The 107498-nt window shown below is 41.2% G+C and overlaps 4 protein-coding genes and 1 long non-coding RNA gene across 8 annotated transcripts in view; 1 reads left to right on the top strand and 4 right to left on the bottom strand.

Annotated features, from left to right (window-relative positions):
* Positions 1-55, top strand: part of il10 (interleukin 10) — a 2489-nt gene extending 2434 nt beyond the window's left edge. The window contains exon 5 of the mRNA XM_067587716.1: positions 1-55. This exon is cut by the window's left edge and continues 400 nt beyond it. The gene's annotated coding sequence lies outside the window, so the exon portion shown is untranslated.
* Positions 56-10663: 10608 nt separating this feature from the next.
* Positions 10664-43062, bottom strand: mapkapk2a (MAPK activated protein kinase 2a). The gene is made up of 10 exons (XM_067587717.1): positions 42243-43062; positions 22472-22611; positions 15084-15148; positions 14862-14941; positions 14615-14741; positions 14421-14496; positions 14201-14325; positions 13225-13310; positions 13019-13099; positions 10664-12528 (listed from the first exon to the last, which is right to left on the bottom strand). The coding sequence occupies exons 1-10, from the start codon at positions 42459-42461 to the stop codon at positions 12379-12381; spliced, it is 1149 nt and encodes a 382-aa protein (XP_067443818.1). The 5' UTR covers positions 42462-43062; the 3' UTR covers positions 10664-12378.
* A 16461-nt stretch (positions 43063-59523) lies between these two features.
* Positions 59524-63768, bottom strand: LOC137181762 (uncharacterized). Its single transcript, XR_010928184.1, has 2 exons — positions 62484-63768; positions 59524-60841 (listed from the first exon to the last, which is right to left on the bottom strand). It is a non-coding gene; the product is annotated as an uncharacterized lncRNA (long non-coding RNA).
* A 744-nt stretch (positions 63769-64512) lies between these two features.
* Positions 64513-75614, bottom strand: dyrk3 (dual specificity tyrosine phosphorylation regulated kinase 3). 3 transcript variants are annotated; one of them, XM_067587718.1, is made up of 6 exons: positions 74758-75614; positions 72435-72544; positions 68387-68592; positions 67988-68282; positions 67444-67860; positions 64513-67320 (listed from the first exon to the last, which is right to left on the bottom strand). In XM_067587718.1, the coding sequence occupies exons 1-6, from the start codon at positions 74798-74800 to the stop codon at positions 66589-66591; spliced, it is 1803 nt and encodes a 600-aa protein (XP_067443819.1). In that variant the 5' UTR covers positions 74801-75614; the 3' UTR covers positions 64513-66588. The 3 variants fall into 3 exon arrangements, with proteins under 3 accessions (XP_067443819.1, XP_067443821.1, XP_067443820.1); XM_067587720.1 differs by having other exon boundaries at positions 75481-75613; XM_067587719.1 differs by lacking the exon at positions 74758-75614 and adding an exon at positions 74316-74420.
* A 2677-nt stretch (positions 75615-78291) lies between these two features.
* Positions 78292-106062, bottom strand: rassf5 (Ras association domain family member 5). 2 transcript variants are annotated; one of them, XM_067587722.1, is made up of 6 exons: positions 105085-106062; positions 91354-91472; positions 82524-82637; positions 81306-81639; positions 81094-81209; positions 78292-80901 (listed from the first exon to the last, which is right to left on the bottom strand). In XM_067587722.1, exons 1-6 carry the CDS (start codon positions 105872-105874, stop codon positions 80758-80760), a joined length of 1617 nt encoding a protein of 538 aa, XP_067443823.1. In that variant the 5' UTR covers positions 105875-106062; the 3' UTR covers positions 78292-80757. The 2 variants fall into 2 exon arrangements, with proteins under 2 accessions (XP_067443823.1, XP_067443824.1); XM_067587723.1 differs by lacking the exons at positions 91354-91472; positions 105085-106062 and adding an exon at positions 87875-88929.
* Positions 106063-107498: the final 1436 nt, after the last annotated feature.

Here is a 107498-nt window from a genome sequence, read left to right on the forward strand (position 1 = left end):
TTATGTATTTTGGTATTTATTTTATGTTTTGTATTGTTTCAGATGAATAAATGACTTGATGATATTCATGGCCTCTTTTGATTTTATTGCACAAGATGATACAGTCGTTTTCATGTGCCATTTATTAGGAATGGTAAACTGCTGAGTACATCACATCCTGCATTACTGCACTCTATATGTATGTGGGGAACCACTAGAGTGTAAACTCAACAGGCTGATGCACTAACCTCAAACGTGACCCATATACATCACTTACCAGCAGCAGCCCTGCTGTATCTTAACTTACCGTAACTGTAACTAGCCAGCCTCACCCTCATGGCATATGCACACTTGCACAAGCACTCACACACACATGCATGTGACAGCAATCTCACTTGTCACACATGCAACCACATATAAAACAGAACTAACACACAGGTTAAAATAGAGCAGCCCTTTTATTAAAAAATGCAATGTCACCTTCTTTTTAGTAATGCCTGCAACAGAGCCAGGGGTTGTAACTGCATGCTTTTTTAGTGGTTTAACTAATCAGCTCCACCACAATACATTGATATCTGAACATTGGAAGAATCTGATGAACAAAAATGGTACAGAAATGTATCCTGTAATAACCTTTGACTGTATGTATGTGCGTTATTCGGACAACGGAGTCACTGTCTCAGTGTTCCCGACTTGACTAATTCCTGACTTGACTCAAGCCTCTGCACTGAAACTACTCTAAGACATTTCATCAGTCGCTCGCTTAGTCAACATGGGACGATCTGAATAGTATCATTCCAGCAATGACAGTACCTTATGCAAAGATACCATTCATAACATTTGTCTGGTAAGGCATGTATATTTTAATTTGGTTTATTTTAATAGCAGTTCCCTTAAGCATAAATTGTGTTGTTCATCAGTGTTGTGTGCAACCCTCAAAAGTTCCTGAGTTGTGTTGATTCAGACTTCAGTCTCCCTAAAGTAAGTGTTTACAGTACATTGTGAAACGCCAGACTGACAGTGTGCCGGTGCTGTTTAAGATCATGTCTGGCTGTTGTGTAATGACTGGATGCTTTTGATCAGACAGCAGCGGTTTGGAGGCAGGGTGAGAAAACTGAGAGAATAATTTTCATCAGTATTATCGTCATCCGAAACTGGCACAGATACTTATAGGCTGCTCCATACTGTACAGACTTTAATGCAAAATGTTGAATCACAAGAGATCAATGTCAAGAAGCATGAAAACTGGTTACCATCAACATCTAAAAAAAAAGAATCCCAAAAAAGTCCTGAATTTAAAATGTAAGGCCTACATCAAAAGAGAATTTATTGTAAAGAGTGAAGATGCAAATTGTTCAAAGTGTCCTGGAGACGAGCCTCTCCTCATTTAATTAATATAGTTAATCTATTTTGTTTATTCTAACAGTTTGGGGCACATATCGTTCAGAAAAGTCTATTTGGAAATAGTTAAGATTGATGTGGAACATTAACACCCATGAGAGGAAAAGGAGGTAAAACATCACAAAAGTTGTCGAAGACATCCGTTCTGATTCATTATTTTGAATCATAATGTTTTAGAACGATTTCTGTACGTACAGCTGATGAGTCATGTAGAAGATTAGATATTTCCAAAATAGAGATGCCAAAGATATCCAAATATGCTGACAGCACTTTGCAAAGTGACACATTCTTTCTGTTATGAACTGAGTCAAGTGATGTAAGATATCCATCCGTTGCATCACTCGCTTACAGTACACTTGAATAAGTCAGGTATTTGTTAGGCATTGCACAGATATTTCTCTGAATCTTGGTTTAGCAGTGCCTGAAGTTTAAAGTTAATTTCGACTTCTCCATGTCTTTCCTGTCTCTATCACTAGAACAAGACACTTGTAAGCTCTGAATCAAGTGTGACAAAGCTATATTTCACAACACCAATAATACAGAATAAAATATACAAGTGCAAGAGCACAGTCCACAAACCAGAAGCCTCTCCCTGCCACAGGAACCTGGAGCATGTAACCACTTCCTTTCCTGGACCAGGTGCACCTCATTGAGAACTGATCTGGTGTAGAAGACCTAGGGAGAGCTTTGGCTATGGCTGTGGAGATATTTCCCTATAATTATTCAAGAGCGTGGTATATCAATTTGAGAGCATAATTTATTGATTTTACGTTCAAATGTTGTACTTTGTCCCTCAAAACCCTGCCATCACACTCAAACAGCCTCTGCTTGCGCTTAGATTTGCTCTGTTTCTGCTCAAATTGTGTGCTTGCACTCAAATATAATGTTGCTTGCACAGATTTCCTGCACACAAGCTTCAGCTCTTCTCCTCACACAAAAACAAATACAAAAACATTTAAAATTCAGTGCAGCACTAATATAGCACAGAGTTCACTGGAATAAATTACCACCATACTACTTATTCATTACAATGCATAAAGTGAACAACACTCCACCACTGACCCAAAGTAAAACTCTTAACACCTTTTAAAATACCACAACCATGGGATTTATTAACATAAAGACATACAAAACAACCAAGACATATAAATAAAGACTACAAACAACTGTCATAAGACAACAGAAACACTGAATAAAATCCCAAGCTGAGAGGCAACAAGAGCACAGTCCACAAAACAGAAGTCTCTCCCTGCCACAGGTACCTGGAGCATTTAAGCAGTTTCTTTCCTGGGCCAGGTACACCATCAGTGATCAGGTGTAGAAGATCTAGGCGGAGCAAGAGACAGGAGAGGAAAAAGGACAAACAGCACAGGCAACACATACAGCCATAACCTGCAAGTCAGGTATTTGGTAGTGTTATGGACTAGTCAAGTCTAGGGGATTCAGTGCCAGGAACCGATACTAGTCCTAACCTGGAGGGTGTAGAAAAGGAGAAAACGTGGAAGGACACAGAGGAAGATGGACTGGTTTCCAATATTAGAGAGACAGTCGGGAGGTGGGTTACCTTACCGAGTTTCCAAGCCAGCTAGCATTTTAAGTCCCTCCGACTCGGCCTCGCCAGTGCTGGGCGTTGCTCTCGTGAGCCGCAAGCTCAAATGCACTACTGTAAAGTTATATGGTTGCAAAATTAAACTTCAACGGAACACTCTGACTGGACGTTTTGAACTTGGATAGAAATGTCAATGGGTTGTGGTCAGTGAGAACCACCAGATCACCTCCAGCACTACAGACATACACCTCAAAGTGTTGAACTGCCAGAACTAGAGCCAGGGCCTCCTTCTCAATGGTAGAATAACGTTTCTGATGGCGATTCAATTTTTTAAAGAAGTGGGCAACTGGCCTATCTATCCCTGACACATCAGTCTGTAGTAACACCGCCCCCACTCCAACATCACAAGCATCCACTGCCAGCTTGAATGGGACAGAGAAGTCTGGAGCCACCAATACTGGTTCACTAGCTAGGATAGCTTTAACCATTGCTTTCTGACAGTCTGCCGACCAGCTAAACCTAACTCCCTTCTTCAACAAGTTTGTGAGTGGTGTTGTCACCGCTGCGAAGTTGGGGACAAACCGCCTATAAAATCCACACATGCCCAAAAGGTGCATTAGCTGATGTTTTGTTTTTGGAACAGGCATGTCTAAAATGGCCTGCACCTTGGCAGTCCTTGGCCTCACCGAACCTTGGCCAACCTGGTGCCCCAAGTATGTGACCTGCCCCTTTCCAATCTCACACTTGGGCAAGTTGATTACCAACCCTGCTTGCTTAAGACGTTCAAACAACTGTCTCATGTGTTGCACGTGATCAGACCATGAAGAGCTATAGCAAACCACATCATCTAAATAGGTTACAGTGTTCTGCAATCCAGAGGTTACCAAATTCATTAACCTCTGAAAGGTTGCTGGCGCGTTCTTCATGCCAAACGGGAGAGCTCGACAGCGATACAAACATTCCTGCATCACAAAGGCAGACACATCTTTTGCCCTTTCCGTCAACGGCACTTGCCAGTAGCCTTTTAACAAGTCAAACTTTGACACATACTGTGCCTTGCCGATCCTATCAATGCAGTCTTCCAACCTGGGTATGGGATACGTGTCAGTTTTAGTAACATTATTCACCTTTCAGTAATCAATGCAATGCACTTAAATCGGGCTTGGGAACAGGGACTAAGGGAGAACTCCATTCACTTGAGCCTTGTTCAGTGACACCAATTTCTTCCATATAAAGCAACTCTGACTTCACCTGAGCCCATTTTTGTGAGTTAATGCTGTACAGATGTTGCTTAATGGGGGTTGCCTCACCAGTGTCTACATTGTGGGTTATTAACTTCATCAAGCCAGGGGTATCTTTAAACAAAGAACTATACTGGTCCACTAGATGTACTACATCCTCTCTCTGCTCTGTAGTGAGGTAACTAAGTGACTCTCTAAGATTGGCCAGGGCGCTGGAATTCTTGAGCCTAGCCGTAACAGGCTCCACTGACCTAACATCATCCTCCTCACTCGCCTCCTCTTCCACAGCAACTTGAGAGGTTATACACACTGTGGACGTAGTGTCACGGGTATAATAAGAATTCAAGAGATTGATATGACATACTCGTGATTTGTGCCTCCGGTCGGGGGTCTCAACAACATAACTGCAAGCGCCCACTTTCTTGATAACCTTATATGGACCATAGAATTTTACCCCTAGCTTATCTCCACCCATGGGCAACAAAACCAGAACCTGGTCCCCTGCCTTGAAGGTACGTTTCACTGCCTTCTTGTCATACTGAGCCTTCATCTTTCCCTTAGCTGCTTCCAAGTTATTCCTGGCCAAGTCACAAGCTGTATGCAGCCGGTCCTTGAAGGATGCTACATACTGCAAAACCCCACTGGGAGCGTCTGTCTGCCCAGCTGACTGCAACAGCTGTTCTTTCACCATCCTCAGCGGTCCTCTCACTTGATGTCCATAAACCAACTCGAAAGGGCTAAAACCTGTAGCCTCATTCACAGAGTCTCTGATAGCAAACAATAAAAATGGCATAGCTACATCCCAGTCATTTGAGTAACCAACACAATAGGTTTTAATCATAGACTTTAATGTCTGGTGGTACCTCTCGATCGCACCTTGGGACTGAGGATGATAGGCAGATGACATAATTTGTTTAATTCCCAGCTCATGCATCACTTCCTGAAATGCACCAGAAGTGAAGTTGGACCCACGATCATGTTGGACTTCTAGTGATAAACCTACCCTAGAAAAGAAATGGAGTAGAGCCTCCACTATGACCCTGGTCTTAATGGACTTCAATGGCACAGCCTCTGGAAACCTTGTAGAAACATCCATAATAGTCAGGAGGTACTCATTCCCTTTCTTAGTTTTTGGCAAAGGGCCAACACAATCAATCATTACTCTTGAGAAGGGTTCCTCCATGACCGGTAGAGGGCAGAGGGGAGCAGCTCGAATGGTCTGGTTGGGCTTGCCCACAACCTGACAAGCATGACAACTACGACAGTATGACACCACATCCTTATGCATTTTGGACCAGTAGAAATGTCTGCTGATTTTCTCTTGAGTTTTCCGGATGCCTAAATGACCAGCCATGGATATTTCGTGGGCTAAACGCAGGACTTCCTTCCTAAAACTCTCAGGCAGCACAACTTGAGTCATAATGGTCCATGTCTTCTCTGCAGGACGATCACGAGGCCGCCATTTCCTCAACAAGACTCCATCTTGGATAAAGAAGCCCTCAGCTACCTCTTTCATGTCCTCAGCACTAGCAGCTGTCTGTCTCAATGGAGCTACAGAAGGATCCTTTTCCTGCTCTAATATAAGGGCTTCCCAAGAAAACTGAGAACAAGGTGACACCTCAGCTAGCCTAGCGAAAAAGGTATCAGCCAATCCACCAGACAGTTCATCCTGCTCACTGGAATTTCCTTTTTCAGCAGCCAGAGCATGCGTCACCACACAAGCTGTAAAAACCTCGGGGTGTTCTCTCTCCAAAGCCATGGTCTCAGGGACTTCACAAGGTTTCTCACATACAACCGGTGTCACGCAAACCTGAGTACCGGCCAAATCCTTTCCCAACACAAAAGCAACCCCTTGAACTGGCAAGGAAGGTACAATGCCGACCACTACCGGCCCATTTACAATGTTAGACTTCAGAAATACCCTGTGCAAAGGAGCACTAATAAAACCCCCTCCCACACCCTTCACTGGTGTAGAAGCTTTTAAATAGGTGGCAGGCGAGAGGTCTATAATACCCTGAACCAATAAGGACTGTGTTGCCCCTGTGTCCCTCAGGATGGATATAGGGACCATTTCCCTATCAGGTGCCCCAGAAACAGCCCCTCTTGACACAAAACCCTCAAACCCCTTCGCTACTGGGCAGGATGGCAGGTTCACGCTGTCCACTTCACAAAGACCAATCTGTGTGTGGGCATTTATCAACCCCACAATTTTCTCGTCCCCATTTCTTTTCCTGAGACCAGGACAACTGGACTTTATATGGCCAGGCTTTTTGCAGTAATGACAGATGACGTCACTTCTAGGAATAAAAGGCTTCTCATACCTTTTCCCTGGTCCTTGAAACCACAGGGAGGGAAGAGTAGGCTTAATTGCTATAGCCTCTGTAGGCCTGTCAGTGGCAGCCTGCCTCCTATCCTGTCTGCCAACCTTGCCTTTCCAAGGCGCTTCTCTGTGCATTAACTCATAAGAATCTGCTGCCATAGCAGCTTTTCTCAACTCTGTAACTCCCCTCTCATTTAGATGTATTTCCATGTGCCGGGGTAAACTGGTTTTAAACTACTCCCCCAGTATAAGTTGCCGCAACTCTTGAAAGGTATGGGTGTTAGTACTTGCTAACCACCTGTCAAACACAACCTCTTGTTGCCTAACCAAATCAAGGAAAGTCTCACTTGATTTTCGCTGCCGAGACCTGAACTTCTGTCGGTAGGCTTCTGGCACCACCTCATAGGCTGCCTAAACCACCTTCCTCACAGCATCATAGTCTCGGCTGTCAGAAGCATCTAAGGCTGCATAAGCTTCCTGAGCTTTATCCTCAAGCACACTCTGAATAAGCAACGTCCACCTATTCTCAGGCCACTCTAGCTCTTTGGCAATCTGAGCTAGCTGAGTTTTACATACATACACAACCATCTGTTTAAAACGAGAATCTGGCACCGAGCAGCTGTTCTGCCTGTAGCTGTATGTCCATGGCCTACTTCTAAACCTAGCAACATACAACTTTTCCCGAGCTGAATCCAACTCAATTGTGCCTCTTCCCGCAAACAGAATGCTTGGATGTAACTCACTAACTGAACTCTAATCGCTTCGAATCCATATCCTGGACGAGCCTCCCAAATTATGTTACGGACTAGTCAGGTCTGGGGGATTCAGTGCTAAGAACCAATACTAGTCCTAACCTGGAGGGTGTAGAAAAGGAGAAAACATGGAAGGACACAGAGGAAGACAGACTGGAGGTGGGTTACCTTACCGAGTTTCCAAGCCGGCTAGCATTTTAAGTCCCTCCAACTTGGCCTCACCAGCACTGGGCGTTGCTCTCGTGAGCCACGAGCTCCTTCTGGCGGTTCAGTTCAGGTTTTGGTGGTTGGGGGATGGGTCCCCGAAGAACAGAGCTGGGTTTACACAAGGGTGGCGCAGGAAAGATGTGAAGAGGACGCCTCTGGTCTTTAACTCAACTCATACTCAACTGCATGCGCACCTCACCGTGACGTCCTTTATATCAACACGCAGCTTAACCACACCCCCTTGTTATCTTCTCAATGAAAACCAGTCCAGTGTTTAGAAAAGGGAGAGGAAGAAAGAGGAACTATAAACCCCGCTCCCCAATCACTCCTAACAGTAGGCATTGTGCAGATAGTTCTCTGAATCTTGGTTTAGCAGTGGCAGTGAGTGAAGTTTCAACACATCTTTCCTGTCTCTTTCACTGGTAAAAGATAAATATAATCTCTAAATGTGTGTCACAATGTTATATTTCCCAACACCAATACCACAGAAGAAAATACATAAGTCACCACTCTACAGTGGTGACTTATGTCAACCATACAATTGTGCAACAAGTAGCACTCTTGGTACTTCCTGAATATGGATATGACCATATTGGGCCAAATTATTTACATTCTCAGTTGATGGTTGCAGATAAATAATTACTCCTTATTGGCAGATATGTATATTCATGTTCTGTAGATACTATCTAATGGCATTTCTTCTTTTATCACCAGATAGCCTTTTTATATATCAAACTTCTGTATTGATGTATGTCTTATTTCTTTTATTGAGAATTTACTCTTTTTATGTATATATGTGAATATATTGTATTTATATTTGTTGTTCTTTTTTATACTTATAGAAATGTGTGTTTTCTATCTCATGCTTCCGTTTTTTATGCTGCTCATGTCCTGTGATTGTTTTTAATATTCTATCTCTAGAAAGCATTTTGTGTTTCTTTGCTCAATAAGTGTTCCATAAATAAACCATTGTTAGGATTATAAATGACCATAAACAAATCCAGTAGCATTAATTGAGGGTTACTCCTCTTTATAATTAACAGCAAAATGCTCTTGTGTGCAAAGTAGGTATGTATGTATACATATATTGTATATATGTGTGTATACACAGACGGGTAACAAATTAAAGGAAAAACTTGTCCACTTGTCCCCTTGGAGGGAAGGGTCACTGCTAATCAATACAAAGTTATTCTGAGTGATCACCTTTATCCTATGATGAAACATTTGTATCATGATGGGAGCGGTCTCTTCCATGATGACAATGCCCCAATTCACAGGACATGGGGGGGTCACTGTGACCCCCCCATGTCCTTCGCAGTCACCAGATCAAATAAATTGAACACCTATAGGAGATTTTGGACTGACATGTTAAACAGCGCTCTCCACCACCATCATCAAAACACCAAATGAGGGAATATCCTTTCCTTAGACAGAAAAAAGTGAAAAATGTGTTTTAAAAAAGAAGTAGATTTTTAACATCATTCGAACAAAAGAAAACAAAAATCAAAGCAACCACAGCAACCACAACATGTAGCCAGAGTGGTACTTGACAGTAAGAACAATCAAGATTTCCAGCACATGTGAAAGATTAGTAACTGTTGAACATGTAAATCTGACAACAAAAGGCTTTCCATTTGATCATGTCTGAAAATCTTTTTTTTTTTTTGAGCTGTTAGTTTCTTGCTGAGGTTGTGTAGTATCTCACTATTGCTACCTTGTCTGAGGCAGGTAGATCAGCTTCTTGCCAGAGAGGATGTGTCTGTGTGTGAGAATCAGGGTGACATGCCACTTCAAAGAATTTAAAGGACGAGCCGTGTGTCACCACCTCAGCTGAGAAGTCTCCATCCTCTATATTTCCCCACAAATGGGTGTACATAATAATGACAAGTTGGGGCCCAATATGTTGTTTCAAACGTAGAAAAAAATAATGTAGCACTGTTTTTTATATTTGTGAAAAAATAATTGTCTTATCCAACTTCTTCTAACTACTGAATGTTCATTGATGACAAGATGACGTAGTGATTCAGAAACTGTGTACCATGGGTTCTGTTTTCACTCCTACCACTCGTAAAATAAAATGCTGATGACTGGAAGGCTCCCCCCCCTTTGGCGAGGAGCATGCTGGGTGGGTTTTGTGACGTTTGTTTTTATGCAAGGAAAGGGGACCTCCTCAGGACTACTATTACGAGGGACTCTCCTGAGACTCCATTTGCCCCCATTTTCTTACCTGACAGACGTGCATAGCCGAGAGAGATGACTGTAGGTTTCGTCACACTCAGAGCTGGAAGCTGAATGCCTTATGGCTGCGCACCTGAAGAAAAATAACCATGTGCATTGGCGAGAAACCGTTCTAAACACCCCAGTGTTGGCAAATGTCTGTGTTGACTCAATGCCACCACACTGTTTTGCTACGCAAATGTGTATATTCCAGGAGTCAATCATACCAGCAAGGATGATATAAGTTTGTCACAAGTTGAGTCTGTACACTGCGTCAAAGCGACAAATCCCAAGACCGCATATGGCCGACCTGACAAGCTGAGTCATATCTGTAGACATGACTGAACTGAAAAGAAAAAATCTCAAAATGTGAAGGCACAGGTGAAATAACGGGGAAATATTTTGCTTACTGAACTGTGTTGTAGGAATTTAATCAATATATTCATTAATGAACAACTTGACCAACAACCCAGATCAGGTCACACACACATGACAAGGGTAACAAGTAAGCAAGTAAATGCAAGTGGTTGCATTTAAATGTATTTTTAAATTTAAATAGTAATTATACCTTTTTTCTGGCAACACATATAAAGAAAACCCTAAACCCATATAATAATATTACATATTTAAAAAAAAATTTGATACAGGCATAAGGCAAAGAGTATAAAGTGTATATCACTTCAACTCATAAGGTTTAGTAATTGTGGTTATACTCTGCATAAAGAATGAAAACTTTTTGTATTACCTTGGTTTTAACCATTCATATAAGATTTGGAGAAAAAAATGCAATCAAGGAGACAACCCTACCAAATGCTTGAAACATTTCTACAATGGGAGTTCCTGAAAAATGTGATATTATCATATAGAAAAAGACAATACTGTTATCATCCATATAATTCATTTAAAGCTTTACCATAACTTTAGTATGCTATTGAAGGCCTATACTTCTTTCCGTCAAAGTTATTTCAAATTCAGAAAAGGGACAAAAGAGAGCAGATTGTGTTTTATGTGTTTTTTAATCCAAAGCAAGCAGACAAACGTACGGCAGGTGGTGAACAGACTCAATGACAGAAAAAAAGACAGACATCTCTGTGCTTCCACTAAAAAAATGTGTTGAGAGGGAAGAAAAAAAACAGAAAAAAAAAAAAAAACAGGAACATTGTCACAAACATTCAATGAACATTTTTACAGTGAGAGATTTCTAGGTGCGAAGCGACAGGTAATGTGGATGTGATTTTACAAAGTGAGGTGGACCAAACTGACAAAATTAATACAATCATTTCCCATGATCCCGAGTGAGCTGGGAAGCATCCTGTCGTGTTAACAGAACACTGAAGAGAAACCATCCATCACACCCTCTCTGAATGTGATGACAGCTTGCTGGTGGTATGTCAGATTCTGCACCGGTATGAGGAGCAGCTCTTAAGTACTTTCTACTTCCTTTTAATCCTCCAGGAAGTGTGGAGGCGCTGTTCACACTGGCACTGCACCAGATTAGACTCTGGGCTGCAATTGAGCTGGTGCAACTGGCAGTAACTCTTAACGATCTTTTCAGAAAGACCTCCAGAGCTTGACCAGTCTGTTAGGACCATGTATTCCCTAGAGGGTGCTACTGCTTACGTAAACACACACAAAACACTCCCTATTGTTTCTTGACATCTCTGCAACACATATGCAAACAGAAATCAACACTAACAAAAAGGTCCTAGCAGTACTTCAAGCTGACAAACACATCTGCATAGCATTAACCTGAAATATAATCTGGCAATGTTATAAATTCTGAAGCGTAACATTGGTAAAAGCCTGAACCAAATGGTAGGTAGGGGTTACAAGTTGTTTGCTGCTTTAGCAACACTCAATAAGGCCTATGCTAAAATGTCCGTAAAATCCATGAAAAAATACAGTATCAGTTGGCTCCTACTCTCCTTTGAGCTACATGCAGGAGAAGATGAGCCAGTTTCTGCTCCTAAACATGACTTCCTTCTCTGCCCTAAAACTATGTACCTGAAACAAGCCTAGATTAAGGTAGGAGAGTGGGGCCACAAGTGAGGTGCTCTGTCAGAATGGCACACGGCCCTTGAGTGAGTGCATAGGCCTCTGTTCGACATTCACGAAGACAAACTGAACCTGTCAGACACTCCCAGTCCGAGTCCCCGAAATGAGCGACTATTTCCAGCTAATTCCAACAGTCAGGGACAGAGTCCTTACATTCCACTTGTCAGTTCAAAATACATCTGCTTACTTTGCATGTACGTAAAAGAAACCTTCCCTTGCTTTTATTTTTGGGATTTAGCCATTTGATTTAACATTCACGAGTTAGGGGCTAGAGCTAGAACAGGGCTGTGGGGTGAAAGAACTACTGCTAATGCTAAGGCTTCATGTCCTATTCCAACATTCAAGCCCCTCTGAGTACACAACCTGATATTTGGGAAAGGAGAGGAGAGAGATCTCACCGACTCCCTCTCCTCCCCTTTTCTATAATTCATAATCTCTTCACTGGTGTGAAAACACAGATTAACATCCTCTCTGCTATAGCAGAGTGGTGGTTTGTTAAAATGGTTGAGTAATAAAAACAAACACTCCTACAAAACATTAGAATTTGCCATGAAAAATAAAACACTGAGAAAATCCATGCAATGCGACTCACATGTCGACAAATTATTGCTTCCTTTTTACAACCTGTGTTTGTATGTGCATGCATGCGTGCCCCCTTCAGTGGGCAGCAGACTGTGGATCCGCGATGGCGTTACTGGCTTTCTTCCTCCTTTTCGTTAGCAGCGGATTGGTTGAGTCCTCAATGGTCTTTATCTTGATTTGCTCATAGTCAACCCTCATTGTTGCCAAGGCACTCGTCATTTCCTCCTGAAAAATGAAGAGAAGAAACTCGTTAGTCCACAGCAGGCCTTGGTTGGGTAAAGCAACCCAAATTGGCTATCTTATGTGTTTTTATGTGTTTTATTTAACGAATATCAAGCTGTGGCTAGACAGACAAAACTTGTTTTGCCAGATAAAGTTATTGCTGATTTTAATAAAAAGATAAGATAGCAACACAACAAACAGGAAGTGGAATAGCTAATTTTATTCAAGACACAAAACATGATTAATAAGTCAAGGAAACATCATATGATCTAAGATAAGCAGCATAGCAAATAAAATACAATATATTATGCTAAACATGAGGGGATTTTTCTGATGTCATAGGCTTGATACTTCTTCTTATAAAACACATGTAGATCAAGTAATTTTTCTATTCAAAGCATGTTACCACCAGCTACCATACAGATACAACTGTTTGTTCATGTTTTTTTTTTTTTTGCAAGAAAACAGATTAAAAGAGAAGCCAGTGACAAACCTTGACGTCCTCCCACGTGTCCTTCTCCTCCTTTAGCACTCGGCTGGTGTGAAGGGGGGTCTGGGGAACCTCCATCGATTGCTTTAGGGAGACACGCATGAACATATTTAATTCTTACTTCACTGGAGGATGTCAGTCAGAATAAATGAATTGTATAAATGATAAGGGAGCGAATTAGAAAGATACACAATGTGTTATGTGCTTACATTGATCCATGGATGATTCATAAACTCTGTGATGGTCATCCTTTGGGTCGGCTCTGTCTTAAGGAGGGTCCTTATCAGTTGTTTAGCTGCAAACACATTTTATTATTTATATCTTTGAAAAAAAGAGACTTCAATATTTATCAGGCTGGAAAGAAAACCACAGAGAAGTAAATAATAGCACTAAAATGAAATCCAGTTGGTAAATGTACTTGAGTAAGAAAAAGGCAAGCTGAGTGGTCATTTAACTGTAATCCAGTTTTGTGGGGTTTTTTTTGAAAAACATGCCTAAAAATTAAAACAGATTTACAGATCAACGCATTCAGAAAAATACTGGTAGATCATACCTGCATGATGGTAACAAACTAGACAATTGTCATATACTTTTATATACTCATACTGACTGGCCTTAAGTACCAGTATATCCCTTTTTATGAGGCACATATACACTCATGCAGGAAATGCTCATAGTATAGCATTAGGTTAGTAGGTAATATGAATCTGTGATATATTGTCGGAGATAAGTGTGAAAAATATGCATCCCCAGAATGCAGCACACTGTTCCGGTGCTGTATCTCTTTTCATTACAATTAACATATTACTCAGGAAATCATACTTCACTTTCAGTTGTGGAGAATGTGACAGGTGGGTGATGAATAAGAGGTGAAACACCAGCTACAGTTTCAATTTCTTCAAAGATAAGACCAAAAAGCTCAGCTCATCACATTTAGATGACATATTTAGACAGAGTAGACAGTTTAGACTCTGAGGTTTTTTAATCAAAGACCTATTCCCAGCAAGTGCTCCTCTGTTTTGTCAGCACAGCAACTTGACTCTTGAGTTTTAGAAAAAAGGGCAAGTCTCAACAATTTACCACTTTTAAACACCTTCTGTACCCATATACAGAAATGTAGTATGTACATATCAACGTCTCACTGAATTAATATTATTACACCTACAGTTTACACTATAGCCTTACCTTCTTCTGATACATCAGACCATTCAGGGTTGGGAAACTCATATTGGCCCATCCTGATCCTCCTCTTCATCCCAGGGGAGATGGCTAAACCGTGGTTAGAATAAAAAGGGGGGTACCCACACAACCTGGTGAAGGTGTGAGATAGCAATATTAGATATTGCACACAGCAAATAACCATGTGTAATGAGGGGATCAGAGATATCACAAATGACTGACTTACAGGATATACATAATGACACCCAACGACCACATGTCACATGACTTGTCATATTTTTCTGGGCCCAGAACCTCTGGAGCTGCAGAGAGAACGAAAGGAATAAAGAAAGGAGAGAAGAGGAAACAAATGTGTTGTAACCATTGATATAAGCAAAAAGTGGGAAGAATGTGCTGGTACACACAGAAACAGATCCTTACCAACATAGTAGGGTGTGTAGCAGGGGGTAGCTAAAGAGTTGTGTGAGGTGGTCTCCTTGGCAAAGCCAAAGTCTGTGAGTTTGAGCAGGGCATTCGGCCTTTTCGAGGAATACAGTAAATTCTCTGGCTGCAGGGAGGATGACGTTAGTTAGAGCATCCATAAAACTCCCCTTCAAATAGTTTCCATTTTTCGATAAAGAGCAGGGAATTTTTTTTCCAACATGTGTGATAATACAGAATTACAAACCTTGACATCTCTGTGTGCAATGTTGACTGCATGGAGGAATTGGATGGCCTCTCCTATGCTTTTCATGATGTCAGATGCCTCTGAAGTAAAGAGGACAAAAAGATCTTTTAACAGACATGATAACTCTTTGATAAATGTCGGCTGGATCAGTGCGCTATGTAATCACATGATAAAATACAGCAGTAGTGTAAGAAATGCTGTAATTGCTTTAAATCTTGTTACCTCTCTCTGTGAAGGCCTGGTCTCCTCTGTCCTGAATTCGACTAAAAAGCTCACCACCATCCATGCTGCAACATAATAAAAAATAGAAAAGAAAACACACAAATGTCAGGATATGGCTCGATACACTTCTGATGTACTCACTACTCATGCTCGGTTCAACTTACTCTCTTTTTGATATGGTTTTGAAAGTTCAGTGCACGTGAAACCAAAGGGCCTCAACAGGCAAACCATGGATCAACAATCAAGCCGACGAGCACCTCCTTTCATTGACCTGTGACTGAATCATGTCTGGACTACAAGCGAGGCCATCATGTGTGGATGCTTTACAGAAACCAGGTCAGCTTGACACATTCATAATGGTGTGATGGAAACATTTAATGTGCCCTGTGGAGTTTTCTTGTAAACAAACAAAACTTATTTCCATTCAGTGTTACTCATCAAAGCTCTGTCTATCCTCAAGATCTAACAAACCTGTCAAATCCATTTCTTTACTCATTTTTATTTAAAGTTTGAATGCTGCATTGTTTACATTCATGTTTACTAGCCTACAGTCTTCTTCTTCCCTGCCTTTGTTAATACATACAGAAAATTACAGAAACCAGTAGACTAGTGGAATGGTGTGAAACTATTGGCAGTACTGGGAGTAAAACTCCACTGGGTGCCTTTAACTCAGAGCAGTGAACCAAAATTTGAAGAAAAAATAACTGCATTTCATAGTACAAGATCTAGCCCAGTTTTGTTTATGCTGTGCGAAACATATCATGCCCTGCCAGTTGTTTCGGATGCAGTTCTTTTATTTGGGTTGCTGGTGGAGGTGAGCTGTGGTCTGTTGGTTGACCACCACAGATCATTGTGTGAAACCAAGTGAATGACTTTTTCTTTATACCACAGACGTATGAAAAAAAAAAGAAAAAAAAAGGAAGAAATCATTGTCATATAGATTTCTGAAGTCAAACCAGACTAATGTCATTAAAAATCCCATAACATTTGTAATTGCTAATAACTAAAAGTCCAGCCATTAAAACAGAATCTTTGTCAACAGTATGCTGTGTGGCTTTTTCATATGTTTAGATAAGGACAGGAGTTTTCTGAACAAGACTGGGTCAAAACCTAATATATGGCTGGATTGTGTTACAGGGATAATCAGTGGTAGTGTCTATAATGTGAATTCCTGGATATTCAATGTTCATCTGCAATTTTCTGTAGTGGTTCCAGTAATATTTCCTGGTAAAGTGTAGTGACCATGTACCATGACATGGTTAAGCTATGTCTGAGTCAAAAAAGGGGTATAAATGCAGTTGTGAGAACAATACTTTCCACTCATATCTAAAGATGTTTGATTTAAAAGAACTTTTTTTAATTATAATTATAATGATTCTATCTGTTATCTCCACCTGCTCTTTGATCCGTTTCTCTCTGCAGATGTCTCTTGTTTTTCACTCTGTATCAAGGGTTTTGTCAGAGTGAGGGTTATTTGTAGTGCTTTAACTGTGCGCCTACGCTCATGCCTCTATGCCCCTTTTTTCTGCCTCATTCCAGATCAATGATCACAAAGCCTGTGGTGGAAACTGCAAATGAAAGTTTTGACAGCATTTTAGGTACAAAGTCAGGAGGCTTATCTCCACCTGGTTACTGCAGTTACAGTCAAATCAAGTGCACCTGCAGAGCAGGCACCCCACAGTAAACTGATATAACAGCCTACACGAGTCTCATGTTTTAATACTGTTGTTCATCGTTTGGGATGTGAAAATGTCAGAGGAATAAAAAGCTTGCGTCCTAGTATTAGTTCAGTTAATAAATCCAAACGCACCAAGGAGCATCTCTCCTGCTGGTTGCTGACAGCGCTGCCAGCCGGAGTCGTTCACACTGGATGGTAGAGGAGGAGATGGTAGAGATGCTGGTACACGTGTGTTTAACTGGGAGTATATCCGGCTTCGCTGCATTTAACATGGGAGCTGAAAGCATCAGAGCTCGGAGCAGGAAACAGTCACTCTGCATTGCGCTGCTGTCCTCTGCTTACATCGTCTCATGCAAAATCAATTTGAAAGAGCAACGGCCACAATTGGGAAACTCAAACACTCGGCCGGCCGACCAATAGTGAAACTTCATCACTCACTCAGTCACGGACAACTGCATTATAGGGCTGGTCCATGGCTGATCCAGCCAAGAACAAATTCATATTGTTGTTTATTCAATATTTATGTTTTTAGCTGTCTTTAAAGAACATCACTATCCATTAAGTCCTAGATGTTTACGGGCTAAACGTCAGCAAGTGGAGGGGTTGTGCCTAGTTCAGACATGTCTATAATAACAGCCAGACAGGGACAAGTCAAGGCTGTACAAGTCTTTACTTGGCAGAGATTACAACTAGAAAGTTGAAAAATGACTTTAAAAGGAAGCATTGGGGAGTTTTATGGATAAGGACAAAACCAAGTTACAACGACGTAAGTACCTCTGCTGCCGTGCTTGTATTTCTTTTAATGGGGGCTGTAGTTTTTTTATGTGCAAAACGAAAACATTGTTTAACTTTAATAAAATAAAAATTTAGATTTCTGATAGCAACTGTTGTAGTGGATGCAGAATGGTCATAGAATATGGAAAGTAAGCCCAAGGAACACGCTTCTTTTTTCAGAAAGGCAAATGAAAGAAATGCTAAATAAAAGATTGTAATCAGTTATAAAGCTAGTGGTACAGAGGCTAACCAGACCTAATGACTATCTATAGTAATATAACTAATTATGTCAGTTTATTCAGTATAATTTTGTTGGCGATACAAAAGAAGCCATTACTGTCAAAATCATGTCAGTTTTAATGGTGTTTACTGAAAATATTTACCTTGGTGTAAAACAGACTGATTCATATCTATTTTCCCAAAAACATTACTAAAAACAACAGTTATGGTTTAATAAAAGTATGTTTGTACTGATCTGGTGTTTTGGACTGTTCAAATCAAATGGCATATTTAAGTCTTGAAAAAATCCTCTGTAAAGCCATTTCAAAAAAAGGAAAATGCATAAATATCTATATTGTCAGAGGGCTTGAAATACATGTTATAGTTTGAAGTCATATTGCTAAGTTTAATACAATTTTTACTCTACTGAGTTAGGAATGAAGACAGAAGTTGTCTCTGTGCACTCATGTGTTCAATGCAAGTATCTATTAAGTGGAAAAAAAAGTTTTGCATTTGCATGGGACCTGCTGAGCTGCAGAGCTGCCGTCTCCTCTGATTTCAGTTCTCTTATATGTTTGTGACCACAGTGATGTTCACTAAAGTGCAGATCTAGGAGTCATGGACTTAAGCACGCAAACGTGCACCGAGGTCTTGAGCAGGTTTCATGCCTGTTCATTTTTTGCTGTATCCTGCTGTATGAAAAAAATACTACAAGGACATGTATTTTTATAATAATTACATTTCATAGAATATTCCTACAAAAACTCCCATGTACTCCTACAGGAAAAACACTGGGCTACTGACAAGATGAAGGGTCAGTAGATGATGGGGGACAAGAGAAAGCAGTAGAGTAAAGGGTAAATACTTCTTCTGCTGAGAGATTTGAACAGCAGGGCCCAATATTGTAATACTGGGATCATCACCCACAATTTACTGATGCACTAAAATACTTCTGCACCTCTAAACAATACTAAGATAGCAAGTTCCAGGCAAGTTCATTGGTATAAGTACTGTCAAATGTTAAGTTAATGTTTATTAACCTGAATTAAATTAAGCATGAGAAAATCCGTCTAAACTTGATCATAAGTTTCATTTAATCTTTTTGCTCAGTATGACTGTGTAAGTTTCAGGTCCAATCATCAATACCAATTTTGTGTGTATGTGTGTTTGTGTGTGACTGCAAGTGCATGACAGCACAGGCCGATGCTTCAGGCATGCATATGTTAAGGGGAGAGCAGGACCTGCAGTGGCAGAGCTGTGGGACAGCCCTGTTAAACCACAGCATGCTTCAAACTTCTCAAAACCATTCATTCACATTCAGAATTTGCTTACTGAGAAACGGACAGCAGCTTGATCCATGGTAATTTTTATATTAAAATCATCACAATGTGTGGTGAGGCCATCCCTCATGATTCTGAGAACAACTTTGCACGTTTGTATGACGGTTTATTTTATGTGGTCAAAAGGTAGAGCCAAACTCTCAGCCACTCCCTTTACATCTCTGTGTTTCTGAAGTGTGGTGGTGAAGTGTCAATTCTCACCATTAAAGATACTACTGATTTTGACAAGCGTGGAAGCTCAAAATTCACATCAACTACACCATCACAGCAGAAATACTTCAACACCCTTACACATTTCTTAGTCTACATCCTTTCGCATCTCGTATACAGTGTACACGAGACGTACTCGCTGGAGACATAACCACTGAGAAAACCCCCAAATATACTTTACCATAATTTGGTAAAGCGTTTTGCAGACTAAGGAAGGTTTCCATTTTGCCATAACTGCCTTTGATGTGACATAGGTTTATAACTATACAAATGTTTCTCTTTAAGAGCAGTCATTGAGCTTTTTAAAAAGTTTAAGGCAATCATTGGTCAGATAATAACTGTAGTTTGCTGAATCTGCATCTGACACCACACAGTTCAGGCCCAGGTATTGTGAAAACCCTAATATAAGTCAATTAACAACATACTAACAAGGCCTTTTTTAATTTCAGGGTGAGCAACGTGACATTGAAACATCTTTGTGGGTCAGAGGAAGCTCACAGAGACTGACTGGGCTGAAGGGCATAAAGACAGTAAAGGACAAGACATTCGTGCACCCTCAAGGCCTTCAAATTTGTCTCCCTTTACTGATATACTGATCCTGTGAAGTGTGCCCTGTTTAAGCTGTATTTTACTACTGTGTTAAGAGGTTACATGCATGCAGCTGCCATGACTTCGTCGTAACTGACATGTTCCTCCTCAAATCAAATGGCATATTTAAGTCTTGAAAAAATCCTCTGTAAAGCCATTTCAAAAAAAGGAAAATGCATAAATATCTATATTGTCAAAGGACTTGAAATACATGTTATAGTTCGAAGTCATATTGCTAAGGTTAATACAATTTTTACTCTACTGAGTTGGGAATGAAGACAGAAGTTGTCTCTGTGCACTCATGTGTTCAATGCAAGTATCTATTATGGGGAAATAAAAGCTTTGCATTTGCATGGGACCTGCTGTGCTGCCATGACTACTTCCTAACTGACATGTTCCTCCTTAAAAATGTAACTACATGTTGGGGCTACAGTGGCTTTGTAGTCACCACGTGGAGACCCCAATAATGCAAACAGAGTAATAATTCAATCTACACTGTAGCTATTTGGGTATTTGTGGTGGGACTGCAATAAAACCCTTGGGTTGGGGCTTGGCGATATGACCAAAATCTCATATCCCAATGACGACACCTATCCTGATATAGCATATTTTCATTCAATGAATAAATAGTTGGTCCATAAGAAATGTATTAATGTAATCCACACAAAAGAGGGATAGCCTCCAAATGACAAAAAATAATGCAGTAAAGAGTGTCTGATTTGTGTCACAACAAATAAACAATAGATCATAATATGAAACGATTTTGTCAATTCTCATGAAAAGACCAAACCCAGCTTATGAGTTAGTCCATCTCTCACTCTCCAACTTTTCAGACCCGTCTGTGACTCTCAGCCCCAAACCCATTTGTTCCTGATGAAGATGTTAATCTTGAAAAAAAAAGGTGACAAATATACAACTTCCTTAAAAAAAAAAAAAAAAAAAAGCCTGAACAACTTCATCTTCGAATGAGAAGAAGATTGGTCAGAGGTCAGATCAACAGCTCAGAATTTCCTTAATTATCACAAGTACTTAACATAGTGACCCTTTGCACAACATGGGAAACCACTTTAAACAGCAGAATATGGGTCAACACAGTGACTCAATTTTAGCAGTGTCAAGAGGAAGGCACACTGAACAGCTGAATCTCCTTGTTTCTGTGTCTTCTAGTGTGATATTCTAGGAAATGTTAGTTTCATCAGAAGAACCACTTTTCTTTATTCTCATTTCATGTTGAGCACAATTTCTCTCAAGCACGAGGAAATTAGTCATCAGCTGCAGGATTTGTGCATGTGAATGTGGGCAGACAAGTCCATTACTTCAGCACTACAACGGTAACCACAGACCTAATGAGTGCACGTGTATGTGAAGACAAAGGGGGGGGTTCGTGGTTTTAAGTGCTGCAAGATGGAAATCCTACAGGTGAGGAAAGAGTGCTAAGCTCATTTAGAAGAAATGGGTCATTTTCAACTAACCACAGATTTACAGTAAGGAAGCTGGCTGAAATGTACTTTAAACAATGCAGAACATGAGATGCTCAACACCTGTTCAACAAGCATTTACAAGCAGAAAAGCAATATTTTCAACTGCTTTGTCCATAGTCTTCCAGTATCTTTCACACAACCGCAGCATGCTGGTTAGGCTAACAGGAAACAGGAAACTGCTTATATTGTATATTACAGTGTGGTGTGCAAATTCTGGTAAACTACCAGTTTACCACCACTCTACCAATGGTACCTTCTGTCTAAACTCCATTCAGTATTTTGATGTCAGGGATATTAGTTATTTTATTGACATTTGAGATTTGTTTCCAGTGAGATATTACTAAGTTTATATCGACTTTCTGAGGAACAATATTTACTTATGTGTTAAGTATTAATAAATTCAAACCCTTTCCTGACATTTTTATCTTTTTAAACTAATTTTTTTTTTTAAAAAAAAAAAGCAATTTTTTAGTTATGAAAAAGAATCAATAAGAGTATCGATAAGAGTAGTAGTATCAATAAAATACCAACGATACCCATCCCTACTCATCACTTCACCTTTGCTCAGAGTAATGGAGGCTTTCTCAGAACCTGCCCTCCAAAGTCTGGGAACTGTAGACAGCAATAAGACATGAAAATTCAACCAACACCCATAATATTTGATTGAATGTGCGGCTTTGCAAAACAAGCAAACTATTCCATATGAAACACATGAAAACAATGCCTGTATTTGTGTCAACTACACCGTCATATTATGTCACGCAATGTGATTGGGTAGTGTTACTAATGTCGCCATGGAGATTGTAGTTTTCTCTGAACATTCTTATCAATATTTTGGTCCATAACTTTAGATAACTTGTAACATCCTAATTTAATTTGTCCCGGTTGAGATGATATAATGTAACTAAACAAGCCGGCTGGAGTATAGCATCTGGTTACCATGGAGATGACTGAAACATTTTGCCGAAGCATAAATTGAAAACGTCATGTGACCCTTTAATTTCTGTTGAGTAACACTTATCAAAAGTGTTGAGGGACCTATCATAAATCGGCCTTTAGTTAGTTTGTGTGTTTGTGTCACTGAGACTGGGCACTCACCACTCCATGACAATAAGCAGACACTTCCTGCCCTGATAGAGGTTCTCATAGACATCAATGATGCGCACAATGTTGGCACATGGTGACGCCCTCCAGTGGAGTTCCACTTCTCTACGGGCTTTGGCACAATCCTGCAGCATCTAGATGGCGGGATGGAAACAGAGAAGGAGGCTGATTAACATTAAAAATAAACAGATATTTACAGTATACTACAAGTTACCATTACTGTTTAATTGTTCTTTTCCTTCATATAATAATTAATGGACAATGTGATAAAACTGGACTACGTTTAATCAATCACCTATCTCATGGTGGGATCAAGCAGGTGAGACCTGAAATGATTTCCTGTGCTGGATTTACAGGAAAACAATTACAGACCAACTGGATGACACTACTGAATTCACAATAGTAAACAAAGTGCAGTGCTGCCATCAGCTGGCAGAAGGCTGAAAAGATGATGTAGTTACTCCAATCCACTTTTGTGAGATTGTGGCGCCCTCTTTCTGTGACAGTTGGTGAATGCACCATTTAACACCTGTAATTTAAATGATTTTGTATCATGATGTACTCATTTGCTGATTAATCTCCAACAGCAAAATGATACTCTTACCACCATACAACAGGAAATCAAATAAGCTGGTCAGATGCGGAGAGAGGTTTCTGGAACCTTTAGAAATTCAGCATACTGCCCAAGGACACTCACGAACCCTGGTCTTATGGTGCCTGGCATGACTCATCCTTTATGGCCAAGAATGATTAAATTCAATATTACACTGCCTGCATTGCTAAATTTAAACAAGCAATTTTATGTGGGTATATTGTTTTTCACCCCCAAAACCCAGTGTTCAAATGTTCATCGCCATGGTGGAGAATAAGCACACAATGAAATGCTTGATCATATGTTAAATGTGATTTCACAGTATGCACTGTTAATTCCTTTGTTCAAAGTAATAGGCATGGTAAGTGAATATACATATACAAATAAAACTATGATATCCAATAATGCTCTGTAAGGAAAAGCGGTCAGTAAATTGCAAAGTATGAGCTTTTAAAATTGGGTGCCCCTGTTTAGCAAGCAGAAGAACTTGATTTAAACTGGACAGGGTCATGTATTATAACCTTGCTAGTTGTAAATAATACAGCAAATGCCATGGAGATAGATTGTCACAGGAACCTAGCTGACTCCCTTTCAGTAGTCAAAGAGTTGCTTGGTCAAATATAGGCCTGAACTCCTGAACTATGAGCTCCAGCCTGTCTCAAAGAGTAAATATAAGATAAACATATTTAACTTCACCACATAGGAGAAAGTATTGATTACACTGCTATCTCTTAAAAACAAGATTTCAGTGAGAATTTATTTGAATTTAGGAACAAAAACGCAAATATAATGCATACTCCAACTAATTTTACATCGACAGCACTGACACCATAGTTTTTTGTGAGCACAATCTTCCTTTTTGTGTTATTTATTCGACTGGCAAAAAGTTGAGGCCCCACTTTTTAGTTTTTCATTCCCAAAGAAGATCTCAGTACACAAATAATTAAATAAATCTGACACCAGGTGTAAAGAAACTACACTGCTGTGTTGCTTTCAACTACACAGCAGTCGTATTTCAATTGTACATCTGCTCAAAGTTAAGAAGTGGTGACATATTAAATGTGGAATAACTGTGCTGGGTTTAATTATATGATATACTATACAACAAGTAAAACCCTATGAAAATCCTTGTTAGTCAATGAAAAGAATTCAGTCTTGTAGCTTTGACAATAAGCCATCGTCTCTCCATCTCGTTGTGTATTACATTCCAACCCTTCCCACGGACGCAACACAACAGTGGGATTGGTTCCAGCGGGCAACGTATCTATTCTGCTGTCTGGTTGCAGAAAGGACATTTATATGCACATTTATATACACAGCTGACAGCACAGTGAGAGGACAGGCAAAGCTACTTTCATAAATAGTCAAACATTCAAAGGTTTAACCTGACTTATTATGATTTCTAGAGGCTACTTTGTGTCAGATGTGTTAGATGGAATTATTCTGAATGCAAGGACCCATTGCTACTTATAATGATCTCTCCTTTCATGAGACTTCCTCTGTCAGAAGTCTTTGCCATGCATACGTGTGACAGAGAAACCTGGTTTGTAATCATTTAAAAAGATGATTACAAACCAGGTTTCTCATACAACTGGTCGACTGTAACTCTGTTGTGAATGTAACGCACTGAGGCCATATTCAGTCCTAGTAACGTCTCTGTACTCCCTCATGGCAGAGTTTACAGCTCTGATCGGTCTGATCTCCAGCTGTGATTGGCCATCACGGTGTTCAGCCACAGTGATGTTGGGTTATGTTTCTCCAAAAGTTGACTCTGGCTCAACTTTCCGGCCGCAGTCCGGTGCGGCACCGCTGCAGCCAAAACACCCGCAGAAGAAACACACTACCCCCATTCCAATGAATGGGAGAACTGGCATTTTCGCTGCACCACCTGATTTGATTTGGTCTGAATACTGCCTAAGTGTTCTTGTTGGGTTCCCCCATCTGACTCTATCTGTGATCAGATTAGGTTCTATTACTCAGTTCAACCAGGAAACACCTTGGTAAGGATACTGGCGAGGGCTATATAGGCTTATTGATCGCTACAATTAATTTGAGCAGTTTTATCTTTCATGATAAAAATCAACAGCACTGTATTCTTATAGCTTCAGACACTTCTTTACATCCTCAGTGCAGCCAGCATCAGAAGTCAAATTTTTACAGAAAAAAAAAAAACTTGTATTGTATACTTCTTGTATACTTTTACAATAAAATTAGATTTTCACTCAAATGACATTAGCTACTATGTGTTTTTTGTTCTTGTTCTGATGTCATAACATTACAAACATTGTTTGCAAGGCCACTGAATCAGCCTTCACAGTATTAAGAAGCAGAGAAGCTTTTTAAGTTCAAAACACCCATGCCTCATTTTTCCAGCCTCAAACCACAACAAAAAACCCCTTTCACATCAGTGTGGAGACCACTGAAGGGTTGTTTCATTGTTTCTCCATGTCACTCGGGCATACCAGCTATTTGCATGCTTTACCACTTTGACAACATTTGGCTTAAAAAGTTCACAGCAGGCGTCAATTTACTATCTCACTGTGCTGTACAAGTGTTGCATAAACTACCAAATCTTGATAGTCAGCTAATTAACGGCAGTATTTCAATTGGGAAAAGCTACCAATATTAATTGTTTGTTTTACAGGTTTGGTATTTTGACAACATAGCTTATGACAATAAACTCTGTTTGTTAGCAACAATGAAAATAATATTGAAACTGTGTCTTTATGACTTGTATGATGTTTTTTTTTGTTTTACAGAGGATGTTGGTATGGAAAGGTTATGAATAACTGCAACATATAAAAACATCACCTCTGATTTGGACCAATTGGAAGAATTTGCACAACCTACAAGAGAAAAAAAATACTAAGAAAGGAAATTACCAAGAAAGAAACTACCTAAGAAAGATAAGACAGGCAGACATACAGGAAAGACAAGACGTCACAAACGAGATTACATAAAGATTTTTACTTTTATACTTCTAATCTAAGGGATAACACGCTGTTTTACCGAACTTTGTGTAATAAATACGCTTTAATATTGGCTACTGTATCTCTGTGCTGGCATGTGAATCATCTTAGTTACCAGGAAGAGTTGGTATGGCTTGGTGCCACATTATTCTCTGCTTTATCTCAACACTGAACACACAGCACAGTTCAACCACCCTTGTGGACAGAACAAACAAGGGTGGGTCTTACTTCCTGCGTCACCACAGAGTAAAAAAAACGCCCAAACGGACACATGAACCTGTGGACACAAACACAGTAGACATAGGACAGAAGTGATGCGCTGTTATTCTGTGACACTTTCACCCTCTACAATGTATTACTGCCAAGTGCCAAAATTTTGTACAGATTTTAAAAAGTAACATTAAATGGGTCATGATTCTGAAAGGGGAACTGAGCTACCAAATCTATTATTATAAATCTGATAATTAATTTATAGATACACCATATTATTTTACAACTGCGCCTCCTATCTACATCCACTACAAATATCACAGAGAAAACAAGAATTTTAAATGTTTAACAGTGCAGGACTGAATGATGGTATAATTATTTATATTATTATATTTTTTATGTATAGCTTGATGGCTGCTCTGTTCAGTAAACTGTTGGCGTGGCTCTCGGTGGGGCTGTAATAATGTGGAGAAAGACAATGAATCTTACCAGCCTAAATCTAAAGCACCACACCAACAACTGGTTCACAACACTTAACTACAACTCTAGGGTCTCTATGACATTAATGTAGATCTCTCTAGTTTTATCCTTATTGTCTGACTTCTTAATGTCAAAGAGACTTGGACTGTGCAGGAACCAAAATGGTTTTGACTGCCAAAACTGACAGACATGTTGGGAATGTGTTGCACATTTTTAACTGAACAGATAATTGTCCTGTGTAGTTACTGTATGGTATATGTTTTTAACTTTTGTTTGTTGCTATTATAAAACATAAGTTTCACCAAACACAGGCATATGTAAAATGGATTTATCGAAAAACAATAGGCTCCGTTGAACTAATGATTTTAAATATATAAAAATATTAATAATATATAAATATAATAATATCGTCTGACTGGCTCACTATTAGTGTTGCTCTCTTGGGGGTTATTTTGTGATGAATAGTTATTGAGAAATAGTTGACAGTGGTCTAGATATGGATGTCTGGGAAACCTTTACTGTTAACAACAACAACAACAACAACAACAACAAATGGATGATTTAGGCTAAAGCTAACAGTGCTCCAATAAGAAATTTTAGACTAGTATTGATCATTATTTTGATGTTTTTAGATATACCAACTCAGTACAGGTTACTAACTAGTTCATGTTGCAAATTTAGAGATAAGCAGGTCTCCCAATCAATTCATATAGCAGACACTTTTCAGATCACTTTCTGATATGTGGTAAAAATGTATACAACATACAGTTGCTGCTGTCCCTATGCTAGCCCATCTAGCCTTTATCTTAATCTAGTGTGTATGAAAGAAATGGCAGATGAGGAGGCAAGAATACAGTACAAAAGAAATTTTGTTTCTCTGACTTTAATTTAAGATCACAAATTGAAACACTTCTTATAAACATCATATGGTTTGAATTGGCATCCAACCAATCAACCAATCATGACAATACTACTGCTTCCTTATTATTGCTAACTAATAGCCTTGTGGTCTTTGCACTAACAATAATGCTGTCTAAATTTACATCACTGACTGTAATATAAATTATAAACAAATTTTGGACTTTCTCAGTTATGCACGGGGCATTTTATGCAATGAGATTAGTTCATAATTGTTACCCTGATGTCCAAATGTCTAACATGCACTAGAAGGTTTATGCATAAACTGGAAAAAAAGAAGCATTCCCCCCCAAAAATATTATTAGCTCATCCATCTAAATATAGCAGACTTCCATCCACTAACAAAGACTTCACACCATCTTCTTAACACATGCGCAATTGTATACGCACATGAAAACACACCCCCATCACCTCTCTGCTGGTGCTTATATGACTGCATAGCCCCCCATCTGCTGTTGGCCCTTTGAGGCTAAACAGTGAAGCTTGTGGAGAGGGAGGGAGGTGAGGGGGGCAGATGGGCACACAATGCACTTCCTCTAGCCAACACAAAGGCTCCTGAGCCCTGGGCAGGACAGTGGGAGGTGGGATGGGGGAAAGCTGAAGGAGCCCCCATCCTCCACCTGCTACTTGTGAGCCAAGGAACAGGCCAGGGTTGATGTGGAGACACCAGAAGAGGGTACAAAATAGAAAATAACATTGAGGGTGATAGGGCAGTGAAATTCTGTGGAGGAGAGAGATTATAGAGGGGTGACAGGTTAAGCTTGGCTCATTCAGAAAAGCCTCTTAACCTGACAAAAAGGGTTAAACGACAGTCTACCAGAGGAGATGTCTCTGGATATGTGTGTGACTTGTTCATTATGCGTTTGGTGAAGCAGCAAACATGTTTGTGTGTCAATGGGACATGATCTGATTAAAGACATCTGCTAGGCCGCACGAGACCATCAGCTATCCGTGTGTGTGTGTGTGTACTTATGCATGTAAACAACCGTTCTGTAACTTGTGTATAGTTTCATTAATGATTGAATGACAATCCCGCCTAAAGTGCCATAAAAGATGTGTTTTCTGTCTAAGGATGGCCCCCGAAACCCAGTTCTGGCCACGGTGGAGACAGTGAACCTGGTGAGGTGAAAGATAACGTTTTACTCGAGTTGACAACAACTACGCTCGTTATTGTAAGTGCAGTAAAACCTTTGCAAGTAAAAAGCCAGTAAGAGTACTTTATCAAAGCACCTATTCAACAAGTGTAAATATGTAGATAAGTGATATTTTCATCTGCTTTGCCTGCAGTCTACCATCCACAGCCGCTATGTTTTACATAACCATAGTGTGCTTGTTAAGCTAATAGTGATTTGTTATGAACAAACTAAAATAAAAGCTGTCTGTATATAGCTTAACTGTTTAGTAGGGGTGGGAATCTTTGGGAATCTCACAGTTCAATTTGATTCCAATTCTTGGGTGCCCGATTTGACTCAGAATCGATTCACGATTCAAAACCAATTCTCGATTGAATGATAGAAAAGGGAGCACCATTATCAGTCTCTTGCTCCAGTATACTGTGTGCCAAACCATTCACTGGTCTTTAGTCCACTGAGATGCAATATGAAACCTAACTGGCAATTAAAATAAATGATACGCAGGCATTTTATTTTAAAAAGTTCAATGCATTAATTAAGGAATTATTTAATTTGAAAGCATCTTACCGTCTCCTGCCTGTATGAGAATAACAAATTGAGGGGGAGGAGTGTTCCACTGTGTTGTTATTAACATCATGTCTTCAGCAGTGGAGAGCAGCCTCTCTGCTGCAACGTTATCTCCAGGGAAAGATATCGTTGTCCAACATGCTGAGTGGGTGCAGGGTTTTTGAGGTGAAACAGACTGAGCAAAGTTATTTTCTTCACCTCAGAGTTGGTTAAAGTTTTTTAAGTGCTGCAGTGTGTGTTAGTCAGCCAGTCTCGTTTGTTACTGCTAATAGCTGCTCTGCTCCACTAACATTAGTCTCTGAATGACGGCATAGAAAGTATTCACAATATACTTCACGTTCGTCTTACAAAGGTAATTATTTAGTCATTAAATCAAAAAATGCTTGTAACCACTGCATTTTTTAAAGATGAGCTAAAGATGTCTCTAGCGTGTGCGCACTGTAAACTGTCCAGGTGCTGCACTCCCCTCACAGTTGAGTTCCACCTTTTTTGTTCCATCAACATCACGTTATTAACTGACATTTAGAAAATCGATTTAACATTTGTGAATCCCTTCAGAATCGTAGGAGATGAGAAAAGAGATTCTTATGTGAAACGGTTTCTTCACCCACCCCTATATGGAAGTTTTTCTTGGACTTTAATAGTTGTAACCCACAGAAGACAATCCACAAATGTGTACCATGATCCACAAATATTTCACTATCCACAAACATGTATTTTGTTTATTTGTTTTGTGTAACGTCAAATCCACAAAAATATGGAGTGATTTACAAATACACATAGATCCTGAAATGGGTTTGGCACGTTTGTGGATCACTTCCTTTCAGTTTGCCTGTATAGTTTTGATGTATAAATGGATCCACAACTGTGTAAATACGACTTTACATGTATTTTTGTGGTGAAACTATTTAAATTTGTAAAACCTCTATCACTTTTTATGTGAAATTAAAATGTGTTTACTTACAAATTATTGCACCTCACATTTGTGGGGTTTTTTTTTCTACAGATCAGCTGCGGTACAAATAAGATAAAAATCCACAAACTGATAGGAGGGAAGTCACAAATATCACGTTGCCCACAAACTGACAGGGAGTGATCAACAAAGGTGTAAAACCCGTTTCACATGTACAAATGGATCAACAAATACATAAATGTTTACAGAGTAAGTTATGCGTATTTGCAAATTGCTCTGTATTTTTGTGGATGTTTACACAACACAGATTAAAAAAATGCATGTTTGTGGATAGTGAAATATTTGTGAATCATGGTACAATTTTCTGGATTGTCTTGTGTTGGTTACAACTATTGAAGTCCAATAACAACTTCCATACTCCTACTGATTAGCTTAGTTTGTATCATATATTAAAATTTCTTGTAGAAGGAGGAGGACAGAGGAATGACTGATAGTGATTGATATCTGTGTTCTTCATTCTTTCTAAACTTCACAGTATTTTGATGTCAGAAATATTATTTATTTTACTGACATTTTAGATTTGTTTCCAGTGAGATTTAGTTTATATAGTGACTTTCTGAGGTAAACATTACTGTTGCTGCTCTAGAAACAATATTTTATTATATATAAAATATAAAATCATTTTGAATCCAATTCTTTAGCAATGAAAAAGAATCGATAAGGACCAGACCGATAAGGTGTATCGATAAGAGCAGCAAGTATCGATAAAATCCTAACGATACCCATCCCTACTTCTGTCAATATGCTCTTGTGGTAACACATTTTTATGTGGCAACAAAAGGCAGCTATGTTAAGGTTAGTGCAATAACATACAAGGTGTTTAAACTGCAAGTGAAGTGAATATTAGAGGAGGTGTGATTGTCAATACAGACAAAACAAAGACCTGGACAAATTCACCCTGGGCCGCACAAATTAGGCATATACTACAGTTGAAAATGTTTCAACCTGAAGCTGTATGATTCTTCTTAATGAACTTAAAGAACGAATAAAGAACTGGAGATCCTGGTGAGTCTGATGCTCAGTTAACATGGAGAGTGGTTAACAGAACCACTCTCCACACGTACAGCTGATGCATATGTACCTAGCTAACTACAGCTAGCATCTCTTCAGTCAGTGTAATAGGCTGTTTAGAGTGAATAAACACAGACTGCAAAAACACTCCGTCTGTCAAATTTGTGCGAATAACACAAGGTGAAAATTTGTTTTATATTAAGTTTGATAACACCTTTAAAAAGACGCAAATTACATTTTAAATGACCACTCCATGCTTTAAGGATATCACCAGTCAGAATAAAGCTGTTCTCCAAATAATCGTGACATCCTAGCTCTCAAGACAGATAGCTAGCTCGCCAGTAAATATCTTTAACCAGAAGGTGTCCTAGTACACAACACACAATCATAAAAAATGAGTAGCTAACAAGGGGGAGGAAGTGAGAGAGTGAAATGCAAATCTCACAGATAGGGACTACATCTGTACAGCACACAAAAAACAGCTGTCACACTTCCCGGTGCAGGCTGGAAGACCCACATGGAAACAAAGAAGAAGATGGAGTAGAGTCTTTTATGAGGAACAGCAGGGTGGTGAGAGACAAAGACAAATGGAGATAATGAACAGGTCACTGTTGATAAAGAAGTGAACACGAGGCATATATGAAATTTGTCATGCTTTTGACAACCTCTAATCTCAATCCCCTCCTTTGAGCCGGCCTCACCGACTCCTCCTTTCTGATACCTTATGATTCATAGTGTGAATCCCCCTCTGCAACTGATGCAATTGATGATATTTGTGGCTTCAGTGTATAAATACAAACAGACTGGTGTGTTATCACTTGCTTTCAAATGAAAGGGGTGTGCAATGTGAATGTGTGGTTGGTTGTGTGAATGTGGTATATTTTCAGACAGACCAACTCAAACGTAGGGAAGCCCACTGACATACTGAAGTAAAGATTGTCCCATTATCTTTTCCACCATGTTAAAAGCTAAAGACACCGCTGCTAAAATAAACAGTCCATTTACTAATGAGGTCATCATCGTAAAAATAATGACAATTTTAAAGATCAATTTGTGAAGTAAAAGTACCAACATTTTGCTAGTTACAGCTTTTAAAGTGTGATGTTTTCTACGCACCAACACCACATTTGGCTCTAAATTCATGTATTAATGCAGTCTTTTCACTAATATTCACACAAGAGCAACAGTGCATGTACCATGTTGAATGAATGAAAAACATTCACTTCCCTTTTCTATTAACGCCATTCAGCACAATTCAGCTACTTTGCTTCCTTATTAAGAACCGATCATGAGACCTAAGCAAGCAGAAAAAACTGCACACATGATAGTTGGGGGAGAATGAGCCCAGCATATACAGTGTATAAAATTATTATACTAAAATTAAAGTTTGTGTCTGTTAGGAGCCCATTAAGGAAGTATTCTCAGCTATTCAGAAAGTGTTGTTTCAGTATGACAGAGTGCTGCATCAGCTTGGAAATAACTTGTATCACAGATACAACTGACAAGATAGTTCTGGTTCCACCATCACAACCACAATACCACATCCTTACAACCCCCCCCCGCAACAAAAAAGGAAGCAACACAACAGAGACAGACAAGGTCAGGGCATGGGGGTAGGTGGATACGTGGCTACTGCATCCAACCAGATTATATAAACTGCGATGTTGTAAAATCATATTATGTCTAAGGCGCTTACAATACCAAGATAAATATTTATCAAAGATTTTACTTCAGCTAATCTGTTTATTTGTGACAAATGTGTCAAACAAACATATTTTCACAATAATCTGAAAGGAGAAATAAGGTCTCGTAGCATTAAGTGAGGTGTCAGCGTTTGGTCATACCGCTGACAAACAACACAGATTTAAACCCAACAGGCTGAAACACTGAATTATAGTCAGCCTAGACATAACCACTGCAACCACTGGACTGAGGGGGAACAGTACAGAAAAAAAGAGAAAACAAGCTTCTTTTTCTCAACCCCACATATACAGTGTACTCTGTATGGCTGTAACTACTGGTCAAATAAAACAATAAATAGTCCACTCTCCCCAAAAATAGGTACACATTCCTCTATAAACACACATATACAGGACTTGTAATGCTTTGTGCACACCAAACGCAAAACAAATTTTCGCCTTGCGTTACTTGCACGAATTTGACCGCAGCATTATTTCTGTCTATTCGCCCCAAACAGCCAGAATACATTACTGTACATTAGCTGTAAGTTAGCAAGCAACAGCAGACACCTGTGGGTGGGTATGTGTGTGTTTTTGTGTGTGTGTGTGTTTGTGCGTGTTCAGTTCAGCCTCTGACTGAAACTCACCAGGAATTCCGGTTCTTTCTGTTATTTCCCGCCAGTCTCTCTACTTTTTCCCTTCTCCTCTCTGGACCTCCATTAAGTACATTTCCCCTTCCGTCAGCAGTCAACATGGACGAAGAGAGACTAATTACATTATAACACCATGGAGGTCAGCAACTCCACAGCTCGCTGCTGTAGATGGGTTGAGAAGCGAAAGTAAAGATAAATCGAGATAAATTAATTCCAAAACTTTAAAAAAAACAAACTCAGAGCTCTCCTCCCTCCGGTAAAAGCCTCTGGATCAGAGCAGAATATTATTCCTCTAGAAGCTCCAGCTCTGTGCTGCAGAGCTCCCCGACACTCAGCAGCTGTCTGTCAGTGAGCAGTGGCTCCGTCCCTCCGGTTCTCCACTCACAACACTCCGCAAAGCCCACTCTGCACATATCTTTCACTCAAGTATATTAAATATTTTCATCTTGTTTGTGTATTCGGGTCACCTGGTCTTTGCTTTGTCTTTGTATATAATTGCGCTGTGTGAAAAAAATTGCTTTGTGTTTGGTGTGTACACACCATAACACCTAGCCAGTCAAAGTGGCTCTCTAGTCCAACCCAGACATGTGTGACAATCAGAGTGACGACTATTAGGGCACCAGTATACTCAATCAGAACTGCTTGTCGGATAGTCAAATAATTATATATTATTGCCACAGCTATAGACAATATTGTCCTGTCTACAGAAATGAAAATGTTTTACTTTAAAATTGGTGCGCTGATACAAAAACTAATTTTCCATTACAGGGGACAATGACTGATAAATGATTTTTTAAAGCGGGCGATTGCAGATAAAAAGAATCTTGTTCTTGTTTATGTAGCTAATCAGTAACATAGTGGAATAAAGAGAAGGTTCTTTTCCAGCAATAAACAAGACTTCTTAGAGATGAAGCTCTCATGAGGGTGGAGTCTGCCAGGAGTAGAGAAATAACTTCAAGAGAACCTCTTCCTTCCTCTCCCTCCCCCTCCCTCCTTTTCCTTCCTTTCTCTCACCATCTCATGATTGAAGCATGGGCCTAGCTCTTCCTCTGTATCTCTGTGTTAACCTTTAATCAGAGATGCTGAAAGTGTGAATGCTGAATTCAGCAGGATTCTTCTGTTCCACAGTGGTCAAAGAGGAAATTTCAGAAATCCACACCCCATAAATGAGAAAAAGACCCAACTGGAACTGGCCAGTGGTTCCAGTTCCTCTTTTCTCAACCACCTTTTGACAGGTGTGTTTACTTCACTGCAGTCACTTCCACATCTTTCCAAGTTTCAGGAAGTGTAACTTTAAATGACTCACGAAATGTGATATAAAATATTTAGTAATCATCACTGTGTTCCTTTCCAGATGATGTAAAACTACACTTAAGGGGTCAGTGGTGAATCCTACTGTTTACCAAGACTAGATTTTTTTTTAAAACATTTTGTAGGCCATCACTTCAACATGAGTTTGCTTGTAGGTTTGTAGGCCGTTGAATGTGTTTACATGTACAGTACCCTGGTTGATGTCAGCTTATGGCAAAAAGTTGATCTTCCACATCATGTAAACAAGAAACACAGGGGTGCCTGGAAGCCTAATGGCTAATGCAGGGTTCAGACTACACGATATCAGCCTGATAATAACCCAACCAGAAAGACTTACATCACATCATTCAACAAGCTGAGGCGAAAGAGGAAGGATATTGTTGGTGCTGCTCATGCTGCTAGACGGAACTGTGAAACATAGGAAAAGGTTCATGGCGCTATGGCAACCAGACAGCTAGTGTTCCCTGTCTCTCTCTACTGACTGTCAACTTAAGGCAAAAAAAACACCCAAAAAATCTTTAAAAAGAAGAAAAAAAAAACTGTTTCCTTAATTGAGGTAAGGAATGAAAGGAAATTGGTTTATTTAATCGAAAATAATTAAATTGAAAAATTTAAAAATAACAGTGAAATAGATAAGTCAAAGTTTCTAAATCTGAACAGCAGACTGTTCATACAGTTCATACATGTGTAAAGTAAAAAGCACTCTGCTTGCCTGCAGTCATTTTATTTAGAGTTCAATGGATCAATAGTCTTTATAGTCATTATTCTTTTTTTTTGGAGATATATATGCAATAAATTATAATGGCCATTTGTCATGCGATACTTGTTTAGTGTAAGTAACTAAATTGCAGCCAACTACCAACACACAACACTATACCATTTCATAATAATAAATCATCTGTTTCACTTGTTCGTCGATATCAAGCTCAATTTTGTTTTTTCCCTGATATTGGATCAACGTACATGCACAGTCACCAACCAACATGTTTCTGCGATGAAAAAGAGAAGCTCACCTTTACCATGTTTTTCTTTATTCCACCAACACCTTAGCAGGCTAACGCTACGTATACACTCTGAGAGCAAGAGATAGAGAATTTTAATTTAATGAATTATAATAAATCACCCTGCCCTGAACCCAAAAATCTAGACAACTAAACAACCCAATGTATTCTCCAAGTTCATGCCTTTGGCCATGTTCAGGCCGACAGTTGCTTAACATCAAAAATTCCAGCCTTGTTTATTTCAATAAAGTCGCTGTGTTGGCATACTGGGATGTCCCAATGCTGATGGTTGCCACAAAAAAAAAAAAAAAAAGGCAGTGCTGTCTCATAAACCACATACGCTGCTCAAATTTTGCCACACTTGTGTGTTGTATTCAGGTGCCAATTCGAGGTAGAATACGTTGTAACATGAACAGCATAATTTACCACGCAGACAAAAATGATCAAAGTTCGTGCTAAGTTTTGGCATTTAGGAAGCTCACACATTAATGAATATATCACTCAAACTGAACTTCGTGAAGTTATTTACTTTTCTTTACTTGTCGCCTGTAGCAACAAGCCCTCACCAACACAGGCCTTTGTTTTTTTTGTTTTTTTTTAACATCGCTATTTTCGTTCAGAATGTGGCCTTAACCTTATTGCTCCAAATAACCTGGTTTCTTGTGTGCATATAAATGTAGTGACTGTAAGACGATACCTGCAGATGCTTCACACCCTTTGAGAGTGTGTGTGACAGAACACATTAAAGCCAGACCAATCAACCCAGAAGGACACATAGCTTTGCCTCTGACAAAAGCAACAAAGTAATAGCTATTGATTCCATGCGACAGGTTATATTAAGCAAAATGCATTCAGGTAGTAAAACGTATATATAAACATATATACATATAAACACTTACACAGGAATTGTAAGACTTGAAAGTCTCTCCATTTCTCTGCTACAGTCTTTCCCACAGAAACACACACAAAGTAACAGATTATTCAGCTGCACCTGTCTTTTGAACAAAAGTTGGCTCCAGACAGGTAAAAGTTCTACAAGGTAATGTCACCTTGGGCCAGGCAGGCAGATTCCTATTCCTGGCATCTACCACAAACCTAATGAATACAATAAATGACATGAGGCTGAGTCAACTGCAGTCAGTTCAAGGGAACAACAAGGACATTAGTTCATTCAGCATGGCGTCAGTCTATTTGGCTACAGCGTGTCTTACAACACCATGAGGTTGGCATATTACAGGCCAAGACCAATGAACATTTAGGTTTTTTGTATCTATTGTTAAAAGTGTACTTTACACAGGGACTATCTCCAGCTCTGATATTAGAAAAGGAACTCACTTACAGCCCATTGTTCCTCACACAGGATTGATGTTTTACCAAATGGTGCGCAAATGTTCATATTTTTCATTGAAAAACATATTAAAATGATAATGGTGTGATTTTTGCAGAGATCTATACCACACAAAGATGTTTTCTTAAGTCTGTAGAATATGATGTGTAGGCCAGGACATCCCTGCAGCACAACAATATTTAATTTAAAATGGTATTTTGACACACATTTCGCATTCAACAAATATTGTGCCTCCTGCGCTTTGAAAATTGCAGTAGGCCATATTACAATTTCGATAAAATTTCGATTAATTGTTCAGCCCTATTTTTAGGTTAGGATTCCTTCAGTGTTCATTGTTCACAAGGTTTTTACCAGGAGCCAATTTCCTATAGGAGCCTATTATCCACAGAGATCTCCTCCTCTCCAAACAAACAGACCCGGTGATTAAAACTGGTAAAAACACTGAATAAAGCAGTTTTCATGTGATTGGAAACATTGTGGATAATATAAGTACACAACTAAACAAAATATATAACATAGGTCCAGTTGTTTTTAGACATTATAATACTGGAAAGTTACATATTATACTTTTCAGAGGCATGACTGACAACATAGACCAGATTGGCAAGACGAACGAGTTCTAAAATAAGATTTCACATCAATAAATCAGCATGAAAATCAGCTCACAATAACAAAAAACCATGTGTCTATTTTGTTTGCCGGAAAGAAGCAGAAACCTACTTATAGTGAAGTTGGCAAACCCTGCAAATCTGTGGCCTCATTACCTATCCTGCCTACTCATGTGGCTGATGAGCACATACACGCAAACAAGCAGTGAGTGACAGTTTAGCTTTTGCTTTCATGACGTGGGCTCCACTCAACTGGATGCAAGGCACCTTACATCAATAGAGTGAGAAGCAACTTGCTATAAAAAAACAAAAACAAACAAAAAAACAGTAAGAAAGTAGTTTTTTCTATTTCTCTCTCCTTTCTTTCTTTTTTCTTTTTCCCGCTCTTTTTTGGCAATTTGAGGGTTAACTTTCATTATCATTTAATGATCATGACCTGGATTGGTCATGACAGAGAGTTGACTAACTCATTGACATATTCAGATGTGCCCCTGACGCATGTTTGATCCAGATCACTGTGCCAGTCTGGGGAATTAGTCATGTCACCCACAGTGATGGCTCAGTGTAAATACAATTATGAAACAGGTGTGACAAATCTTTGTCCCTTTGTAAAGTGCAAACCTTTCCTGTGGGAAAGCAAGGAAACTACTGGTTGTATAGTAGCCCTGAATAGTCCAGACGTTTGAGCTGGGCTGAATAGCAGCACAATCTTAGGTTTTTTGATATCTGAAAAGGATTTAAACAGACATGTTTGGATGTTTCATTGCTTGCCTGATGAAGACCTTGAAGGTCAAAATGTTGCATTGTTAAATTTTTGAAAGTTTACAATATCTAGTGTGGAGATTACCTTTGTTTTTTCTTTGCATGCTGTCTGAAAAAAAAAAATCACTCGATATTTTCTATATAGCGCACTATGTTTATTGCCCACCATTTTATTTTAGTGTTTTAATTATGTTTGTGTGAATTTATCCACTATATAGTGCCCTCACAGATTTCACAATGGAGCGAAAACAAAAAGTAGTGTCTGTGGCACGTACACTTTGTGTCATCACTGACTCTAAACCTGTCAGTGATGACACAAAATGACAACAAGTCCTCAATTTATTGCTCACTGTTGAGTGTCTATTACACAGGGAATGAGTGAGTGAATGAAGGAGTGACAAAGTCCATGTTTATCTGAAATTATGACTTGATCTTACACTGGATACAAACACCTTCAGTAACTGCAACTTTCTACAGACTAAAGCATTAATGGTGTCTCACAAAGTTCAAGGAATAGCAGAAGATTTGATAAGGGCGCAACAATTTCATGGAGAGGAACGCAACTCTCTTTGTTTAATAATGCTAGTGCAGTGCCCGTTCAAAACGTGCCTGTTCGGCACGGGCTGATTGTTTGGCCTCAGTGTTGCTGCCTCAACGCGTAGAAAAATTAATACTGTTGATGTGAGGTGTGAATGAGTGTTTACATCAACAACATGACAGAAAGAAACACTATTGTACACATATGGTAAATACTGTAATAGTGAATCTTTTCTCATTTCAAGTATAATGAGGGCTGCATTTAAAAATAAAGTACATAACAGATCTTTTGAAAAAATGTGCATCCTCAAAGTGGATCGAGCATATTGGGCTCTTAGATTGTTTATTTTCTGTGGCTTCAGTTGGGATCATTTGAGTTGGTATATTTGCTCAAAAGATTTGTGTTTATATTTATATTTGTGCTTACAAACTGGTTTTGAACTGCCCGTGGGAAGTAGCCTTAGAGTCTGTCCATTTTTGATTAAAAGCTCTGTTTTCAATGTCTGCGTTTCATTTTTTTAGAGCACGCCATGTGAAAAAACTTTTCTCGAGCTGAGCTGATACTAAAAGGTGATGTGAAACACTGCAGACCGCTGATTGGTCAGTCATTTATCTCATTCACAAGCTTTCTGTTTTAGAGAGAGCTTTCCACCGATCCCTCTCTCTGGGCTTTATTGGCAGGAAAGCGTTGAGAACAATGTTAATATTTATATTAATTATATATACACAGTATCTACTGTGCCTGTATTTGTGTATCTGTGTGTACGTGTATGTGCGTGTGTGAATGCATGCATGTGCTGTGTGTGTGTCTAGGTCATTCACTGACCCTCAGGTTGTGGCATGTTGATACATACTGAGCAGAAAGATATGCCCCGTCTCCTTTTCCTGGGAGTATTTTTAATTTTGAGAGGTCTTTAAGCTCTTTGAAATCTAAAATTACAAAGTTGAACTTGTTAAAGTAAACGGTCCTCATTTCATTGAATGTTTTACATTGTAGGAGGACGTAGTAGTCTAGTAGTCTCTCTCTTGCTGCCGTGTTTGAAACACAGCATTCACACATGAGGAAAAAATGACACAGATTTGTCCTGTTGTTCGTTTGTATTTACTGCTGCATTAGTTGAATGTAATGAATGAAGGAAACGTAGAAATGCAGAGGAGGAAAATGAAACAGAAACTAAGAGCGTCTTTCTCGACAGTAAATCATCTGTTGAGTGTTTAATGGTTGTTTATTTGTGTTTTAGAACATAACCGCCTGTCATTCCTGTCTGTCATTCATGGGCTTTCTCTCTCTCTCTCTCAGAGAAAGCTTTCCACCGCTGTCTCTCCTCACCAGCGTTGTCTCTCTGTCACTCGCTCACCCTCTCTCTCATCTTTTCTCATCTTTTTCATAATGAGTCGGGAAGCCAACAACAAACCCCTAACTTTTAACGCTATCAAACGGAGAGAGATGTCCTCCCCTCATCTCTCTGATGGCAGGGCTGTACAGCTCTGATCTTTCACACTCCACTTCGCTGCTGCAGAGCGGCTCGCTGATAACTTGTTTATTCAAAGTTTATTAATATTGATTGTATCACACGTCCAAATTGCACCAAATTCGACACTGCACTTCAATGCACCCGCCAAGTGTAAAGTAGATCGGCTGCGAGATATGTAAAGGACATATATACATACACACAGACAAACAGAGATGCCTTCCTTTAGTGGAGAGATTTATACTTGGCTTGGCAAGAAATAATCTTATGGCTCAACAACATACAACACAACCTGAAACCAGACAGGCTTGAATAAAAGCGTGTGTGTTTACGTTTAATAAACGTACACACTTGAGTGCAGGAAGCTGTGACCTGGTTATTTAAACTGAGTTTCAGTTTGAACCACCACACAGGATGTTTCCAGACTCTGATTCACTTGTGGAAGATTTTCAGTAATAGAATTTTGAACAACCTTCACACTATGGTACTTTTTATAATGATAAAGAAAATGAATTAGACTACAGTAACACATGGCTTCACTGGCTCATGTTTCAGTCACCTTTGTGTGGATAGCTGTTGTGAAGTTTGTCCTTTATCAATCATTGACCGATACAAAAAGTGATCTCCACAGGTAGTTCCTGATTCAGCAGCGTCAAATTACAGCCTAGCTTTAGCATTTTCTAATTTACAGGTTACATGAGCGTTCCAAACTTTAAATCCAGACAACAAACAGAGAGACAATACTATCGGCTGATATTTGCCTATCGGTTTTATCGTGTAATAGTGATAGTTGGTGAATGTGGGTGATATGCAAAACAGTTACAGTACGAAATGCAAAAAACATTTTAGCCAATTGAGAAACCGTGTCAACATCTTTACTGTTTACAACACTCTGTGGCACCTGAGACAAGAAGCGGCGTATCACAGCTGAGGTGGAGGTGTACGTCTCAACTCAAAACATGAGGAATTCCCATTAAATCATCAACTGCCTGATCAGTGAACATCTTGTAGTTTTTCAGAACAAGTATAATCACAGCCAGTGATGATAAACATTTAAAATGCCAAGGGTCACCACCATGACCCTCACAAGGCAATAAATCATAACAAAGAAGTGACTTGTTTTATGTAAATAATGAGCAAGAAAACAAGCAAATACTCACATATAAGATGATAGAAACCATGACTTTTAAAATGACTTAAAAGATAAATCAGTTGTCAAAACTGTTGCTGATTAATTTTCTATTAATTAACTGACTGTCTCAGCTCTATTCATTCAATTCATATTTGTGAGAGCCTCAAATTGGTGAGCTGAGCTGAGATGGTTTGGACTTTCCCCACCACCATTGCAAGTGGTGACAGCTCCAGAACCCTCAGCTGGAGGGGAGCCACAAAAACATTCAGTTCAGTTTCATCATTTAAAAACAAGGGGCCCCATTTTTTATTCAGGAAAAAAACGGATTTTTCCTGGCTGTGCCTCAGTGCTGCACTGACGTTAACATTCCTGATTTCTGCCCAGTTCATCTGCCAAAACATTAACTTACCTTCAGTGCATACTTATCTCCAGTCTTCTTCTGAAAGATTTCGAGCACCTTGCCATTGATACCCAGCCCCAACACCTGGCTGGTCACCTTGTAGTCGTCCGTGATGGCGTTTTTCTTGATCTGTAAGTTGGGTCTGGTGTTGAAGGGGAGGAACTGGCCGGTGGGGTTCTGCTGCCCTGCCGGGTTGGGAAACAGCGGCTGGTTCTGTGCGTTGGACATGTTGTTGGTCTGGGCTGAGAAATGAACAACCCCTCAACAATACTCCTCTGTCCTTTTCCCTTATAAGTTAATACAGATTGAGTCCTCTTCCTGGGTTAGCTGGCCTTTGACAAACTGTTCACCATGTAGCAACCAGGCCCGAGGAAAAACCGGCGGTGGCCCTTATCTGACGTTACAGGTTAACAAAGTCACTTGGTTAGCTGATAAAATGCGAACTTAGCTAGCTGTTAGCATGCTAGCTCGATCCTATTCTTGACCTGTGATTTTCGGCTAATAACTCAGCTATCGGTTAGCTTATCCATCTCCGGTGGTGTCCGCCGTCCACCGGTTCCTCAAAGAGAGCACTTCAGTAACTTTAAAACATCCCATAAATCGGTTACAGGGTTGTGTCTTTTCTAATCGCTAAAACCTAAAACCTCGCGAGAGAAGTTTGGGAAAAAAACGACAAAAAACACTCAACGAAAGACAAGACAACAGAGGAGGGAAAAAAAAGTCCGATACCAGTAGCCTAGCACGCCAAACACAGTTCACTTTCCGATAGACACCCAGCCAGAGCAGGTTTTACTGCTGACGTCATGCTCGGAATTTTTTTCAGCGCTTAAAGGAGAAGTGATGTCTTCATGGTAACCCCAACCCTTGATTTGTACGGCAACTCATGAGGATCAACACGTCTGGTTCGGCGTTCGCATTAATATGACAAATTTGTAAGTCTTTAGGCGACAGAAAATACCTTGTTAACACGTCCGTTTTATACGTTTTAAGGTGTTTAAAATTGAGTGCTACCAATTCATCAGTTTCTGAGGGGAAATCCCAAAATCATTGCAAGAGAGAAAACAATTCCCCACTCAACCTACCTTGTATGAACTGCGGTTAAGTAATTATATTGATTTACGGTAACAGTATTAACATCTGGATTTTTGTAGGCTGCTGGATACTTATTGAGAAGAATGTAGCTTGTATACAATACAAACAATATATACAATATCATACTTGTATACAATATCATGTGACGTTTTCGCCCACTAGATGACAGTACTAGAGTACAAATGGCAACCCGTTGAATGTTGAGTAGATTTGGGGGGAAGGCAAGCCATTGATTTCGAAGTAAATTGGTTAAGATTCTGATCAATAATGACATTTTTAGTGCAGCCGATATTTACATTGTGACTAATTTAACTTTTGTCCTGTCATGAAAAGACTTTTAGGAATCACAGTTTTTCTGTTTAAAACACCTAAGATATCAAAAGGTATTAAAATTCATTCACTGAATTGCAGTTCTTATGACTAGTATATTTCTATAGAAAACAATAAATGAATCCAAATTACAATAAATTCAGGGTTACGTATAACAAATTAATTATTTTCTATAGGTTTACTAACCACTAAAATCATACATTCTGTGCTAAACACAATGTATCTTATCTGTATTTACAATTATTCTGCACTCTATTTATATGCCACTAGCCCATATGTGTGTTTAACAGTTGACGTTAGCATATATTAGCTAGTTTAGTTTAGTTTAACAATAGTTCATAAAATTACAATTTGGCATATTTAAACGAAATCAACAGCAACTACCAACAGTCAAAGTCCATAAAACCTTAACTAATGTTTTGTCACAGGTTAGATTGTCAAAACTAGAAAAATAGGAGCTATGTTAGCATTAGTGACGGTTGTGTCCACTAGTATATAGTTAACATCACATAATATTACAGTTATCTCAAACAGTGTAACAAAGCCACCCACCCACCTGTACAAAAAATGAAAACGAACAGTGATTGTGCTGGTCTTCAGTGGCTTTATTGATATTCTCTTATCTGGATGTTAAGTGCCAATTTAAGAACAGCGCAAGCCTACATCTTATATGAATGGGGATATCTGTAAAGATACAAAATAAAGTGAATATACTGTATATATATAATATTTTATATATAATATTTTTTCCATTCAAAATCAATCTTTAATGATGCAGAGGCGACCATTAATCATTAATTTACAAACTACATTATTAAACCCTAAATGCATATCTGTCTGACCGATTGATTCACCCTGTCCCAAATACTAAATCACAGATGCATATAAGACCAACGAGCCCCCAGGAAGAGCAGGGGCTTTGAAGCCAATTTGACATAGTAACTGAACCATGTAAATACAACGTCACGTGATGCTATTTGGCCCAAAAAGACTTTTCCCCATAGTCTTACATTGTGAAAGAGACGTCTGTAAATCAGCGGATAAAGTTTTCTGAGTGTCACAACCCCCACAAAATGATTCGTTTCACTATCAGAATTTGATCCATTTCAAAAGTCCAGAAAAGCCGCACGATTGAATCGTTTTATCCCCAATCAAGTTAGCCGGAGGGCTAAACCATGGATGTATAAAGAGAACTGGATACAGCGTCGGAGGCGGGGCCCCGCTCATTCTTATGAAAGTTGCTCAATGGCACATGAAGCCAAAAAAAATCGACTTCCTGGTATGAAAGCACCCGGATCTTCCGCATTGTGCGGCCCATAGAGCATGCGCACTAGTGACTTTCGCTGGCCGAGTCGGCTACTTCCGGTTTAGCCCTCCGGCTAACTTGAATGGGGATAAAACAATTCAATCATGAGGCTCTTCTAGGCTTTTGAAATGTGATCGGACCAAACAGATTTAATTCTGATAGTAAGACAAGTCATTTCGCTGGGGTTGTGACGCTCAGAAAAAATTATCCGCTGATTTACAGACGTCTCTTTCACAATGTAAGTCTATGGGAAAAAGTCTTTTTGGGCCAGTGTGCATCACGTGATGTTGTAATTACATGGTTTGGCTCCAAGGTCAAATTGGCTTCAAAGCCTGGCGCTCTTCCTGTATCCAGTTCTCTTTATACATCCATGGGCTAAACCGGAATTTATCCGTCTCGGCTGGCGGAGGTCTCTACTGAACATGCTCCATGGACACATTGGGCCCATAGAGCATGTGCAGTATGTTTTCATCTGGGCATTTCTTTACAGCGTGAAGTAGCTTTTTTGGCTTCATGCGCCACTGAACAACTTCCATAGGAATGAACAGGGCCCCACCTCCAGCACTGTATCCAGTTCTCTTTATACACCCATGAAGACCAGGCGGTTAGATCTGGGTCTGATAAGTGAAGCCTATGCGGAAGTGACTTAAACCTGCATTCTCCCTAATGGCCAGCAGGGGGCGACTCCACTGGCTCCAAAAAGAAGTCTGATTATATAATCTGTGATAATCTGCACTAACTGCTGGAGCATCTCAAACTGGGCCCTGGTGGTGATGTAGTAATCTCCGCTGTCCAGTTTGCGAATTTTATAGTGTTTGATTTATTACCTCAGTAAACACTTTCCTAATGAGGTTATGGTCTCAATCACTAGTTTCTTCAATACAGCATGATGTTCATTTTGTAAACTATAGTTCCATTTAGAGTAAAATAGATGATAAAGCAGGGGTATGCTTTAGAGTGGGCTATATTGTGATAAGCGATACAGCGATAATGTTCTCATCCAAATATGGTCATTTCTGGCTCCAAAAATCCAATATGGTGACAGTCAAAACTCAAGGCTTCAAAACGAGATTCCACAAACCAATGGATGACATCGCGGTGGCTACATCTATTATTTTTTTACAGTCAATGTATAAGACACGTGATAGGTACGAAGCCCAAACGTACCCACTAGCAAAAGGCCACATGACCATAACGTAGGCATACATACAGCCCAACACAGCCCCTTTGTCAAAAAGAGGTGGGTATATTGACGCTAACCAATAGCATGGAAGCCTTAATGGTCCAAACATCTTAAGACATTCAAAATGGACTTGTTAACAGGGTATTTTCTGTCATCTTAAGAAGTACAAATTTGAGATATTAATGTGAAGGCCAAACTAGACGTACTGGTCCCTACTGCATTCCATACTGATGGTATGCCACTAGTGGTTCAGCGACATATGCCGGCATTTCACAAACCCTAGAGTGGTATGCCGCTCATGTTCCACCGGCACATACCATTTCCTAACGTCAGGTGCCACTTGAAAGTGGTAGGCCACAGTCAGACTCACACCATTGTTAGAGTATGTGCAATGCTTTTGAAATGACAGTAAAGTAATTTCATATATCCTTGATGTACCCGAGGCTAATATTAGAGCTAGCCTTAGCTAATATGGTTAATGTTAGCCAAGCCACCATAGCCAGTCTGACAAGTTCATAACAGAACTAACCAAATAATATGTGTATTGTTTTTGGCATGTTTGATTTATTAGTGGAACATGATCACACATTACATCATGTAAAACTCCACGTCTTGGAACATTAACCAGACATACTGAATGATTAACCGGTTGCTATCATCGCGGCATAAACCGTTTTCCGGAATAGATATGATTGGCACAGACGTCAGGGTATTTTCTTACTATGATCTATCTTCGAATAGTTTGAAATGACAATGTGTGTATATACTGATTACACTTGATGTAGTTTTAGTGTTAATTACTGTAAATCCAGTGGCATATGCCATTGTCTACTGACATAACGTTACCACTCTTGATCCTGCGGCATAAGCCATGAACACAAGCGGGATCAGCATATGCCACTGAACCACTAGCGGCATACCATCAGCCACTTTTTGATCTTAACGTCACTCATTGCAAGCGAGTGCAGAGTCATGTGCTGTAATGCTGAATCAAGTGCGCATGTGCAAGAGTATCCTAAATCTAGGGTTACCATCTAGACACGACCAGAAGTACGACAGAGGATTTGCGTAACAGACAGACTGGATCATGAAGCACAAACTCAGGGCACACGAGACAAAAGAAAGGTCATTATGATCTGATTACTTTTATTGTACTTTCAGTATATTCGTTTTTCTATTTCTTGTTATTCATTTTTTGCAAGTTGGTCTTAATATCAGCTCTACAGGCCTTATAACTAGGAAATTCTACTCCCCAAATGGGTGACTTAAAAAGCAGACTAACCCCCTGCTTTTCTGAAGAGATCCACTTGTACTGTTTTGATAGTAAAAGAGATAGGGACAAAAATAGACTCAGTAATCTCTAACCAGAGTCCTATGAGGTATACCTCAAGGTTAGAAGGTTACAGTGTTTTGCAGCATGCTTTTCCCTCATTAAAACTGAATGAATCCAGTGACTTTCATATACTGGCTTTACTATTCAGTTTCATTTTTTCTTCAGTTTTGTGGCTTTACTGCTGACAGTCCAGAGAGTGGAGGCTCTCCTTTAGTCAGTGGAACAAAAATCTGCCTCAGACCATACATGGAAACAGATATAAAATAGTTGATCCACTGTACTTTTTGCATCTTCAGCAGGCCATCACCACAATTTTAGAAATACTAAGGACATAAGTCCAAGTCCTCCCTCCCATCACCCACTCAGACACCAAACAGAATCCATTATACGGTATAATTTTGGGGTTTTTATTTCATTTTATTTCTTTATTATTTTTGTTGGCATGAAAGTAAAAAATTACATTGATTTAAAAAATACTGGAATCAGCATATAAAATACACAGCATGTGTACATTTTTAATCATAGAATATAAACAACACCCATGTTGCTAAAAATCCTAAATTCACAGTGAAAAATATGAAATAGATGACCTTACCCCCTGCAAATGTGTATTAATTACAGGAGCTTTACACCAAGTACACTAAAGTAAATGACACTCCAAGCACAGTTATGTAGTCTTTAAAGTCTGTGTAAAGGAAAATCAGAGATTTATACATATTAGAAAATAATTGCTGAAAACGTGAAAAGACTGTGAACTATGTAGTACTGCATTGTGGAGTTAGAGTGTTAAACTATGTTTCACCGTTTCTGTTTTCAGGATTTTTTGGATGGGCCTGAAATGGTGGCTCAATGACATAGAGTTACTAGCATGACCCTTCCCCCACTATATAAACACTAGACTACCTACTTATAGTTACTATTTTTATACCGGCTAGTTTTACAAACTTTCATCAGAGGCAACTGGAATTCACTTCAGATAATCCGCTGTTACTGGTGAATGGGGCCATTTTCAGTCAACATTAGCGTTCAAGGAGTTATTTTAAACCCAGCTGAAGCATTCGTTGACAGCTGGAGCTGCCAGCTGTTCAGCTGGGAGGACAGGTAGAGTCAAAGGACACAGCACCTGCAGTGGCAGCCACCAGCCACCACCCACAGCTTTTGCTTCAGCACCAGCTGTGCAACTGGGAGGTCCTGACCAGAGGGAGAGCATTTTCCGGGCAGCACTTCACCAAAAAACGGTGTGAGAGGCAATTGCTCTAAGGGTGACAGCCACAATGAAGCCACGAAGGGCTTTTCAGCAGAGGAGTAAGGTTAAATGCAACTCCATTGAAGAAAATGACAGTTTAACATAACAATAATTGGTGATGGATCTCTTGTTAATTAGTTATTTAAGTTACATTATTACTGAAACAAGTAATTTACCTACAAAATATGTGCCGAATTAAACAGTGACTCCTAATGTTACGTTGCCTTTTAAATTATCATCCATGTTTCTTGCCTTAAACCTACAAACAAGGCCTTTTTTAAATTGTGTATTTTTATACAGGAGTTTGGTATGAGCGTTGTTAACTCACAGGCTGTTCAGTTGGGCCGTGCTTTTAGCACTTTGAGTGGACCTCCAGCGTTTCAGAGCAGACAATACTGCTCATTTTTCCAAGATTGGGGAAAACTAATTTTATATACTTTGCGATTCTTTTCATTTTACACACAGACTTTAAGCTTACCATTAAACTGACAACCTAGAAATATTATAGCAAAAAAAAAAAAAAAAAAAAATCACAAGTGCATCTGGTACTGTATGCTTGGTTAAAGCAGGATTTTCAAGGCAGTGGAAAAAGAAAAAAATACACCTGCTGTCTATTTCTTGAATGGACATCAGATGTTTAATCAGTCATATTTTCCATTAGCAGTTAATTAGCAGATTTAATGGGGAATAACATTCAGATGAATTAATGTTTGGTTACATTTCATTAATCTGAATACTGTGGCTTTTAAAGTGAAGATGTGCACAATATCATGTATGGGATTATCTAGCCTAAAGACGGACCATTGACAGTGAATAAATAACCTGACTCTAAGAACTTCATAATATTTTTTTTTTCTCAAGATTCATCTTTAAAAAGAAGCTTTTGTAGGACAGCTAGAAGGCTATCAGAGATAGATTATAAAATGTAATTTCATTCCCCATGAAATCATTCAAGGTCACAGTAGTCACAGTAATCTCATTCTGTTTTACTTTTCCATTTAAATCTTAAAACACGTTAAAGGAACAATATTATCACAATTTTTAAAGTCAATAATACAGTTTTGCTTAATGTAATCATTCCTTCTGTTCATACTAGCCTATGAGACATCCCTTATGGGGGGGCAAAATGTATTCCAAGCTATCTAACTAAATTAGCAAATATAAGACATCAGCAGACTGAGTTGATGTTTTCCAAAGTTGCAGTCTTTTTTGCATTGGTTTTTTCCTTTGCATTATTATTCCTCCCCTGTAGCTCAACAAGGAAACACACCTTCCAGGAAAACACAAAGAGAGAATTTAACCACCTGGTTTGACTAACTCAGTCTGCTGAAGGCTCATATTAGCTTTAAATAAAGTTTTGAATACATTTTTGCACAGAACGAGGATTGTGGGGAATGATTGTAGCAGGCGAAACCTGTTTAAATGCTTATATGGGCACCTGACTATTGTTTTATGACACATTCGAAAATTATGAACCTATCCTTTAACGTACCCACACATCTCTGTAGAAATATAGCTGTATAGATAACACTACTGCATATTTTATTTATATTTTGTATTCACTGCATTACCTATATAACATACATATATAACTACAGCTACACCTGCCAGAACCATTACCTCTGCACATATTTTGCGCAACTTTATTTTTTACAACCCACAAGTCAGGTCATGTTTATAGTTTAAGTATTGTAATGTTTATTATGTACGGTAGATTGAATTCCATTTACTGGACTTCCTATGTTGTTTGCATTTATTGCTCCTACTTTTTATCTATTTCCTTGTTTCCTGCACTGCTGTCACATGCATATCAATAAAGTATTATCTGATATTCTCTGTTGTTCACATTGATTGACTCGATGACTGTAGTCTTATCTGGAATTTAAATGCAGCACCTCTATCAACCACTAGATGGCAGACCAGTCTAACTTTTTTATTAAAACCAAGTACATACCTTGAATGATATTTCATCTCAATGCTGAATCTGCAAAGAAATTGGTTTTAAACCTGCATGGAGAAGGAGATGAATAGGGTTTGATAAACACATGACAGTGTAGTGTCAGTCACACAATTACAGAAAAAAACAACAATAAATGTATAAAACGTATAAAAAATTTTATCATCTTTGTTTGATAAATGGAAATTGATCTGTTCTGCTGCAATAAACTCCAAACACCTCAGACACAAAATGGTGCCACTGATTTGAAAATACTCTAATACTACTAATGATTCTGAGGGGCATCTGTTGATACAACTTGCCTTGATGGTGTAAAACATACGTTGTTGAGATGCTTCAGTATGTAGAGTAATAATGAAGTTGTGTAGGTCAAGCTTTCCAGCTAAATCTGGAAAAAAAAATGTGAAAAATGTCTGGAACCTCATTTCCCAACAATATGCTTTGGTTTCTGTTTTTTGTCGACTTGGCAACGTGCTCAGCTGAGGCACGTTTATTTGTATACGGCTGTCCTTTATGACAGTTGGTTTTCCACTATGCAGCCATAGATGAAAAAAACAGCATAAAGAGAACAAGGAAATGTTTATGTAATTCATGGAACAAACAGAATAAAGATGTATCATGACATGTCCTGGGCCATCCCGTGCTTACACACTAGTCTTGTGTAATACAATGTATAAATAGGATGGAGGGGCCAAGCCACAGCTCCTAAACTCTGCTTCCACCTATGGGAAGACACTTCACTCTCCTCTTGATAATCATGTTAAATATTATGTTCAATTTAATCATTAGGAGCTTTTAAATGCCATCAAACAAGAAGGAACATTGCTGAAATAAGTTTAATATGTGAATGTAAAATTTTGTAGCTAGAATCTAATATCTGGTGTAATTGGAAATCCATACAGCATTAACGATCGCCTGTGTCTTATTAAAGGGCTCCATGCTCCATTCTAGTGATATACTTTAGGTTTTTAGAGTGGATAACTTAATGCAGTAATTATCTAATAAACTGTTTTCTAGATATAGGCCACAGATTAAATATATCATCCAAATTCTGCCAAATAAAGAGAGACCAGTGTGTATGTATAGAAGTGAAATGAAATCTTGACTTTGTTTTATTTCAAAGGGGGACTTCCATAAAGTTTGTAGACTCACAAGAGTCATATTTTAAAAGAACATTGATGTAGCAGGGGCTGAGGTATTGACTTGTAGTCCAGAGTATTGTCCAAAATCCAAGATCCAAAAACACTCGATCCTAACATTCCCACATTGCAAACAGATAGTGTCACATGTTGGACCCTCCATGGCCAATCATGTCCAATGTCTTTCAAACTCCTGCCCCCAGTTTGCAACACAGGCTTTCTGCTATAAATCTAAGGGCTGTAAGCCTAAATTGAGATAATCCTGATGACATCATCAGGGTTTTTTTTTTCAAACTGTGGAAAGCTCCCTTCAGAGCCACAGAAGACATAATTCAACTTTTTTCACAGGCTGAATACTTCTCATGCCAAGTAAACTGATCATGAAGTGTAAAATCAGTGGAAGGCTCGTTTAATAACGTTACACTTCAAAAACATATGGTTGTTGCTGAGCGGACTGTCAAGGAAGTGTAACTTGCTAATTGCCCTTGACAGAAACTGGTCTGTAATGAAAGATACGTCTAAAATATTTGTCCATAACATTGCAGAGCTCACTTCTTCTATGCTAAACTAAATAAAATTCATTTCATACACATAATTTAACACGATCTGATAACGTCCTGTAACCTTGAGATAGGCTGATATCATAAATCTTTTACGCACATCATGTTAAAAGTGAAATCCAACAAGTAATCCCCAACTTTTCAGTATATATTATATGAAATACTATACTACAAGCACATTACATAAGTTTCCAAACATCCCAACCTGTAGGCCATTTTCAGAGTCTGGTTCCCTCTTTCCTGGAGAAGTGACACGCTCCTTTTGCCTATAGTCTCCACGTGAATACATTTCACTGTCATTATCAGTTATGTAAGAGAAGCACATCACATGTCCTCATGGATCCCATATATACACAGACCTTTTAAAACACCTATGCACAAATATATGCACGCAAGTACACACACACACACACACTATGTGAGAGAGGGATCTGAAATTGGAAACTGTTGGCTGTGCTTTGACAGCTTTGTGCTGATAAATTAACACAAGCTACAGAGTTACGGTTACTTTGCATAGCTCCGGGCGTACTTATAGCTTCTCCTCAGACACTGTAGGACGACCTGTTCATTTGTGTGTTCTCCCTTGGGAAAGTGTCATGGCTGCAAACTTTTATTCTTTTTATTTATCAGAGAAACCAGAGTTCTCATTTCACACATAGAAGATTCTTGTCCATAACTGATGAGTTATTCGCCAGCGTCCCAGTGTCTGTTCTGGTGTACAAGGATCAGGAATGCGTGGCCTGTGTACAGAGCTAGAGAATCTGGCGTGCTGACATTTTCTTTTTCTCCTCTCCTTCCCAGAATGCTCCCCTGACACTCTCTCCTCTTTCACAGCACTTCTTTTAACTTCCTGACAGGAAGGAAATCTCAGGGGCAGGAGGTGCATCTCCCTTCACCTTCCCTCTCCACCCTCTGTTCTTCATTAGTGTGCGAAAGTCAGAGCGAGTTTGGATCAGTTATTTCAGGCTGGCCAGAACCCATCTTTCTCAGAATAATCCTTCATCGCTGCCCGGAGCTGAAACCCTAGCCGGCACTTGATATAGACCCATGGTCAGCACTGGCTCTGATATAGGATTCTAGCACCTGAGCACTCACAAGCCTCCCACCCAACATGGGACCTGTTGAACCTGCTCACCCCTCTGATGCACGCACTCGCCCAGACACACACACACACACACACACCCTTATGATCCCCTCGTATGATCTCTCACTCTGGCTTGCTCTTTTCTCTTTGTCTCTCCGTCTCTCTCTAATTGCTATGTAGAGCACCAAGAACCCATATTTACATGTGATCTCATTTTACCCTGCTTTATCTTCATCCTTCAGCCACTGAAATGCATTTGTTTACACATGGCTTGTCTTAACATAGCCTTAAAAAGAGACTCTGCAGAAAGTAGAGCAAGAAACTAGAAACTTTGTCTGTCAGTCAGTCTGCCTATTTGCTTGTTGGTCTATTTGCGTCGTGATTTGCTCCTGTCCTGGTTCACCTCAGTGAAGCGTGATAAAACTCTCTGAGGACGAGGAGAGGTGGTTTCCCTGTTCTGGTTTCGTTGGAGACGGTTTGGATGCACAGTTCCTCAGAGACAGCAGCTCTTAAGGGCAGCAGCTGACTAAGCTCCCTCTTCCTCTATCCTTCCCTCTCTATTCTCACTCTCTCCTTCTCTTGCTCATTTTCACACACACACAAGGTCATAAAAAAAAAAAAAACGACGAGTCACGGACGCTTTCTGCTCCAAGGCAATCAAGTCTTGTGATGGAACAATACAGAGTGTGCAAAGTCTCAGCACTGCAGTGCAGGCCTCTAGAGGTGCAAATACACCACATGGCCTGCAGGAGATGGTTGTGGTTTGTGTGGGTATGCTGCATGAGTCTATTGAATATAATTTATTAATATAGCTCATATATATTTTAGGATAACTTCAATAATGGTTCATTCAAATTATTCTCATGGAACACTTTTGCCTGCAAGTGCATTCCACTTAAAAGCCCTGAGGACTACGTACAAACATTTATTTCTCTCTTCTTTTTCGCTCTCACACACATTTAAATACCTGCACATGTGAAACCAAACATGAAAAGGCATGCAGCTTGCACAGGTCACCTTTAACAGAAGAACTGCACAATGCCATAGAAATCTGCACATGCATCTGCACAAAGGAGGCCGTGTACGGCTCATCATCCATGAAATGACTGGCCTCCTCTATAGCCCTGCAGGGAGCATGTGATCACCACTGGAATCCCCCTTTCATCTATGAACATAGAGGGTTGAACCACATAGGTCCCCGCAGACACATGAGGGCCCTCGGTGGTGGCGTGAGCTGGTCTTTTTTAAACTGACCCCGGGCCTGTAGCTGGAGCTGAGGAGAGTGGGAAAGTTTGGGGTGAGTGAGAGAGAAACTAAAAAGATGGATGAATTGTGAGTGAAAAACAAAAAATAAAACTGGAAATGAAGTAGAAAGAAAACATGAAGCATAAGTTTGTCTCTTTCTTTTGAGGTTAGTGGGACAACAAGTTGTTAGCTCATGTGTGAGCAGTTGCTGTCACGTTTCAGTCACATGGACATTCCTGTTCCCCCTCTTGCCCCCAAATAAACAAGTGAGCGTTTGATAATAGGGCCTGATTATTTAGCCTACTTCTGTTGCCAGCTCGTCTTCTGCCCTACTCCGCTGTAAAGAATGCCCTAATTTCAATTCCATCCCACTAACAAACAACCACAGACATATACTCATACACACCTCTCTCTTTCACTCACATACTTGTAGCTCTCGTGTGTTTTTTTCTCACATTTGCACACACACACATACAGATACACAGGTCTGATTCTGCTGACCCAGTAACATGGGGCAGCAGGATGCTCCAGTTGTCCTGCACAGAGAGTCTCTACAGTTATTAGTACTTTGGCACAATACTGTGCTTCATCACAGACACAACAGTGTCATGCTGCCTTTTTTCTCCATGATTCACTCGAGCTCACTGACCTAGTCTTGGAGAGAAGATACACACTCACTCACTCAAGCATTTGAATGTGTCTGTTTAGGTACTTGGACAGACACAAACACATGAGCTCAGTCAGCTGGCCTAGAATATGATTGGACTTTTGCTAATAAGGTGCCTTTCGTGGATATTTATGTAAATAGCGACACTGTGAATGTGACTTTCTTATCTAGTGCATGTGTATAAAATGAAAGTGTACATATATTTTACACTTGTCATTGACAGACAGATTACCTTCAAGGTCACGTTGTTTGCTTAAGTATTCACTTCAGTTCAGCTCCCCACATCTGTTTGAGACATTGTTGTTAAAACAATAATGTCTCAGTGACAGCACACCTATTCCCTTTCTCCACCAGTCCAGTCACTCTGGCTTTTCTGTAGTTTGTTTCCCTGTAAATACAGACAGAGAGCAATGCCTCCAAAAGGCCTAGAGAAAATAAAAAAGTACCTTGCTTGCAATAATTCAGTTATTGATTAGAGCTTCTGATGTGCAAGAAAAAAGCCCACACCAAGCAAAACATAAACATAAGTGGCTGTACAATGTGGATAGGGAAAGCCAACATGTCAAGATCAATGTTCTTCCTGAGGCAGCTTCGAACAGGGACGGAGGAGGACTATAGAAACAAATGAAATGACAAAAAATGGGGGAAAAATCTTATACAGATATATATAAGATATACTGAATTGATGCTGCATAATGGGAAATGAAATAAAATATGAGAATAATAAAAAATAATTGTAAAATATTTAAATGTAATAATACATGTTACCTATGCTCTCCAAGCATAAGTTTCAGCTATCCAGCTTTTTTTTTCTGTCTCTCGCTCTCCCAGGGAGGCCCTTGTAATCCAATAATCCATTTTAATCCAAACTGAGATTACATGAGGTGAAAGAGCTACTTTGTGCATGAGATTGTCCTCCAATTTAAATCATTCCCATTGTTTATGTTTGTGTATGATGTTTGTGTGCACACTTGTATGTTTTATTTAGTTTTTGTGTGTGTATGCATGTGTTTGCACAAGTGTGTGTGTGTATATGTGTGTGTGTGTTTGGTGGTAATGGGAATAATGTGCTGGCTCTCCTTCTTAATGAGCAGCTGTTCATGTGGCCTCCCCTCAGTTCGTCATCTCTTCCCTCTGTTCTGTGTATTAGCAGAGGTCAGTGCAGTGCTCTTTAATCCTGCCAGTCTGATCCCCGTCACGTTTCACCTCCTACACTCAACCTACTGCCCCACTGCCCCTGCATGTCTGCTCAGGCTAGTTTCACCACAGAATCCATACACCTGTTCTTACCAGGCCTGTGACACCTGTAACACAGCCCTACCTGTCATGCCTGTAACATTGCACTGCAAACAGCACGCTTGCCCCACTTCTCTCAGTCTCCCATCATTAGAGACAGACAGCTCAGATAGGGCCCTGCGAGACAACTCAGTTTAATCATCACCCTCTCTTGTCTCGTCAGTCATCACAAAGCTGAGAGAAATCTGCTCTGAATTACTATTGGACTTGCGGTCATGTGTTCCTAGAGTCCCGTGCAGTTGCAATCCTCCACTGCGTACTATTTTTAAGCTGCCCAGCTGGCACTAACACCCCGTCACTCCCCCACACCCTCCCCTCCTCCCCCACACCCTCCGCCACAGATTGCACACACCCACGTAGATGTGTGTGCATGTGCACGGCTGGTATGATGGTCCTCTGCCTCGACTATGCCCTTGTACGGTGGTATGACCCACAGACCAGCATGCCCCACTGGTGTGGATTTCCATTCCTGGAGCCCACTCCTCAAACATATATTCCCCCTCAGCCAATGTCACGTCCCATTGCGCATTATGCCCACTAGCTGTCCTACTCCTGACATAAATATATACAGTTTGTCCACGTGGATTTGCACACACACCTGCTTATTTTATAAGATGTAAAACCTTTGCCATTTTAACAAATGGGACATAAATAATTATATGTCTTTAAGTCTAAACTCCCCATACAGTATGGTCATTATAACACACTGCTTGCCTCACGTTTCCAGTATACATTTCACCAACTGGCAGGATTAGTAACATTAAGCCCTGAACTCTTGAACTCTGGACTTAATACACTCAGAGAACATGGAGGACGGACTGCCACTGTTCAATCCAGCAGGCCTTAGTGTTTTGTTTTGTATGTATCTGTGTGTGTGTGTGTGTGTGTGTGTGTGTGTGTGTGTCTAAGCCGAGTCTTGACTCTGACCTTGACTGTGTTTGGGTGCCTGGGAATCTATGGGAAGCCCCAAAGTGCCCCCAGATGCTTGTGTTATTACCTTAGCACTTCCAAAATGTTGCTGCCTCTAACGCTCTCAGCAGTTCTGTTTTACACAGCAGCCAGTTTGCCTCTCAACACTGTTCTTCATGTCTTAATATAGCGCAGAGTTTCTGCGTTCAGCCACCAGTGAAACATAAACATTAACGCAGTGCAGAATGACTGAATTATTGATGCCCAGCTGATGGGCTGTGTTCAAATATTTCCTCAGAGTATGTGTGGGTGAGCGTGCCAGACAGAAAGAGAGGGAAACGGAGAAAAAGTAGGAGCTCACAATGCGATCATCATTTTGGCTCTCCTCTCCTTTCTCCTCTACTCTCCTCTCAGTAGGTCAGCGTGTTTCCTGTCAGGAGCAGACGGAAACTGGCTCTCCACACTCTGCCATGGAAAAAGCTCTTAGGACAACAATTCAGCCAGCAGCTGCTACAAAGGAGAGAGGGGTGGCTGAGAGAAGGAGGACATCGAGGAGAATGAGGCCAATGGGGCTGTCCCCCCACATACAAACATATAAACATATATAGATATCTACTGTGTACACTACTGGTGCCATCCTGTCCAACAAACACTGCCATATAATGTGGTGTTTAATACCATCAGGGAGCATTTGAATGGAGCTTTTGTCTCCTGTGACAAAGTAATACAGTGTAACGTCTTCAAACTAGATTTACTATAATCAGCATTGAATTGACTTACCAAGTAGCCACTGCTGGAGAAGTAGTGGCTGTCATGAGAGCACGCAAAGTACAGCAAACTAAATTGTTGTTCTTGTTGACCAAAACCAGCACCAAATTTCAATTTCACAGAATTCTTTGTTCTTGCTGAATAACAGTGGCATTTTGGATTTCATACTTGGAAAGCAGCTTCAGCAAAAGTACAAACAAGACAGAGCATGTGACAGAAACTGATGAGTCTGTGTTTACTCTGTGCTTCCACTGATGGAAACACACACAGTACATGAGCCTGCGTCGTGTATGTACACACATACATCCACAAACTTGGAGGGACAGGCTAGTTCCAGATATTTGCATGCTCTTTTTGCCTTTTTTGTCTTTTTTGCTTTACAAATGCAATTCCCAGATTTACAAATGCTTCGAAAACTAGGTCAATTAATGTGGAGTGAATGTCAGCAGTGACTTGAGACCAGTAAGGAGATAAACTAAGGTGAGCTTGCAACTAGGTCCAAGCTTCACACCAACAGATGACTGTCTCCCAAACTCCAAAAATTCCCTGCTAAAGGTTATCCTGTCTTCTCCGTGAAATCTGAAACCAACCATAAATATCCCATTTACCCAGCAACAGAAAGGTTGTGACAACAGCAGACTCAAGACTTTAGGTGTCTTACTAAACAACAGGCGACATACAGCTTTACCACAGATAACCTACAAGTCTCATTCTGTCAGTGACAGCTACACATCATGTACAGCACATAACCACTTGCAGCATCCAAGTCACAAGGCACTGTAGCATCAGAACATAACCTTGGCAGTGTGAGTGAGTGTGTGTACGTGAGGGAGATATAGAGTGGGAGAATAATGCATGGAGAGAAAAAAGACAGAGGAAGTGGGGTAGTATGATACAGTGAAGTGTGTTTTCTGAAGTCTTCTGAGGACAGTCGTTTGAGAGAGCCGTTTATGGCTTCCAGTGATAATACTGCACATATAAGGACACATGCTTACTCTATCTCTGACTCCCTTTTACCAGAGGTTGAATGAGCTAACTAAATGAGTATTTGCACATGGAAGCACAACACAGATACACACTCACTACTAGATGGATCATCTTATTCACTGTTGCAGTGGATGGAGAAAAAATAGACAGTATGAAGATGTAGTGGAGAAAGACAGAGGCATCAGATGTTACATGTGAGAATACAGTTATATCTTTGTTTCTTTATAGCTCAGACAGGATTAAAGAAAAGGTGCATGGCCATGGCTAGGTTGTTTTTGTACATTATAGTAGGATATTAATATAAGCACAGGTGCAAAAACACAATGGTCAGGGGTCATTACGAAACAGTATTTGGATCAATCAAAAATTGAAACTCTGAGCTACCTGTTTCATAATAAACATATTCATCCACCTCTTCATTTTACACAGTCGAAGAAGAACAGAATGTGGAAAATAACCTCCGTGGAGCTTTCGAGTGGGTGGGTTTACAGATATTGCAAAATGATTGCTTTGATGTGCTCTTGGAGCTTCTACCCAGAGTGTTGCTATCCAGACCTGCTTCCTTGAGGCTATAAGAGAACTGGAAAGACAAAACCATAAAAACATGTGAACTTACACACACATAAACACACGCACATATAGAGAAACAGACAGACAGACAGTCAGATTCATCTCTGTAGACAGGGGATGAGTCATCTGCTATTCCAGTCCCAACTGTGACCCACTCGGGTCATGTAAACAAGACAAGGAAACTGAAAACCTAAATATGGGGGCTGCATATGCAGGCAGCAAATACTGTAACTGTAGGAACAGACGGGCAGCTAAGGTTTCAACCAGTGAGAAGGAGTTAAAGCTCTCAACAAAATGCCTTTTGCAAAAAAAAAAAAAAAAAAAACACATAGCATGCACATGTGCACAGCTCCTCCACCCTGCAGTCTGTGTGGAATGTAGATTGGTGGGTTGGGTGGGCAAATGTTCCTGGAGCACAACCCCACCTCTCCCAGCGATCTGCATCTGTTCTGCCTGTGTAGACATGTGCTCAGCTGTGCATTTGTGTGTGTGATGAGTGTGAGCTCAGCTGTGAGTGCCATTGTGTGCATATCAGTAAGAAAGAGTCGGCTGTAGTCTGTTTTTGTGCATGTGGGGGCTTGTGTTTGTCTCTCTCTGAGTGTGTGTGTTGGTGCAACAGGGGGGTACTAATGTGGCATTCTCCTGCCGCTTCCATCGCCTGGTTCGTACCTCAGCTGTCCCAGTGGACCGAAGCCAGACGACACACATAGCTCTGGTGTGTGTCTGCACTCTCTGACCCAGGACTGTGTGTGTTTATAGTTGTGTGTGTGAGAGAGAGAGAGAGAGAAACTGTATTGTCCGTTCCAACTTCAAGCAAAAATAAGGCTTGTGTAAATGAAGGAGTGAAGTACAGAGGACCTTGCATTGGACCAATGTGGAGTGGTGAGCCACTGTTTTGATTGAAGCTTTAGTCCAGACAGTTCCTCTGGTGGAGTGCTGGCATCAAACAAACCACATAAAGAATATTTTAGAACATGCAAATATGTGAACAAACAAAAACATAATATAAGTACTGCCAGCCTTCAGGGCAATCCTTCCAGTTTGCGAAGACAAATCAGTCTCTCTGTTTTTGTGTTTGTCTGCTGTCACAGAGAGAATTTAAAGAGAGAATGAACATTTAGTACAAAGCTCTTGTTATTGACACTATGAAAGCCTTTATGGAACAAACATGCCTTTTTTAAACTAATCTAAAGCAATGGCAGTCACAATCATGCAGATGCATGTGCTTAAACTGCTGGATTAAATGATTGATTTGTTTGTTTTTGGTTCCATCATATAGAAAAGAAGCCAGCACAATGACAAAGGACTTGAAGAGGCTCTTCACATGTAAAAAGGAATTCATTTCAAAGCAGTTTTTGGATAAAGTCAAAATACCAAAAACCATATTTCCTTACTTATGTCTAGTAGTATCTAGTCATGCAGACAGTTTTTGTCAAGTTACCAATTAGGGGAAGTGAGAAAGTTTTTTTGGAAATTTGGGTCAATTAACCCATTAAACTGAAAATTTGTTGTTGAGTTGTCACGCTGGCCCATGATTCATGTGTGTCTTGTCAACAGCTGGCTGCTGTAGCTAATCACATCTAATCACATGTTTCAACATGACCTCATCAAGATGAAAATAAAGGCAGCATAGAGACAGACATGTGGGGAGAAAGAGAGATGTAGAGAGATGTTTACAACTTGAGCCAGAAATGGACCAACAAGCAAATCAAGATTTCTTAGCCTGCAAGGTAATCAAAGAGATGTCACCACTCTGCCCCTCGTCGACACTCACAACATGACATCCTGCTGTGGCTCCATATGGTCTGCAGGCTTAAAGTGGTCGAAAACCTTCTTGTATGAAGGAGAGGAGAGGAGAGGAGAGGAGAGGAGAGGAGAGGAGAGAAACACTATTGAATGTGTGTGTGTGTTTTCAGAGAATAGAAGTCAGTATGCCAAAGGGGATGTACGGACAGTAGAGCATTAGACCATATGGTCAGAAGGTGACTGGGTTGGTGTCTAATGGGATTGATCTAATCTGCTTTTAAGTTAATAGAGAGAGACTAAATCTTTTTTAGGGTTTAAAGACAACTTTATGTTGTTAGTGTGACTCTGAAGAGGGAGCTCATAGATATACACCTGAAAGAGGAAAACTGGGATAAATAAGGAATTGAACATATTTAAAACACGTTTGATAGACATGACTCAGTAACATCAGATCTAAAAATCTAATCTGCTACAGCGCAACTAATATCAAAATAACATGACTACTGTATACATATAAATATCAAGACACAACATTTAGTATTTTAAAGCTCAAATCCCATTAAGCTCTCCAAAATAAGAACATGTCTTGTCTCCTCATACGTTGTCTGCTTGCTTGCTCAGTGTGATCTCATAGTCATTTGAATAAACATGTTAATAAAGGCACACTGGCTTGCTGTTAATGGAAAAAAACATGCCCAGACTGATGAGATGTAATAATAGCCTACCCACGTCATTTCACCAAGAAGCGACCTTCATTCTTTCAAGATCAGCTGGCATAAAAAAACCTGAAATTCTTCTACACATACCCGACCACCTGATCACCAAACATCACCTTTCTCATCTTAGGTGATGTTGCTCAACCGGTTCCTCCTCCTGTTGTGTGTATACCTGACTTTTTCTTTCCTCAGGGCACCAGCCTGCATATGTAAACATTCATGAATCATCAGTGTTACAGGAGATGATAAGTCTATCGTCACCATTATTACCGGAGAGTCATCTTCTTGTCCCGCTCTCTTCTTCACAGGAGTATTTCTGGTTGTGTTGCTGGAGTTGTGAGTCTGTTCCTGTTGCCCGTACAGATGGGACACAGGACAGACAGGGCAGAAGGGAAACAGGGGCAAATAATGAGGAGGTTTCACAGATAGATATTAAAGTTATATTGGTGAAAACAAGATAAAACTGGCTCGTGAAGAAGAGGCAGGACACCCTTATTAATCTTCACAATGGATGTCCAGTACTGTCTCAATTTCCTAGAATGACAATAGTGAGCACCTGAGCTCACTTTGTTCAGATTGCAGGCCAATCAGATTTGTTTCTCAAATCTGATTTTTAAGACAAACTGTCCGCACTGTTTTTTGCAAGTGATCAGATCGGATTTGTGTCCAGACGTTGCCAGCCTATCTGCATGGGTTGCTGTGGTAACGACGTAGGCGTCAATAACTACGTACGCTGGTGACGCGGCTTTCCAACGCGGAAGCATGAGAAATAGAGATTCATCACCCCCCCCCAAAGTCCCAGTCGACAGTTTATTTCAGCGTCTGTCCACGGACTGTTGTGCTCCGTGTTGTCATCCATACCGCTCTGCTAGTAGCAGCTGATTCTGCTCAGCCGCTCTGATGCACTTCCGTCACTCCGGATTTGACGTCATAGTTATGTGTCGCGTTGCGAGTGACGCAAAAGACACTAAAGTCTGATTTGAGCGACCAGAGCGTCCGCACTGACACGTATTTGTAGAAATACGATTTGAATCGTATTTCAAACCCCCTCCAAATGTGATTTGGATCCGATTTGCAAAAAAATAAGATTGTATGTGTTTTTTTCGCTGTCCAGACTTTCTAAAAATCAATCTGGATACAATCTAGATAGGCTATGCCAAAAAAAAAACAAAAAAACCCGGATTTTGTCTGGCAGTCTGAACAAGGCAGGTGACATCACTATACACTCAACAGACCCGTTTCACATGTCACGGCAGGGTACACACAGCTGCTGTTATAAACTAGCAATAACACCAAGTATTGTCAACGCTTGCTCATTAGCTCACTGTAAACAAACCTATAACCGTCATTAACTTTATTGGCTGCAGCTGTGTCTAACTCGCTGTGACACCTACTGTATATCAAGATCCCATCAATAAGAGGCGAACTATAGCGTTATTACGTTCATCACTTTTTATCACCTGACTTGCACTTTTACATAATATCCTGTGACCTGGATGACATCAGATGTCAGTCTTCACATACGTGTGTTACACTCTTTGTTAACTTCAGTTTTTCATAACTTTCATGTAAGTGCATAATGACAAGACAGTGTCAGTATCACACACTGCCTTGAAGTTGTGTCACAGGCCACTGACTCATCAGCCTCCACATAATCACTGAATCTGTAACCCAATCACTGACTGAAATCCAACTCACTTTATACTGATTCACCGCCGCCTGAAGACACACTTTGTTTCATAATACAGGGCCCCAGGTATCAAATGGCAAAAGCAACACTGGTTACCGCTGGTTACAAGAGGTTCAGGTTATGTGACAAATGAGGAATGATCATCTGAAGTATCTCTTCGTCTATTGTCTGTTCGTCTATTATCTCTGTAGATCTCCCTTGAGAACAAAAGGTTTCCTCAAAACTGCACTTGAAAATAAGAAATCGTTATAGGGTTCATGGACAAAATGTTATCTGGCTGTCTGTGGTCAGTGAATGCTAGATTTGGTGAATTTTGACATAAAAATGGCATATTTGCTTTATACAGAGTATCAATAGATGAAATCGACTTTTACCTTTATAGTATAACTATCTAGTTTTGTCTATATTAACACAATCAATGCATTTCAAACCAGAAATCACCCCAGAGCAGCACATTTCAGTTAATAATCATTTTTATTTTCTTTAGAAAAAGAAACTATCACAACTTCATTTGGTTACTGTACAGTTTCTCTTCTCATAGTCACTCAGTCTGATAACAGATTGTGATTTCATGCTGGAACACCAAACATCCTCCTACTAACGCACACCACTAGTACAACATGACAGTATACAACTTTCTCTTTTTCTGCGTTTGCAATATTTCATCCTCCATATTCTGGAGTGAATAGCAATAGAAACCACTTCTATAAAAAAAATGGAGACAGAGTAGAAATCCCTGACAGTTTTGCTTAGAAAACAAGGGACGAGAGAAAGAACTCTTTGAGCGGTGTGGTCCATACAACATGCACCTGACGTGTTTTTGTGTGTGTGTGTGTGCGCGTTTGGACAGCACCATAATTCACTATATAGTATATGTGTGAGTTTAAGAGGTTCCCTGCCCTACATGAGACAAGAGTGAGAAAACGAGAAAGAGGTTTTGTGTGTGTGTGTGTGTGTGTGTGCGCGCGTGTGTGTGTGTGTGGGGTGGGGTGGGGGGGAATCTAGGTCAGATTGTGGAGCATGCAGACCCCCTTCACAGACGCACTCATGTATGCATTCTCTCGCTCTTAGTGGACAGAACTGCATGCATGTTCATCCATAGTCAGGAAACAGGACTGCGAGTGGAAGAGAGCGTATATAAGAGTAAGGGATGTATCAAGTATGTCTCCCTGAGAAACACTTCTTTCTTCAGTACCTTAAAAACCCTTCTTTGTCACTGGCCTGTCTCCTCTACACCTCCCCCAGAGAGAGAGAAAAAAAAAACAAAAAAAAAAAAACATCTTGGCTCATATTTAACATACCGTCTTTCATATTATCCCATGATCTCTCTCTCCTTACACTATTCTTCCATTTGGACTAATGCACCACTGCCAACAATCACAGCAGCCAATTAGGGGCATGGGAGGGTGACATTCGTACAAACTTTAACTTTGTGAAGACAACTTTCCTGGCAATCACCCCACAGGTGTGTATGTGCAATGACTTGCAGCTCTCTTTCTCTCTCTCTCTCTATATATATATATCTATCAGTGAGCCAGCCTCACACTGCAGTCTCACACAAACCATTTTGTGAAGTACCGAGTGTGGCGATGACACCTTTGTGACAGAGTTAGAGTGGAGCTACCGTCCTCCCAACCCCCCTCTTTCCACTCAGGCAGGGAGTTAGGAGGAAGAAGGGGCTGTAAATAGGTTGTCCTATACCCTCTTGATGTCTCCCACAGTAGCACCACAAAGCTAAAGCACACACACATACTAATGTCACATATTGAGCTGACATGCAAGCACCAGGGATCAGGAAAGGTAGAAAAGAAGAGCAGTATTAGGAAAAAAAACAAAACAAAACGAGGAGGTGAAGACTTATTGCTAAAAACATGTTCTCCTAATTATTCACTGCATAATGCCAATCCCTCATTACCTATGTGAAGGCATTTTTGTCAACTGTGTCAGTGTGTGCAGGGCCCAAACACTAGAGCATGATTTTTTTTTCTTTGCTTTGTAACTCTAACCTGTAAGAGTAATCTCTGTAGCCCTTTTCAAGTTTCACTCGTACAAACACTTCCCCAGAAAGGATGGTGTCCTCTGAGTGTTAAGAAAGACAAGTGACAGTGCAGGTGTGCTTGAGTGTCTTTTACTAAAACAAAACACTCATGAGAGAACACACACAGGTTAAAAACATTTGCTCATTTACGAAGCTGTCCACTCACACGAGGAAGTTTTTTTTTTTTTTTTAAAAAGCATTATCTAAATCAAACCTTATCAATGGCTGTATACAGAAATTCCACAGCCGCTCAAGGAAATCCTCTGTATAAAAACTTATTAGAGTTTTTCTTTTATTGTCTCTCTCTTTCTGTTCAGCTAATATTAAAAACCAGGAACTGGGGGTGTCGACACCTCTCAGTAGAAAACAAATAAAAGAACAACCAAACGAGTTTTAAAACCTAGGTTCCACTTTCTCCTGCACTCTGACTCCTCCTGAGGAGTGCAGAGGAGGAGGAAGTGGAGGGAGAGAGGAGATTAGAAGGACTCTCTCTCTAAGAGACAAGTTTGGGTAGGACCGTGCGAAGTGGTATGGCCTCCCCTGAATCTCCCATCATGTTGCTCCGCAGTTTGTTGTTGGCAGCTGTGGTGCCTAAGCCAGGCCCCCCTTTGGCCAGGATAGAGGGGAAGGAGGTGCTGTGGTGCTCCGGGATCCGTTTCACAGTGGGCCCTTGGCTCTTCTCGGTCCCAGGTAGGGGTTTGGGCAGCCGGCGATACAGCCAAGGGTGCCTGAGTGCCTGGCTGGGGGTTAGACGAGACGAGGGGTCCCAGTCTAAACACTTCTTTATGAAGTCAGTAAAGGTGGGGTCCTCACAGCCCTTGAGCGCAGCACTCCACTCCTTGCTACTTGGAGGGCCTCTCATCTTACCACGGCGAGAGCGAGACCCCGTCAGCACAGTGGCCCCCGTGGGCAGGGTGTTGGCTCCACAGTAGCGAGGGTGGCCCTTGGAGTTGATGAAGTTCTTTGCCCTTTTGGCCTGCTCCAGAACCTTCTGTGGAGGCATGCCCAGCAGCTCCATGACACAGGCCAGCTGGTCACCCTCGTCCTCTCCAGGGAACAGGGGGTAGCCAGTCAGCAGCTCAGCCAGTATGCAGCCGAAGCTCCACATATCGATAGGTAGGCCGTAACGCGAGCCAAGGATCACCTCAGGAGCTCGATAGAAACGAGACTGGATGTAGGTGTACACCCGCTGGTGTTCAAAGCAGCTGGAGCCAAAGTCAATCACCTGGCAGAGATGGGAGAAGAAAGAACTGTGTGAGTGAAAATGAATATCAGATGCAAGACGACCTGTTATAGAGCTTGTACATAATTTCACAGGCTACATCCATGAGTGTGCCAGGTGTCTTACCTTAATGCCGCTGCGTCCCTGCTGTTTGAGCAGGATGTTTTCAGGCTTGAGGTCACAGTGGATGATTCTGTGCCTGCTCAGGGCCTCCAGGCACTGCAGTATAGAGTGAGCAAATTTCCTCACCAGAGGCAGGCTGAAACCCTGGAACTTGTTGCGCTTAATAAGCTCATACAGGTTCATGCTCAGCAGCTCAAAGGTCATGCAGATGTGGTTGCGGAAGGTGAAATTTTCGAGCATGTGCACAACATTCATGGTGCCGCTGCGATCCTGCTTGCGCAGGTGCTCCAGGATGCGGATCTCCTCCTGCGCCTGCCGGTGGAAACGCTTCTCGTTACGAACCATTTTCAGAGCCAGATGCTGCTGCAGTTTGTGGTCGTATACCTTGGCCACCTGACCGAAGCTACCTTTACCGATAATCTAAAGAGAGAGGGAGATAAAGACTAGGTTAGCTAAAAATCTGATACGGTTGTAGTTTCACAGACACTCAATCATAATTGATAGCTTTTTAACTCATCAATATACAAGCAAAAGACACGTGGCTCACCTTGAGAAACTCATAGCGGTAAGCCAGGTGGTCATGGGGGACGTGGATGTAGCCACCCTGCTCATCATCGTAGCCACAATTGTTGTTGCCTCCAGCAACGGCAGGCCTCTTCTTGGCATTGGGTCCCACGTAGTAGATGTCTGGGTAGGAGTGGATCTCTGTCTGCTCCAGGGTGGTCAGTTGAGATCGGTACAGTCTCAGAGCCTGGTCAGGAGTGAGAGGGCCACACAGCTTCCCGCTATTCCCAACTCCATGTGAGCCAGAGGATTCACTGGAGCCCTTACTGGATTCAGTGCTGTCGCAAACAAGAATGACAGAAAACATGGTGATGAGCAACGGAAAGACATTTCTCTTGTATGAAAATTAATTTCACCATCTTCATGCCTGCATCTCTCTCACCTGTCTACACTGTGCTCCTTGGACAGGCTGGAGACTGGGGCAGGTTTACTGGGCATCTGACCAGTGGTCCCACTGTTCTGAATGGTTGCTGTAGTTATGGCATTGATCTTTCGATTGTTGGTGGAGTCTTCATACAGGTACTTGACCTTTAGCTGGCCACCTCGCACGGTTACCTGATCCCTCATTACGCCCTTGTTACTGACAACCTATTAGAGGAAGAAGAGACAGACAGACAATGGACAAAAAGAAAGGCATTAGAAAATCCATTTGGCAAACACTCCACTCTAGTTTATGCAGTCTATGTCTATTGTACTTCACTGTGTAGAAGACATGTGCTTTATTGTGTTGCATGAATGTATTCAATAGAGTGAAGAGAGTACCTCTTTGTTTCTGTGTGCTGTGCTACAGACAATATCTACAGAGTCAGACTAGTGACACAACAGTGCACAACAAGGGTTGCATGTAGCCTGCAAAAGACTGCAAAAAGAGGCTGCTGGACACTTGAAATTCATGTCAATATTTCATGTATAATCTATGGGAAAGAGCTGAAAAGTCTTCAGGCTCATTTAGCAAGAAACACAGGATCAAAGTGGGCCCCCAGACATATCTATTTACATATCACCTCTACACAATGCCAGGTGCTTCAGTGGAAGTGATTTGGATGTGGTTGGAGCAAAAACACCATGAAAGAGTGCAGTGAGGGATTCTAGATGAATTCATGATTGAGCCCACAATCACAGGTCTACAATCAGGCTTAAATATCAAAAGCTAACTTCAGAGTCATTAGCAGAGATAAAGCTAGCATTGGGAAAACCAGTGCAACTGGATCTAGAGCCAGTCTGGTGGGAAATTGAAAGGAATGACAGGCCCACCCCCAACACATATAACATGCACAACTATCCACACCGCCTTACTTGTTTGTTTGCTACCAGTAAACGATCAGGTGAAACTGTATAAGCGATTTTTGGCCAAGCTTTGCAATAATCTTTTCTTGATTTGTAAATTCCAGTGATTAACGTCTTAAAAGGATTGAAACTTTGGTTGGGGTTCAACATGCTAATAGTGGCTTGGCATTTTCACTAAAACATACTCCACAACTAAAGATTAGTACAAATTTCACATGTACTTAAAGTGCAGAAAATTCCAGTGGAACAACAAGAACTGGATGCAGACTAATAAATTACTGCAACTTTTGTGATCCTTTTTTTAAACACATGTGCCCAATTCACAAGCTTTAAAAGTGACAATCCACCTTTGCCAGGGATGACCTGAAAGGTTAGAAGAGCTTGAGGAAAGCTGTAGAGTCTTGCTCTCGCCTGCTAGTAAACAGCTTAGTCTCAGCGACCCCAGGAATTCATTCCTCCTCGCTCTCTGTTTCTCCTTCTCTTCTGTCTCTCTTACCAGCGGAAAGAACCCTCCACAAGATTATGGAGCACAAGGGAAATGACAGTCATTAAAGTTAGATTATACTCTTAAATTGTAGAAGCAGTGTGGCTGTTAATAAGACACACTTGACAAACTCAACTTGGGATTTCTATATACAGACATGCTGAAGAGGCATATTAACTTCCTAGCTGTCCTTCTTTCACATGAGCACTTCTTATTTTAATGATACAGTGGTTTTGTCCATCTGAGAAAGGGGAGATTTTTGGCCCTAATGTCTCCCCCCCCCCCGCATTACTGAGCAGAGTGTTTAGTTTGTTATGCTGCCCTGTGGAGCCTTTGGCTTCAGGCTCCAAACACAGCTGATGAAGACAACGCAACAAGGAGGCGTACATTTGACATGTTCCACTGAAAGGGGATTCAGCTTGTTGTGTGTATGTGTTGCAAGCTCAAGTCCTAAAATAGAGATGGAATGCAGGATGGGTTTCCATACATGAAACCATATAGTCTTAACTTATTACAACAGCCCTACTGCTGACCCAGGGTCTCATGCAGCTGTTGTCCCAAAGCTGTACTACAAACACAGTGAATGTCATTGATTGAGCCCCTTCACTCACACACAGACAAACGCTGGCATAAAAAAAAAATCAAAGCTTTCTAGATGTGGAGCACCAACTGTGATGGATTATTGATTTACCAGGCAAAGGGTACAATTGGGGGGGAAAAAAAGTGACGAGACGAGTGTGACTCTTCTTTAACACTGGTGATACTAAGGGTTGAGAGTCCTCTGTGCACAAATTTGCATGGTGCAACAGATGGAGATGAGCTAATCCCTTTGCTGTCAGAGAAACACCTAAGTACTCTTTCCTCCTTCTCTCAGGCACACATAGAGTTGCAACACATATAGTATACACACAGACCTTTGTCACACACATCAGCAAATCTTTCTCATTCACGGATATAACTTGGTTCCCAGACATAATAAAAAAGATTTCCATCCGTCATCTCGCTCATTAAAGTTGGACTACGATCCAGAACTAAAAATGCTACTACAATTCATTTAACAGAGAACGAGGCAACTCTGAACACTGTATAACACTCTGAACTGGGGCGAGCTACTGTCAGTCACATTCAGCTGAGGATATTACCTCTGTGAGGGCTGCAGTGAGCATGACAGCAAAAACAAAGGAAGAAGGACAGCACTAGAATAGAAAACTAGGCCTAACCTCTGTGCAAGCCCAGTGATGGAGGATTACATGAGACAGAAGAAGGGGAGGAGGGGAGAATGTTGATGGGTGATTTTGTTTGTGGGTCACATTTTCAAGCCCAATAAATCTTTACAATATATCAAACCGGCCTTTTTTTTTTCCTCTGCTGGTGTCAGAGGCTTTGGAGTATCATTGTCTGTGTGTCTGTGTGTGTGCGTGTGAGTATTTTCTGCCAAAGGGGCTATTCAGAGAGGCAACCATAGCAGAAAGATAGCCCACAAGGGCTTCAACTAACATTTATTTTCAGTATTGATCTTTTTTTTTTTTGATGTTCAACTAATGCAAAACATGTTAAAATAGACAACTACCCTTCATAGATTGTTACCAGATTTCAAAGTTGACCAACAGTCCAAAGATAGGAAACTAAAAGAACAGCAACTATATCTAATGATCAGAAAAAAAAACAACAACTTAGAATGACATCTATGGGTCAGTCAACTAAAGCCAATAAGCTATTTCATTAATGCATGACTACATGCAGACTTCAGATCTACAATGTTTTTTTTTGGTTCTTTTGTCAAGTCATTTGTCAGAGTAGATGAGGGCAGTCATCTATCAAGCGAATTGAGACCAGGGCTTTCTCAATTCATCGTTTAGTTGTTTGGTTTACTAAATGTCAGAAAATGATGAAAAACGTCGGTCATTTCCCAAAGCTCAAGATGCAACCTATAATGTCTTGTTTTGTCCCACCAACAGTCCACAACCAAAAGATATTCAGTTTACTATCACAGAGGACTAAAGAAACCAGAAAATATTCACATTTAAGAAGTTGGAACCAGAGATTTTTGGCATTTTTTACTAAAAAATGACTCGAAACAATTGATCAATTATCATTAATATTATCATTAATAGTTGGCGATTAATTTTCTGTTGATCCGACTAATTGATTAATTGTTCCAGTCTAATTAAGACCATACAGTATGTCAATATACAGTGGCAAATTTACATCCTTTGAACAGTGACATACATTGTTTTGCACATTCAAACTACAAAAGTTCACAAGGCTGTAAATTGCTGATGGCTCTCTGTATTTACTTTAGCTGCAGAGACAAAATGGCTACTTCATGTTAGCTAATCTGACACAGTCATGGAGAACTCGTGTACCCTCAGGCAGTCAATCAATATTACTCACATCATGTTACGGTATTCAAACTGAATGGTATAAAGACTTGACTGAATTACACAGGTTGGAGACAAGATAAAAGATAAGCTAACCACCTTGCTGAAGACTGAACCGAGGAAAGGGGCGGGAGCAAACGGGATGAACAGGAACAGGGCTGAGTGGGGAATATCTCTCTGAGGAACAGGATGTCTGGAGACGGAGCGTGCTTCAGCACAGGAAATTGGGCTTTACTGGCTCTGTGTGTACGTGTGTGTGTGTTTGTGCGTATACTTACTGTGTGTTTGGGCATGGGGGGCAGCCCAGACGGACTGTTTGTATCCGCCTCGTCTTTAAGGATGTGGTCTGTCCTCATGTACGAGTCATACAGGCCGTCACCATGGCGTGCTGAGGGGACAAAGAAGAACAAATAAATCAGTGTGACAATGTGGAATCATCAAATCTGCAACACAGGATCAAGGCTGAGAATGACGTCCAAAAGTCTACAGAATGCAATCTAATCTTCTCCAAAGAGGCAGACAATCCCTTGTTTGTTCCGACGAGGCAAAGTTCCATTGATTATTTCATCAGTCAACCTATCAAGTCCAATAACTGCCTTGAGACTAAAACAAATGACATGGTGTGACCCAACAAACCCCTGGAGCTAACCTCAGCAGGACAGCCCACTACACGCTGCTCTCTGTAAACCAGTAGGGATGCATATTGTCTGCCACAACATCCTAACCCACATTTACTGTGAAAAGCCCATTATTAGCAGATTCATCCATTGTATCTATTGTGTCCAATACATTGTATCCAAGTCCAGGGCTCCGACCTGACCAGCTTAGATAGGGCTTAGGGTCCCAGATCGCTAGCGCTGCAAGTGGTATTATTGGCCTAATGGGGGTAACAGATGCCTCTGTGACGACAGCATCTTTCCGTCTGCCCATCTGTCCATTCAGGCCGAGTCATGTACTGCTCACACCAGGTGTGCTCAGAAATAGAGCTCATATGGAAGGATGCGGGTGCTTGTCATTCAATAGTGCTGTGCACGCGCACTCACCTCGGTGGCATTGAGCCAAACACCTAATGCGAGATGATACAGACAGTAGATGGATGAGAGCGGCATTTGGGACTGTAGGAGGAAGCCACTTACTCAAATGACAAACCCCATCAGCCGGCTGTTTGCTGCAACAGTCGTTTAGCTAACACAAGTTTGTACTGCAATGGAAGTAAGCTGCCAGTATTAATCTCTGTCTGATAGCTTCAAATGAGGTTGAGTAGCCTATAAGCCATTTATATTATTATTGTATCAGGTTAGATCATTAGCAAAATCCCAAAACTGTGGCAGGTTTGGTGTTCTCTCTGACAAGCTCCTGAGAGTGTCGTAACCATGTGCAGGTGCGTCAGAGCCCATGTCTCTAGTGAACAGAGCAGCTCCGGGACAGATTAGACCTGCTGCCTAGATACAGACGCATTAGACCTGCACAGCACAGCAAACAGAGGCATTAGGGCTCCACACACACAATATTAGGCAAGCACAGACCCCATTAGCCTTCTGCAAATTCCTAATCACTCAGTGGGGGCTCAGTACTTTCTGTACAGCATCTGATTTTGTTGTCCAAGCTTTACCGGGAAAGAAAACATGAGACAGAGCCCAAACTTCTAAGTAACCAAACATCCAGCCTACTATGTCCACCTGGTGCTCAGCTCTCCGCACGGGAACCCCCCCCCCCCCCCTTTCTTTGTACAGTGAAGGGTAGAGAACAAGGTTCAAGCAAACACATAAACAGCAGATCATGTGTCATTAAACGTGCCAGTGAGATAAAGTCACAGGTTATTGTCTTCCTCTTCCTAGTATTCAGGAAAGTGTCTCCTTAAAGACAATATGTCCAATGTACACCATAGGCTACAGGCTAGGCTTTGCCAAATGCTTGAGAGCAATGTAAAAAACATATCTTACATTTCCTCATATGCATAAGTTAAAAAATGCTAGTAATCAAAAACACACAAAACAGAATGAAACAAAGATGACGTCAGCGCCCATATACGTATAAAACAATAACAAGCTGCTTATCAACAATGAAAGCCATGGTACAAAATCCAAAACAGTTTCTACAAGGAAGGTGCTGCGGTTGTAAACTCTTATCATACTTTTGATAAGACAATTATTGCTTACTGGGAAGACGTAAAAATCACGCAGCGCTTCCTGGACTCTCTTCCAAAACATTTAGAGAAAGAAGTCTCGTGATGGAAACAGAGTATCAAAGCAAAAGAAAACATGTTTACAACTTGTAAGACAGGGGCTGCATTATGACATTTATTACATCTGTCCGTTCTGTCTACGGAATGACACGACGTGACATGTAAAGCCTGGAGCTAAGAAAAAAATTTGTCAATCAAAGCCATTTTAGACACAAGATATTTATGTAAATGCCACGAGTTGCTTGAGTATGAAACTAAAGCCACGACATGCTGACAGCTAGTATTTGATTAACTTGAACATGAAATCTCTTTTCAGCTCAGTTTAAAACAACCTATACATCAAACACAAGCAAGCAAACATGCAATACAACATTTAGAAAACAAAAAAGGGACTTGAAACACTTTGTTGAGGTTACCTGTTGCTATTGGGCCCTCTGGTTTTCTGCTTATTATCATCATGATTGCATTTAAAATGTGATGCCAGCATCCGAAGTGAAAAAAAATCCAAAGTAAAAAAAAACAACGTGTGAAACAAAGATTCAAAGTAGAGTCACGTAGCCAGCTTAGCTAATAGCATTTAAAACTTTGCCGTGCGTGTTTGCTAAAGTACCCCGGAGTTATGCTTTCTCCTGAACTAACTCGGGTTATCTTCCTCCTTCGGGGTTAGCTAGCTTTCTCCTTGATTTTAACTGTAATTTATCCTTGTTTTTTATTTAAACCGCACACTTGTGTGTTCAGTGTGCTGGCTAACATTAGCCTTGGCTGCAGTTGGAAAAACCTGAGCAGGCGGGTGGTGGGGGTCGTTTCCCTCAGCTAGCCAGCCAGCTAGCTCGCACAGCCACAAAAACAATCGTCCGCTGGAGAGCCGCTCCCTCTCTTAAAAATAGTTTGAGTCCAATTATTACAGCTTGGTGGTCTGACCCGTGTGCCCCTCGCCTCTCTCTGTCGGTACAGTGAGTCGATCCAGAGCACCATTCCCGTGCTTATTCCCGGTTAGCAAACAGCGATGCTACCACTCGTTGAACCCCCCGGAATTGCCCTCCTTTCGGGACAGCTTGGGGCTTCTCGCTAGCTGAACTCACGCCCCATGTTCAACTGCAGAAACAACCGAGGCATCCCCTTCGGACAATAGCCTTCACCTGTAGTCGGTGCAATAAAGCGGTGGTGTTTAATCCGTCCTGTCTGCGTTACGAGTATCTTATTCGACGCTGCTGTGTGTTGTTGCTAAGGGCGTCTTCACGGAGTCCGGAATCAGCAGGCAAACAGAGGGAGGGAGGAGGGCGGTGCTTAGCGTGTAGCAGGCAAACAGAGGGCGAGAGGAGGGCGGTGCTTAGCGTGCAGCAGGCAAACAGAGAGAGGGGAGCAGGGCGGTGCTTAGCGTGCAAGCAAGGACAAAGCAGAAGGGCGCCCCGCAGCGTCCACCTGGAGCAGAGCCTCGCACTGCACAAGACTCGGTATGAACTGTGTGTTTATACTGACTCTTGTCAGTATACTGACTGTGTGCATTTGCTCTGTTATAAGACTAACAGAAGCCAATATGTGCCGATTATTTTTACAAAATTCATAGTGGTCAATTAATTGATTAGTTCAGAATCAGAATTTATTAAGTATGTTTACACATACAATGAATTTGACTCAGGTTTAGTGGCTCTCAGTGTACTTACACACTATATGACTACATACCGGTGAAACTGATTCTGTGGAGTGTAAACAGGATAGTGAAGAGTGTAAGGAGTGATGAGATAGATATTAAATGATGACAAAAGATGTTACATGCATATAATAGGTGGTTATGTACAGTATATACAGCCAGTTTACTGATGCATATTATAGTTGATGGAGATGCAACTATTTTGATAGTCGAATAATTGTTTTGGTAATTTTCACTGATTCTGACTTGTCAAATGTGAACATTTGCTGGTTTCCTTGATGTAAATTGAATATCTTTTGGACTGTTGGTAACAGAAAACCGGACTATTTTAAAGGATAGGTTCCCAATTTTTCAAGCCATGTCTTAAAACAATAGTCATGTGCCCAAATGAACATTTAAACAGGTTTTGCTCTCCGTAATCATTCCTCTTGTTCATACTGGCCATTAGGAGATCCTCTCCAAAAGTGCTTTCAATGTAAGTGATAGGACAAAATCCACAGTCCTCATTTTAAGCAAAAATTTATTTGAAGATAACATAAGGCTCCAGGCGTCTTGGATGGCTGATGAGCTCATATTAGATTCAAATAAACTTTTCCAGGGAGGGCTGTGGATTTTGTCCCCCATCACTTACACTGAAAGTGCACTATGAATTGATCTCTTAATGGCCCGTATGAGCAGGGTGAATGATCACAGCAAGAAAAAAATGTGTCAGTGTTCATTAGGGCATTGGAAAGACTTGAAAAAATGTGAACCTATCCTTTAAGATGTCCACTTGGCCTTTAGGAGGTAATAACTATGCATTTTTCACTATTTTTTGACATTCGGATCAAACGATTACTCGATTAGGCTAATCAAGAAAATAACTGAATAACTTATAATGAAAGTGATCGTTAGTTGCAGCCCTAGGGCGAAGTATGACTTCTCTTCAGACCCACACAGTGCTTTTGGTCATTCACTTTGCATACCCTCTCAGGAAAGCTGAACTGTGGATTGAAACTGGAGAGGGTATGGAGATCTATACAGGGCTAGATATAGTTAGGAGCAGGGCAGAGGACAGACAGAGTGAGATCGGGCCGGCATGAGAAGGGGAACAGGCTAAATTCAGACAGTGATACATGCTGGCCGGAGGGTGATGCTAATCTTAGCTCTTTCTCAGAGGTGAGAAGAGGGGTCTGTCTATATTTGCTGCCATAAATAAGCATAATGACACAGTTTCAGGCCTTAAGGCCAGCTTGACCATGCTGCTTATTCTTAGATGGTGGTGTATAGAGGGAGTAGGGTCACACTACCTATAAATTGATCTGCTCATTGGACTTTCCTCTCAAAAGGGGTTCAAGGTGTAAGTGTGAGGACCAAACACCACTCTAATCACAGCTAGTGAATTTACAACCACAGCAAAAGATGGGACCAGGTGCAAAGCTCCCTATAGGTCCTTGTGGGGGGTTGGGTGTTCTGGCTGTATTTGGTCTCACACCCCTGAGACAGACACTGACACCTGTGGGTTTATTGGCTTAACAATTTATTTTGAATGCCTTTTGACCACAGAATCAACCTAAAATCAACAATATCAGGGGTAGTATTGTTGTTTGAAAATGTAAGTGTCACAGCTGAATTGAAATGATTCTTCCTGTCAATCACATCATAACATATGAAAACAAAATCACACAAAAATACAGTTATACAGTATGTTCAATGTTCACTTGCTGTTTGGTTGAAGTATCGCCACCTGCTGGTGATTTGAAAACAATACAAGCTGGAAGAAATGTGAAGTAAAAGCTCAGCGCTAAGCAGGATGTGCACATCTATCTCCTTTAATGTGTAAACAAGCAAATAAATTCCATTTATCTAACTCTGCAACATGTTAATGAATTTATTCATTGATAGCTGGAATTTAGTGTGTAGTCGAAAGCAACTTCTGCCGGGAAGACCAAAATGGGGAAGTGGAACTAGTGTATGAGCTCTTTGCTTTTTGTAAGCCAACCCGCTTCTATAGAACTGCCCGGTCACTTAAGATAACTGAGAAACATCTGTCAGGGCTTTTCTTCAAGGACACACATCATGGTTTTCTGAGAAACGTGTGAGAAACTAATGCGATAAAGACCTACATGAAGCGTGTCTCTGCTCAAGCCGAAGACCTACACACAGTGAGCCATGACGTAGAGAAACACTGAAATATAAGTCAACTTAAAATGCAAAAGAGGTCTCAGCAACATGACCCCGAGCAAGGTTTCATACCGCTGTAAGGCCTCCAATAAAACCATGTAGGAGCAACAGACACAAGGATACAGACACAAGAACATTTCCATAAAGGGATGATCTTTTTATTTCATTTTGATATTCTGTACAGTTCTACTGATATATTTATACACACTTCTTCAAATAAAACAAAATAAATTGCAAAAAAGCATTAAGTCTCAACATCCTTTGACATGTGGATGGTGTGAACCATGAAATAAATAACACGCAGACGGCATACACCACACACACACACACACACACACACATACATACACACACACACACACATACGCACATACATGTAAGGTAGGCTGGAAAGACAAATGAGTGTTAAGGGTAAGGGGCAGAAAGAAAAATGACATGTACAACACCACCCAACGAACACAAATTTGCACACATGCAAAAGCACCCATACATACACTCAGGCACCTGTGTGCAGAAACACTCTGTACATAGGTACACAGGGGCACATGAAACAAAAGGCACTGCCAGCAGGAACAGCTTGGGCTTTGGGTGGTGGTGCTAAAAAAATGAGCACGTTTTGGGTTGACTGAGAAGCATGTGCTTATGGACAATTGGCCTCATTTATCAGTTTTTCTACGAAATAAATGACGGAACATATGAGTATGTGAAAGTTGTTTAAATGCTTTGGTTAAATGCATTAATTTGATGATACGTGCATGCCGAATATTTTTTTTTTTTATCCAACAACCTAATTTGCAGTTGTAATGTAGTATATTACATATGCATATCAATGCATGTTTTAATACTTAATAAGTGAGGCCAAATGAGGGAGCGCTGATAACACACAGACACTCATTATATAAAACACTATTCACATTATCCTCACTGCCCTAGATGAGCACACACACACACACACCAACCAGAAGGAATGATACCAAAAGAATAAGAATATTGATATTCATCGTAACAACAACAAAGTTAAACCTTGTTACTCTTTTTCCAGTGTCTACATAATACATATGCATTGCAAACACATCATTGGTACATCATAGCCATTATCATGAATTTCATATATTTTTTGTGTGTTTTTTTGGGGTGTGGGGAGGGTGGAAGGTGTGCAGATAGAAGAAAAGAAAAATAGAAATGCATGCCCAGCCCCGTTGTGGGCTGTTCAGTGACCTGCATCTACATGTGCAAAACAGAAGCTGGTTTCATTTTTTTTACATACACCACCTTTAATTCAATAAAAATCTCTCATCACTTTAAAATCCTCTCAATAGATCTGTCCCTCTGAGCTTTGGTGTAAAAAAAAAAAATCCTCTCACACTCAAATACAAGCCATGTGTCAAGGACAGTAAAAGGAAAATGATAAGTCGGTAAAGGTATGTGGATCACCTCACTCAGAGGGCTTCATTTGCAGGTGGAGTTCATGCAAGGTTGGTGAGATCAGGATTTAAGAAGGGAGAAATGACGATGAAATCACAGTTATCATCTGAGGAGAGGTTAGTTTTGTGTGTGTTTGTTTGTTTGGAGGAGCAGGGCGAGGGGTGGTAACTGGGTCTGATTGAAGATCTCTCTGTCAGCGAAGCACCTGACAGCCTTTTTGTTAAAGTTGGAATGTGAGATGATAAAAACAGATACAACAGGTGGAGATTTTGGACCAAGTGGGCTAAAATGGGATGGTTTAAGGTGGAAGAGGCTTCTCTTTCCTTCTTTTCTCTTTGCTCAACACATGCTCCCTGAGAAAAATCAGAGAATGGATTTCGCTCTCTTACCCTTGCATTCCTCTCTGTTCTAACACCTTACTCAAAACTCTTCTTACTTAAGCATCAGCACTGATAAGACAGTGCTCGAACCCGCACTCTAAACACCTCTCGCACAAATCCACACATCTCATATTCCAGCAACAAAAATAATACATCTCGTTGTGAGATTCTATACATCAGTTCCAAACTTTCAATGAAAGAAACAAAAAAACAAACACTCAGTATGATTGTCCGTCCATTCCAAAGAGATGCTGAAAAGGGAATCATGCCTTCTGTTTTAATTCTAACTCTGTGTGCAGGTGGGGAGGGGGATGAGCTGAGAGAGACTCATGCATAAGTAACACTTGCAGTAGCAGTAGCAGCAGCAGTAGCAGAAGAAGAAGAGGGAGTCTTTAAAAACACCACTGATTCATTTCAGTCCCAAATAAGATCTCAAACTGGAGTTACAGATCTTTCTGTGTGTGTGTCCTTGGCAATGAAGACCTGCTAGCAGTCCACACACCCTGCAGCCTTTCGCGTCGCTTTCAACCCCCTAATTCTCTCCTCAGGGAGCCAATGTATGCATGGTGGGGGTGGGGGTAGAGGGCTGGGGGGGGGGGGGGGGGACTTGTATGCGTCCTGAGAAAGGGTATGCATCTGTGGATGTGTGTGCATGTATGTTTTTGTGTATATGTGGAGTTTGGAGACAAGTTCAGCTCCGGCTCCAGTCTCTGAATAGATCACGGGGTCTTGAGGGGTCAGCGTTCAAAGGGTCAGTCTCTCCCTGGGTTGAGGTCATAAGGTAACAGGTGAGGGGGTCAGGGGTCATGTTTTTGTAGGGCTTGCTGTAGCTTCTGTCGGTACACAGAGTATTTATTCTCCACTGTTCGCACACGTTCTGCCTCTTCCTTTTCCAGGATTACGAGGAAGTTTTGTAGCTCAGGGACAGAGAATGCATGCCACTGTTGAAGAAACAGATTATTACACTATTGCACATAATTATTACTTTTTTGTTACTAGCCTTATGAACGTCTCTCAAACTGTATATCGCCTCAGCAGCCTGTAATTCCCCCTTTCATGCCAGATAAAGAATGTAAGAATTGAATTGAGCGTGAGAAAAATATGACAAAATGTGTGAATGTGTGTTCTCTCACCTCCACCTCTCCAGTCTCATTTTCTTTAAGGACAAAGCTGAGCTGCAGCGGGTCAGGCCCTGCTATCAATCTCAGAAGAAGAGGTCGCTCATACAGAGGAAGCTTCTGGAACAGATCTGACAAAAAGAGAAAAAAAACATTTTTTCAATGCTGTCTATTTCATCTGGTGTTTTCTGTGAATGAGCCAGCAACTAGGAGTGTTTTTCCCTCACCCTGCCCATCTCGGTGCGTCTGCCTGTACAATGCAAATTTGCGGGGATTGTCCAAAACCATGAACTTCTTCAGCAAGCCCTCGATGACCTGTCTGGTTGTGGTCACAGAGCTGATGTGGAGCTGCTTAACACAGTCGCTTGGTAGGTAGAAGGATGTTCTCTTCTCACTCTGCCCACAGTCCGTCCCTTTGTGGTCCTCTGACGGTGCTCGGTTGCGGCCACCCGTCTGCCTGGATGCTCCCTCTGTGCTCTCCGCCTCTATAGCGGGGACTGTGACTGGTCGACTGAGCCTCAGATGGACCTTAATGAAACCTGTGTAAGATCCGTCTGAAGCCTGGAACAGAGAGAGAGAAAGAAACAGACATCAAGAGGGGATAACATGTCAGTGTTGATATGTGTATTATAGTGCAGTGGGACTGAAAGGAAGTACTGAATGGGGGTCATTAAAGGAACAGTTTGTCATTTTTTTTCTTTCTTATCGAGAGTTAGATGATAAGATTAATATCACTCTCATGTCTAAATATGAAGCTACAGTCAGCAGCTGGTTAGCTTAGCTTAGCACAAAAACAATAAAGAATGAGAAACAGCTAGTCTGGCTCTGTCGAAAGGTTAAAAAAATCTGCCTACCAGCATTTACTTTGCCCACTAATTAACATAATACTCTGGAAAGTACCTGCGCCTCTCTAAGAAATAGACCCATGCAAATCCCCTATAAAACCACAACTTGTTTTTTTTTTTTTTTTTTTTTTTTTTTTACACTTTATTTTGTGTGTGGATTAAACAAACAAGTTATAACATGTTAATTAGTGAGCTTTCAAGGTGCTGATTTTGTTACCTTCAAACATAGCCAGGCTAGCTGCTAGCTGCTAGAGTCACAAAAACATGGAAAATTGATTTATTTCACTACATATTTACTGTATCAATAAAAACCAACAGACATAAAATGTACATTCTTCTATTTGACATTTTCTGAGAAATCATGTATCCTTAATGATGACTTCAGTGTGCACCTTTTATTGTGGATGAGAATTCTAATCAATACCACTGATCTCTTTCATACTGATATCCTACTTTTGTATTATTTCTCGCAACACTGTGCCCCAGCTCAACTTCCTGTTTCTATTCATGAAATTAAGAAAGCGAGGAAGCTCGAAACATCCACTTCCATTGTTAGTTTGACATTATACATTCACCAGCAATAATGTGCTCAAAACTCACCAGTTTCATGCCATTCTCAGAGACTTGAGCGTTATATGCATTTATCCTGGTCCGCACCTCTTCCTCCGACAGGTCTTTTGTCCCTCTCTCCTCTTCCTCCTTTGCCTCATGCGTCTGTAAGGCAGAGAGAGAGAGAGCATTAAAGTCAGTAATAAAAGTGTCAAGAATACTGGTATCATCACTGCTCCATTTTAACCAGCAGATGGTGCTACCTCTCACATCAGTTGTGTTGAAAACAAACACTCTTGCTTGCTTTGCTCAAGTTTATGAAAAGATATAATCATATGTAGCCCTTCCACTCTGTGCACCTTAAAAGTGGACTGACTGACATATCAGGTGTCATATTTGGTTAAAACTATACTCAGCAGCATCTTTGCCTGGTCCCTGCACTCTGTGGTCTTCCTAGATAACAATGCTAGACTCCATCTTTATACGCCTTGAGAGGAAGAGCTGCTGCTCTGACTGTAGCTGATGGGGATTCATGGAGACACTTTGCTATCTCTTCCTCCTCAGCATGCTTACACAACTCTTCAGCTCGTGTGCTCTACATGGGTACAGGAAATGTTGTGAATGGAGCAAATCACACATTCAGCATCACAGCACAAGAACATTGACAGAGCTGCCTCTTTTTTTACTCTTACTCATTTTCCTTCTGTGACTGAGAGTGAGAGACAGATGGCAGAAAAAGTAATGTGAGAGAAAGGGGAGGGAGAGGGGGAGTCAAAGAGGAGGGAGGCAGTGAAAGAAGCGAGTAAGGGGTAAGGAATGATGAAAGAGAGGCTGCTGAGCCAGCCTTAGCAACACAGAGTTTGACTGGGTTATTTATAGTACAGGGATGCATCCTCTCTATCTCACAATAGCATTTTTTTTTCTTCTTTCTCCTGTTCGTTTGCATTTTCTGGGGCAGAGAGAGAGAGACTATGTGTGTGTGTGTGAGAGAGCGTGAGAGAAAGAGAAATGCAGGGCAGGAATCATCTCTGTAGGGGAGTCCTCAGGTTGTGTGATGAAGTCACCATTTCATTAAACACAGAGGCAGTGTGCATGAGCGTATGTGTGTGTATCTGTGTGTATGCACGCATATAGACTGGGGCACCTTGTGGTAATAAACATTATACACACACACACACACACACACACACAATAACATTATAACATTTAAAATTCAAGGCTAGAGATAAATGTCAGGACTCAGAATGTGCTTGCATGTATGACTTGATTTGCAACATAGCTCGCTGTTTTTGTTGCTGCTTTTATCTCTCTTCTGTGCTTATTATCAGCCACTCCTCTGTGCAATTATGCCCCTGCTATCATGGTAAACACCCACACTGCACTGAAACTACAGTGAAAGAAGCCAAGTCTGTTATGGCAAAGTAAAACCAAAATCAGTCATTGAAATCCCTTTTAATTAGGAGGCAACCCTACCTTACCCTAGTCTCCAAATACTAAAATAACCCATCCATTTAATGAAACTCTGTTGATAACAGTGTGTACAGTCAGTGCAATCAGAGGTTAGGGAAAGAATCTGAGGGCTATGGAGGAGTTGACAAGCATCTAAAATTCCTTCCTAGTCAAAGGCAACAAAGTGAAAAAGAACCTTGCAGGAATTCCTGTGTTTGTATAAGAGTTTCTAAATGTATCCGAGGCAGTGCCCTGCCCTGCCCTCCCTTTCTGCATACCAGTGAGAGTGACCACTGGCCAGAGGACAATAGAGAGGGACAATAGTGCAGTTTCCGCCCCTGTGAGTTCCACAAAGTCCTGGGACACCACCCTGACTTGGACCAGGCCATGGAGAAGCGAATGACCGGCAAGACACGGACAGAAACAGAAAGATGTGAACGCTGTGTACGATTGCGCAGTCCTCACATGGACTATCTGTGGTTAATCTCTCTTATAGGGGAACTAGCACCTTGGTCAATGTTCTTGTGAAGTGATCTAATTTACGACATGAAAGTGCTTCACATTCCCACAATAGATCATTGTTTGCAGATGTTAACTATTTATGTTAACTAATGACTATCAATATGCAAGGTAACAAGACTGTTTTTACTTCTTGGGGAAACATAGCAAGTTATCTGATTGTAGGTTAAAGCAGTATCTTATGTGTTTTGTCTAAACTTTTCCAATCTCATACACCAAACCAACAGGTTTTGCAGTATTTAGTGCTCCAACAAACTTTCATTTTCACACTTTATTTCTTTAATTGTCACTGAACAGACATATTGTGTGGCACGGAGCACCCTAGTAAACAAAGCACATGATGACACAGCCGATGTACGAATATGTTCTCATTACTCAAGTCATATGATGACTCAAACTAAAATATTTGAAAATAAGTGTTCCAGCCAAATGTTTTGTCACCTTCCTGCCAGTAATGACACTGCAGGTGACGGAGATAGACGCAGGCCATGTCATCCAGCTTATTAGAGTGATTCAGAAAGATGTAAGGCAGCTTAAATGTGTAAGCTTCAGGCTTGTTACATAAGGGTGACAAACACATGCATGTTTGCGTGCATGCTGCACATGCACGCAAACATGCACACACACGCACTGCTCGGGGTGACATGAGTAATTGTCGATGCTCTCACTCTGATGAGATCAGACAAGAGAGGTCATATGACTGCTTGAAATGTCTCTGCTAAGTAATCGGTATTAATCTGTGTGCCAAACCTGTATGTGTGCGTGCGTGTGTATTATCTGACCACATTTTTGTTAACTTGAAGTCACTCTTGACTTTGTCAGTCAAACCTGCAAGTGTGTGTGTGTATGATTGTGATCGTGATCTTCAGGTAACAGTAGACTCTGGGATCCATTACAACTGGCCAGTAAGTCTGAGGACATGAAGAGTGCTGTAAGAACTAAACTCACAATACTCAGATGATACAAAATAAGTAATGTGGACATATTTTTAACAAATGGACATGTACATGCACACAACGCACAAAAACAAACACACACACACATACTGATCACAGCGTGAGTTGAATAAAACGCCTTTACTGGGTCAAGTGTCGAGGATGAGACGCATGATCGGGAACACACACACTGATTCTATTTCACAGCTCAGAGACTGCTGTGTGCCACTGCCAAGAGTACACACATACACGCAGTCGTGTTTCCATCACTTCTAACACCCTTATTCTAACATTAACCGCTACATGCCTTAGTTACCTTAACCTTAAACCAAGTCTTCACCCTAAAATTTAATTATTTACATGATGGAGACTTGCTTTGTGAGGTGAGTCCCCACAACGTGACTATGTAAACAGTTTATGTCCCCACTAGATGAGTAATACAAGTACAAATGCATGCCCACAAACACACACATACACTCCCTCAGAAAAAAAAGTAATACACTTAAAAATCTGATATCTGACAGTGTATCTGAAATGCAGAGTAGTGTAGGAGTAGGTGTAAAGTTGTAAAAAATAGAAATACTCATGCTAAGCACCAGTGCTTCAAAACAATACTTACTGTAATACAGTACATGAGTACAATATTGAGTCCACCTCTACACACAACAGACAATCTTTGTTTCCGACCAGTGTTGTCAGATGTGTGCTGTGTATTATGTATGAGGCTGTCTATATGGTGTGCAACCTGCATGTGTATGTGGGAATATATCTTATATCACCAAAAGTGATGTACCTCGTTCATTTACACTGCATCATAAAGCAGACCAGAGAAAAATGCACATACCCACTACTCTACAGTGAACACACACACACACACACACACACACACATACATGCACACAAAACACATTAAAGCTGGCCGGCTTATCTGGAGCAAAAGGCTCAGCTCTGGAAATAATTCATAAAGAAAAGAGGATCTGAAGTCCCCTTTCACAGTTTTGATGAATGTAAGTGTCTCCCTGTGTGTATTGATGTGTGTCTGTTTAAGTAAGTGGGCACAAGCAGGCTTTACACAGTGACCGATATTGAATGCCTTATATACAAAGTACCTCTGTTCACAGAATGCCACACACTTCTTTGCATATCTCCTTTTCATATTCAAACAGAGGGGGAAAAAAAACAGGACACTAGCTCCAGGAAGATGCAGTGCACTGCAGGGATACTTTTAGCTGTTCTGCTCAGAAGACTCTTAGCAGTTTGAGGATGGAAAGCCATTACCTCCTCTGTTCAGTAGCTGACAGTGCTGCTAATATTATATTTCAAACCATTTTCCTTGGGCTACCAGAGAAATAAGGCTCCATCAGCTGGCAATATCTGCATTGGCAGCTCCAAACAAGCTAACCCCAATACCCTTCTGTCTCAGCATGGCAGCAACCCTAACTCCACACGCTGACAACACAGCTGGTCAATTATTCAGAGATTATACCTTCTCCAAATCAGACACCAAAGGCACTGCCAGGACAAGGGCAGAAAGAAGAGGGCTCAGCATGTTTGCATGAATGTAAATGTCAACGTAGTTTAAGTCATTTCAACCAGAAACACTTAGATACTCTCATTCTTTTTATCCTTTCTCTCTGTTCTGCTATAGAAAATCAATCAATCACATACTGTGCACCATGGCACAAGCCCCAACAACAAAAGAAGCAGCACCTAACACCCTGCAGAGCCAGTAGTATATAATGCTGTTTTGGAACATGACACAATTACGTGCAAATGTACCGTAGACCAAAACCAAATCTCAGGAAGTGTGTACAGAGTGCTAACAAAACCATCAGTTGCTATGGTAACAAGGAAAATGGTTTGCTACAGTTAAGTAGTTGCCCTACACACACATTCACATTCACACATGCAAACACATTCTAATGCAAAAGTACCAGCTTAGTTTCCACAGAAACCTCACCCACGCATTGTAGAGAAGAAGCCTCTATGGAATCTATAGGCTGTCATTAACTCTGTATCTGTGTTAAAACACTTCAAACGCATTATCTCTGCTGACTGTTGTTAACAGTCTGAGATGAAACCACCCAGCAGTATGATCCGGAACATTCTCGCCTTCACCCTCTAAATAGTGTTTTCAGACTATGATGCTAAATCTATGCTAGCCACTCACATGATAAACGAGCTGCCAAAAGGCATCAAGGTTGATGAACAAGGCTGACAGGACGGCAGATCAATGTTACACAATAGATGTATGAGAGTAACCTCTTCCTAAACTCTCACATACATTCACACACACACACACACCTACAGGCCTACTAAGGCGTGCACAAACATCACCACTTCCTCTTAATACTTCTGCTTTTTGGATGCATGTTTTTGATAGAAATGGCAGTTTGTTTCTCAGCCCAAGTGAAACACGATCTGCCTGACCCATCTGTGTTTGTTTTACCCCTATCATATAATCAATCTATGTGTCAGAGTCTTGTAACGTTTCTGTACCTTCGCTGCATGCTTGGGCTTGCGGAAGAACGAGGTCTTGGCTGTGAAGAAAGTGAAGTCTTCACTGCTCTCATCGTCCAGGCTGCAGTACCCGCTGCTCATACTGTTACTGCTAGTCATGGAGGGGGTCAGCACTGTGTTGACAGTCATGGAGAGGTCCGGGGATGTCCTCTGGCACCAGCTCAGCAGCACCAGACCAGCACGCTGAGGGCTTGAGGAAGTGTTGGTTTATCTCAAAATGCGGGGCTGATGTGACACTCAGCCACGGTCAGAGTCTACACGCATGTAACCGTCCTGTGCTCATCCAGGAAAAAGGCAGTGCTCCTCTGCTGAGGCATCCAGAGAGTTTAAGTCCCACCTGTAAGGGCGAGACAGGTGAGCTTGACTCAGATTCGGCGCTTGGCGTGCCACCGGAGAGGGGACCAGGAAATCCGAGAGCGAGTACAGACGTGTCACTTCCTCCTGATGCGTGTGTGTGTTGCTCTGACGCCGGTGTCACACACACACACAGATACCATATATGCACCTGGTCATTCGCAGCTAAACATGCACACGCTCATACACAGCACGTAACTGTCTCACACAGGCACATACTGGCATTATGGAGTCAGTTTACAGCTTGGTTTCAAGTTAACGCTGATCACCTGAGAGCACCTGTTATACCCGCAAACAAACGCTCATACAGACATGTAGGCAATACCACATCCTGCTTTCGTCCTGTTCTGTGTCTCACACAACAGCGATCAAACACACGGCTACAGGTCTGGTTCAAGTCCCCGGTTGTTGCAGGAGCAGCGGCAGCTCAATTATGCCGGCGTTTATGTGTGTGAGCATCCATCCAGAGTAAACAGCGACAGAAGATCTTTTGGTTGCAGCGACAAGACGCTCACAAACCCTGAGCTCCTCCTCTCTCCACTTCTATCCGTTGCTTTGGCAATACTACCAGAGAGACAGATGCCTCCCACTCAGCTTCTCATTCTTACTCTTGTCCTCCCTCTCCTCTCTTCTCTCTCTGTCTTTGTACGTTTTCCTCCCTCACTCTCTTGCAGCCTTGCTCAACCATCTGTGGTTGAGTGCAAACACCCTCCCCCTTTCTCCCTCCACTTGCTCTCTCTCTCTCTCTCTCTCTCTCTCTCTTCCTGCGAGCTACTGCACCCTGCAGAGCACGGCCACTTCCTCTTACAGAAGGCGAGGGAGAGATAGAGAGAGACATGGGTAAGTAGAGAGAGAAACGCTGATGAGTGAGAGATATGAAGTCTCACAGCTCCTGTTTTACATACATGAGAGCAGCAGAATTGCACTGACAGGAAGCAGCGTAGAGACTGGGGAAGATGGCTGCTCTGCTTGTGACGTTCTGCTGCAGCATGCAGAGATTCACTAGAAACCATCACAACCATCGTAAACATGTGGGTTTTATGTAGACCCATGCTATAATTAGGACTAATCTGTTAAAAGTCAAGCCAATCAGGGAAAGATACAGTGCAGAAAAACTCCACAGCTGCACTATCACCAGTAGTTTGTTGGTGGAGAGGTGGGCTTGTGGTACTTAAAGTGAGATCAAGAAAATAATGAATGATTGCCCTCACAATAGAGATTACAGCGACCTCTAACCTTACACTGACCCTTCAATCTGCCCTCTGACTCCGCCAGTGACCCTCTCATCAAAAAGCTGCTAATGCCCCCCGTCACCGCTGAGATTGATTGCGCATACGTGCATCTGTCTGCACACGCTGTTTCTGTGTGTGTAATATGATTTTAAAATCTACTCAGACAGGATTACACTGTACGTAAACCTATATGCTGCAGGAGAGCTTTAGGATGGCAGGGACTGTATGTCATCATTTCATCGGGTGTCTGTCAGGTTTGAAGACTGATTACCTGCAGCTCTGCTCCTCGCTTCCATCAGTGTAATCACTACGGGAGAAGGGCGCACACAGGGGGTGGGATGCTACACACACACGCACGCACGCACGCACGCAGGCACACGCACACACACACACACTAAACGACACTCCTGCTGGCTTCAAGTCGATGAAACCAGGTCTGTGTGCTTCATGTATGTGTGACTGCAGCAGTGTCTGTGCGTATTGGTGGGAAAGGGGATCAATTTCTGCTGATGCACATATAATAAGGACCCGTAAAGATAAAGGAGAAAGAGAATACAACTGCACAACACACAGAGGAGCAGCTATAATGGCGAGCAAAAGGGAGAGTAGGGAACCGCAGGAAATAAACTGTCATCTCTCCTCTTGTCTGCAGCACAAATGTCCTCTATGAGCCAAACGGGAGTGTCAGCTCTTGGTTCATATACCTCCAAGACATGACATCATCAACGCTCGCTTAATTCTGACTTTTAGCTCATTATCTTCATCTGCACACCCGTTTAACTTGCTGAGAGTAGTAGCACTTCAGACAAAGACATTTAGTAACAGACATTATCCTCTCTTGCTTCAGTTCTTGCCATCTCCATTGACATGTTTCAGGTCAGCATGATTGTGTGTATTTGCTCATTCTTTCTAGAAGCAGAGTACTACCTGGCACATCACCAGGGATCTAATTTTGTGTTATCTGCCCCCTTGGGCACAGAGTAGCTGCCAACATTCTGCTGCAAGCTTGCAGGGTTATCCAGCTCTCTCTCATGCATGATGTGTGTGTGTGTGTGCGTGTGTGTGCGTGTGTGTGCTGGACCACATTGCGTGGGTGACTGAGGCTGGGATGCCAAGAGCAGAATCCTGTACACACACACACACACACACGTGCTTACACAAAGAGTGGGAGCAGTATTATTTTGAGGATGAATTTTACATAATTACTGTATTGGTAGATATATCTCACGTCTCGGACAGTATGAGAGTATGGAAGCATGGCTGAAATTTCAGATTTGATGTACAAAAGTCTTTTTTTTTTTGGTTCTTGAATCGCCGATCAGTTTCAACTGTGTCACTTGACACCTTGTTATATTTCAAAATACTGAAATATTCCACAAGCACACAGAACAATCCAAGAAGCTGAGGAAGTAAGGAAATCACTGATTGAATAAATCAATTGCACACTGCAGGACAGAGGCTGCAGGGAGACTACCAACAGGAGCGTAAGCCATGAGAGTAAGAGAACAGGCAGAGGAGAGAGAGGAAGGTACATTGGATGCTGATGTGACATAGCATATTCTGTCCCGGGAACATTCTGTGACCAAAAAAAGCAAATGAGTGCATATATAAATTCGTAAGCAGACAGCCGAGGAGGATGAGAGGCATGTTGTGCAAGAGGAGGATGATTATGTAAAACTGAAGGCTTGCTAAAAGAATGAACCCTGCCTTACCCAGTCCTGGCTCATGTACACCTCTGCACGACGCACACACACACACACACACTAACACTGACACTACAGTAAATCATAGATGAATGTTTGTGCTATTTATCAGTGTAAGTCTAATCCTACTAATACAGTATGTTACACTATTAGTATATGAAATGCTCACCTTGTGCTGATGAGCTGTGGAGCAATGGCTTCTGGGAGATGGAGTTTCTTTCCTGTCCCTCTGGTTGCAGTCCACCTGGACCTGACTCTCACACTCCAGGTGACAGGTGTAGCTGCAGTCTGATGAGCACAAAAACACACCAATTAGAGAAAAGAGTAATACTTAGTTAGCAGTAGTGAATGAAACACTGTCAAACACCGATCCAACAGTTTGTGTATTGACAATATTCCTCCATGCTATTTCGTGTCAGAGAGTGGAATGTTGTTTAGTCAACTGTAAGTGTGAAAGTTAAACTAGATAGCCTAAACAAACTCATTGAATCAAACATATGTAGTCCTGCAAAAGCTTCCTTTACATATCAAACTAGCTCCATCTAGTGGCTAATGCCAGACTCACACCTACAAGTTATTAGACTATAAAGAAAGTAACTGACAACACCTATCTAGTGTATCTAGATTTAATTCTGCACACATAAAATATACCTCTCAACTTATTGTTATAACATGGAAAATTAGTTGAGCAACTACTTTTTGTAGGTTGCAACTTTGAGATCCACTTCTGTTGTTACATCTCATTTACTACAGATGGCAGGGAATGTTTTGCTATGTACCATTGTCTCAAAGAAACATGATATCTTCTGGTGCAGAGACATTACACAATTTATAATGGACCTACTGTACAAAGTCCAGCATTGAACATAACAGAAACAAACACACGATGTAATAGACATAATGTTTTATAACAATGGACAGTCCACTTATACATTCAAGGCCAACAAAGTGTATCAGTATAGCAGCGCTGGCACGGTCAACTCCCATCTACAGCTCAGCCAGAAAAGAATAGATTTACGTACTTCCCCCAGAACTTCCCCAGACTGTTGTACTTTAATTTTTAGTTGGTTCCACATATGACAGCCTTGGCTTGTTATTGCTGTGCAGACTTTATTGTACCCAGAGGCTTTCCAGTGACACGCACAGCCTCACATCTGACATCTCTGTTGGTAAAATCTGTGCTAAATAAAAAAGAGAGATTTTAAAACCACATGGATAAAAGAGAGGACTCCAGTTTGGGGGAAACTCTGAGTCAGATCCCTTTTTATGGTCCTCATACAGGAAGGCCTCTTAAATAAAACTCCGTACAACATAAATAAATAAAAACATTAAATCATTTCAACTGTCGCTTACTTGCTTAAAAATATTTGCTGTGTAGTTTTCTAGTGCACCTCTTGGTTGCTGCAGTCAATGCTGTCCTTCCTGCATGTATGAGCTAAGCTAAGCCTGGTTGTTTTCCTGTCTACTGATAGTAGTGGCTCTGTCTGTATCCTACACAGAGAGGGACAACACTGCGTCTCTCACACGCAGCATCAGCACTGTAACCATGGTAACAAGCTTCTTGATGACCACTGTAGAAAGAGAAGAGCTTGCTTATATAAGGTCACTGGTAGAATGCTATATGGAGGCTTTTTGAGTTATTAATTAGTTATGAACCTTAAAATAATCACCGATATCATGCCCAGAACTGCAGGATTTTTTTTTACAAATTCATTGTTTAGGAATTAAATGCTTCATGTATCTTGCACAAGCTGGAATACAGTGAGCCTGATTGCTGAAATTCAGTAACGCAGAGAAGCATGGATAAGAAGAAGTGTAAAGAGAAACGGGACAGGGCTTACTGACAGGAGGGATGTGTCTAGCAAGGAAGAAAGTTCAGATAAAGGATACCTTGGTTGTGACAGTTTAGAGGTCACTGCATTGAGAGAGAAAGACATAAGTGTGTGTGTGTGTGTGACAGACACAGGTTTGGCAGAGGGAGACTGAGAGGGAAGGGCTGCAGAGTATCGCTGACAGCAGGGATGTGTCTAGGAAAGAGGAGGGTTCAGATAAGGGATATTCTGCTCATGAAAATTTAGAGGTCACTGTAGAAAGAGAAGAGAAAAGGAAACACAAAGGGGAAAGGAGGAAAGAAACTCCTTTCCTGCCATGTTTTCCTTCATTTACTCTACCCATTTTTATCCTGGGTTAGAGACTGTGCCTTCACTTGAATATAAACCAAACTTAAAGCAGCTACAATTTAGATTTTTATAATAACAATGAATCAAATTACTATGTGCAATGACAAAACCAAAGAGAATTATTACCTGACTGTTCAATTCCTCCAAGCTCTATGGAGCTATTTAGCATCATTCAACTCATTGCTTTGGTTTTCTGGTGCACAACGTTACTGTTTTGGTTCACTCTCATAGTATTGTTTTTGGCTGCAGATTTTGTCAGCAAGCTATATGCTACCTGTCCAGGCACCTGCTGGTGCCATAGTGGAGCATTAAGCAGCTTAAGAACCATATATTTTACTCAGAATTCAGTAGAGACCAAAAACAGAACTAAAACAGAGTGAATTTTGGAGTTACATTCACCAGTTGGCCAAAAAAAAAGACTCCGAATGAATGCTAAAATTGCTCTGTATGTGTTGGTTGTGAGAGGCAACCGTATGCTAACCAAGTCGCCTTATCAACCTAAAATGTGAAGTCAGTGTTGTGTTCACAGATTGTTTCCGCTGCCCCCATGTGGCCAAAAAATGATTTAATGCAAGTTTAAAAGATATAACTGCTAGCTTGCTTGTTGTGCTACATATCACAACCTCTTGACTTGTCCTTCGTTTGAAACTTCTCAAAGAACTTTAGTACAAAGTGGTTGTGATATTAGCACAAGCTACGAAAGCTCTGTAAATTGCCAGCCATATCATTTTAGCGTCTGCTGTCATTCCCAAGACAGCAATCAGTGTTGGTGTTGGCTGGTGGTGACTTAAGAGAGAAGACACCGCCCTCCACCGTTAACCTGATAATTCATTTTGAAGACAGGAATTGCTGCTGGGCGAACTCTAAGGAAAACATGAGGAATGCTCAGAGGTGGAAACTTTCCTGAGACACACCTACCGTGTGATACACCACTGTCAGCAAGTCATGGTTCACTTAGGACCCAGATTATTCCCACACTGATAATGTAAGCTGTCTCTTACTGACACATATACATTAGCACGCAGAGAAATTAGCATTTCAGCATTTTTGTACAAAAAAACATTTTGGACAGAAATTTGTGGTATGATATATTTCTGCTGACAAGGGCAGTGTGTCTTGTACTTACATCCTTGTTTTTCACTGAACTGACCACAGGTATGGACTTGAATTTGGAGAATTAAGTTTGAAGATTATAATAAGTGTTACATTTAAGGTACTACTTTCAGTAGTTTCAATGTGCCTCTGTAACTTGTAAAAGTCAAGCAATTCAGATGTTTTCTTATGTATATGCATGAGTTTGTGTGTATCCTGGATGTATGTGCATGCCTAGTATCACATGTACCTCCTTGGGATGCTGTGCCATGCCTGTGTGAGTGCTAATGAGCAGGTGGAGAAAGTGTAGCAGTGATCCAGTGACCCAGAAGAGCTCTGAAGGTTATCCAGACATGCTGACACAGGCACAATCAGAGAGAAACACGAAGGAGAAGCATGAAAGCGAAAGTAAGAGAGGCGAGGAGTCAGCAAATTGGAGATTTTTTCTTGTGTGACTTTTCTAGCATGATACTAGTTTGAGTGCCTGAGACAAAAAATCCCCCTCTGGTCTCCATGTTCGGACTTGCAGAGAGTTCCCTGTATTCACCAGTGGAAAGTACAGTGTTACGTCAGATGGGGAAGTTGCTTGAATTTAAAGAAAAAAGGCAGATTCCCCTCAGCTGGATTTTTAGGAGAAGTTGTTTTCAGGTCCACTTAGGGAACAGGTTTTGTTTGAGGAACTCCCATCACTGGATTCTTTATAATAAAGTTGACTCATTCATTGGTCCAGTTCAGTAGATTTTCAATAGTCAATCTTATTTTATATATATTCCAAATTATGGGAACTACCTTTTACTTCCTGTATTTTGTTTTGATTCTTCATGCACATTTCCAGGTCTATATTTATATTCTGGGGCTCTGTTGGAATATCTTTGCATGATTTACAGTTAGAAAAAATCCTTATTTATCTCATACTGGCCCTTAATGCAGCCCCTCAGTTCAGCCTCTGTCTGAAACAGGACGTTTTAGCTCCTGTTTCTTTAAGGACCCCCTCACGATCTTTTTCTCATTCTTTACTTGAAATATAAACTTCTCAAATACATCCATACATGTTCAAGCCAGAATTCTGATGCAAAATATGCGAGTGGACAACGTCAACAACCCATGGAAGAACCTTAGCAACAAAGGCTACAGAACTGACGGACATATGTGGGAATGCATAAATGATCTGATGTTCGATGGGGAAGTAGAGGTAACTTTGCAAACGGAGCGTTCAGATCAGGTCGAAGCCCTGGTTTTTGACTTCAAGATGACATTTTTAAATACGTTCACCTAAAGTTTTGGAACTTTGACCATGTTTAATATAGACATCCCTTATTATAACAGTATAAAAATGACAGAAAATCATAAAAGCATAATATGTCCCCTTTAAATTCCGTACTGGACCAGGGAAGAGGACCTTAATGTATTCTGCTCCCTTTGATTGGAAAGTGCTTCAATCACATATTAAACTTCAAGAACCTGCTTCACTGGACTCTTTTAAAAGTATTTATGATATGAAGGCGAGTTAATCTAGCTGTCAATGTTTAGAGACTGTGTTATTTGACTGGCCTTTTAAGATACTTTTAAGAACTGCAGAGCTTTGAATCTTTTCATTCTTTTATCCTTATCAACAGGTCTTTATAATTCCACTATATCTTTTTAGAGTCTTGATATACTTTAGTTCTTGTGTATTTCTATTTTTGTGTATGTGGTTTTCTATTTTACTTTCCTTTTGAGTCTGTATTATGTTTTGTAACTACTATGTGCTGCTGCTCAGGGCAGTCCTGTAAAAGATATTCAATCTCAGAGAGGCATTTCTTGGTGAAATAAAGCTACTATAAAATGTAGACAATTTAATGACAGTGAACACACATAAACACGCACACGCATGTGCATGTGAGGACAAGACACCAAGAGATGACTGTAATGAAGTAGAGCCATAAACACTCATCAGCATCTCTTCCCACTGCGCAGAGCCATAATTTCTGCAGCCCGTGTGCGTTGTCTCAACAGGAAGAAGGGCTGTGGTGTTATGTGTCGCACTCGCCATGGTAGACTGGCCTCGGTTGCTCCTCTATGGCAGGAGATGAGCACACACACTCTTCCTTGGCCCCTCATCCCATCATTCCAGTCTGACTGCTTTTAAACTGACACTGCCTCCAGACAAAGAGGGGTGATGATGCAAATAGAAACAGAAAGAGATGGAGAGATGAACAGCACTGGGAGAATCCATCAGTGCAGTGGAAAAGAGATAACGGAGCTTAGATCTATACTATGTAGAGATCTATATGTGGTGGCTGTCTTAACTTCCTCTGCTGCACTTGGGTCAATAACACCCGCTGTGAGGGAAGACAGGAAAGGAGGAGCTTTGATTTCAGCGCGTTAAATGACGACAATTATGCTCTCAAAAGAGGGCACTCAGATTGCCTTTGTGGAGGGAAAAATTTCCACGGTTATATTTCTGTTTTCTGTCTCCCAAAATGTCTTTCTTTTGTTTTTTTCCTCTCCATTCCCATCGTGCTTTGGAAGACCAAGGAGGCAGAAAATTGTCCTGTTTCTGCATCATCTCTTGTAACCCGAGATGTTGCTGTGTGTGATGAAAACTGGACTAAGTGCTGTTTGTGTATGTATGTGCAAGACAGAAAGAGAGCTGGAAGATAGGGGATGTGGGTGGTTTGTTTTTTCTGTGAGACAGTGGGTGTGGGACAGACAAGAGAGGATAAAGACACAGATTAGTGGTGTTTCTCAGGTCACGGAGGATGTCTGTATGGCACCAGATAGAGAGACTGAGAGAGAGACATTTTGTTTTTTTTCTCATTGTCTCGATGACAAAGGGAGGAGGGGGTAAATAGGGGATAGGTAGCTATAATGTGGGGGCAAAGATATTAACACGGTCACTAATGAACCTAAAGGGAGCTCTGCGGGTCTTACGAGGGAATTAAGAGCAGCTTTGGGGTCTTTGGGGGGGCTTTATCCAGTCTGATCCCATCAGAGCTCATTTGGAGCAGTTATACATGTTCTCCTACTGTGTGGCTCATACACATACACACCATGCTACTCATACTACAATTTTCCATCTCTCAGTCCATCATTAAATCAAATATTACACTTTTTTTCCATTTTCTTACATGCTGTCTCCTTTACTCACTAAATGAGCTTCCAGGATATGCACTTCATATGCTGACCTACCGGAGATGACCAAACAAATCTGTCCCAACCTAAATAAAATCTGACCCCGTTCACCTTGACATCTGTGTGTGAGAAGTAATTTCATATTTTAATTTCTGACATTCTTTATCCCCATCACTGCAGGGTCTCTATCTTCCTCTTTCCCAATTGCTCCATCTGTCTAGCTACAGATGCTCCCCAGAATTAACCAAACAAGAGCAGAGCCCAGCTTTAATTTGTTTTTGAAAGGCTTTTTCCGTCTGAGCTGCAAATGGACGCAGCCGAATGTTTAAAGGGGTATGTTTTTGACTCTTGAGAACATTCCTGAAGCTGATGATCACATCATTATTTCATCATTTAGTAGTTTCCTATCATAATTTCGGATGGATGCTCTTCTGAGGGTTAACAGAACTGAGATGATGAAATATTTTCATGATGAGTAAGTTAATCAAGAATGCATTGTAGCAACAATCCATTCTTGATTAGCAGCAGCTGTTTTTTGTTTTGGCCCTTGAAGTCATTCTGAAATAACAACCAAACAACCAAAACATGGCTCTTGGAACAACCTCACACGGACTGCTTACGCCAGAATCTCCACAGAAAGTAACACTGAGTGTATGTCACTTTGTTGTAAGTATTGTAAGTTTATTGTTGTCTTGTTTGTTTGCCACCTAATTGTAGCAATCGCAAAAATTCCCAAGAAGTGTTCTGTATTTTCCAACTGCTCGACCATCTGTGTGGCAGGACTGGGCTGTACAGCTTCATGCAATTTCAAAATACCGATAAAAACATTATTCTGATCTTGACATGTAGGCAAAATCACATAAAACAATCAAACTGTTGACAAAATATTAACTCAAGGTCCATTTACTATATTTCTTCTGGTGCTTTCAGCCACATCTCATGGCCTTCATCAGCTGATGAAATGGAATTTTCTCAATTGGCATTGTGTGATGTGTAGAACCATATACAACCACCTGCTATCAAGATGATAACTGAACCATTGCCATGACGACTGAGCAAACTCCATCTGGTAATGAAGGCCACAATATGTGCGAGTACAGTCATCAAGTTATTATATTTATATAAGCGTCATCCAAGACCACGACTTTGGCAGGAAATAATCATAGATAGAAGACACAAGGAAAGAGGAACTGAGGATTGACTGGGTTCCCTTACAGAGAACACCATCTAAAAATATCCATTATCTGTCTGCGGTAGCTGGTGTTGACGTTTCTGAAGCTTTTGAGACCGCAGCGTGACGTCATGTCACTCAGGTTGAGTGATGAGCTCTTGATGAGCAGCTCCCTGAGTCATGTTTGGTCAGGGTCTTATCAGGCACGCACACACACACATACACACACTTAAACACTAAAGAGCTGCAGCAAAATCTTGTTTTTATTCAGCTGTCAGTCTCTTGCTGTGAATGAATCAATAATTCTGCAGCGCCACTCCATTTTTGCTCCCTGTCTCTTTTCACTCGAGCCACACTTTGTGTTAATGATACATTATGTATTCATCATCCCCCCCCCCCCCCCCCCCACCAAAAAATCCTGCATTAGCCAGTCCTCTATTTGGAGAAAACATGGGAAAAATCGATGCCATGCAGCCTCCAGCAGCTTCACTCTTATCTCAAATTCCTGTTACAAATATGAAAGTCAATATGATAATCCACTTACATAGGATTTTCTAGACAGATTAAAAATGTGTAGATTTTCTGTGTTTGTGTGTGTGTATATACGTGAAAGAGAGAGACAAATTCACTGTAGATCACCACTGCTGCTTTAATATTACCAGTTTACTGGACTATTCTGCCAATCTTTAGCCTCTGTCGTCACTGCTAACACATGATCATAGACACATAGACACTATGTGCTCTTACACAAAGAGCAAACAAACATAGATCAGCCGATAGAGGGGGGGCATATAGACAAAGAATAACAGGGCTGGAGGGCATTGCAGTTCACAGATAGGCAGATTGATGCACACAATACCCAAATATTTTGGCCCACAGCCGGCCTCTGAGGCCAACCCTGTTCATCCTGACACAAGGCAAAAGTGTCTACTCATCATACCCCTTTGCTCCAAAATACTGACCCCTATTTTCGTCACCACAAAACTGATCAGCTTTCTTACGCAACTTCTAAATCTCATTTTTCAGGTTTTTCCACTTGCGCACACTCCACTCTCCTCCCCTCTTCATACCTGAGGTGGTGAGAAGCGATCCATTGGAGGATGATCTTCGGAGGATCCTCAGGCTGTCGCTCCAGGAGCGAGACTTAGGCAGCCTCTTCAGCAGCCTCCCCAGCCTGCGTGACACCTGTCCAAAGCAGGCGCTGCCGACTTCCCCTTCCGAATCCCCCCTGACCTCCTCAAGATGCAGAGACACCTGGCCGAGAAATGTTCTGCCCACCCCGACCGCTTTAACGTCCCCGGATTCGACCTCAACCCCAACCCCTGTCCCTTCCTCCGGGACGAGAGGTGCTATCTGTGCCATGGATGGAGCATGGTGGCACCATCCGGCAGGCACCGTCCTGTGCGCGTAGCCCTCGCTGGCCCTCCTGTCCTGCCCCTGGCTGCCCCTGTCCCTCTGAGGACTGCCCCAGCGCCAGCCCCCCCAGTGCCCCCCTCTGCCATCCCAGCGCAGCCACTCTGCCACCGGTGCCACGCTCCGAATAAACAGCCCCCTCTCCACTCGCTCTGCCACCCCTCCACCTGTACTCCTTACACGCTCCCTAAAGCTCTCACCTCTCTACTAGCCTCACTCTTTTTTTCCTCTCTGGCCTGCACCTCAGCACTCCTCCTCACACCCAAGCGTGCGGACATGAGCCCTGAATCTCTGCTGTGCTACTTGTCCCTCTGACGTCCTATCGTTTCTCTGTTATCACTGCTCTCTCATCCTCTCTCTTTCTCTCTCCCTTCTTTCTCTCTCCCCCTCTCTCTCTCTCTCTTTCTCTACTGCAGCACCCACACACTCTGCAGTAACAAACAGCCAGCTTAAAGAGACAGAGACCCCCAAATGCAAACCCAATCCTGGCTTTTCTGTTCCCCCTCTTTCCTCTCTTTCCAGCAACAGGAGCCTTTCTCCTTTTCCCGTCCCTTCAGCGGTCGACTGTATACACTTCATTCAGTAGTGAAGGCCACGGTGAGATCTCCACACAACAGAGGCAGAAATGTCACAAACCACTGCAGAGCTGCTTATCCACGCTACCTTCCCTCTTCTCCTCGCTTTTTCTGTCTCCTCGGTGTGAAACCCACAGCCTGGTTGAGGGGAAGTGACTCAGCCACCCTGTCTAACCCCGCAGTGTCATATCTTGCCGGTGTGAAGGACATGCATCACATCAAGTGTGTGTCTGGGTGCTTGTGTGTGTGTGTGTGTGTGTGTGTGTGTGTGGGTTGAGGTGATGCGCAGTCCGTCAGTTATTAATATGCACTGTGAAAGAGAGAGAGAGAGAGGGCCACTGGGAGTTCTCCTCCTGCCCTACTTCTAAAATCGAAGAGTTTAGAGGAAGAGGATGTTCGCTCACAAGCGTATGACATAATCACGAGCAATACCGTAAGGAGGTTATGCTTTGATATCACCTCTGCAGTGTCTGTTGTGTTTACGTTGGATGATGTCAGGTGCGTTTTTCTTATTATCCAAAATCCCTAACTCTCTCTCAACTAACATGTTTTTAAGAATGTCTTTGTCCTGTCCTTTCTGCTCTAACCACCTCTTCCTCTGCAGTCCTGCTATCACTATCCACCAAGGGCAACCTAAATATAGCCCTGGTTGAAAATCCCCACTGTTCTGCCATACATGCAGCAGAGCAGCGATGCACGGTGAGGAGAGAGCTGAAACACATGAGCTCAGAAGGAATGTTTTGGCTGAATTCTAGTTAAAACTATATCCATCGCAGGTCTGGCAGAGCGGCAGCAGCAATGGTATGCCGGGACAAGAAGGTTATGAGCCATTTAACACAACCCTCCTCCCGTGTTTTCTTCTTTCACTGTGAATGGAGCTTTGAGAGGACCGATGTGAAACGGACGAGAAGGTTCCTGAGACAAGGCCTGTACTGTGCAGACCAGGGGATGGGGTAAAATAAGAAAGAGTTTAAGGAAGAAAAAAAATACATCCCCTATAGAGAGTTCAGGAATGCCATGGGGCATAAAGAATATGCTGGGAGGGTAACTGAAGGTCTATGGCAAATGTTTGTGTGTGTTTAGGTGTGTGTGTGTCCATCCCTGTCTCTGCGGTGACCAGCAGACGACCCCACATCTGCTGCTGTAGATGATCTGTAACGATGAGGATCTCTACTCTGTTTGCAAATGTTTAAACACGAATACAGTTAATACTTCATTCCTACTATAAATAATTCTGAGATGTGTACGTGAGCTACATTACTCAGAAACATGGTTCATTGTGCTTTTTCTTGTTGTGAAATCAAGTTTCGAGAAACTCTGATCTCTGGGACATTCACCTTGTTGTACAGTGCTCTGACACAAAGAGCAGAGACCAATAACAAATCAAAGTACACAGTGAGACATGGCCACTTAGAACAAAATAACAAATACTTGACAACACAATTACAACATAGCTCTCGTCATATGTAATGATGTCTGATTACACGCAATACTTACAGTGTACTTCAGGTGGCTTTAAATCTATTTTAGACATTACAATTGTGTATAAATACACTAATAAACACATTATGTCCTTAAATCTGCTTATAGCTACATTATAGTGTGTTATAAATGATCTTTTAATTGTTCATATGCTGCTTTGAGATGCTAAATAGGGGGATAAAGTGTTACCCCAAATTGTGTATATAAGCTAAGAGTCTTGTGCTGTTGCTGTGACAGAGCACGGGTGCCACAACAGCATGGTTCCCTGAAAGCTTTAATTAAATATCAATCTGACATCTGACTCTGTCTGCCAGTCTGTAATCCCAACCTCTCTATCCCGGAGACATAATCCCGGGCAGGAGACACCCTGAGCCGGGATTAAGGAGGCTGCCGTTCCCCTCCCTCACTCCCTGCCTCCCTGGACCAATGGCACAACATGGAGAGATGACGAATCAAACCATGAGAGGAGTGATAAACAACATCCAATAATGGGATACAACCCAGATCTACTGTACAGATTTATATCACTGTTACACACTGAGCTTCCCTGTACAGTTTGCTTTTCTAATATCTGTTTACAACATTTTTTAGGAGTAAAAGACCATGAATAAATGAGCCTGATTAGTGTCAGTAAAGCAGACATACAAAGCTCATAAATGTCTAGACTGTCACATTTATCAGACGTGTTGGTCATATGCTTCATTATTTTACGCCCCATTAGACTCTGGTGCCACATTCGGCTCTCGTCTGTATGCGTGTAGTGTGTATTTATTCATATAACGAGGGGCTTGCTGTGGCTTGGACGCACCGCGAAATCAAACCTACATCTAACTCCCGAGAGGAGCAATAAAGATAATAAAAAAGCACAAATCCGAACGAAAGCCAGCAGTAGGAAAGAAAGTCAAAGGACTTCACGATGACGAAAAACAAAGCGGCAGACTATGAGACTGGGAGCTCTGGCTGGATTGACAGATTCCACTGTGGGGAAAGGCCACATCACAACGCTCTCTACTGTCCCGGGGGGGGGGGGGGGGGGACGAGCTGCATTTTCTATAAGCTTCATATGCAGCAAAGCCAAAGCAGATAGAGGCATGGTGATGAATTAAAGACAACAAGACAAAGGCATAGAATGATGGTTGTTTATGGTTGCGAGGCTTCCCGTTCTCTCACTCCCTGTCATTTGCTGGGTGTAGTTGAAAGAAGAGCATGTGTGTGTGCGTGCTGTTTCTATTTTGGCTGTTTTGGTTACGCTTGTCCCCGCAAAAATACCCTGAAATGCCTAAATCTGTATTGCTTGTCATAAATGACCCCCATGACTGTACACCGCACTCACCTCTGATGTTTTCCGAGAAAAAAAAAAAAGGGACAATTTACTCTAGAGGTCGGCTGCTGGCAGCATAAAGCTACTGCTAATTAGCTTGATCCATAAACGGACTAGTGGAGAGAAAAAAAAAAAAACTCAGTGAAGTTCTTGGGTTATAAAGAAACTCATGACTCTGTGTGTGTGTGTGTGTGAGTGAATAGTGCTTCAGTAATCTCTGCTCTCGCTCCACTGAGCTCTTGCTGATAACACACTAAATCAGACAGCTCCGCAGTGCTGGACAAACTCTTGTTCTTTTCCCCTTATCCCTCACTCCTTCCTCCCCATCTCTCTTGTCCTAGCTCTCCGTCTCTCCTCATTTTTATCATCCTGCCTTTCTCCACCTCTCCTCTGACTCTGCACAATTTTTTACCATTCCTGTTTCCAACTACTTGTCATCCTCTCTTTCTCTCTCTCTCTCTTGTTCCGTCTCTCCTCTTTCCGTTTCTCTATCTTTCTTCCCTCACTTTCAATCCCTCCTTCAATTTGCTTTATCTCAAACTGCTGTGCAGCCGCAGCTTCCCCATGACAGAGTGCTGCTGACACAATGCCAAGTCAGCAGCAGCATGCACTCACTGACACACACACAGACACGCATCGTGCATGCATGTACTATATACACACACCTAAGAGCAGACAAAGGAGCTGATACTAAGACACTGAACTCAATGTTTCTAGTAAAAGGTGTGTATATACTTTTGACTTGTACTGTATGTGTGCACATGTGTGTATTCGAGTCACATATCCACACTGCCAGGTCAAATTGGCTTGGCCAAAACTATATGAATCCCAGAGCAGTGCAGGTGAGAGTGATGTCATCAGAGCCTGAGCGGCTCTCAGCGGTATTCATGTGACCCCAGAAACTACACTTGACTGTGTATAATGGCTGTAAGTATACCATTAAATACACAAACAGTAAATCTCACAATTAACTGTGAGATTTACAAACATTTCCGTTGTGTTTCTGGATTACACAAAATGCACCACTCACACTGTCTTTCCCTGTCTCTGAGCAGAGGCTGCAAATCACAGAGTGAGAGCTCTGGGAGGCAAAGCTGGAAGGACAAGATAATGGGCTTTCCATGGACAGTTTTTGGCTGTGTCTGTGGAGCAAAATGCTCAGTAATGTCCTTCCCCGTCATACTGGCTCACTCTCAAAGGCACATGCACACTTTTTTGTGTACAAACACACACAGAAACCAGTATGGAAGAGTTAAGCTCCCGGCTCCCTATGCTCATCATAAAATAATCCAGCAGTGTAACAGAAACCAATTACAAAACTGCCCTCAGTGAAGTATTTTCTAACCGTTTCGTTTCAAAAAGGAAAAGACAATAAACACACAAACTGATGCAACTATTGATGGCATTTAAATGTATGTGTTTGATTTACAGCATATGAAAAAGTGAGGTTTTGATCAAAACAGGCTGGTCGCTTATTGGACCAACAGGTCAAAGTCTACCACACGAAGTTCGGGAATTGACAAAATACTGAGGTGGACCATCATCTACTTACTTTGACACCTGAGTGCCTGTGCGGTGATCTGACGAGGACAGGAATCACACCAAGCCTGCTTAACGAGCTTGGCCTCGAACCGGTGTCCTTCTCCCGTCTCTGTCCTCACCCGGGGGTCCACCCCCTGAGGGAAGATGGACCAGGCCTCCCGGCGAGGACGTTCGTGGCGGGCCAGCCTCACGACTCCGGTCCTGCCCTGTGTGAGGCGCTCCAGCGGGAGACCGCCGCTCTCCTCTTGCGTCGACGGAGAGGAGGAGATGCTCTGATGTCCGCTGTCTCCGCTCCGAGAGTCCCGTCTCCCGTGTGCCGAGTTCCGGCGCCTTTGCGCTCCTTTGTGCCCATTCGCAAGCGATGCGCTTGACATGACATTGATGCCCGACCTCATGAGAGATCCCCTCCGACCACCTGTGTTGTGGTTGGAGTCGCACTCAGTGTTGCTGTTGCAGTCACTGGTAATGTGTCCGCTTTGACTTGTTCGTGTCCAGCCTGTGGTGCGCCTTTCGCAATCCGTGCTGCCCTCCTTTCTGTGCCGGTCCGGGCTACGTGGCGCAGCAGGGGCGGCCGAAGCTCTGCATCCTTCACCGGGTATTCCTCCTTTTACCGCCGTTTCTCCCACTGGTCCCGGAGACAAGGGATGAGTTCTCGATTCCCCTTGAGCAGTGACCGATGCGCACCCTCCGCCGCTCCCCGAGCCTCTCCTGAACATCATCTTCTCCAAGGATGACTTCCTCGGCAGGGTGATTTTCTTCAACACCAGGAGCTGCGGACTCACCACACTCGCAGACGCCATTGTCCTGTTCCCCTGAGATGTGTGTATGTTTGGCTGTTTAGAGTGTGTATTAGTGTTTCTCACTCCGTGCCCTGAATGTAAACTCAACTCTCGCCCGCGACAAGCGTGTAGTAGTGACGCAGGGGATTGACAGCTTTAAAAACTGTGGGCGCGCTCCCTTTTAAAGCGACAGGAGCGCGCAATAATCCCTGGTTCATACTGTGGGTTTGATTTGACATTACCTAAATATTAAGTAGCCTACTTCACTGGATAACATTTAACTTTCTTATTACTCATGACTGTTATTTGATTTGTTGACTATTGCTACTAGGCATTTACTCTAAATTTAGTAATAATCCGCTGAAACCACTTGTAGCCTACTAAAAGTAGACTACAGAAAATAACTGGCGAAAGCCAGAAACCACAATCACAGATGAAGAGTCTGTGGAGAGACCATAGACTGGACTTAGAAGTAACTGAGACATAGAACATAAAAATAATGAGGATATGGGATTTTCTTTTTCTTTTTTAAAAAATATATGATGCCAAGAAAAAAATATGGTAAAAAATTAAAGCAAAGCCTTTGACATCTCATACCTGTTTTGGACTATGGAACTTTTTCTCATGTGTGTAATCAATTATTATTTACTTTTTTGAAGGTGCTAAAGAGGGCTCAGGCAAAAGCTACACAAATATCTCAGCAGAAAACCTCTAACTGCTCATGAAAGTGAAAAGTATAAAACGGGACTGACACAGCAAATCATTTAGGTGAGCGTGAGGTATATACAGCTCTGACTATTGCCATGATGTAAAACTGTGTGAAATTCTAAGTAATAAAAACACAGCATCACCCTTGTTTGTGGGGGCTTGTAACAGGAAAGTTATCAAATTTTCCACTTCGCCAGGAGCTCGTCATATGAGCGGCTCAAAACCACAGACAGTTGCGCGCGTCCCCTTAACCACGCCGAGGAAGCCCCCGAGGACTAGAAAACCAGTCCTACACAGAGTGAAAAACTTTCATTTTCATGCTACTTTCACTCTACTTTGCAGTGTCACAACAGCACACTCGTTTTCTGTTTTGTTCGAGACCTTTTATACCTCCCCACACCGACTTTAATGTTAAAGTAATTTGAGTACACTCTAAATATGAGATTGTACTGTTACCAAAGCAATTTGTGACCTTATTGACTTTTCAGAACTTGGTGATTCATCCTCACAGAGATGTGTTGCTGCTGTGAATTTAAAAGAGGGGACATGAAATGATTTTTACTTTCACTTTTCCACCTATATTACTTCATCAACTGACTGAGATGATATTATTTCTCTAGACAAAAAAGAATGAATGATTAAATCTGGTACTAAAGTTTATAAGTAGAGTGAAAGTCAAGTATGTTAAAGAATTTCACCTAACCCCACACATAATGTGAGCCATTTATAAACAAATAAACCCTGGGATTTCCCCACCTTGTGAGTCACTCGTTATTGTCATTTCATACTGTGAATCTGTCACTGGACCGTGTTAGCCTTATGTAAATTTGTTTAAAAGACAGACAGACCGCTGAGTTTCCCTGACTGCGTTTCTTCTCTTTTTAAGTGAAACCTACGATAAAATACAGAGAAGTAACTTATCACTCCAGTTAAATAT

Source organism: Thunnus thynnus, chromosome 4 (genome assembly GCF_963924715.1).
Source record: "Thunnus thynnus chromosome 4, fThuThy2.1, whole genome shotgun sequence".
NCBI lineage: Eukaryota > Metazoa > Chordata > Actinopteri > Scombriformes > Scombridae > Thunnus > Thunnus thynnus.

What these genes read in the sequence shown, in the direction of transcription:
- mapkapk2a (XM_067587717.1), bottom strand. Translation starts at nt 42,461, where the DNA reads ATGTCCAACGCACAGAACCAGCCGCTGTTTCCCAACCCGGCAGGGCAG. An exon ending in TGAATCATCCATGGATCAAT is followed by an intron (nt 13,100 to 13,224) that starts GTAAGCACATAA and finishes GTCTCCCTAAAG; the next exon opens with CAATCGATGGAGGTTCCCCA. An exon ending in ACACGTGGGAGGACGTCAAG is followed by an intron (nt 12,529 to 13,018) that starts GTTTGTCACTGG and finishes TTCATTTTTCAG; the next exon opens with GAGGAAATGACGAGTGCCTT.
- dyrk3 (XM_067587718.1), bottom strand. Translation starts at nt 74,800, where the DNA reads ATGATGATAATAAGCAGAAAACCAGAGGGCCCAATAGCAACAG. An exon ending in CCCCCATGCCCAAACACACA is followed by an intron (nt 68,593 to 72,434) that starts GTAAGTATACGC and finishes TTCCTCTAATAG; the next exon opens with GTTGTCAGTAACAAGGGCGT. An exon ending in AGGGACGCAGCGGCATTAAG is followed by an intron (nt 67,321 to 67,443) that starts GTAAGACACCTG and finishes CATCTCTGCCAG; the next exon opens with GTGATTGACTTTGGCTCCAG.
- rassf5 (XM_067587722.1), bottom strand. Translation starts at nt 105,874, where the DNA reads ATGGCGTCTGCGAGTGTGGTGAGTCCGCAGCTCCTGGTGTTGAAGAAA. An exon ending in CTGAGAATGGCATGAAACTG is followed by an intron (nt 81,640 to 82,523) that starts GTGAGTTTTGAG and finishes TCTCTGTTCCAG; the next exon opens with GCTTCAGACGGATCTTACAC. An exon ending in ATGAGACTGGAGAGGTGGAG is followed by an intron (nt 80,902 to 81,093) that starts GTGAGAGAACAC and finishes TTTCTTCAACAG; the next exon opens with TGGCATGCATTCTCTGTCCC.